The sequence below is a fragment of the Phoenix dactylifera genome, chromosome 2 (assembly GCF_009389715.1).
Source record: "Phoenix dactylifera cultivar Barhee BC4 chromosome 2, palm_55x_up_171113_PBpolish2nd_filt_p, whole genome shotgun sequence".
Taxonomy (NCBI): Eukaryota; Viridiplantae; Streptophyta; class Magnoliopsida; order Arecales; family Arecaceae; genus Phoenix; species Phoenix dactylifera.
In genome coordinates, this window is record NC_052393.1 from 1,064,211 (window position 1) to 1,184,292 (window position 120,082).

General features: G+C 38.1%; 4 protein-coding genes, 2 long non-coding RNA genes and 1 other non-coding gene across 8 annotated transcripts; 2 read left to right on the forward strand and 5 right to left on the reverse strand.

The window, feature by feature from the left end:
• Positions 1–9,471: 9,471 nt before the first annotated feature.
• LOC103716068 (transportin MOS14) lies at positions 9,472–36,438 on the reverse strand. Of its 2 annotated transcripts, none has more exons than XM_008803921.3 (27): positions 36,121–36,438; positions 33,608–33,685; positions 33,434–33,496; positions 30,527–30,574; positions 30,308–30,454; positions 29,606–29,737; positions 28,484–28,524; positions 27,432–27,523; positions 25,909–26,036; positions 22,837–22,912; positions 22,601–22,721; positions 22,423–22,516; positions 22,163–22,244; positions 20,808–20,890; positions 20,352–20,471; positions 18,468–18,519; positions 18,154–18,309; positions 15,613–15,736; positions 15,378–15,459; positions 15,209–15,300; positions 15,059–15,133; positions 14,915–14,969; positions 11,735–11,854; positions 11,565–11,657; positions 11,310–11,455; positions 10,154–10,331; positions 9,472–10,065 (listed from the first exon to the last, which is right to left on the reverse strand). In XM_008803921.3, exons 1-27 carry the CDS (start codon positions 36,241–36,243, stop codon positions 9,787–9,789), a joined length of 2,880 nt encoding a protein of 959 aa, XP_008802143.2. In that variant the 5' UTR covers positions 36,244–36,438; the 3' UTR covers positions 9,472–9,786. The 2 variants fall into 2 exon arrangements, with proteins under 2 accessions (XP_008802143.2, XP_008802144.2); XM_008803922.2 differs by having other exon boundaries at positions 30,308–30,441; positions 36,121–36,437.
• Positions 36,439–50,625: 14,187 nt separating this feature from the next.
• LOC103716093 (probable arabinose 5-phosphate isomerase) lies at positions 50,626–54,572 on the forward strand. The gene is made up of 3 exons (XM_039116599.1): positions 50,626–51,385; positions 52,604–52,827; positions 54,044–54,572. The coding sequence occupies exons 1-3, from the start codon at positions 50,708–50,710 to the stop codon at positions 54,198–54,200; spliced, it is 1,059 nt and encodes a 352-aa protein (XP_038972527.1). The 5' UTR covers positions 50,626–50,707; the 3' UTR covers positions 54,201–54,572.
• Positions 53,370–53,443, forward strand: TRNAN-GUU. Its single transcript has one exon. It is a non-coding gene; the product is annotated as a tRNA-Asn (tRNA).
• Positions 54,573–56,493: 1,921 nt separating the features above from the next.
• LOC103716069 (lysine-specific demethylase JMJ18) lies at positions 56,494–69,819 on the reverse strand. Its single transcript, XM_008803923.3, has 12 exons — positions 69,400–69,819; positions 67,983–68,275; positions 67,696–67,767; positions 67,532–67,609; positions 66,914–67,426; positions 66,599–66,826; positions 65,759–65,920; positions 65,199–65,567; positions 63,544–65,122; positions 63,173–63,276; positions 59,772–59,969; positions 56,494–56,977 (listed from the first exon to the last, which is right to left on the reverse strand). The coding sequence occupies exons 2-12, from the start codon at positions 68,268–68,270 to the stop codon at positions 56,684–56,686; spliced, it is 3,885 nt and encodes a 1,294-aa protein (XP_008802145.2). The 5' UTR covers positions 68,271–68,275; positions 69,400–69,819; the 3' UTR covers positions 56,494–56,683.
• Positions 69,820–82,368: 12,549 nt separating this feature from the next.
• Positions 82,369–86,407, reverse strand: LOC103716070 (NAC domain-containing protein 21/22-like). Its single transcript, XM_008803925.4, has 3 exons — positions 85,826–86,407; positions 84,248–84,513; positions 82,369–82,996 (listed from the first exon to the last, which is right to left on the reverse strand). The coding sequence occupies exons 1-3, from the start codon at positions 85,992–85,994 to the stop codon at positions 82,610–82,612; spliced, it is 822 nt and encodes a 273-aa protein (XP_008802147.2). The 5' UTR covers positions 85,995–86,407; the 3' UTR covers positions 82,369–82,609.
• Positions 86,408–100,074: 13,667 nt separating this feature from the next.
• LOC113463312 lies at positions 100,075–103,094 on the reverse strand. The gene is made up of 3 exons (XR_003387363.2): positions 102,968–103,094; positions 102,740–102,866; positions 100,075–100,570 (listed from the first exon to the last, which is right to left on the reverse strand). It is a non-coding gene; the product is annotated as an uncharacterized LOC113463312 (long non-coding RNA).
• Positions 103,095–112,558: 9,464 nt separating this feature from the next.
• On the reverse strand, positions 112,559–116,431 carry LOC113463313. The gene is made up of 2 exons (XR_003387364.2): positions 112,950–116,431; positions 112,559–112,815 (listed from the first exon to the last, which is right to left on the reverse strand). It is a non-coding gene; the product is annotated as an uncharacterized LOC113463313 (long non-coding RNA).
• Positions 116,432–120,082: the final 3,651 nt, after the last annotated feature.

A 120,082-nucleotide genomic window follows, 5' to 3' on the forward strand; every position in this document is an offset into this window, starting at 1 on the left:
AAATAGCCGATATGAGACTAAACACACGCCTGCACAAGTCCTCACATATTTAAGCTCTGGCTTCCTTATTAGACTAAAGGTCCAAATTCTTTCGAATCTAAACACATGCACCATGATTAGTCCGTGATCAGTTCCAATTAACCCATGCTATATATCCTCTAGTCTAGATAAGCTATAGACCAGATCCACTCTGATACGATCTGTCACAGCTCAGAGTCTCACCCTAAAAGACTAATTGGAATACATTATTTGAACTTCTTAGCTCTATCTAAGCATCCAAGATCTTTCTATTACATAGTCGATATGGAACTAATTAAATATACATCCGTACAAATCTTCATAACAAAGGCTCTAAATGACGCATCAAGAGCTAGTTGAAAGCCTTTTTTTTTTTTTTTTTTCTCTGCCAAGAATTATTCAGCACTCTAATGAGAATGGAAGCCCCTTTATATATACAATACACAAATATACTTTACGTGCAACTTCGCATGTGATCCAAGAGCCATACTGTACGCATTGGACCATCCAATGGCTTGATGCTCATGAATTTTTGACCATCTATTATTATATGCAAGTAAAACACAGATAAATATCATCTTATCAATAATATCAAAAAAAAAGACGCTAGTTTTGTGTACGACTCCTACGTCGAAAAGCATGAAGAATCTTGTTTCTGCACCAGCTGCAGGACAAACAGCATCAGTGGGCGTTTGCTGCACCACCAAAATAAACACTAAAAATATAAAACCATTGAGGGTGTGCGTTGTAGTTTGTAACACCACCTTTGCAATGGTGATTGTCGCGTCATGTCGTTGCTTTTGCACTCTCTTTAGTCTTTACGACCAAGATTTCACGGCATTGGTGCATGTGGACTGTAATTGGACACAGGCATCATCGATGTTTAGGATTTGGTCACATGGCAAACATGGATATCAGTGGATAGTTGCCTGCCTTTCGCTGAGGCCTCCATGTGAATGCCAAAGGCTGGCCAGTGGGACTAGCGTTTCAAGTTTTCCAAGTGTTCTTGCTCTGGGCCTAGTCAGTCTAGCAGAGAAGGACCAGGTTCTCCAAATTTACTTGTCCTGGTATGCCTCAGAGTTGATCTTTGCCCACGTGGACACACTGACTAACAAAAGTTTGCCATACGGTCGTCGCCATAAAGATATTTAAATCCCCTCCAACAGCCAATAGTTACAGTTCGGCCCATGATCGCGCATAATAGGCGGGCTGTTATCAGGCAGATCCGTACGGACGTATGTTTAGTCCCACATTGATTATTCACCGTATAGTTCTTAGATAGTTGTACAGGACTAAGCAACCTAAATAATAACTTCCGGCTAGTCATTTTAAGTGAGTTCCTGAGTTGTTACAAATAGTATCAAAGCGAACTCAACTTATAGCTTATGTAGACCAAGAGACACTGCAGCATGGGTTAATGGAGGCTAACTACGGACCCATCGTGATGTTTGTGATTAGATTTAAATGGATTTGAACCCTTAACCTGATGAAGATGGCAGGGCTTGAACGAGAGAGTATGTAAGGACCCGTACATACGTGCATGTATTTAGCTCACATCAGTTATTCAGAAGATCTTTGGTACTTATACAGGAATAAGAAACTCAGATAATTTTTTTTAGCTAGCCATTTTGGATGAGGTCCTGGGTCATTACAGTGGCAATGCACATCCATCTTACTCGATAATATATAAATGCTGACCCTCGCTTGTATATATAGGCAACACCTAGGAGGCCTCTAGATATTCTCTTTGATACTCCCTAGACTTTTCTCCTTGCAGCCCCTCTCTCTCTCTCTCTCTCTCTCTCTCTCTCTCTCATCTCCACTATTTTTTTTTTAGCATCCTACCTTAGGCATCGGAGAATTCCGACAGATAAACTCTGGCAAACCAACTTTTTTTTTTCTTTGTTTCAGAACGGATGGTCAGAGCAAGACCATCTTCTCCATTCGAGCACAGCCACAGTCATCTCGGCATCCTATCTTTCCTATTCGAACTGACCTCGCCAACCTCGCCAGCATTTGCCGACCTCATTAGCGATATTCTCCTAGTGCCTCGTGGTCGGGCCAGATTTTGGCAGCAACCGTCCCTAAGTTAGATTCTCCTTTTAGGCCACCTATAAATCCAAGCAGAGTCCAAGGAGACTTTCCCATTTCCAATGCTCAAGGGATTCGTTCACCTTGGTCTTCTTCTGTTTCAAATCCAGAGCTTCTTGCTCGATTGGTTCGAAAGGCCTGCTTGTTTGGAGTTTGACATTCAGAGTTTTGATGCTAGAAAGTTTGTGTAGCCTTATAGATTACTCTTTTCATATTTTTATTAATTATTTATGATTTTTCATTTATAATTGTCCAATTTATTATAACGGTTGGTTGTAAGTAGTGATGATGGCTCAAAGCTAGACCATTCGCTTGTGATGTCTGTTGTTCTATGATTCAATATTTTAGAGTAATCGCTTGTGATGTTGTTGTGTTTGTGGGCTGGGACTGGCCATGGTCCAATGGACCAAAACAACCAAGTTAGCTTGCTTAAAGTCGGCAATGGAAGGATAAGCCTAAATTTAGATACGAACTTTTCCTACTATTTCAATGATTAATGGGTCATAGGAGATCCTGGGATAATGCTTTTGAAGAGGGCAGCCTATGAGATGGGAAGCCTATGACCTGTACTCCATTGAAATTAGAATCCCTAGATGTTGCTTCCTTTCAATTTTTAAGAGGGAAAAGCTTCACATGAAACCTAGTTTCAACTTTTTGAGCATGGGAAGCTCCAGTTCTACCCAATTCCGGGTTTTGGGGAACTTTTCTGTGGTTCCAGTCTCAGAGACCACTCTTCACTTTTTTACAGGCTGAACTGTTAATTTAAGTAGTTGTGAACATTCTCCTTTGAGAACTTCAGATAATCATAAAATATTTTGTGTGTCCAGCAGGACTTCTGTGCGACAACACGACTGATTTGATAGCAAGAAGATTTTGTTTATATTGTTCTGTACTTTCTTTATGCCATAAGATTGTTGAATTATTTTGATCAATTATGCGACATGGTTTTTGTTCTAATTGTGATTATGCTCTATGAATGAACAACGATATTGATCTTGCACGAAGATGCTCTATTAATTAATATTTATTAATAGTTCAAACTGAGAATCCTCTGGAAAAAAAAAGGTTTAATATTGTTTCTAGTGATAAATATTGTTCACTCTTGCTTATTTAATTCCATGAATAGTCTTAGCCAAAGGTTGAGATTAAAATCGGGAGAGAATAAATAATGTGTGGTTGCCTGATAATCATTTTGCATTGTCAAGATTATGCCTAAAGATGCATTTTTGTTGTGATGTTAGGGACACATTTTCTTTTAGGGATTTTGTGGGGTTTTTTTTTTCTCCTAGTGAAGAATTAATGCGATCGGTAACAATTAAGTTATTTAGTATTGTAATCAGAATTCGAATTGGTTTCCTCCTTCATAATTTTCATAAAAAATGTGGGGTAGACCTACTCCTTAATTATTGCGAAAAGATAAAATAAAAATAAAATTGGCTTACTCATATTGATGCATTATTTATTGTTAGTGAACCACGCATTTGTTGATTGCAGCATGCATGGAACCGAAATAGTCCTACTTAAAATTGAAATCTTGAATGCATTCAACTATTCTAAATGGATGAGTGAATTAGAGGCTTACCTAGTATATATCAATTTGACCTTGCTTTAGAGTTTCTCAAGCCGTCCCTCGGATTTAAACCTCTTGATAAACCTCTTGCAAGTTAATTATTAAGAGGGTTATTTTCAGAAACTTATAGATCAATTCTCGAAAATTTGATATGATGTGGTCTTGTAAGAGAACACATCCTTTTTGATGTTTTTAGTCAATAATAAGCTTTAATATTTGGGATCACATCTTGATGATGAGTATATTATTGCTTCATGATTGGCTTACTCCCAACCCTATATATTGAGCATTCCTTTTTTTTTTTCCAGCGTAAGGTCTCACCTTGCGGGTCACTTAATGAATATTAGAGAGTAATTGGGTTAATGTTATATTTTTTGGTCCAATTTTCTTTGTGGAGACCAAAGAACCAACTTAGCTTAAGTCAGCAATAGAACCAACTTTGTGATGGACGCCTCGGCCCTCTTATTTACGTGCGCTTCTTCTTCTAGAGAGCACTCTCGTACGTGCCTTCCCTTAAAGGAGAGTGGACAACCAAGGGTGGACTGACAGGTGTCAGACAAGTTCAACAGTTCCCCAAAGCGCATCTTTATCCTATTTCAGCCTAAGAATAGTAAAAAATTGGGTATGAAGCCATTTCCCTAAATTTCTTGCTATTTGGATGATTAATAAGTCAAAGGAAATTTGGGAATAATGGTTTTGAACCCTAAAACCTCACATTTGACTTGAGAACTTGTCTCTCTTAGACCTTACACTCTCATGAACGAAAGGCTATGCTGAAGTCCTAATAAAAAACACAAAGTTAACACACCACCATGAAGAGAAGACACTTGTATCTTAAGGAGAATGTTCGATATTTCAACCAATTGTTAGTCTTTAGTCCTTTGAAATGCCTAGCTAATTCAAAGATCATCGGACTTGATGTGAACCATTTTGAGCACTATGGGAAGGGCTGGACAAGGTTCAAGAGCAAGATTCGTCTTTCCAAGAAGCTGAATTCTATGTCAAACTTTTGGAGGCCATAATTTAGTCATACAATGTCCGATTAAGATTGTTTTTTTTAAAAAAAAAATCAAGTAACTTCTTGAGATATATGATATGATAACGTCTTCTAAAAGATTGTGCAACTAGTGATCATGCCCAAATTTTATCATTTGGATCCTAAAACTGGCCAATTAAACCAAAATTTTTTTCAGAAAAAATTTTAAGCGAATGTATCTTCCAACCTAGGAACAATTAGGCAGAATGACATAAGGTAAAGTTAATGTAAAAGTCGAGATCTACCTCTTATAAGATTTTATCTTTTTTATGTTTAATTTTATTAATTATTTCTATTTTTAAAAAGTGGATTCGAATAGGAGAGATATATGATCCAAATTGTACAGGGCGGACCTTACTACTATTATAAATGGAGGATATGTATCTTAGTTTTTAAATCATCAATAAAAGTAAAATGGATCTTGTTGGGGAAAAAATGGATCACCCAAAGCACGTGGTCAAACCGCCGGCACTCAATGGTGAACGTAACAATGGCGAACATGCTCTCGGCAGTCCCGACCTCAGAGTGCCCGGTCTCGGCATCGACAACCACAGAGCTCAAGACCTCGAACTCGGCATAACCTTTGCAGGCACAGTCTCGGCAGAGTTGAGCCCGGTCGACCTCATGACCAGGAAAGACCCAGTCAAAGGGAGAAGCAGACCTCCCCACCACACCAAAAATCAAGCCCTCCATATCCGAGATCAAATCCCGCGATCTCCGCCTCGACGGCTATCAACATTTGAATGCACCCGATCTCAACGAATTGCCAGCTAGCCCGAAATCTCGCATCATTATAGTAACTCATTGATTCACGCAATCACGCCCGATCACAGGTAACCGCTACACCCCTTCTATAAAAAGGGAGGAGAGCTCTAGGCAGGGGATCTCTTCTTCGGCCCCAGCTAATACATCCTTATATCATTCCTCTCCATTATTTCTCTCCATACAAAAACTCCTCTGACTTAAGTACGAAGGGCCGGCGCCGGAAACTCCGGCCACTGGCTTCTTGCAGATACGTCTGAGACAGCCGTCCGCTGCCGAGCCAGCCGAAGCTCCTCCTTCTCGGTCCGCGATCACCTCCGAATCCAAATTCCAGCAATTGACCTAAACCCTACTTTCACCATTTTTCTACCTTTTGCTAAATATTCTTAGGAGATTCGAGTTAAGTGGATTGAAAAAATTTCTCTCTCCCCAATTGGATGACCAGCAAACTTTGATATATAATTTCTCATTCAAGGTTGGTGAGGGATGGCAAAAGTTATGCCAACTCAGCCAACCTTCTTCGAGCATGTTTGGGCCACTGGCCTGTTGGTTCAAAGGGATTGGGGAGTGGATCTTTTAACCTAGATTTTAAATAGGTCCAAGTATAGGTTAGCGTAAGTTGTATAAGAAAATCCGGGTATGGCCATTGATTAGCATTTCATATTTAGGTCAGATCTTTCACCGTTTATAGGGAACCAAAATCTATACTTTTAGAGCTCTTTTCCCTGGGAACTCTAGCGAACTGGTTGTAACCTGCTTCTCTTTTTTGGATGACTATTTTATTTTTAGTTTCTCTATCATTAGTGAAGTTTTCTTGACCGTCTCTTATTGTGGATATAATTTGTAGGTCAAACCATGTAAATCTTTTTACTTTGCTTTCTCTAGATTTACACTCTTCCAATAACATTTGTACGCAGGTCAAAGTGGTTCGATCGAACTGAATTGCGTTAAGACATTTTTGTGAGATTTCTTACTTCTATCAAGGCACAAAAGGGATATTAAAAAGATGTGCCATGAAACAATCGAAAGCCTAACAGATATTAGCATAATAAAGCAATACCGAATAGTAACTGATGAGATCAAACATGCAAATAACTTGCTCGCTTCAAGGAAGTTCAAGAACAGAAGGCATGACCTGGTCTTCTGTTGCATCTTCTTGCCCCTCTAGCTTCCATTTAGGACCGAGAGCAATTGAGCTTCACACACTCCATGCTAGAGAGAACGAAGGAAGTCGAGAGACATTTTAGTGAGGAGCAAACAAATTAGGTGATTATATCGCCTTCATTTGATGAAGCATATGAAAAGTCTCCCAAACTTCATCTTTTCCATAGACAGTCCATGCAGGCCCTGCTGCATGGCGCCGGTCCCCGTAAATTAGCAAGCTCCGGAGCCAATCAAGCGCTCGAGCTCGACCAATCCATTCCGATTACCAGGAGAACGGAGAAAAAATTCACAAGCTTGGGCTCAGCAAATTTATTTGATATTGATTCGGCTTGGAGAAGGAAGTTAACGGACATTTTTCAAAGCTTCGCTTACAACAGAGTAAATTTTAAATATCTTGGGCAACCAAAAATGAATAGAACCTTAGATTTAAGCTCGGTTTTAAATGATAAACGAGCCAAGCTTTTGACATTGTCCTGCAAGCTGCGCTCAAGCTCAATTTGTCCTTCTATATAGCAAGCCGGGCATGAGAAGCTTACTAGCCGGATCAGGCTCGTCTCCACCCCTAAACATGGTGATGAGGGGGCAAAATGGATCGTCCTATCCCAACATAGGACCACCCCATTCCGACCAAGCAGACCTTAGCGCCGAGCAAACCAAATTTCGGACCTCATCGAAAGCCGAGCTAACCTCGGCCCTTTCCGACAAATCAAGTCGTTGCCACGATCTGCAGCAATCTTCTCTGATGACATAATGACGTCCTGAGCTTAAGCTCGGGGTGCCTTACAGTGCCGACCAAGAGCCGAGAGGCCTTGTCGGTCGCAGGCATCCACAATAACGTCCCGGGCCTAAGCTCGGGGCGCCCTGCAGTGCCGACTAAGAGACGAAGAGGCTCCGTCGGCTGCAGGTATCCACAATGATGTCCCGGGCCTCAGCTCGGAGCACTCTGCAGTGCCGACCAAGAGCCGAAGAGGCCCCATCGGACGCAGGCATCCACAATAACGTTCCGGGCCTAAGCTCGAGGCACCTTGCAGTGTTGATCAAGAGGCCCCATCGACCGTTCGCAGATATCTTCGACGACGCGCCCCGACCAGAGCTCGGGGCGCCAAGTGTCCTCAACGACACGCCCCAACCCAAACTTGGGGTGCCAGATATCTACGACGACACCATCGACTGCAAGTAATTGCGCCCCGATCTGAGTGGGGGCGCCCTACAGAATCAACTAAAAGCCGAGAAGGCTGGGCTGACCTCACCAAACATATATCGCAGCACCCAAGTCGGCCCGACCTCAGTGCTCCCAAGCTGACTTTGTGAAGTATATGCTGCGGCCTCCAAGCGAGCCCGACCTCATCCACGGCCGCATCCACGCACACATCCACGCGCGCGCCTACACCCGCATACGTGGCCGTACATTACAACCTCACCGAGCCATGCTTTACTTGTTGGCCACTCGACGACATGTCGATTAAGGGTCATACCTTGCTACCAAGGGCCATACCTTACTGCCAGGGGCCATACCCTGCCACCTCTGTCAACGGCATGCCGTTCACAAGAACGGCCTACACCATGTGCCTCAAGCAAGCTCTGGCTACACGCTACCTGGCTAAGGCCATCTCCTTCCATGATGAGGATGGGTCATACCTCCGCCATCTGGGCACCTCTGCAAGGACTATAAATAGCCCATATCAGGTAATGCCTGGAACTTTTGGACCAACTAAGATCCACTCTAACTTAAGCATCGGAGGGCTCTCACCGAAATCCGCCGGTGAGGCTTTGTGCAGGTACGCCAATGCACGGGAGGTGATGTCCTTTCTCCAACCCGCCCCGCGGCTCCTCCGACTCCTTCGGCGTGGTCACCGGGCCAAATTTCAACCACAACACATGACATATGTTGCCGTAAGTTCCCGGACAGCTGCCAGGTAAAACAGATTCCATCCATAAGACAAACCTGTGCAGGTATAAACTGGGTCTGCCTCAAAAACGTTATTCAACGCGTAAGTTCCCGGACAGCTGCCAGGTAAAACAGATTCCATCCATAAGACAAACCTGTGCAGGTATAAACTGGGTCTGCCTCAAAAACGTTATTCAACGATATAATGTACACATTAACATTTCACAGTCAAAAAATAAAAAATGTATGCATTAATATTCTGACCCAATTACCAAAAAAATGGCTGTAATTCACTATAATGAAACAAATATTGTGTTCAGAACTAAAAGCACTGATTGCGACACATTGGAACTTATGCAACATAACATCTTATTTTTTGGGAATGGTTCGGCATTTCTTTCAAATTCAAGTTATCCCCATCTTCTTGCGCATCTGGTCCGAGAATACACTTCTAGAAGGCCTCAAACCCAGCGCAAGGACAGTTACTTTGTCAATACAAAATCAAATATTCCAAGTTGACCCCTCATCGAAAGAAATACAAAAAATCGGCTGTGTCCAACCAGAGCTTCTATAATCCTGTAGAATGTGAACACCCTGAATTCCAAGTACCATCTAGAATCGTATCATAATGGAAAACTCAGCTTCGAAAGACTGGAAGTGCCCATACTGAAATCTCAAATCTGAAATCTCGACACGCTTCAGAGTTGATACGGCCAAGTTACATTTTATTCCACTTTGGATAACTCCTGCCTTTGTAACCATGCAGAAAGAAAAGCCAACAGCAGTACACCATTGCAGATCGTAAGGATCAATATTTTTTCTCCATTTTGGACATTTCTGCTTTGGTAGCCATACCGAGAACAAATGCCATCCACAGCGCACAGTAACAAATTGTACATAGCATCTTTACAAGAAATTGCCTATCTAATAAATAGGATTAAATTTTAGGACACGAGATCAAAATGTATTCTCTTTTATTGAAGAAAAATGTCTTAAAACACTCTATAGCAGTGTGAATAAACACAACAAATGTACATTGACCTGGAAAACGCTTAAAAGAATCACAACTCTTAACAGCTGGCCCACTCCTGATGAAAAAACAAGGAGCACTGGATGCAATGCAACAATTCAAATGCAGCACAACAAACTCATTTAACTCCTACAAAATTCACTATATATAATGATACACCAACACGAGCTCAAGCAGTAGCTAAGCTGCCCTAAGTCTGGCCTTTGGATGCACCATCTTTTCCAGAATCAGGACACAGCAGTGAAGTTCAAGTCAAGAGGCCTTAAAGCTCCCTGAACGATGTCTTGGACTGTCCTGTTGCGTCGGCAAACATCTGAGAGCTCCTCAAGCGTATCAGTAAGAGGAGCACTATCTGACCCTGATGCTGCATCTGATAGAGCTTTTAGGAAGCTCGAACATTCAGCCTCCGTTATGGCCGTAGGCGGTATTAGTGAAATGCTTTCCTTCGCCCACAAAAGCACCTTCTCTCCATATGTTCTCGTTAGGGTTAATAGCACATATGTTACCTATGGAACAGAGGGGGGAAAACAAATAAATAAATAATTATATCATGGTAGAGAACACACAACACACAATAACAGAAATAAAGGGTACCTCCTCCAATCGCGAAGATGGAAGTGCTCCAGTTAATGAGGCAATCAAGATTCTGGTGAGAGTTGCACCACGAGGAAGTATCACACCATTTATAATTGATTGGTACTTCTCTCCAGCAGAGCAGTTTGCAAGATCAAAGACATCAGATAAAAATGTCAATATGGATTTACAAGCATCTCTGCACCAAAAGCAAAGAAAGAAATCACATGTAGGTGTCAGTATACTAAATCCCTTAATAAAAAAAGCAAATGAAACGTAAATCACTACAGCAGTATCCCCATGACCCCAGAGTTAATTGCAACCAACAACAAGCCTACATTCATCAGAAAAATACTTAAAGCTGGATACTTAATAACCATGCTACTGGCTCTACTAACAAGCAGTGCGGCAAACCCTATGAGAATCATGGTTGGAATATCTTTTATCTACAAAGAAATAAATATAGTGATAAATAACAGCTCGTTGCATCTTGCTAAGTTTCAATTGCCTGCCAGCTTCATAATTTTCCAAAGGTGTGCAAAAATCATGTTTCAGAGTTTCGGCTAGTAAAATAATAGAAAAGTCAGCAAATTAGCATTACACATGGAGATGGAGAGAGAAAGAGAGCATATAAATGTCACTTGTAGCATATCGTATCACAACTATTGCTTGGAAACCTTATAGACTTGACAATGAGAAACCTATCTAAAATATTAAAAATTTTCAAACAAATAAAAATACAAAAAAATCTTGAAAATAAGGAAAAATTAGAATTTTGTCATAAAGATAAAACATTTCTTTGAGTATTTTGTACGCCAAATATATATTTTATTCTGAAATAGCAAAATATTTATACATTTTTCCGCATGCATGTTCTTCATCACAGCTTAATGCCTACAGATTGAGGCTAGTGCAATATACAGGTAACAATTATGCCTGAAGGATTTAATATGTGCTGTGCATTTCACAGCTTCTATAAAACATCAACTGTCTAAGAAAGTGCAGGCAGGCAGAGGGGGAAGGGAATGAAATTACCTGTGCTATATAGTTATCCCAATCATTGAACAGTCAATTAATGATGGAAATATAGAAAAGGGAACAAATAAATCAGGGCAATAGAGAATACAACTTGATGCCAACAAATAACAGTCGTCAGCCATGAAGGGAATGAAATTACCTGTGCTGTATAGTTATCCCAATCATTGAACAGTCAATTAATGACGGAAATATCGAAGAGGGAACAAATAAATCAGGGCAATAGCGAATGCATCTTGATGCCAACAAGTAACAGTCATCAGCTATGTCTGGTCTAGTTGTGAAGTCCTACAATATAAGAAAACAAGAATAAAATTCAGACATTTTACCAGCAAATGCTCAAAGAAGCCAGTTTATGACTTTGTAAATCAAAATGGAGAGCCAGAGATTGGATTACCTCAATTGTCTTAAGAAGCCTTGTTGTGTGACTGAAAAGTGCTTCAATTAGACTTCTAAGGTAACTTGCACAAGATGGATCTGACCCAAATATCTGTTGATCAAGAGTGCTGTAAGTAAAATAAATGATAAAATAATATTTAAACTTGGATTACAGCAAAGATTATAAACCTTTATAACTTCACTGGACAGGTAAAGGAAGCAGGGTTGATTGTGTTGCTGATACAATGCTTGAACTTCTTCTAGCATTGCACCAATGGTGATTCCCATGTACCTATTACATGTTCTCACCTGTAGGAGGAAAAAGCTTTAGCAAATAGTTCAATTGAATACAAAAAAGAGTGAAGAAAATCAATATATATCCAGTTTTCACGCATTATATATATGACCTTACAATTAGTAACTAGGCTTACCACATATCCAGCTTCTAGCAGAAAACATAACCATTAAAAGAAAACTGGTAAATGGCCCATAAAGGACATGATGATGTCCAAAAATAAGTTCAAGAAAGCAGTCAAATACATCAAATGGTGCAAAATCATCAACTTAGCACGTAGATGAAAGCATGTGGGAAAGCCATGGTAGAGCCTTTATGTTCACATGCATTTTACTTCTAAAATAAAGGCCCATAAGAAAGTCTAAGCTATGCTAAAACTTCACAATAAAGAAATTCTTCCAAACTGATTGCAAGTATATTTGAGGGGAAAAAAATTAAAAATAAAAATGAGCTAAGTTTTACTTGGTGCGCACTAAGATGTTAGAAGATGGCCTTTAGAAGCCTTCCTAGCACCTTGGCATTTTGGGGGATCCTTAGCCATCCATCTTAGTGCTACTTTTCTTATTTCTTAAACATTGCTAAATTCTAATAAAATCAAGAAAAAAAGGGTCCCAGTCATTCTTATGTGGATCCCTCTGCTAATGAAAAGTACAAAAAAACACACGTTATCACACCACTTGCCTCATCCCTTGAAACAAGAAATAGCTCCTGGATGAACAATAGACGTGTAGAAGATCTATCTGAACATCAACCAAACCATATGCCTAGGGCTGTCAACGGGCCGAGCTGCTCGGGCTCGACTCAGGCCCGGCTCGGTAAAAGCCCGGCTCGAGCTCGGCTCGTTAGTCAAACGAGCCCGAGCCCAAAATAATGCCCATTTAAATCCGAGCCCGAGCCCGAGCTTTAGCCCGAGCAGCTCACAAGCCCAAATAAGGGCTCAGTCCAATTAACAATTTAATTGAATCCCAATTAAACTTGGACTCAACCCAATTAATTTTTATTTGGCTTAATCAATTTAAATCTCAATCTGATTGAACCCAGTTGGATTTAGATCAGACCCAACCCGAGCTAACCCAAATCCATTTAATTTCTTTAAATCGGATTGGATTGGTTCGGGTTCAGACTCAACCTTTTAACCCGAACCCAACCCGTTAACCCATTCCCCCCTCCTCTTTCTTCTTCTTTTCTTCTCCTTTCTTCTCAGTTTCTCCAGAACCTTCCCGACCCCGACCCCGACCCTCTACATCAAGTCAGACGCTCGCAAACTCCCCATCAAGCGAAAGCCCTCTCCTGACCCCAACCCCACCTCGACCCCCACCCACGACTCCGTTCTCACCCCCAAGCTCGAAGCCGATGCCCCCCACCCCGCCCTCCCCTCCGACAACGGCTACGACGACGAAATCAAAATACGGACTGGCCGCCTCCGCGGCCGGCGTCGAAGGCGGCCCCGGAGGCGCTGCGGCAACCGGCGATCTGCGCTCCCCTCTTTTCAAGTTCCACCGGATTTGGTCTGAGTCTGACGAGATCCGCTTCCTCCAAGGCCTCCTCAGCTGCTGGTCCCAGGGCATGGTCTTTCCCCGCGACCTGAATCTTTTCTATGATCATTTCTCAAAGTTGATGCCCCAGCCATACACTTGATCCCAGCTCTCCAAGAAGCTCCGCCACCTGCGGCCGACGCCCGTGCCGACTGTGCTCGCGGCCAAAGCCGGCAGCCGCCGCACGTGACGACGAACCGGAGTCCTTTCTCTTTTCTTTTTTCTTTCTTTCTTTCCTTCTTTCTTCTCTTCTTTTCTTTCTCTTTCTTTCTGTCCTTCCGTCGTTCTTCTCTCCGACGACGAACCGCTTTCTTTACTTCGGTTTTCTCTTCGACGACAAACCGAGCTCGGGGATGGGGATGGGGCGGGCTCGGGCTTGGGCTCAGGCTCGGGCTCGGGCAAACGAGCTTTACGAGCTCAAGCCCGAGCTCGAGCCCAATACAAGGCTCGGTACCGAGCCCGAACCCGAGTCTGAAATTTTGTAGAACGAGCCGAGCCGAGCCCGCGGAGGCTCGGGCTCGGCTCATTAACAGCCCTACATCTGCCCTACTCTTAGTATAGCTGAAGCTGAAAGAGACCAAATTTTGCTCTACAAGCACAGTAAAGTTAGCAAGAGGACTTAAAATATATGATAATTAAAAACAGTACCTTTTATTCTTTATCTTCTTTCTCTCATTAAATCTTAAATCTTAGCAACAAAGAGACCTCTCACAACTTTTTTCATGAATAAATAGGTCTTTAGCCCTATGCTCGAGAAAATCCTTTGTGGTGCATAACCACCAAGATGGTAATCATTGTTCAAATAGGCCTCATAAGTCTTGTCTCGACTCATTCCTCTAGACTAGGCTAGAAACACTTTTGAGGGCACATACAATTCTATACCAAGCTGAAATAAGATATGGAGGACCATGTAAGGAACACATTTGCCTGCCTAATTATTTTCCCTTTTGTGATGGTATACACATTAGGTTTTCAAATACTTCCACAACCAACCAAAGAAAAGGATAAGAATTTTATTATATTAGTTTGACTGCTTCTATACTAATTATGCTAAAGGAATCACACTATTTTAGTACGAGAAAACAAGAGAGAGATATCCTGAACAAAACAAAAAGCCACTACTTGACAAGATATATCATCAAGTTTTATAATGTTATACAAATACAAAAAACAGACGAATCCAGATAGAACAAACCAAAAGACTCATTTGTCCCTAATGTTGCCAATGACTATAGGGCCCACAGCTCCATAAAGTGGCTATTTGATAAATTAAGTTCTATCAAAAGCTTTGTTCCATCGGATTATGAAAAACATGTATAACTAACATTGAACAGGTCTAAGATATCTTTTAAAGTCAAACAAAGCACAGTCAATAATTTGATCAATGGTAATAAAAGATGCTCGTATAATATCTACACCATGTCACATAATAGACCTGACAGGAATCATAAACCAAATAATTTTAGTCTAATGAATAGCAGTGTAACCAATAGCTGGACTTCCTTCCAATAATTGGTTAGCCGAAATTATAATACTCACAGCATATTTACAAGCACGGCACAGAGACTCCATTGTCCGCATGTCCCAAGCACGACTACATGAAAATTGCATTAGGATTAAATATGTGCCCATACACAGGAAACAAATATGGGATACAAAAACAGCTGGGTTATCAATTCTTACTGATCAAAGATAGTTTTAAAGACTGGCCAAAACCTCTGAATTGCATTTGCTACAATTTCTGGAAGATTTACATTCCTGAAAGCGATTGAGTCAATCAGTAATACTGGAAAAGGCATTAGAATTAAGTATATTACTTTAACCAGTTACAACCTGAAAATGCACGCAAGTCGGTCAATATGAATAGTAAGCTGCCGTGCAGATACTTGTTGTTGCAGAGATATTCCACCTTGATTAGTCATTTCCTGCTTGTTCAGGTATATAAATGAACATATCACTCTGTTAAATGCTTTACAAAACATATTAAAATGTTGGCACAAACCTGTAATGGATTAATGGCTGGTATGCATAGTAACTCCAGAGCTCTTTTGGCATGTTCTGGTGGGAGTTCTGTAATAACAACACTGTAATAACGATAACAGCAATAGTCAAATTTAAATTCACAGTTGCAATGTGGGGTATGAAGCATTTATCTACTGCAATACATTACACAATTTAGACATGACAGGCAGAATCTAGGAAAATAAGGCACAATTATATCTTGAAAATGAAACAACCTCAATGCTTCAACTAGGTGCATTGAATCATCAGAAGATACTTTATAGCCTCCTTCCCCACTGATCGCTATATGATAGATATGAAAAAGACCATCCAATGACCCACAGAACTTCTTGCTGCAATCTGTAATGATGGAAGATAATATTTTAAAATTAAAAAAAAAAAGCATAATGGATCTTCATCCAAAACAAAATGGGGGGAAGTGTTAATGTTGATTAAAATGGAGAAGATTACTACTTACAGCAAAGATTGTAAAAGAATAGCAAATAGAGACTTAATGTAGTATTATAGGTTTAAATTAGTCACACACTCAAAAAACAGAAAAGGAAAGACCTGCATTTCCCCAACCACTAAGTCATACAAAAATTTGCTTTATAGCCAAAATTTAAAGCAACGTTCGCCATTCATTACCGGGCCCCGTATCCGTACCATTCTATTATAGTGTTGGTATGCCCAGTACAATATCCGACTCTATATAGCGAGCGTCGGTACACCCTTGAACCGCATACCAGTTCAATATCAGTACGGTATAGTACGATCAGTATGAACATCGGTACCAATCAGTATGGCAAACCTTGGGCACAAGATAATGGTCATTTCGTACAATATTTGTATGAGTTACATGGACTTGTTCATACGATATGGGTTTCATATGAAGCCTATCTTTATTTGCCGAGCTAATAGGCACCCCTCATTGCAATGGGTTAATCTACAAACTAGAACACTAATTGATACATATAAAGTCAGTTCACGCAGAAAATTGTTTCTATTAGCAAGTTAAAACACCACCACTGTAGTCAATTGTGGTTCTAGAAAGAGTCTTCAACAACTAGAAGGGGATGACACTACCTACAGATCAACCAACAAAAACAGATCAAACTATTTCCTCTCGTTTCTTCGGTTGAATTGAAAACCATAATATTGTAATATCATTTTGTAGCATGCTGTATAAGATGTGATGTATGTCACCAATTACGTTCATTAGAAACAACACGAATGCCTAGAAAAATATATGGCAAATTAGTCAGAATCAACACTAACCATAATCCAAGGGTTGGGAGGGGGGGCAAGCTCACTGCTGTATTTGTACTGTATCTTTCACTTTGTGATTTATTCCACACTTGGCATGGCATGGTGCAGTATTTTTTGGTACAATATTGCTTTGCAATATAACAGGAGCACAACGTATTTGCATAATGTGTCTGAATGCATCAAACAAAAATTCATGAATGAATTTTTCCGGCACCAAGGAGATCAAAATGATGTGAAGAAGATTTTGAACTACTATGGGTTTTGTGCACCAATAATGCCAGTCCATGCGAAGCGGCATGTACAACATTAAATCTGTACTTGCACATGGCACTGGATCAGCACCAGGTCGCTGACAAGCCACTAAGTGTTGAGAACTGTTGACTGATATCAATCTGTACCATATTGGCACGGATGGATATGACTCTATATTGCTTAGTACTCAAAAAAGGTTAACCTTCGTTTGTTCTCTCTCATATCACATGTATTAGTAAAGGTTGACACTTTGCATGTCGGCATGGCATGTGCCACCAACCGGCATGGCCCTTGAACCCTGATGAGTAGGTCCATACCTAAGCTCATGTAAAAATTTTGATGGAGGAAATGAGCAGATATCTTTTTCTCTCCCTTTTTCTTTTTTTGAGGGACAGAGGATACTCTAATGACGTCTGTTAATTTATGCAATTATAAAATCATCAATTGCTGTGTTACTTCAGCCAGTGATATGTGGAAAACATTTTGTTTTATTAAGTATGCACTATTTCAACATGCTGATATCAGACACCGAGCCAAATACAAATAGCAACCATCAGACAATGCTAAAAGTGCTAATATTTTAATATGTTACAATTCATTTAAGTGTTAAAAAAAGGGAAGGTTGTTAAAGTCTTACTTAGAGGCCACTGCAAGGAGATGAAAAGGAATCTCTCCTAGAATTTGGGGTATATAGCATTCACATCTCATCAATACTCATGAGAGGTTGTAAACAAAAGGTCGCAGCTGCATTTTTCTAAGCATTTCAAATGGGTAAAGAAGGTGCTACAAGAAGTTCATAAGAGAAAAATGATGGACAAATCAGAAGGTCACGAAAATGATGACAAACAGTAAGGAGTATTGCTCGCATTTGAAAATATATATATACTTTGTTGTAGGTGGACAAATGGATGGCTTTCTTTAAAAATTTAACGCTCATTTGGTATTCGCAAATCACAAGTAAAACAAAATTCCATCTGTAAAACCCTTAGTTCAGTAAACCTTAATAGGTTTCTAATGAATCAAGAGATAATCTGCACAAATCATATTGACCTCCATGCCATGGCTGCTAATGCAGTAGGAAAAATGTCAAAAACTATGTATAATTACTTCTTGAGATCAGCTGGATGATACATTGCTTATTCAATAGCATAATTTTAACTCAATTCAGCAGGAATGACGATACAACAGCCTCAGCAAGCGCATCCAAAGCAGTAAGAAATTGGTCGTGAATAACAGGTCACCAAGATGGACTATACCTTCACATATATACTTGAATGCAAGAGCAGCAGCAGCTGCAGAATCTTCTGATGCACTCATGCCTCTAGTAAGAACATCAACTACTGGAGGCAAGATTGAAAGTTCAACTGGAGCAGCATCTATCCACTTTGAATATGCTCCAATCGTAGAACATACTGGGGAATTTCAAAATGAATTGTACTTAATAAATATGGTCTTAATTATTAACTTGCTATAAATATGATAAGGTGGGTGTATATCACTGAATAATTGTGATTCTTTTACTGATAATTCGCTCGCACATGTGTGTGTGGGTTGGGGAAGGGGGTTGGACCTGTCTGTAGCAGCTGCGGTTGAGGAGGAAGCTTTGGAAGTAATGTCATAACCTGTCCAGAACAGACAAATTAAAGAAGAGTAGTACATACTTTTCAAGCAAGCAAATAAAATACACTTTACATAGAGCTATTTTAATGTCTATGGCTACAGGCAAATCATTATGAACATGAAGCATCAGATATCCGCTTCTATTAATGACATCTTTGGCCACAAGCAACTGATATGGTTTAGCACCTCAACATCCTAGACAGCTTCATGAGCATGAAAAGAACATGAGAAAATCAAACGTCAAAAATAATAAAAGCTTAACCTATAATAAAAGGTGTATATTTTGTGAAGCATACACAGTTAATAAAAGCATCCACAAGTGGAGATAGCTAAATTGAGGTGTAATGACGACATTAAAAAGAAATTAGAAGATAAAATCTAAAAAGATCAAGATGGATGCAACACAAGTATCACATCACATCACATTCTGACAAGAGCAGTACTTAGCGGACGGGGATTGAGGCTACCCCCTGCGTGCGAGGCATGCAAAGCCGATGAGTCGGTGGACCATGCACTGTTTCAGTGCTCATGGGCAAGGGCAGCGTGGCGTGCGGCAGGGTTGTTGCGGGAGGGTTGGTCTCAGGAGGACCAATTCTTACGGACCATCCGTTGGTGGTTGGGCAGCCCATTGACATGCCAAAAGGCAGTTAGAGCGACCTGCACAGCATACCAGATATGGCTGGCAAGGAATGCTCGAACTTTCGGCGAGTAGAGCATGTCGCCAAGGCTTGTGGCGGAGAGTGCCCGGGCGCAGGCGGCAGAGATTAGTCATGTTTCCTCCTTAGAAGGACTTTTGATAGCTCGGGATATCTGGGGTTCCCATTCTGCCTCGCTAGCTTCTCGTACGGTGTTTTTCACCTAGGAGCCACCACCCCCAAGCTTCCTCAAGGTCAATTTTGATGGGTCGGTGCTGGATGGTGGCACTAAGGGTGGAGCAGGTTTCGTCATTAGGGACCGGAACTTCAGGGTCGTGGTAGCGGAAGGCTGTCAGTTATTTGACTGCACGATTTCTGGTGCAGAGCTGAGAGCTGCCAGGGCGGATCTTCGACACGCTCAACGTGTGCTCTCAGCTAGTTTAGTCATCTTGGAGAGTGACTCGACTACGGTCATCAGATGGATCCAGGGGAGTTCGAAGGTCGCTGTTGCTGACCATCCCTTGATTCGCGATATCTGGATGATGATGAGGGACAGAAGGGTTGTTCAGGCAAAGCATGTGTTTAGAGAAGCCAACGGGGCTGCGGATTGGATGGCCACGTACGTGGCTAATCATGCCAATAGCACCCTGTGGACGAGGGATGAGAAGCTGCCTCGGGAGCTCCATGATATTTTGTTTTCCGATTTTATTGGGTGCATCCGTACACGTGTTGTATGAATCACCCGGTCTAGCAAAAAAAAAAGAAAAATCAAATGACTAGTTTCAACCAAAAAAATTCACAAACTTCAACTCAAACATTTTGGGATTAAGCTTGCTACAACAAACCATGCATAGACAATGACAAAGTCATAAACAACCCCATTTACTTGTTGTCATAGAGATCGAGCTCTCTACTTTGAACAGACAAGTAGAGGTAAATGTTCTAGCTACTTCAATCAAGGCTTCACTGACACTCCTTACTGTATGGTATGTACCATGCCAGGGCCAGACAGGCATGCGGCACAGGTGCATGCCCCTGGCACCCTGCACACTGAGAAGGAACCATGCAGTGGATCGTTACTGGCATCCCACATCTGACAGTATGTAATACAAATTAATGCACTGATGAAATATTACTAGGTTTCTCAAACACATAATCTGATCCATTTTTGCAATTAGTCTATAATTTATAACTCATACCTGGGGCAGTATTTCTGCTTCTTGATTTGAAACTGAGTTAGCTATAGCCTGGATACAAAACAGAGCTGCCTCCACAGGCTGCCATTTGCAGTTTTCACCATCACTACAATTTCTAACAGCCTGTAATATGAGAAGTTAAAAGGAGATGCTCAGTTTAGACTTGAAGAACCTATATAAGATCCTTTAAGTTGGGCACTAAAGAATCAACCAAGACAAATGAAATATTAGTGAAGACCAAATTTGACAAATACTCTACAAAGAATCAGGACCTATTTGACTTTAAGCAAAAGGACAGAGAAAGAGGAACAAAAGATAGTAGATTCAGATTTCAAAATTAGAAAAGCTTACTTTGGCACCTTGTCAAAACATGTCCTTAATTTTATATATTTGTCACTAAAGGGATACATCTAGAAGCAACACAAAAGATATCACTAAAAAGCAGCCTCACAACTTTACCTGTACAAGCTTCATGAAGAGAATCTTAAGTGTTGGTTCTCCTCCAAGAACTGCAGTTGCATCAAATAGTACATCGCTGACCGCTAGCAAAAGGACAGATTCCATTACTTTGCAGAAGTGCTAGATGCCACAGATCATCAGCAATAAACTAATGCATAAAAAGAAAAGGATATTGACCTTTGAACCAACAGACTAGATTTTGACTTATTATATCGAATAAAAAAATCTCTATAAATTGCAGTATTCAGATCAATAAAATGGAAGAGAACCATGAAACAAATTAACTTGAGGGAAAAATATAGCATAACAAAACAAAAAAAAAGGAATAAGAAAAGACCTCTTGAGAAAATACTTGAATATAGCATAACAAAACGAAAAAAAGAAGAAGAAGAAGAAAAGACCTCTTCAGAAAATACTTGTCATGTGTAACATTTATCTTGCTTGACTTGATGGCATTATATTGATAGGAAAAAGAATAAACAAATTAAAGGATCTGAACAAGAATTCATTTAGGTAAATTTTGATAATAAGCAAAGTCCATGAAAACCCATCCGACACTGGCAGACACACCGGAAGTTTTTCGTGGGTTTAATTAGGGAGAATTTCTGCCTTCTGGATAAGCTCTACATAGCTACCAAGTCTTTTAAGCTTTGCAGGGTTCACCCTGAACTTTCCAAATTACCTAAGAAAACAGCCACCATATTGACCTTTCCAGAATAAAACGAAATTGGATATCTTGTATTACTGCCATTTATCTCAGGGTTTACTTGGCTGCCATGAAATCTAGGGAAAGGAAATGGAAAAAAAGAAAAGAATCTTTTGATGAAAAGGAAATGTTTTCCAGATACATAGAAATATGTTTTCCAAATTTGTTGGACTTTCTGCCAAAACAAAGAAATGACAAACTTAGTTTCTCCAAGGAAAATAGATTTCCAAGCACTTCTTCCTGCAATTCCTCTCCTTCATCTTACCTAATTTATACAACCTGACAACAAAATTATCACAAGTTGTTCTGTCCACAAAATATGTCTACTATCCCTCTGTCGTTGACAAAATGAGTATCAGCGTATAGCAGTCTAAAATGAGCTGATTTTACAATCACTTATTTTATGACTTATGGTGAATAAACATTAATGTCTGGAGGAGGAAACAAAAGTGGAGCTTCTTAAACTAAGTCAATTTTTAGTAATAGAGAGCAGCAACTGGAGAGCTACTCTTTTAGATAGTTTTATCAGATAAGCAGTTAAGCGATTGCAAGACATATATAGCACAAAGAACATAATAAAAAAATTCAATATCTGGTAATCATGAAACCGATGACCTAAGCGTATTTTCCATGAACATATATTAATTACCATATCTGGTATGCTTGAAATCCCTGTGGTCCTCTTCAGAAAGGTCCTCATAGTCATGTGGATACTCAACTCGGAAACTAACCTGGCAAAAAAAACTATAGGCTCGAAGACGGAATATAAAGAAAAGATGAGACAAGAACCATGAAGATAACATGGTGCCTTATGTATGAGTGGATGTTCAGGGTTCACCAATCAATCAAAATAACTAATCTGTCACATATGAAACAAATATTAGACCATCTTCCACAAAATCAACTAACCAGAGAGACTAGCATTTCAAATGGTGAGCGAAAAACATGTAACCTCCGGTTCATTTCTGCCTCAGCCTCAGAACCATAAGATGAATAGGAGTCCCTATAACGCTCAAAATACAAGCAATCATTTCATGTTTGGAACCAAAATCACAAAAAATTAGGTGATCATTTGTTATATGATTACCTTCTGGTCAAGTTAACCTGGAGATTGTGCCAGAAGTTATAAGTCATGGAAGAAATATCATATTCAGGGCGTGAAGCAACTTCTAGTAATGCTTGTATTATTAACATTGATTCATCAGAACCTGCACAAAATTAGCAGCGGTACAGCAATGGAAGAAACAAGAGTTCAATAGCAAGTCAATTCTAAAAGTGGCTTCCAAGGTGAAAAGAAAGCAGCATCTGAAGAACAACTTATACCAGTTGCAATCAACTCTACATAAGAATCCCCCATGTCTGCAAATAAGCGAGCAATGGCTTTCACATCTTCTTCATCCTGAAAACATTAAATTAACAAAACTGACCAGAAGATGGCAATCATTTTAAAAAAATCATGCTATAGCATTCCAGAAAAACACCTGGCAAAACAGTCTGGAAAGAGAGAGTTGTTTCTCTTAGAAAACTAAGCCATATGGTAGAGAACTAAGTCCTCTATATGTGGTTGACTATTTAACCCTTGCTACACCCTGTCAAAGACTATATCTATGATGCCGGGAAAATAAAAGGGAGGAGGACAAACAACGAACAAACTAAAACCACCCAAGAATCTGAGAATAATGGTAAACCCAAATGCCCAAGGACGAGAAATGGATAGATAAAAACTCACCACCCAAGGGATGCAGAGTTTGATGGAAAAGAAAACTCACGACCCAAATGAATCTACCCTAGAGATACAGAGTTCTAGTGATCACCACTCAAAAACAATCTTCCTAAGATACAGAGCAAGAACACGCTCACCACCCAAAGAAACGTCTAGAGATATAGAACACCCAAAAGAAGGAACTCATCAAGCCAAAGGCTTCATCCTTAACTCACTCAAACTTGGAATTAAACTCTCTGAAAACCATGGTATGCTGAACCGGCCGGTTCAGCACGTACCGTACCGGTTCGGACCCTGACCGGTACAGTTTAGCCGTAGAAAATGGTACACAGCCCGTACCAACAAAACCCAACTGGAGCCGGAAAAGAAGAAGAGAAGGAGAGAGCGAGCGGGGGAGGGAGGGAGAAGGAGAGGCCTCCGCCGCCAGCGGAAGGTCGCGGGGGGCCGGCGAAGGCCCCCCGCGAGGAGAGGGGGGTCGGCCCCCCGCGAGGAGGGGGGGCGAAGGCCGAAGCCGCGGCCGGGTCCCCTGTTTCTTTCGAAACAGAGGACGCAGCCAAAAAAAAAAAAAAAATGGAATTTCTTAAGTGAAGTCAGCGACTCGCTTAGGGATTTTTAAGTGAAGTCAGCAAAAGAGTCATCGCCCCCCCCCCCAGCAGCCTCCGCTAGTGGTAGAGGCCTCTCCTTCTCCCTCCCCCGCTCAGTCTCTTTCACCTCGTCTTCTCTGGCTCCGGCTCTCGGTACGGACCGGTACCGAAACAGTACCAAGAACGATGAATTGGTCCAGTAGGCCACTAGTGCACCTACCAATACCGGTTCGGAATACCTTGCTGAAAACGTAACATAGGACATGTCTTTACATAGGCACGTTTGGAATGCTTTTCAAGCAATTACAATCAATAATCCTAAACGTGAGGAGAAAGAAAAACACCATAAGAAAAAAAATACCATAACCAAAAACGTGAGAAAAAGCATCCTAAACTTGGGAAAAAAGAAAACACCATAAATAGGCATTCCAAAATTTATCTTTGCTTAGGCATAAACCAAAAATAAATTGCCATAGAAAAAATTCTTTTTTGACTTTTCCGGTTGAAAAGGACTCTCCTTAAGCACCCATGTCAAAATCGCTATAGACAAAATTCCTTTTTTAGCTCCCCCATTTGAAAAGGACTCTCCTTAAGCACCGTGTCAATCTGTTTCTTCAAACCAAGCATTCTTATATTTTTAAAACCTCAATATCAAAGTTGCACCAGATATTTTCAAACCACAACTTCACAGACATTATTGAGTTCATCCACTTCAAGACTCCGCAAGAACCTACCATCCAAATTTGGTTCATCATCTTTTAGACTGTGTACTGATGAATGCATCCTGTCAAGATTTACCAGGTATCTACATCAAAATACTGATTTTAAATGCATGTATTTGCAAGCACCTGTAAGTTCTTATCTTCTCTTCTCCTTTCCATGAAACCCATGGTCGTTTCCACCTAGCGGCCTATCACCACTCTCAAACCCTGAGAAAAAATCATGAAACTCCCCATCGAGGAGATTTGCTTGCATGGACCCAAACACCTCAAAATGGCACTCTCAACCTCATCTTCTCTGACACTATTATATCACTCCCCTGAGGGTCATCAAGGGCTGAAACAACACCCTCAACTCATCTTCTCGAATACTGTTGCCCCCATCTCCTGTGGATCATCTAGGATTCAACCAGACCTCTCTATGATCATCGGCACTATGTCCTTATCACCTTTTTTGAATCTAGCACCAGCGACTCATTCAAACAATAACCTCAATGCTGACTTCACCTTAGCAAATAAAGAGGCAGTAGACCATGTTATTTCAGCATTGGGGGGGTCAAGAAGAAGCTATCTTGGAGACAGCCTTGTAAACAGAGGGTGTGAAAGGATGTGCTATATGCAAGAAAAAATTAGAGCAAAAGTTGGAACTTTTCTTTTCAGAATTCAGTCATTTCCAAGATTTACTAACTGCAGAATACCATCCAAATGCTTGTATAAGAAAAATTAAATCTCATGGGAAAGGTTGTGTCCTATATGTAGCCCATGGTATATTGATCAACACAAACAGGATAACGGCAATAAAAAATTCTGTTGGACATGCTTTTAGGTTACCCCAGGATTGTTATGTGCACATGCCAAAACCCAAAATCCTTCTGTTATGCCCTGCGAAGTATTTGTGAACCACTGAAGACAGTCATGGATTTAATGCTTCAAGTATATTGTTCGAGGATATTATCAAATTAATACTTCCATCCTAAGGTCTACTTCAGCACTCCATACCACCATGCTGAATCGAATCAGTTTATAATCATTACTTGGAAGTTCTATGACATAATAAATAAATACAGCCACACATACACAGAGATATGCATGTACGTACGTGTCTATCAGACAGTGGAAACAGTTAAAGCATATAGTTACCACAATTGTTTTTAAGTTGAGTAAGCATGCATCATGCATCCTTACAAGGGGAGTTTAAAGTAACCAAAGTTTGCTCGACACATATCAAGAACGCTGATTTGAAGACATGACATTTGAGAGGACACCAAAGGCATCAAAGTTCACTCATAAAATTTCATGCAGGAAGAATCAAAGAGACTAGACATTGCCAAAATAATCAGATATAGTCAAATTCTAACAAATCTAATACCTTAGAAGAATCCCTAAGCTGATCTTTGAGACTCATAACACGAGGTACAAGAACATGGATTAGGGGCATCTGTGCAGGAAGACCGCCAGAACTCGCGGATACAGTATGATGTATCAATTCAGATATGACTGCAAAATAAATAGCAAAAAGCATTACCAAAAGAAAAACCACAAGGTATTTGTTTATGTTAAAAATATCACCAGAAATATCAAAGAGCCATCACAAAGTGTACAACCATAAAAACTACATTATCAGAAAACAGACAAACGTATCAATCGACTAGCAAATCTTATTTATTTTAAGCTGGGTTTATGAATCTTACTTCACAATTTCTACCAATCCAAGACTAAATTCTTCAAATAGAAATGCCTTCAAATATCTTCTAGGTACTGCAATCTATGTCTTCATTAGTTCCATTCCTTTAATCACTATGTTGATCTGCAAAATGCACCTCTCATTCCCTTTGAAGAATCAGCTCTGGTTGCACATGGTCAGACCATCGCAATTTGGTACTTGCACTTTACTCCATACAAGTACCATCAGATAACAGCCCATACCAGCTATACCAAACTGGTTCCATTACCAGTACATCTCTCGGGCCCAAGTCCATACTATCAAATGTTACATCATCTCATTTTTGTTGTATCAGCACCAGGATGCATACCACTCATTGGTAAAAGCCATACCATACTGATGAGGTTCCTGTACCGTTACCTCCAACATAGTGTCACACCAACTCAGCAAAGTAGCTCCGACCTTTACACACACACAAACTTTCTATAACTAGATACTGCAAAACTTCATCACATTTTGTGCTTGTTACTATTTCTGGCACATCTAAATGTAAATAATTCTGTTAAAAACAACTTCTTTGATGCCACAACAAGCGAACATCTAGACCACAACTTCTTTGCTACCATATCCATATCTACTTTTGTTCCCTGCTTCATGGATTATATCCTCCAGTGCATCTATCTAATGTATTAAGGTCACAACAGTCTTTTCCTTTTATATATAATAGATGTAGCCCTAGCATCCACATCAACCAAGATCATTAAATCATCAAGGAAAGTAGGTTTTGACCTTTAATTCTCCATGAAAGAGAGCATCTGCCATTTGTTGGCAGTTACTGATGTTACATGAACTGATTTTACATGATTCTGAAGAGACATACTGAGTACAGTCTGCTTTCTTAATGAAAATATAAATCACCATACCTCCTCTACATAACAAGCTGCCACCATTGAGAATGTTTCAAGCCACTATTCTGTACATGATAGATACGAAGACTAACTAAATATAAGACTTGATAATCTTTCTAGCAGATCCATTTATACATAAAAATTCCCTATGTCAGTTAATATTAATAGGAGAAGCATGTTGAAAGATATTAGAAGCTAAATCATATGGATTTTCAAACCTCCATGTAATTAAAGTAAACTTAATTTTCATAGGAAGTTAAAGAAACAAATTAACATAGTCTATGTCCCATAAATAGTGTCAAAATATTGTATTTGAGATACCATTTACAGCCGCCTCCAGATGTTGCTCAGAGTTCAGGCATGACAGGGCTGCATGCACCAGAGGATGCGAAGCAAGGATAGATGCAGAAATCCTGAAAAACACCACATTATTATTGAATTCCTGGGAGCAATATGATAGCAGCCTCTTCAGATGGCATAAAGGGTGTATACATTCATGCTTCTTGAGTTAGGTTGTTAAAGGAAATAAACAAATACAAAATATAAAAATAAAATTTACTATGTATGCACAAAGCTTTAAGTCCCACTGGCAGGCTCGCCGCCCACCAGCCGGCACTACACATTCTGCATTTACGGTTGTCAAACAAGCGAGCCCTTTGCAAGCCAGCTCAAGTTCAGCAAAATATTTGGCTCCTGTTCAGCTCAACCAGTCAACAAACAAGCCAAGCCAGAGCTAGTCTTAGCTCGTTCGAGCTCAGGTTGATTCAGCTAGAAATACAAAACAAATAATTTACACAAATCAATAAAAAAATGTTTTTAGAATTATAAAACATATTTATATTATAAATTAAAATACAATCAAGATTACTAAACAATATAAACAAAAGCCTTGAAGACCTTAGTTTCTAACAAGATCTCCTAAATGACTTGTTCATGAACAGCTCGAGTTTGTTTTGAAATTAAATAACTGGGCTTGAGCTCAGCTGGTCTATAAAACAAGCCTAGCTTGAATTAGGTCTAGCCCGCTCTCTCCAGCACATGTACACCCCTAACTTCATGTTCTGCCATGCTAGCTAGCAATATATCAACATGCGTCAATATGTATTAATACACACGAGGGGGGCAAGAAGAAGGGGGGGAGCGTAATTCCTTTCTTAGGGGTATTGACCTGTACAAATCCTTTGCAATGCAGCAGATGTCGGCATGAGCTGGCACCCTCAATACTGAGAGGCTCGCTGCTACCAGTACCTAGTGCCAGATTCCCATATTGGTCCAACACCGGTCTTGCATGGAAACTAAAGACGTGCATGCTTTGACAAGTCAAATGTCATAGAATTTCATAACAATATATTTGAGAACCAGAAAACACGTACCCACGGCTTAGATAAAGCCATGAAGAAAAACCCTCCAAAACCTGCAAAAAGAAGGAACTATGTTACTGCCATTATAAAACCCACATAACTCAACTAATAATGAATGTGTTTTGAATAACAATTTCCACTAATAGTGCAAGACCATCGAATTGAAATTATATGGCTGTAGCTAAAAGAACATTTCCGCGTCTAGTGAATGTTTTTTGGAAACAATACAATCTTATAACAAGTTCCTCTCTAGTGTTCTGTCAAAGGAAATAAACCCAAATTCAGAACTATGCAGATTCTTATTTAGTAAAATTTTACCATGGTGGTTTTGTTTATGGAAGCCGTAGAAAGTCAAAACAAGAAGCAAAGATGAAAAGGTCAGACACAGATGCACAATGAAGAGAAACAAACAAATGAGCAGAAGTGTGGATTAAGGAGCCACCCTCTTGAAAAGATCCTAAATAAGAATCTGCGTAGTTCTAATGAAAAGCTACTGTGCTCAACAGAGGATATGAGCTTGAAAAGAGGCGGGGATGTAAAAAGATAAAACCCAGTTTCTCAGATTATTTTAGTTATTTCTTTTATTTGTAAAACTTTTATGGCTTGAGCTTGAGGCACATGCTTCAATGTTGGCCACATGGGCATGTTTTAGGTATTTGCACCACATGATTTTACCAGTTGGCATCAAAAGGTTAACAGTTTACATGAATAGAAAACAATAAAGCACTACATACATCCTGAAACCAATTAACTTTCTTTTTCTGGAATTAAAACAAACATCAAAGAGTAAGAATACTACTCTATAAAAGATCAGGCAACTAAAAAAGCGATGTATGATTGCAAGATAAATTAAACTCTGGGCATATTTTTTAAAAATAGCTAGTAGGCAGATAATATAGACCTATTTGCGAGCACACCCTTAACTTTCAAAAAAGACAGATCCAACATTGTTAATCCTGCATGCAAAAGATTCCGAATTTGCAGCAGCCAAAACAGCCAGGTAAGTGGGCCAAGAAAATAATACAATTGTTGGCATAACACCAAATTATGTCAAGAATGCAAAAGAATATAAACCATCGTAGCTGTGCATAGAAGGAATCCGTGAGAATTAAAAGCAAGAGAGCTATAATTTACCTGCTCTTTCAATTCATCAAACCCTAGACAAGCAGTCAAGAGGCCAAGAGCAACTTCAGCCGATGAAATAAGTTCCTTCTCAAATTGGCGACGCCTTTCTGGTCGAGCTGCTATCTTATGACTGAAAGCTTCCTGTTGGGGCACAAGTAAAGGAGTTCACAGAGTTAGCGAATGCAGGATAAATTATTAAAAAAAAACTGTTAAAAATACAGATATGAATGTTGACAAGGTAAGAAAACTAATGTGCATTAAAGAGTAGAGAAACATCAAATGTTTGCACTATTAAGCATGCGCACATGTTCCCAAGATTGTTGCATAGCAAAAGTGGTTTTATTCCTAATAAAAGCTTGCAAAATGCATGATAAATGATTGGACCCCAAAAATCAATCACATACCATCCAAAAGTATATAACTAAAAAAAATCCTTTCCAATGTGATATACATATCTATATGATAAAATAAGGCAAGAAGAACATTCATAAGCACAAATTAAGCACATAAGGGCATTAAAGATGCAAAAACTGATTCAAACCAATAATATTTTTAGCTGATCTTCTACAATGCTTTTTTTGTCCAACACATATAGGGAACAAGATAAATGTTCTGACAGCTCATGTTTGTAACAATAAATTAAAAAAATCACTGATGGACATAAAAGATGCTTTCCAACACATGTATCTCAAGATCCACTTTGGTGCATACCTGTGGCAAGACAATGAGCAGCTCCAGGAAACTCGGAATATATTCAGGATGAGCTTTCATCTCATTGCTTAACCAACTGACAATACCACCACCTCCCCAGTCTTCTATGGATACATGCACAGCCAAAGCAGCAACTGCAATGCAAATCTAAAATGAAAAAAACTAAGTTATAAATATAGGTAATGCAAACTATTAGCATACGAATATCCCTAAAATTACCTGCGTTCGGACTTTAGGAGGTCCTTTGCTAAGTTTCTTTAGCAGCGCCTGCATTCAGTAATATTAGGTCAATCAAAAGAAAGATATATAAACAGAAAATCACTGACCATATAAGCCTAAGGCTAAAGTTTGCTATGATAATAGCTGAAATAATCGGATGCATTCCCATATCGTACATACATAATGTTTAAGGTTACCAAATATTCAAACAGCCAAGTCTTGGTAGTTTTGACAGTATTATCATGGCAAATTGGCAATATATACCTAAAATTACTAAACTATGGTGTAAGCCAAGATTTAAGTAGTTTTGTGAATCAGTAAGTGTTAACAAGTTAAAGGGCGTTCAAATGAATGAGGCATCCACCATTAACGAGTCTAGGAAGGGTCAGATGTATGCAGCCTTAACCTCGCATGAAGATAGCTGTTTCCCTTTCAAACTAGTGACCTCAAGGTCACAATGGAGTAACCTTACCATTGTACCAAGGCTCACCCTTAAATGTTAAAAGAATTGCTTTCCTTTACATTGGTCGGTTCATGTTACTATGTTTGGAAGATTAAACTCTTATGAAATGTGTTTCCCAGTGGTAATATGTTTAAGATAAGCAGTTTATTGTGTATGGTTCATTTAGAAGAAACAATCAACTATGTTAAAAGGTCCAAAAGATGTCCACGTATCAGCATAAAGTTATCCAATAGTCTTGATATAAAAAATAAGGGATACTCCTATCATGCCTATAAATCATTTGAAGACAAAGAGCATGGTTATCAAAGCATATTGAGTCAATATCATTCAACTTAACATGCACAAGCCATAATTAATAGTGAGACATGAGATATTCTAAACTAATAGAACTCATTTCTTTTTACAATGTTCATCAAATTCTATACCTGATGCCGTCACTACTTAATAGAAAAATAAATAACCAGTGCACTTTTATGTAATTCTAATATTAACAAAAAAAAAGTGCCACTAACGTGGCTAAAAATCAAGTCATACATAACTTAAGTGTATAATTCAGGCTAAGAATATCATTTTAATAATGAACGTCCGGTAGAGTATCATTTTGATAACGAAAGTAGAGTCCACTACAACTTGTTTCTTTCCTCCAATAAATATTGTGCAACATCTTCACTGAACCACTATACCAAGCCTTCAGCGTTCCATATAACATCCTTGGCTTCTGCAAGGATGAAGGATGAATAGGAACTAGATTAATACAATTCTTTAATACAACTAGACCTTAACGTAGGGCATTTTGGCCTTAAAATGCAAATGTTATGCGAGTATTTAAACATGGATACATTATATGGAGTGACAAATGCCAACTACTTCTCAGCATATGGTAAATATATATTCCATTGCCCTCTCTTCCTTTATCTGTAACAATTTCATAATTCAATATCTGACAGACCAAACAGAATGAAGTGAGAAAAGCATTTCAGGGAAAGAAGCAACTAAATGAAGTATTGAGAAAGAAAAAAAATTCTCCAGTGCTTCCTTTAATAGCTCTTATTGATTCTCATTTTATATATTTCTTCTCCAAAGAAGGGTGGATTGCAAAGCCTTGACGCACCAAGCTATATCCTATTCTATTAAGCATGTACCACTGAAGATACAAGACTTTATTAAATAAATCAAATTGAAGAATTGCTGGGAGTGCCACACCAAAAGAACCAAAGCATTAGATTCTAAAAATATATCAAACCAGGTAGGGCTGTTAATGAGCCGAGCTGCTCGAGCTCGGCTCGGTAAAAGCCCGGCTCAGGCTCGGCTCGTTAGTCAAACGAGCCCGAGCCCGAGCCCAATATGAGGCTCGTTTACACCCGAGCCCGAGCTCGAGCCCGAGCAGCTCACGAGCCCAAACGAGCTCTAGTCTCCCGCTGAAAGATCTTATTTCAGCACCATAATTCATAAAAATCTAACCACATAGAGAAAAATAGCCTGTTATCAAGCCCGAGCTCAAGCTCGAGCTCGTTCTGGAGCTCGCAATTGAAATGAGCTTTACGAGCTCAAGCCCGGGCCTTTGTTTTGCCAAGCAAGCCCGAGCTCGAGCCCAATACAGAGCTCGTTACCGAGCCCGAGCCCGAGCTTCTGTGAAACGAGCCGAGCCGAGCTCTCCCAGGCTCAGGCTCGGCTCAGCTCGTTAACAGCCCTAAAACCAGATAATGGCAAAATAAATTGTAAAGCCCCAACACTTTTTTCCCTATAAAGTTCCCATGGTCATTTTTTGGTGACAAGTAGGAGTTAGGAATTCGACCGACTTTTCATAACTAGATCGACTGTGGCCAACAATCCCCTTAAGGGCTTATTTCGGAAATCCAGTAGGATTGGGCTAGATTTCCTGTTGGATTCATGGAGTAGATAATCTATTTGTGTAAGGCCCATATCAACTCAATACCCATCCAACCCAAATCCTTTGGGAGGATAAAAAAGACCTCCACGGGTGTTTTTTCTTCTTGCAGACCAACAGGCCCACAAATTGGATTTAGGCTAAGACTAGGACGGGCCTTCAGAAAAATATGGGCTGAGCAAGCCAACAGGCCTGATTCCTGCAAGAAATCCGGCCCAATCCTACTAGATTTCCCAAACAGGCCCTAAAAGTGTAAGAAATGAATTCTTACAAATAAGTGACTTGATATAACCATATGATGTTTTCAATCCTGAAAAATAGAACAATAGTTCTCATGAATTAAATGAAATACAGTTCTTAGCATCCCAAAAGCTTTCACGCTTGTCCCAATGTCCAAAGTGCAAAACATGAATCAATAAACACTATTATAGTTATGATTCAGGTGACACCACATTAACTAATTAAGTAAAAAGAAATAACAAAGATTCCAGGTCTCATGAACAAACTAAAAGTCTAGAACTAATTATCTTAAATAAAAAACATACAACGTACTCACATATAAAGAGTCGCGTAGAGGACAAAATGCTTCAGAAGGCAGCTCTTCAAAGTCCCGTTGTACCTATATGTCACAATTTGCAAAAGTTTTACGTAAAGCTACTGGCGCTTAAACAACTAAAGAATTATTGGCTCTCAAAGAGACAGACCCTTTTGTTAATAATTTTAACATTACCTTGCTTCTAAGTGTTTGAGAACAAAAAATGAGAGTTTCCATATTGCTGCTAGCATCATGAAGTAAATTATCAGCAACCTGTGAGAAAATTGAAGTTATCAATAGAATGAAAGCGCTTACATCCTTATAATGTTTACCCAAAAATAAAAAGTAAAAAAAAATGCATGACATGGAATCAGTTATCAAAAGGTAAAGGAAAAACAAAACGATAAAAATCCACAACCAAAGTTAACAAGCTTTACCCTATCTAGAGTTTGCTGCACAAGCCAGACTTCACTAGTTGTCTCAATCATCATAGTTGTCCCCACCAAAATCAGCAAACTCTGTCATGACAAGGTTTCTTCAATCAAGTTTTACAACACCTATCAAGATCTTCAAAGATCTTCCCCCTCATTTCTCATACTTCCACACACATTTATGAAACCCTTCTTCCATGGAACCCCATCTAGACTTTGTTGAAATTGGGTATGACCTCTTAAATTCCATAACTTTACCCACTACTGATGTAATCTAACCGATTTTTATTGCTATATTTTGTATAAAAAATACACAAACATTCTATTCGTTGCAATGTGTACATAATGCATCCTGGCATTCTTCATTACTCTAACATTCAGATTTGTGCAAGATACTCAGCCCTTTTATCATCTATTGATGTCTTCTTTCGGTCTAACTAAGATGAAATGATCCCAAAACTCCAGGAATTAATCTCCATCTTAACCCCCATCCTTTAATTTTATTGGCTCTCTGCACGTACAACTTACATACAGCAAGAACTCTTTTTTTGGGGCAATCTTACACGATATCTACACTATGATTTGGTTCAGCTGCTTGTAGATCCTTCTAGAGCCATCTCCCATAATTTCAAATAGATATTATCACCTTACTGGGGAATAAAAAAATGATAGGCAAATAAAGTATACCACAATAAAGCCTGAGTATTATCAATTAACTTACCCTGACAGGTGCAAATAGATTTAGAGTTGAAGTTGAACCCTGTTGTAGGCCCATTCTACAAAAAATATCTTGATAATATTTGAACACCTACTTCTCATCCATATATAATTTTAATCATCTGAATACAACTATGTTATCTCAAACCCACAAAATCACTCTTAGATAGTGAATGTTGATGATCAGAAAAAGCCAAGGATTGTGGCACAGGAAGGAGAATTCTCAAATCTGAAACTCAATGACAGACATGAGTTTACCTTCGTATTACACTTTAAATGGTCATCACATATATATAACTTTTAGAAAAACTTAAAATCATTACTCTGACCACCAAAGAGGAATTTTGCACATGCATATGTGGCATTTATATACTACATGGTTAGCATTGAGAACTACCTCACCGAGGTTGCCAAGGTTAAAAAGTGCAATCTATCAGACAAGTTTATGTAGCTCTAAGCCTCAGGTATGACTACTTCCTGATGTTCATTACTGAATAACTGAAGACCAACCACAATACCATCCATCAAATAATGGACAGAGCATATTGGGACAAGGTAGATTGAAATTAATGTAGCATGTCCAATGATGGATCCATGTTTAACAGAATATAAATGACGATGTTGTATTGGGGAACAAGTCATGCCACATGGGAAATCATGATGTCATGCATCATCATGAATCTATTGTGATAGCATAGCTCCATCTATAACCGATATTCCTTATGTCTCCCACCTAATGGTAGTAAAAAATATGAAGACAACATATACATACATACATATGCAACAGCTCTTGTAGAGGAAAACTGACATAATTTTCTTGATGAAACCTCAAAAAAATGAGCGAAGGCCAGAGAAGAACTTGGTTATGACAAATTAAAGGTCAGTGATCATGCCATATAATATCAATTACGCCAGCAAAAATTTGTTCTTGAAGCAATTTTCTTTACTTGCAATTCAGAAAACACATAAAGAAAAGGTGCTTTGTCAAGAAGCAATAAGCCATCATCTGCCAGCAACAAAGAAATAACGAAAGCAAATATTTTTGTTCATCCATCTTTCGGTAAACAAAATCAAAAGCATACAATGGAAGAGACAACAGCCATAAAAACTCTAACCTGATTTAATTTTCTAGAAAAAAGTAGAATGAAAGACAGTCGAAGCCATCATCATGACAAACCATAAGGGTCAGTTATCGTGCCCTATCTGATCAATTACAAGATTTTCTCATAAAGATTCAGTCTTTACGCAATTTTCTTTCATTCCATTCCAAAAGAAAATAAGCAAGAAAGAAAGAAGAAAGGAACTCTAATCGCAAGCTTCAAGTTCCGAAACATGATAACATCAGCCACGACATTTGTTCCGCACCCCCGACCATCAAGAAAGAATGTATTTCTCTCCCCTCCAAAACTTTTACAACAGAGCGGAGAAATAACGCTAACCCTAAACGGGAATCAAAACCAAAGAAGAGAGGGAAAGAAGAGCAGAGGGGTGAAAAACCAAAAGAACATTGCGAGATCGGCAGCAAAAAGGGAGGGAGGAAGCGCGGAGAGGCATGAATACCTGCCAAGCGTCGATTGTGTGCTGGAAGTCCTGGAGCCAGCGGTCGGCGCGGGCGCGGACGGTGTCGTCGGGGTGGTGGTAAAGTGCGCTCAGGGCCTCCTTCACTGTGTTCTGGAGCTCCATCGCCTCCGCCGGCACCAAGATCCTTCTCCCTCCAAGAGCTAGGGTTAGGGTTCGTAGGGTTTTGAGCAGGGATTTCTTTCCCGCCCGGTTTGCCCTGCTCCTCTCTCTCTCTCCCCCTCCGTCTTCGCGATTGATCGAGAATAAATAAATATACAGAGAAGTCGGCTTTGCACCGATCAGATTTTTAGAATGAGAGATCGATGAATTATAGCGGTTGAAGGTCATCTTATAGATGGGCGACAGCTGGGACTGAAGCGGCCTTGGAGCTCGCCGCCTGGGGCGAACGCATCACACTCGGATGATAAACACGTGTCGTGACTGGAATGCATCGGGAATGGAGAGCTGTAGTTGCGGCCCAGATGGTACGTCTCATGTGCTGCGCCTCGGATCGTAGGTCGCTGGGGCGTGGAGATTCGCGTCTAAGGGTGGTTGGTGGAGGAATCTTGGCGCAGTGGTAAAATGGTCTGCTCCCTCTCCTAAAAATGCAGTTTCATCCATCATTTGTTTTTTTTTTCCTTTTTGAAGGGGGAATCGCCGCGAAATTTTGAGTTAGAATTGCATCTCTCACACCTTCCTTCACACGAGTGCACTGCTGATTGCTTTGAGATCTATACATGTGGATGGATGGAAGATTTCAAGTGCTTTGAGATCTATATAATGGATGATCCAATAATAGATTTGCGAAGGAATATGAATTTTTCTTTAGCACAGAAGATACAGCCTCTCCACTGAAATTTCCTCCATCATTCAAAACTTATGTTATAGGCACTTCTAGTATTTTTTAGCTTTGCTATACAATTTAAAAATTTGTGCTTGGGCTGGTAAAAAACAACCTAATCCATCGATGTAATCCACATTTGACATATAATAAGTAAATTTGGGTTTGGGTTGAACAGGTTTGGACCGCAAACATATTGATCTGCTTTAACTATTTAATTATCGAATTAGGTTCATGTTCCAGCCTCTCGATTTATTTAACCTATTTAATAATTGGATCGAATCAGATTAAACATACTAACAAGTCATATAGATTGTACAAGTTAATAGGTTAAGCAGGGTGCCTATTTATTAAACAGGTTAAATAGACCGATCGGGTTATTTATTTATTAGACATGGCAGGTTCAAATTTCAAATTTAATATGTTTAATAAATAGGTCATATTCAGGTTTGGAATTTTTCGATCCAATTCGTCTTCGATCTGACCCATATATGACCTAATCTGACCTAATTGCCATCCTAATTTGCTGCTCATTAAGCCTAAAGCACACACTCCACGAGGAAATATATTTCAAAAAAAATGGTACCTACCCAATCATCATGAAACTGTGTGAATACTTTGATAGGTATTTAGATGAAATATCCAGTCAGCAAATTGATTATCTTTTCAATTTATGTCAGAGTACGTTATCTTGTTCTCAATGTCACATGCATTCCGCCCTACGCAATGAATGATCCAGAGGTATTTATGTTAGTTGCTGAGGATTGCGCCAAGGCCTTTGTCCATCCATGCACCTTCTCAAGCAAAACTTCAAAATAGCTCGACAGCCCAAGGGGCTGATGGTTAAAGTCTGAGGCTTTAAGCGCAAGGGAAACAATATGTTCTTTGGTTGTTCAGAATTCTCCAAAATTCCTTAAGCAATGGACATTCTTGCAAGATCCACCATAAAATATGGAACATTATGACATGCCACTGCAACCAAATATGTTTCGTCTAGTGAAGCAACATAATAGGTTGATAGCTTGAACATGGTAACAAATAAATTGTTAGACCAGTGAAGGGTACAGTAGGCATCTCCAGTGCTTCGACGGAGCGTGGTAACCGGTCTCTTAAGGCTCATTTGGTTCGTAGAAAAAAAATTTCTCATTGAAATATTTTTTCTAAAAACATGATTCCGAGAATATGATATCTGAAAAAATGATTTCGGCATGTTTGGTTGATGATGAAAAAGTGACATATTACAAAGTGGTTTATGTTTGGTTAAGCATTTACTTTGTTAAAAAAAGTTGTATAAAATACCTATTCAATCCTTCATAAAAAGAAAGACCTTAGCTATGGCTTAATGATACTTTTGGGGAAAAAAGGGACCCCAATTTCCAAATCTCGTATTCTCCATGAATTTTTCTTTTCTATAAAATATAGAAATTTTATTCTTATGCAAATGCTACTTTCTCATCTCTTTTTTTTGAAAACTCTAATTAAACAGCCGATATTTTTTTGTTCTTTCTCATTGACCACACTTTTCCCTCTCTTTTTTTTCCGCCAGGATCCGGCTTAGTTTTGTCCGTCCTAATTATCAATAAAAGTTTGTTCATTTTCTCTCTTTCCAAGTTTATTTTCTCTGCGTACTCTCTTTTCACGAGACATCCATTGTTCTCGCGATCCTGGCCATTGGACAATCCTAACATAGGGTTATTGAAATGGGAAGATGATCTGATCCGCTTAGAAGGAAGAAGGTAAAAAAGAAAGAAAGAAAGAAAAACAAAATTTTGGCACAAAAGGTCGATTACCCCGTTTACAAGAACTTAATTAGTTGTTCTTTTCCATCACAGGGTTCTGAAAATCTGGTCTTTGAACGATCTAGGAAGACATATATGTATCATCTTTGCAATCCAGAGGAATATAGATTGCAGGATAAAATATGAACTTTTTCCCTTCAGAGAGGCCTGTAAAAAGTGGATTATTTGGTGATCTAGATTGCCAAATAAAGGCGTCCAAGTGTAATCATAGCCTTTTAAGAATGGGGATGTTTTAATGATCCAGGTCACCAAGTAAAGCAGCCTAAATCTAAATTCTGGGATAATTGTAATACCCACCAATCAAAGTACGCATGCACCTTTTTTTTGTTGCTTATTTTTCTACTCTAGCTTTCAGGATATAGCAACAAACCAACAATCTCGCTAGAGCCGAGAGTTTTCTAGTTTAATTTTAGCTTTGCAGCGCTTTTTTGTGCTCAGCTCAGAGTCTCGGTTGAGTAGAAGTATCAGGATCTGTGCAAGGATGTGTTTAATTCTACTTCAATTATGCAATAAATAAATTTTGAATATATATATACAGAGGCAAGGAACTCAAATAACACTCTCTAGCTAGCTTTTTTAGATGAGGTCGGGATGATCCAATACAGGTCTATTAGGCCTAATCATAGATTGGCCATAATAGTTGTGATTGGATCCGAATGAATTTGGATCCTTTAGGTCGAGATCCTAGATTGTTATAACAAGCAGGAGAAACTATTGGAAATGATCAGTTTCGAGATTGCAGCTGGGATAAGTGGGAATTTTGAGCAAGTGCAGGATTCGTGACGCTGAAGAAAATAATAGAAAGAGACTCTAACGGAAAAGCTGCAGGCAGTCGAAGTGCAAGGCCCTTTCTAAGTTTAAAAATTTATATATATTTTCTAGAAGGTAAAGGAGAAAACTTGTAGATAAAGTTGAAGGCTAATATGGAGATTAGGACTCGTTTTGGGCCCCTGATTGCGGGAGAAATGAGTACCAATTTGCTGTTAACCAAGTTTTGCCGCATCACATGAGCAATAAGTTGCAGAAAATCCAGTTTCGAAATTACTTCGTCGAGCTTGACTGCTGGATTAGTTTCGACGCAAAGCTTATTTTGTTGTTAGTCTTGACACACTTTTCTTACTTGTGGTATTGTTAGGCTATATATTGATGTACATATAGTTGTAACTTGAATTCAAGATACAGAGAATAAACATATACTTTTTATATAGATTTTTAACATAACACTCTGAAAGCACTTCATCCATGTCACTGATGTTGATGTTCACAATATCTTATATGGATGCCGCGTGCGCGTGAGTGGCTGAAGACAAATGGCTGTAAGGATCTGGTTAGAAAAATCTGAAGTTTGTTGAAGCATCCATCTGGACTGAAGTATTTGAACATTAGTTTCTGTTTCGGATTGCAGAGCATAAAAGTTTCGTGCTTGATCCACTTTTGAATATGTAGGATAATTGTTAAGCTTTAATCTGAAGAATGCTCCCCATCACACAATGTCATTGGTTAGTAGACTAACTCGGAAAAAATAGAGGCAGCGGCTATAGGAGTTGTGACGGTCTGATTTTTTACAAGGAGAATCATGAAACTTCATATACATCAAAGTATTAATCCGTCTTGTCGAGCCACTCATACGGATCTCCTCCACTAAATTTTGGAAAATCTATTTTGGATTTCCTAAGCCCTTGCCTTTTCGGTTGTGGACCCCTATAATCATCCTCGATGTATTGGCAAATCTAAAGACCATGTTCTAATTGCAATTCCATATGATATCTGCCTCAGCTAGGGACTTTGGTGTTGAGGTTCCAGGACTCCTACAATTTAAATCTACCCATTTTGCGAAAGATTAGAGTAGTTATCTTCTTTCATTCTCTTCCGGTATAGCCTCAAACATAATTCTTGTAATAAATTAGGACTGGGCAGAAGGTGTTATTTGGATTTTTTAGTTCTGTATAAGTACCCAAGATCTACCAATTATCTTCTTTCATTCTCTTGCAGTATAACCTCAAACATAATTCTTGTGACAAACTAGAACTAGCCAGAAGGTGTTGTTTGGGTTTCTTAACTATGTATAAGTACCCAAGATCTACTCAGTACATAATCAATATAGGATGCCCTTACATCCTCACCAGATAAATGATCTAAATCTATTCAAATTTAATCACAAATACCATGATCAACCCGTGGTCAGTCCCAATGGACCAATACTACGATGTCTTCTAGTCCAGATAGGCTATAGACCATGTTGGCTCGGATATCATTTATACTAACCTAGGATCTCACCCAAAAAAACTAGCTAGAAAATATTAGTTGAGTTTCTTGGTTCTGTATAAGTACCCAAAATTTACTCGTTGCATAGCCAATATAGAACTAAACACATGTCTGCACAGACCTAGGCAATCATCTTCGCATCAAGACATTCTTTGGTCGGCAACTGCTTTGATCGTCGCTCCCTTTCGGGAAAAAAAGCTCGACACCGAGGCAAGTCATCTGAATCTCACGTGAACCTCAATCATATTATGTTGCCCATTATACTGAATATTATCATATGATAATCCATGGTACATGGAATCAAGGATCAAGTGCTGCCACTTGCTCTGGGACTGGCTGCTTAAAGGCCGATGCTTCGAAACCCTGCTTTACAAGTTTCAAAGGAATGCCAATATCCAAAAATTAGCTGAGACTGTCGACTGAATGCTGCAGGCTTAACCTGGAATACAAGACAATAACAAGAGTGGAAACTTGCTCCAAATGATCTAGAGCTTGAATCCTGCCTGAGGTGCTCAAAACATGGACGAGTGGATGAGCCTAGGTGGAAGTTGGAAGCCTCTGAGGACTTCTCTGCTAAATCAAATTAAGTTGTAAATTAAAAATTATCATTTCCTTCATAGCTCTTAGGCAAGATTAGACTTCAAAGTCATCTTATATAAATGGCGTCATCAAATGATTAAGTAAAAAATTGAAGCAACAAGAAAACATGGGCTCAAATAATGCAAAACTTAGAATGAGACATGCTGAATGTACGCGCCTAGACTTAAAAGCCTGCTTTCAAGGGTAGATGCATTCTTTGGGTCATCCAAATGGAATCCTCTCAATTCTCGTGCTTTTGTATTTTTCAAAGTGTGACGATGTGTTATGGATTTCTAAGGTGCAAGAGCTTCAATCAACATTTTCTTTTATTATTTCAAAAGAAAAATATGTGATTCGATTTGTGATCAACAAGCGTTGTAGTTGAACTCTTTCCTTCACCTATGCCAATTATGAACCTGTTGAGAGAAAATAAAGTAACTGGGTATTTTGGGTTCGGGGTAACTAATGTTACCATTTCGGATTCAAGCACTTTTAGATCTTCACATAGTTTGAAAACTCGCCGGGTCGACTCAAAACCTAGCCAAGTCAACTCGACTCAGCAAGTTTTCAAGTCGACTCGATAGGAGACTCTTGGCTTGCGTGGTCTTGACTCGGCTGATGTGGAGTTACTTGAAATATGGTTCAAGTCATTTGAAGAGTCTTAGACACTTCAATTCTTTTTTCAGATTTTCACCTAATGTTAAAGGAGTGTCTTTTATTATATTTAATGTATAAGAATGCTAATAGAATATAAAAGGTTGGGACTTTTATTTCTTATTCCTCCCAAAAGTTCATTATTCCCAGTATTCCCAACCATCACCACAAATCAAAATGTTACTAATTCTCTTCAATGTCATGTGTCAAGGGGTTCTACTGGCTACCCTCCTAACACTCGGTACCAAAAGAAATCATTGCCGAACTACACTAATACTTTTGATTGCTAGTCAGATGAACTTAACCAGCCAAGAAGTTCATCATCTTCTCCATTTGCATCACAGATCTTCAGAGTTTTCTATCAAATTTTCGATGTCTATTATACTCTGCACTAAAGAATGAATGATTGCGTGTATTTATTTTAATTGTCGAAAATTATATATAAAGTTATCTCCGTTCATTTAACTTCCCAAGCAGAAGTCCAAGAGCTTAGGATTCCAAGGGGCTAACAATTAAAATGGTTTGAGCAAAGTAAGAATGATTCTTTGATTCTTAGAAATTTTACAAGAATTCCAGAAAATAGCATTGAACAATGATGATATTATGGTATTGCGACCAAATATGTCTAATTCTCAATCGAGCGAAGCAATACAATATATTGATAGCTTGGACATGCTTGCATATATAACAATCTATTAAACTGACAGCAATGTGAATTTGATCAACTTAACCCAAGCAAGTATTGCTCTATCTAGGCTTATCATATCTAAGGGTCATCAAGCTAAGGTTAAAGTTTTATGCGTGCACACATAGGCAAACACATACGAGCTTAACTAGTTTTCTAGCCAAATGAACTCAAATAGACCTTTTATTGAGCAAGCCAAAGCTGTTAATTAAGAACCCTGGTCTCTTGCAACCTCGTGGTTTGGAATCTAATACAAATTGTTTGACTGTCGAAAAGTTCTGATATAGTTAAGTATATGTGATAAGAGTGATGAATATGTACATTTAAATTATTAAAGCAAGAATATCTAGTTATGAGAACCACAGTTGCCATGGCTTTATGCCACCCAGGTTTGGAGAGAAGGTGATTCAAAATGGTTGTTTAAAATGGGAGGCCAACCAAGCAAGCCCATTCATGTACTCGAAATGCCCACATTATTATCAGCACTTGCAAACCAAAAGGGTAAAAACCACCTAAAAAGCACATAAAATTTCACTTACTTTCACAAACCACATAATTGTTGTTTTTCTCTTCGTTACAAACTTTAGATGCTACCCATGTCCCACCTATCTCTACCCTTCAAGTTAAAAAAAATAAAAAAAATACAAATTAAATAATTAAAAGAAATCTAGAGAGTAATCCTAATTCTACACCCCGCCATGTCGAGCACTCAAACCTAGCCAATCATTCAAGCCGATGTCATTGACCCATCCTAGCTCTCCATTACTCTTGAATTATACTCTATAAATAGGGTTCTTAACCTTGGTCAAAATAAAAGCAAGAAGTTGAAAAAAGACTACCACTTTGAAAACTTATCTTGCACAGGTTCTTAGACGAGTGCGGTCTAGCATGGGCCTTACACGTCTATTATCCATGATTGTAAAGAATACTCAGCGATGGAATTTTCTATTAAGAACGACCACTTTCTCTCCAATTAGTAGCTCATGGATGAATCAACAACCAAGCATGCCCTGGAGTCCTCCTCTACAATATCAATGAGATTATAAAAATGTGTTTTCATTTTACAAACATACTCATACTTTATCAACAAAGGTCTGCTTACAATCATCATCCTTGTGGGCCTAGCCACTTATAATTAACCGATTATTATTGACAAATCCATTTTGGCACACCTAATGTATGCCAAGGGCTCCATGAACCTTTGTCTCTCGCATGTCCACATTCATTCTCTGTCCAACATGATGCTGATATGGTAGTTGAGGAGTGACCTTATCTCCTCCTTGTTTGGTTGGAATAAAACAACATTAGGTTAAAAATGCTTAAGTGTCACTTTTTGAATTTTACGAAGAATAGAAGGCAGCAACAAAGAAAGGTAACAGGTGACCAAAAATGAAGGATAAGTGGCTCAATCACTTGGCTAAAGTTACTTTGTTCCCCTCCATGAAATGTCTTTAACCATCGTTAGTTAGTTGATTGGTTAAATTTAACTAGCTAAAAAGTTGAGGTTCTTAGCGGATTAAATGCAGCCTAAACTTTCACTTAACAGCCTATATTACTCATTTATTAGCGTGTTTTTTATCAACATATTTTTTTTTTGTTAGTACGATTTTATTAGAGTAATTTTAGATATTACATAACAATTTATATTAGTCAGTAATATTTTTCATTGTTAGTATTATTTTATATCAGTCTATATTATTTTTTTATATAGAGTCTGTATACGAATATATGTAATTTTTAATATGTGTCGTATATTCAACAACTTCAACTATTGTAACCATGGTGCGCCGTACCAATGTACATATCGACCGTGCCATACCGGTACGAAATTGATACATGGTACGAGGAGCGTACAAGTGTCAGTATGCCAAACTGGCCCCACATCGACGGACATATAGTAGGATGGTACCAGTATAGGTCCAATACTAAGATGGCGAACCTTGATTGCAACCAAATGGGCCTAATAGTTCCAAGAAATAGAGAAGAAGGTTACCTCCAAGCAGCCAACATTGACCTCTTTTGCCGAGAAATAACATTTGGCCCTTCAACCTTCCTTCTTTCATATACTCATTTTCTTGTACTCTTTACTTTTTCGTAACTTGGCAGGATGTACTCACGTTAGAGCTATATGAATTGTCGTTTTCATCAATATATATATATATATATGATGTTTTTTTTATAAATATTTTAATAATTTGTGACCTATCTAGGGATGCAAATGGATCAGGTCGGATCCGAGTCGGATTGGGTTTGGTCCGAGACGGGTCGGGTTTGGTCCGAGTCAGGTCGATCTTCTTTGAAAAGAATTTGGGCAAATTTAATTTGGTCATATCATAATTATGAGGTGCTGGGTGCCCTATGACTCGAAAGGCTTGCAATTGACCTCCGGTCAGAACAGATGGCCTATGGCTTACTAACTAAGTCGGCCTGCAAGCCAAATTTCATATCACACTATTTTTTATCCATATGACTGATCGGACGGAACTTGGTGTCTCCCAGCTCCCCTCTCACGAGGACAAAAAAAATCCCAGAATTTCTTCTAGAATCCAGTTCCATTGCGGAAAACTGGCACATGACCCATATTCGGTTCGGTGTTCCCTCACTTCCTCCCTGCAAAAGTTAAGAAAAACAAAAACCAAAAAACAGAAGGAAAAAAAAAAAAAAAAGCCAGCTACCGAGACACCTTGAGAGAGAATCCTAGCGGACCAACAGTACCACGACCCACACACAAAAAAAAATTCTCTCTTTCTTCGGATCCATTCGAGTCGGATCGGATTCATTCGGTAAATCCAAATTCGATTCAAAAAATGATTTGGATCTAATTTTAGAATTTGATCCGGACCCGTGGATCTTAAAATTCGGATCAGATCGGATCAAATCTATACGGATCGGGTTGGATCTCGGATCGATCCGATCTATTTGCAGCCTTAGACTTTTTCGATCGAGGCGGAGCAACAAGACTGGTTCGATCGAGGCGGAGCAACAAGACTGCGGACAAGCCGGAAGGGGTCACGAGGAGGTCACCTGACCGGGAGGTTGTACGAACTCGAGTACCGGCCTCCAGGACTACGATGGCGTTGGACGAGGCTGGCAGCTGGGAAAGCATCACGAAGAGGTCACCAGACCGGGAGGTTGTACGAACTCCAGTACCAGCCTTCACTCCAGGACCGCGCATTTCGTACATGGCGTTCAAATCCACCGATGAACCTGGATGGCGATGCGGCAACCAACTTCGGGATGGATCCAAGGGCCATAATTGTTTTGCCATCAATTATTTTGCCATGGTGGGCTCTGCGAAATGGACTTTGGAAGGTACCGCGTGTTGCACGTGCCCTGTGCACCACCGAGCGCCTTTGGTGGACCATCGGGCAATTCATCACCATCAACGCCTTATCTGCTCCTCCTGTGAGCCCCACCTGATCAGCAGCCCACATCCAAGTTCAAACCTACCACCGATAGCTTATGCACATACGTATATAGTCGCGTAAAATTATAAACCACTGTTGTTATAATATAAGCTCTCTGACCATTATAAGCCTTTTAAACCTCTCTCTCTCTCTCTCTCTCTCTCTCTCTCTCTCTCTCTCTGATGAAAATGTTTGAGTATGCTATTAGCTTTAAGATTTGATTTGCTGCAGATCGAGCTTCCTGTTGTCCGATAAAAGATGTTTTATTGGATAATAAGGTGCAGTTTGGAGAGAAAATATGCGAAGAGTGTTTAATTTTCTTTTGATGCGAGCTCTGCCACAGAATGCAAATATATCCAATACAGCGACCCAATTAAAAATATATATAAAAGATTGTTAAAGATGAGATTTGAAGAGAAAATGTGAAAATCTGTACGAGTGTATGTTTAGTTTCATATTAGTTAATTATTAGGTAGATCTTGAGTACTTATATAGAATCAAATAATCAAAATAATACTTTTCGGCTAGCCATTTTATGTAAGGTTCTGCATTGTTATAGAAAATATATGACTATTTAAAATATTTAGAAAGTTATATGCATGAGGTAATCTACTATGCATATAAATAATCCAAACACCATCAGGTGGGATGGCATGTCATGCTTGTTTATACGCTCATAATGCTTAATAGTCCAATATTTAGTAACATAGGTGGAAAGATTAAAAAACTAAAATAATTGCACTGTAAATTATCAGTCGCGTATCAATCATGGAAGCAGCAAGACCTCAAAATTTTCAAGAAAAATCAGGATCTAAAAAACAGCAAAATAGAATGAATGATTGGATCCTGTTATTTGTCTAGATCTGTAATTGTCGATGCAGTCGCATCACAACGAGGACGGTCGTGCGACCAACCGCAATAATGCAGGTGGAAACCGATCTTGTGAGCAAAATTAGGATGCGTCCGACGGACAGCTGACATTATTTTATTCCAGGGCCCTTGGAAGTTGGAACTATGACCTATCCGTGATGCTTTAAGAACGGTGGCCCTCTTGCTCACTTAGATATGATCTCCAGGTAAATTCAATGGGTGTACGTGAATACGTGTTAGAAAAGGATGGCATGCGACCAGTGAACGGTTAGGTGTATCATCTTATCATAGATTGAAGAAAACGTGGCTGTCCTTTTTTTGATTAAGAATCTTGATCACCACCCATGCAGCTTTTTAAGGAAAAAAAAACACTCCAGAACCATTTATGCTTAAATTCTAAATATTTGAAAAATATTAATTAGTCATAAAAATTTTTAATTCATTGCAATATGACCTAGCTGTCTGTATTCATTACAAAATGTTATAGCATAAAGATCGTATAAGAACTATTTTTTGTAAAATTTAGGAACTGGCCATCCTATTAACTTGGCAAGAGGATTGAGTACTTTAAGATCTATGCAGATGGATGGCTGACGAAGGATAGACCACTTCGAAATTTGTGCAAATGGATGGATGATAGAGGATGGACTGTTTCGAGATCCGTATAGACAGATAAAAGATAAAGGATATAGTACTTTGAGATATATGATAGGAGAAAGATTGCTTTGAGATTTTTAGGAGTAAATAGATGATAGAAGATGGAACGCTTGTGAGATATGTGTAGGTGAATGGATCACTAACAAAGTGTTTCAAGATCTGTGCAGTTAAATAAATAACAGATGGAGCGCTTCAAAATATATGCAAGTGGATGAGTGATAGAGAATGGAACACTTTGAGATCTATATAGGTAGATAAATAATAGAGAATAGAGCGCTTTGAAATTTGTGCAGATAACTGAATGACAAAAGATAATCTCTATGAATCAAGAATATTTTTTGTTGTTTCTTACTCTGTGAACGATGTTAAGATCCAGATAGACAATTGAGCTATATTACAACAAATTTGAAGTTTTGCTGGCTAATTGATACTTTTTAGTTCTAAACTTTTAGGATCTAAATATAAAAGGCTTAAACTTGAAGAGGTGTTTCTATAATTTATTTCTAATTTTAATTATTGTGCTTTCCTACGGAGAACAATTGGAAATGAAACCAAAGTGCCATGACATCTCTTGTGGGACTAATCATGTGATCTCATATTGTATCATGATTGGGTGAGCTGAACTGCCCCACTGCATCTTTATGGATATAACTCATACACGGAAATACTTGACTATATTATTTTATGCTAACCGCTAGATCCAAATTAATTTTTGGATAACTTTATCATATCGAATTCAGATTCTATGTAGAATCTGTTGTCTCATTAGATGGAACATGGATTATATATAGTATATATAAATATAGAAATGCGAAGAAAATTGGCTGCATGCTTCACATTAACCCTTTTCCTTTAAAATTTTGCTTTACACTTTTTTTCTTATGTATACTCTTCTTAAATCTTGACCATTTCTATTTTAGCTTCGAAATCCTGACAGATATTTAGATTTTGATTATATTTCAATCAAACTAATTATATATAGAAATTTAGATCTATTTTAAAAATGATTTCAATTTTTAGGAACTAATTATTTACTTCCAAATCATGCTCCTTTTACACTAAAAGCTGCCATAAACTGTTATGACGAGTTTTTTTAGTTTTGAAAATTGTTAATCCTTAGCTACTCAGTTCACTAGAATCATGTTGTAAATTAAACCTTAAAAAAAACTTGGATCTAACTTGCACGTGATTATTCATTTCAAAAATTTAATCCTTAGCTAGTTCAGCACTTACTTATTTTGATGGATCCAAGGCATTAAAATGGCAGGGAACGTGGGAGATATAGTCATATGTTTATAATGCCATTCTGTAATTGTGGTTACAAGCCACGATAATTATTTTTCTATTCTTTTATATTTGGTACATTTTAGGATGATATATATTTACATACATACTATATATATATAAAAAAATATAGGCTGATATAGGATCATGCTAACAAAAAAAAAAAATTATTGACGGATACAAATTGTTACATAATCTCTAAAATTACTCTAATATGATCGTACTGACAAAAAAAATAAAATATAGTCTAATATAGGATCATGCTAATAAAAAATAATATACTCTGATATATGATCATGCTAACAAAAAAAAAATATTATGGGCCGACACAAATTGTTACATGATTTCTAAAATTATACTAATAGGAACTAGCTACATATAATTCATATTAGACATGATATGAGTGAAAAAAGAATTTTTGATGTTAAGTGTATAATTTGCCTTTCTATATTCATGATCATGTGGTCCTAGCCAATGTTTCTTTCTTTCTTTCTTTCTTTTTTTTTTATTTTTTTTATGAAGTTGATTGGACACCCAAAAGGACTTACCCTAAAACCCCCAATCCGCAATGTCTTTAGAGGAAGGTCCAGCAGATTTTGAGGGTCTTCTTGCAGGTACGCTGCAACAATGTGTGTGCCAAATACCAACCTCTCACTTTTTAATAGATAAGTGTGTATGCTATCAAGTCTCGCCAATCTAGCAATTTGTATTTTCCTTTCAAATAAAAACCCATTACTAACCTTTTTTTTTTGGCAATTTCACATTGTCCTTCTCTAGTTTTTTTTTTTTTTCAAATTTCATGCTAGAAAAAAACCATTACAGATCCCCAAAGTATATCCATAACCATTAAAAATTATCATCTAAAGATAGCCAAGGTGCATGATAGTTATTTTTCATTGAGCTGCTAAGACCAGTTGATAAAAAGAAAAGAGGGATGGGGATTGTTTATCATAGATAACTAATAGGTTTTTTTTTCTTTTTTCGGCATGCAACAAATTTTTAAAAATATATATTCAATGTAAAATTAATCTAGAAAATTCCTTAACAGGTTGATCTCAACAAATTGGCAAAAAATTTAATTCCTTATTAATTCATTAATGAGAAATGATTAAAGTATCAATATTAATGTTTCAGCAAATCAATTAATTTTTATTTTATCATATTGACCAAAATTTTCAATATCTTTGCCAGTTATATTTGTTGTAGCAAACTCTAGTCACTTAATTAAGCACGGAGACAATTCCATTACTATTGTAATAAAATACATATATTTTAATTATATCTATAATTAATCTGTTTAATTTGATATTTTGACTATATTTTTTGGTGTGAGAAGTTTACTTGGTGTGATGCAGAACACCGCAGGAACAACTTACCTTGCGATACTCCTCAGGCATATCACAACATCACGCTCCATCCCTCCCTCGATAAATACCCCTCCTCCCCAACTCGCAAAACCAGATTAGAAGAGTTTTATCATTAATAATAATATAAGTTATAATTAATAACAAAAAAGAAGTGAGGAGTGGGAGCAAATCCAAATCAAATGGGTTCCCTCGCCCCTCCCCGCTCTCCGCCACCCGCGATGGCCGCCCAGGTCGGCGGCGCCGCCCATAGCAAACATCCGACCCCGCTATGCGCCGAGGGGCTCCGGCGTCTCTTCGAGGCGCAGCAGCGGCACCTGAACCACTTCTTCGACAAGCTGGACCTCGAGCAGGCACTGGCCTTCGCCCAGGCCCTCCTCGACGCCCCCGGCGGCGTCTTCTTCTCCGGCGTCGGTAAGTCCGGCCTCATCGCCCGGAAGCTCTCCCAGACGCTCGCCTCTCTTGGCTTCGCCCGCGCCGCCTTCCTCCCCCCGGTGGACGCCCTCCACGGCGACATCGGCGCCCTCTGCGCCGCGGACGTCCTCGTCCTCCTCTCCAAGTCGGGGTCCTCCGACGAGCTCCTCCGCCTCGTGCCCTGCGCGCGGGCCAAGGGGGCATTCCTCGTGTCGATGACCTCCGTGGAAGGCAGCCGCCTCGCCGCGCTCTGCGACATGCACGTCCACCTGCCCCTGGAGCGGGAGCTCTGCCCCTTCGATCTGGCCCCCGTGACGTCGACGGCGATCCAGATGGTGTTCGGCGACACCATCGCCGTCGCCCTCATGGCCGCCCGCCGCCTCACCAAGGAGCAATACGCCGCCAACCACCCCGCCGGCAAGATCGGCAAGCGCCTCATCTTCAAGGTCTCTTCTCCTCCTCCCCCACTGTTACCAGCCATCATATTTTTCTTTTCTTTCGTCATTTCCTGGTTCCCGTCAAAATCTTATTTTGGGTCACTTTTCTCGTTAAAGATTGAAACTTCAACTGCTTTTGTTCGTGAATTCGATAACGTGAGTCTTGTTCTTCTTTTTCTTCTGTTTTTGAGCAAATGATTGCTACTATGATCCCTTTATTCAAGAATGTGTATTTTGAAGTGAGATACTTGTGAAGGCTTTTAATATTTTATTGCTGTCTAACTAATGGTGCTTTATTCAACTATAGAAGAACTGAAAGTAGGATATGCTTGAAGATTGCTTATTCTTCTCCTTTGGTTTGTACTTTGTATATAGCAAGCAGATGGACTTTACACTATAAATCTGAACTCGTCATTTAACCTATAAGACCACCATCTTCTTGAGCCATCGAGGCGACCATCCTAGTGAAAATTATAAAACTTTTACATTAGATAAAAAAAAAGTTTTGCTATATGAAGTTTTGCCAAGTATCCTAATGGAAAGAAACTCGAGGATTAAATGATACTACTTTTGCTTGCTTAAGTTTTGCTATATAAAATTAATGTTTTGTTAGATGAAAAATCCATAATGCAAGCATATATCTTGTTTAATTTTACTGTAGTTGGTAACATGAGCTTCTACATTTTTGGCAGCTGAAAACTGGAATCTTTTCTTTTCACCCATTTTATTACTTCTTCTAATGTATAACATGATGCTTTTTCAGGAGCTCCTTTTATTTTTATTGCTTCATTTTATTTTACTTTTTGTACGTGTGTGCGGGGTTCTTGAATGGTCCAGTTCAGTATTGGAAGCTTGTATTGGGATGTTTTTATGATATTATTGGTGAATCATGTTAACAAAAATTACTATACTTTGCCTTTATACTGTTACTAATGCAACGATAGTTATTTATATATAATTGGTTCTCATTTTTAATGTGAATAGGTCTTAATATTACTCAGCATAATCCTGACTTGTAATACTGTTAATGATATTTTCAATTTGCAATAGTTCTAAATAGATGAAATGGTGGAGGTGAGTGTATGTCCAATGATAGGTGCATATATATTGAAGAAAAAATTGTAAATAAACTAGTAGTAAATTATAAGACAATGGTGGTTGCTCATCATATCTGCTTTTCTTCCCAAGGAGATGTTGGTAACAATACTTCGATTGTATTCTATATAGGTGAAAGATGTCATGAAGAAGCAGGAGGAGCTTCCAATCTGCAAGGAAGGAGATCTCATAATAGATCAGCTCATAGAGTTGACAAGCAAAGGGTGTGGATGTTTGCTTGTTGTGGATGATGAGCACCATATGATCGGGACATTTACAGATGGCGATCTCCGGCGTACACTCGGAGATAGTGGTGAGGCAATCTTCAAGATCACAGTGGGTGAAATGTGCAACAGGTAAAGAGTTAAAATACTTGATTATCGAATTAGAATACTAGTACTTTTTGTATATTACATAGACCTAGATGTGGTTATTTTAAGTAGCATTATGCTTGTTTTCTTGTATTTTTTTTATTGGAAAAGATAAAAGAAAATGATTTCTGATTTTATGATATTTCATATGAGTCCTGATTTAAATAGTTCTTGGTGATACTTCGTAGCTGAAAGAGAAGAAAAAGAAACTACCTAGGACTAGTATGGATGGTCATGTAACATAAATAAGATTCAAAGATGGGCATGAGTGCTTATTCTAATTGGTTGGCAAAGCTACTTCTGTAAATGAAGAAAAAGGTTGACAAAGGTGGTGGCAACCTTGGAGTTCGAGGATTTAACCAGTAGCCAAAAACGCGAATCAAGTGGGGCTTAATTTATGGGCACTCTTTCAATATTGACACATCAACATGCCCTTTTCATGGTTACATAAGAGAATTCTGCAAATTTACATCCTATCTCCCTCATATTTAGCATTTCAGTATTTATCTTGTCAACATGATTTGTTGGCTGGAGTAGCTCAGTTGGTTAGAGCGTGTGGCTGTTAACCACAAGGTCGAAGGTTCAAGCCCTTCCTCTAGCGTTTTTCTTTTCTCTTGTTTTTGTTACTTTATCACCAAACAAATGTTCTTTTCTTTATTTTTTTCTACTTTATCACCAAGCAAACATTATTTTCTTTTCTTTTTTTCCTTTATCACCAAATAATGTGTCTCACTGTTCTACAAACTTTCTGCTTTCTAAGATATATAGTTATATGCATTTATGCTTTATCACCAAACAAATGTTATTTTCTTTATTTTTTTTCTACTTTATCACCAAGCAAACATTATTTTCTTTTATTTTTATTTTTTTACTTTATCACCAAATAATGTGTCTCACTGTTCTACAAAGTTTCTGCTTTCTAAGATAGTTATATGCATTTATGCTTTCTAAGATAGTATGTATGCAACTATAACTGCCATTCATATTCTACTGACCCCCACCACAAAACCGAGAGAGAGAGAGAGAGAGAGAGAGAGAGAGAGAGAGAGAGAGAGAGAGAGAGAGAGAGAGAGAGAGAGAGAGAGATGATGTTATTCATAATATATTAGTCGAGATATAACTTCTACTTAAGAAACTAATCCAGTACTGGTTCCATTGTATCGTCAGTCGGTAACATTTTCTTTCTCATTTGGTCTTTTAGATGCCCGAGAACAATCAGCCCTGATGCGATGGCAGTGGAAGCAATGCAGAAAATGGAGTCACCTCCATCTGCTGTGCAGTTTTTGCCCGTGGTCGACCATCAGAACATTGTGATTGGGATTGTTACCCTCCACGGACTGGTTTCTGCAGGCCTGTAAATTTAGTGCCATGTATGCTCTGTCCTCCCTTCTTTGTGTGTTTCTAAGTCACCAGGGTCCTAAGCTCCAAGGGTCTTGAGAATTAATGCTGTGTTTGTTAGGTCCTTCTGTTGATCTGGTTGAGGTTCACCACCCCTTTTGGTGGACTGACTAGGAGGGCATAATGCCTGGGAAACTCAGTCCTATGCTTCCCTATCTTTCTATGTATAGTTTTTTCCTTGTTTTGTTTCTTCTTCTCAGTCCTTTGGAGCTCTGTAACTTCAGCTGCCTTGAGCTGCTTGGAGGTGTGGTCTGAGGTGATTTAAGCACTGCTGTATTTGGCTCTTGAATAAAATATAATAAGAATGAGAGTTGCTCCCACTTCTCCTGAAAGACATTCTTACTCCTGTATCTAAAACTTGCCTCTTGGATTAGTGGTGATAGGTGGGACAATAATGCATTGGTGGATGAAAATATAACATGAGCAATGTAAGTGTTGCATGCGTGCTGTGACTGTTAATAAAAATGGCTGGTATGAGGGTTTGAGCACATTGCATCTATGTCATAGTTCTAGCGACCAAAAATAATAGCCGTCGTTATTATGCATGCCTTACAACAGCCATTATTCAACCATCTCGCTATATTATTGGAATATTGTTTAATAATTATTTATTTAAATAAAAGATGCAATGGTGAAAAGTATTCCATTATGACCTAGCAATAATAGTAAGTAATAGGAATATGTGTGATTGATAAGGTAAGTCAATACTTTTGATTTGGTGTAATTATGCACAGCTGCACTAACTCGATAATACTTCAGCCCTGTAAATCTTGCAAGCTGCATGCCATTTTACCTTTTCTTTCTTCTTTTCTAAAAAAAATGTTTTTTAGTCAGGCATGAGGGAGGCGATCTTCGCCTGGCCTGGGGTCAAGCTGTGGATGAGGTTGAATCTCTCATGGCAAAGAAGGATTCACCTTCTTTCATCCATAATGGTCGCTTTGAGATCTATGCAGATAGACCGATGAAAGAGTTTAAAGATCTATATGGAGCATGACCCAACAGTTGATGCCGTGAAAGATGATCAATCATTCTTTCATGCAAAAGATAAAACTTTGAACCCTCAAACCACAGCCTCTTGCTTACCACTTTTTACCGTTCTTAGCTTGGGTTTCTACAGCCTCCAAACGGCTCAAGTTTGTTCGCAGTGCATTAAAAAGATAAAAAAAGGTCTACTTGGGTGTCTACGCCCTTATTTTGAAGCCGAGCAAGATGCAGAACATCATCATCATCTCTAATTGTTTTACCTCATCATTGGTTTACACCCTTTAATTTATTGATATCACTGGAGAAATTCTTGTTCCTAAGTTCTTGTAGTCGCAAACCTGTGAAGTATGAACACAACACCACTACGATATAGGGCTCTGGATCAAATCTGAACATGCCTCTGAGCCACCTCTAAACCTTATATTAATGTTTATCTGTAATATTGGAGTTCTATAGGATATTGCACTTTAAAAACAAAAAGAATAGCAAGGACCTTAAAATAACGCATGCTTAACACGCTCGACGCATTGCCAGCATTCATGCAGAAAATCATACGATAAAATAATTTAAGAGTTAAATATTTAAAAAATCAGCAAATTGTTGTTTATGTCTTCTCTACAAGTGAAAACTCCATGTTAAGGTGGTGAGGACATCATCTTGTGCTTCCATCATTGCATATAATAATACTTCAGAGAGATCTTGACGCAAGGAGGCGCCTAACCAGCCAAAAAGAAAAATGGTATGCTTTTGTCCATTAATTAATTCTTCAATCCAGAAATTACATTATGCCGCCAAGCTCTTTATTTCAGCCGTTGTCTTCATAAATCCACAACGAAATCCACAAGCAATGATCTATGAAACCCAACATGAATGAATGAATAATTGTTCTAAAATTCATAACGTTTGCACTAAGAAAATAAGGCCTTGCCCATCACCCGTTTGGTATCAATTTCCAGTAACATGATCTAGGAGTATTTGTCAAACTAGGAGTGTATTTATATGGACATAAAATAGAAGATCTTGTTGGAAAAGAGAGGTTACTTGCACTTCCTGTTTAAAAACCTGCCACGAGCATAGCACGTCTCCAAGAAGGAATTCTTCCACATATCATCTCAAAAGCAACTTCAATCAGGCTGCAGCTCTGCTGGTCAAGAGAAGCGTTAAATAAACACAAAACATCATTTTGCATACAACAGCCTGCGATTGATCCATATTTGCTGATAACCTCAACTGAAGTCACATATCTCCAACAAATAAAAGCCAATCAAGTATGCATAGGGAAAAAATATATATTTAAAACAATTTTTGAGGTTCATGGATACAATTTCTGCAGCATATCTGAAACTTTTTCTGGAGTTGTGCCTACTTTGTGCAAAAAAGAATGTCTGTACATCAGTTCAAAACCCTAAAAGAAAAGGTGCAGTATTACCTCTACAGAATAGGCAGAAACACAACTAAACTAATTACAGATTGGACTAGAAAATATCGATCCTGAGCGGCTCTCAATTTCTTCATTGAGAATTTCAATGACTTCCTGCTTAGAACTCTGATGGTCGTTACTTAGGATGCTATGCAAGATATGCAACTCCTCGGCATTGGCCTTTTTAAGTAGCTCTCTAAGTGCTGCATCAGTTCCGACCTCCTTAGCACTTGGTCTTTGATCCGCGATTGACGCAGTAGGAGTAGGAGGAGCATCAGGCCTAGACCTCCAGTACTCTGAGCAAACATGATTTGGGTCAATTGCCTCGATGGCCTGTAAAAATCAAAACAAACAACTGTCAGCACAGACTTTAAATTGGGTCACTAAATAAATCGGGCAATGATGGAGATAATGTGCTAACATTGTTTTCAATGCATTGATAATGAGAACTTGGAGGTAAAATAGTAAATCTAATAGTTCTTTTGGAGGTAGACTACCAGAATCATAGTTTGCATCTGTGAATTTTGAGGTAACATAGTCCAGTATTATATGTCCACAAAGAGCTTTCTAAATGGGCTCTAGATTTCAGGTTACACTGTGAGCCAGATTTTTTCAGTTGCCACTAGTCTCTTCACGTTCAAGATATGGAGAGCCTGAATGTGCCAATCATCAGCGCACCAAGACCAAAGCATGCATGCATGCACACCAGACCCCCTGTGCAATGAAAGGCGGGCGATATCACTATTTTTACAGCAGAGCAGGTAAAGGAGGCATAGTTCGGGATGATCGGGGTGCCTGTTGATCATGTTTCAAAGAACGTTTGAAGCTGATAATCTTCTGATAACTGAGGTTAATGCTCTATTGAATGGCACAGAACTGTAGTTAGATTAGCTCCTCTTCTAATGGAGTCTGACTTCTTTGTCCTCATTGACATGGAGGATATCTAGAAGACACTGTGGTTCAGATAGCCTGTTTTATTTCCTAGACAAATGGAGACTTTACATTCCACCATGCTAATAGTTCTGCTAAATGGTACCAGACAGGTTAGCTGATGAGGGGAGGAAAGTAGTTTTATAGACTTGGATATGGGATCATGTAGTGTGGTACCTTCTGATATAGCCTTTTATCTGGCACCGATATGTACATTCAGTTACTAACAAAACACAAACCAAACTGCAAACAAAAGAAGGAAAATTTCTTTCTCATGCCAAAGACTATCCCATTATCTGGGATCTGTTTGGTCTCTCTCTTTCCATGTGGCATGCCGCATTTTCTCAGAATCCTGTCATAATAGTTCCTCCCCTTTCTCTAATACTGGCCACTGAAACAATTTCCTCAAAGCTAAGACCAAGTTTGTTTTCGGTATGTCTAAAGGCAATCTCTCCAACATCAGCCAGTTAAAAGAGACAGAGGACAAGGATGTGGCTTTACGTGATCTTGCGCACCTCCAGAAACATGTCTCAACTATGATTTTTCCTCTGTCAGCTTACATGGAACACTAGGGTGTCTTTACTAGTTTTAAAAACTCTCATTTGAAAAATATACAGGGTCAAACTTCTAAAAATCAGGATTCGTTATTTTCAAATTATGTTCATGATTTTGCACTAGCTAATGTCTGCTCTTCATAATTTGCCAAATGACCTCCTTGTTCAATCTATATTAAGTGACAATGTATTTTCCAAAAACATACCCATAAAATTTGTTGAGTTTTGAACAACCATAACGAAGTGTTAGCTTGGTAATCCAAATCTTCTACGTAGGGTGCACACCTACTCTTGAATCTTGCTACAATTCTCGCACCCATACCTTGACCATTCAAACTTTCCTGATTTCAACCATGTCTGGTTACCACCATATTTAGAAACAACTTCTTACTTCAAATGACTAATCATTTATTTTTTGTTTCTTGTGTTATGCAGATAAATATAGCACCTATGATCAATTTATTATTATACATTTATGCACACATATTTTTAATAACTTCGACATCCTAAATTTTATGAGAGCTTGGTCCCCATTCAAAGTGCCCAGGTTACCCCCAAAATATTGCTCCTAGCCAGCACATCTAAAGGTATCAGTACTTTCTGCCCCTAAAATAAGCTCATCTCTTTAATTACAAAGCCTGTAATTGCTTTTCTTAGCATTATCCAGAAGATAGAAACATGTGATAGCCAGCAAAGCAAGGAATCCTTGCATGCTTTGGAAATGTAATCCTAATCTAATTAGTAAAAACAACCACCAAACTTAAACCTCACATCTCTCACACTCGGTCATCTTTAGCAACATCATTTTTTTTATTTAACACTTAGGTAGCATGAGAAGCATTATTTTAGGACAAAGTCTTGTTAATGAAATAAATATAAATGAGTCTAAGTGATTGAATACATAGGAACATAGAAAGATAATATGGTTCTTGGAATTGGAGAAGAAACATAAAATTCAAATGCGTGCCGCACAAAATTTAGTTGTAGGAACCTCCTACTTTGCTGGCACGCATACTTTGAAGAAACTCATCCCACTTCTACATACATTCAAGCTATTGAACAATAGTCCAGGTGTTTCCTAATAATGTTCTATTTGCCATTTTTAACTTGGCTAATTACATGCTCTGTATTTCCATCTGATGGGTCTATATGTTCTGTCTATTGCCAACCCATTTCAAACAGTAATATGAAGTTTAATAGTCAGAGTATGAATTATGATTAAAGTATGATATCATTATTCACAGACTTTTTAGACACCATTGATTCCCATCATTTTCTAGATCACCATTTCCCAAATCCCCAAAATTGACCTGCCATCATTTTCACTCCTTAGCTAGCAAATACTGTCCAGAATATATTAAATAGATGCAGCAAATTCTCGTGAAGGTACATGATAAAATGAAAACTCTATCAACGACGAAATTAATGGAATTCAAAATGGGAAAACTACTCCAAGAAAATGATCCACTAAATCAGAAAGTTTCTCAAGTTCCTGTGGATAGTTTCATAGTTTGAAGAAGAGGCACTGGCAATTGAACATGTTCATGGGAAGGAAATGCCTACATAGAAGAACTAAATCAGATACTACATACAAGCATCAAGGGGGTAAAGTTCTACCAATGAGGGATTTGATGCACAATTACCTGAATGATCTTTAGTGAGGTCAAACCAAACATATCAAGCCCATCAAGGGATCCTGGAGGCTGTAGTGGAGGAAGGTTAACCATTCCCAGGTTGTGTTGTCTCCTTATTTCCTGATTCACCCGCTCTCTAACCATATCCCAGCACTTTGTGGCAGATACATGAAAGAATACCTCACTTGGACATTGCTCTACTGAAACCTGCAACATCAGGAAGCTCAAAGATGACATGCATGAATATTTTAGCAGGATAACAATAAAATCACAAATTCATCCAGAGAATGCCCCCCTGTAAAAAAGAAAAAAAACATCGACGAGGTCTATAACACATTAAAGTGTGTCAGAATGCCAAGCAATGCCATCCATATGGTATTCCTAATGTCAGAGGAAACATGACTTCAAGCTCTTGGTTCGGCTGGAAAGACGTAGAGGGAGCAGGAAAGCTCAAAGTTAACATTAAACCACCATACCAAGGTTCTTAGATACCACAGATCACCTCTTTTTTTTTTGGATCATGGTATTCAGTATTCATAGGGTGGCAGGGGATTGGATTGAGTCATGTTTGGGTTGTGTCAACTATGGGCTAGGTCAAAAAACCCTAAAAAATACCCAACCCAATTATAATCGAGTTGGTAAAAAGAATAAAGTTATGTCCAACCCAACTACTTTCAATGGACTTGTACTCAACCTGCCAACCCCCATTAGGTTGTCACTTGTCAGTTACATAACCTAGAGAATGCAAACAAACAATTCTAGGAAGAAATGAACTAGAGTGGGTCTTCTCAAAGAGAGAGAGAGAGAGCGAGAGAGAGAGAGAGAGAGAGAGAGAGAAGATATAAAAACTTGATAAATCATGAGCAAGTTATTGCTCCACTTTTTCTTCAGCATATTTTGTTCTCTCTTAACAATCAACACAACCTTATTAATCAGTTGAACCAAGCCTTTAACTATGAAGCAAGGACAAGGATGGGATACGGATACAATATGATACAGATATACTGATAAAGCAAATCCTGAAAAAGTAGGATACAAATACAACTAGAATATGTCAATATATATACATATTTATACATACACACACACATATATATATGTATGTGTGTGTGTGTATATATATATACATATCTACATACATATATACATATGTACAAATATACATATATAGACTTGCACATATATTTATGTGTGTATTTACCTTGTACTAGCATTTTGCATGTGTTTTGCATGTGCTCATATAAAAAAAAAACCAGAAAGAAAGAAAGAAAAGAAGGCAGGGGAGGGGGGAGTGTGTATTTAAGAGGAGATCGAATTCGTTGGAGATTGTTCTGGGAGAAGGAAGAAAGAGTTTTTCGGTGGGGTTTCCTTTTGTGCGGTTTCATGGAGTTCCAATATACATGGAGATCTTTAGGTTTTAAAAATTTGATCTAATTAAAAGATTAACTTTGTTAAAAGGTTTAAAAAAGTCAAATTTCTAGGATAGAAAATAAGGATTCATAGCAGATGAACAAAATGTGGTAAACGTTTCTTTTCCTTTATATAGCATATTTAAAAGACTTAGGTTTTCTCCCTCTACCAAATTTATTATGCACACTTTTTTTTAAAATCCAACTACAAGGAGTCCAGTTACGGTAAGTCTGGCTACAAACTTGGTCATTATAATAGTAAAGACATACATACATACATACACACAAAAACATATATATGCATATAAAAAAGCATCAAGAAAGAATAGAAGGCTATCAAAATAACATAGTCCATAATTTACACGATAACTTTAACTTTTATAAGCTCATCATTACTCGTTATTCCAAGACCATAATCCATATTTTATATTTTAATATGAATATCAATAGACAACAAATAGACCCTCCCCCCATTAGAGGTATCGAGGGAGTACCTAGAGTGTTTTTTATTTTTTTTTAAAAAAATAAGAAACTTAACATAAGTACCCGACATATCTAAGAAGTATTCAAAGAGTATCAGTATCTAACACAGATATGATACAACATGCAATATGAAGTATCAGTGCTTTCTAGGCCTTTAACCAGCCCATGGCCCACCAGAATATTACTACCATTCTAGAAGCCTTTGGCTAAGGAATAGATTTTGATGGATTCTCCTAACCATGATAACCTGCCAGGTCTATAAGCCACACCTGAGCTGATCCCTACATAATGTGGTTGGTCTCAAGCAATCCAAACAAACCCACTTAATTATAAAGACTTCTACCCAAAACCATTTATTCCAGGCAGGTTTACAAACATTTGTTGGTCCAGTTCAGATATTGCACATTTGAGTACATGGTAGTTGAACACTCCCAATTCGACTCAAACCTTAAGCTAGAAAGGACCCCAACTCAAACCTGCCAGCGTTTTGAACATGTACAACTTATGTCTAACTCGTGGATCTGAAGCCAATTTAGGTAAGTTTCTGGTTGGGCTGGATCCTGACCAACCCTACCTACCAAGATACGCCATTTTGGTACCAGGCCCCGAACCAGTACCACCCTATCACTGTGTTAGTATGCTTGATACAAGGGCCGGTGTGGTGTATTGAGTGTTGGTACATCCCCCATACCGTGTACCGGTATCGAACCATTTTTCATGACTAGAATCTACAAAAGGCTGCCTGGAGACATCATACAAGGATAGAAAGTTACCTCAGGTATATATTCTACAAATAAAATATGGAAAGATAAATGAGATGTATGACATGCAACAAGCACATGATTGTTTACCATTTTAATTCAAAGAAAGCAAAGATTGAACGGCATAAACATCAAAAAAGTAGGCTGGACCAAGTATAAAATTGGCTATTGCTACCAACAACAGGCCCAAAAAGACAGCTAAAACTTTTCCCTTCTTGTAGCAATCCTCATTGCAGCTAATCCCTCATCAGTTCTCTTTGTAGAAATTCACATTCAGGGGTATGCTGTAGAGGAAATATAGAACACCAACAGGTTTTGTTTCTAACAATCTAAGCAAAGAGGAGTCAGCATACAAGGAAAACAGCATAGGAAAGAAAAATATGTTTAAAGTGATTAAGGAAAATATGTTTAAACTGAATTCAGGTGAAAAAAATCATATATCATATAAGCAGAGGAAAGGGGGGAACCAGGATATTGGCTGAGAAACCACAAATGAAGTAGCACCAGCCGGTCAAAGATTAGACTACCGTATTGGAATTTCGCAAGAGAAGCAATACTCGCATTAATCACACTCTCAAATCTTTACTAAATTAAGTCTAAGAATAACCGTGTGCAGAACTCATGTTAGACAAAACTGCTTCTTACACAGATATCTTGCTTATATGCACATTTAACTACCATTTATTTATAAAAAATAATTGACCATCTTAAATAAATTAGTTGAATATTGTCCAACAAAGAAGGTGAGAATTATTACCATAAATAGAGGTCCAAGCAGACCAGCATCCAGAATTTCCGAGATGTAGTTACACATTTGAGTTGGGTCTAGTACGCTGAAGTACCTAACTTGACTCCTAAATCCTGCAATGAAAAAAAGCGAAGAAAGTTGTGATGAAAGCCACAAAAATATAATCCACTCTAGAGTATTGAATGATGAAAAAATAGATAATTATATTGATGTAACATAGATAATTCTGAATTCAAAAGAAAAAGGCAAATATGAATACAAGGTCGAAAGCTGCCTAGTAGAAGGAATTAGGATGCTGGAGTTCAGTTTGGCCATTCAATCATATTAACAATACAGACCTCAAAGGTGATTCAAAACATAATTGTAACCTGAAAGCATACCTTTAGGGAATATGGCCTTGCTTGAAGACCATAACTTTCCCGACAAGACAACACCATACTCCAAGGGTTCAACACTACAATTCATTCTCCGCACCACCTTGGCCATGCGAGGCCCCTTCTGTGGACAGTTGGATCTATCTATGCTATTTCTAGGGCAATATGAGCCTGCTGTGACAGAATCTGTTTTATCTATTAGGTTATGAACAAAATCTGGTCCACTTTTGTCGCCCTTTATTCCACCTTCTGTTTTTACACTTCCAGACTGCTGAAGATAAGATCTAATATTTGTAGTAACAAACTCATGCTTTCTTTTAGCAATCAAAAATTCTACATTTTGCCTTGCATTTGATACAGCAACAGAGTTCTTACTGTGAGAAGTGTTTTGAGGATAGGACCTAACAAACTGCTGATTTTGTAAACTGGAACTTTGTGTTTTCCCATCACTGCCCCATAGAGATACTGGGTATGGCCTATGACCAGACTTCCCCACAATGGGTAACAAACTGGCAACTTTTTCACTCGTCACAGATGCATTAGTCTCGGGTGTTACCAGAACTAGATCCTTCTGAGAATTGCAGAAATTCACCTTATCATCACCATTTGTCAGCCTAGCAAAAATTTCTGAGCTTTCTAAAACTGGCTGTTTCTTTAAGTTATCCAAAAGCAGCTTTTCTGCTCCTTCATACCCAGCACCATTTAGATTTTTAACATCACCATCATTAGCTAATGCATTTTTTCCTGTACAGCACACCAATTTACCTGAGTTGCTCGAGTGCTTACCCTCAGACACCAAGACAGGGTAAACCACTGAGTTCCTTTCGCTAGAAGTATTTTGCAGTGTACCAATGTTAAGCATGCTCCCTTTTTCATGACTAGAAATGCTACGTGCACTTGAATCAGAACCTTTGAGTCCTCTATTAGACTGTAAGCTCTGATATACATCAGATGAAGACCTACCTTGTAGATACGATTCTTTTGTAGGCAACATGGTTGTAGATTTGGTTTGTTGGTGCAAGGAAGAGGGATCAGCAATTTTGCATGTTGAATCAACTGTGTTAATCTTTTCTCTCTCTTTTGGTACTGCTACAAAGGTTGGCTGAGGCGAAGATGCCTCGACTTCTTGAGATAAAGCAGAAATTTTTCCACAGCCATTCAAACTACTTTGCTTTACTTGTCCCTTCTCCCTCTGATGTATATTTTCTGAATAAGTTTTAGCAGTGGGCTTCTGTGTTTTTTCTTTTGCAACATAAGAACTTAAACTCAATCCAAGATCTGAAAGTCCCCATCTATGAACTGCGCTCAACTTGCCCCCCAGAGCATCAAGAAGGACATTCAGTTCACTGATCTCATAACGAAAGAGAGAAAACCTAGTGCTCCAAGCACATGAGCAAAGCTGCTTTGCATGACTCTGACATGCAAATTTGTCTGGAGAACATAGACAACCAGCGGCAGAAAGGTGTAGATCATAGTGGCACACAATGCACTCCCTTTCACAGTTAGCATCAAAATCTGCATCCATTTTCCTTGACTGAAAAGAACAAAAATATTCTCTTTTTGTACGCTCCATTTCAATCCTCTCCTGATCAAAAGGAAAAATAAAGTCAGCAAACACTTATGACAGCAAAATAAAATGAGGTTGAACATAAAGAGTTTACCTTAAGTGCCTTTGCTAGGATCCCATCCAGGCCACATGCTTCTTTCCATCTTAAGTTATCTAATGTATTTTTCCCTAGAAACAAAATATTCCACTGAGCTCTTACAGCTTCCCTTGCAGCTCCTAGCAACAACTTGTCATGGGAAATCGATATCTTGCGGCTCTGTTCGGAATAAAGCTCCACAGCATTCTGCCCATGAGGCAACCAGTCAATGGGAGCAACATTTACAGCCTCTGCACAGTTGAATCCACAATTGAAACCTGAATGATATGCTCGGGGAAATGTGATAACAAACTCCCCTGAATGCTGAACACAACGATAGACTGGTACACCCTCTGATTTTAAAATGGAAGGTGAAAATTGAGTAACCTGTCAAGAAAGGTAAGGAAAAACATGAGACATCAAGCAGATATAGGGGTGGAGGGGGATGAAAAAATAATAAAAAAGAAGAAGAAAAGAGCATATCAGTAGTTGTCAAGCCTGCATTCAAAAAGTTGTTTTTCCAAGAAGTGGAAACCCTTCCAGGAAGAATAGATGATGCATGACAAATCATTACTCACAAGATTGTGAAGCAAGTCTGGCTGTTCTTCAAACAAATCAGCTAAATGCTTCTTCATAGCCACCTCCAACTTTGTCGCTTCTTTGCCCGGGACTCCATACCACACTTTTGGAGCACCCCAGTGTAAATAATTCATTGAGTACAAATGGTGATCTTCAACATGCTGAAGAAGAAGAAGAGAATAGACTGACTTACCAAAGAAAAGAAACACAAGGCATCATAGGCAACTAAAGTAATTCATGCACAACATTAGTAAGCACAGCATGCCATTATATATGTATATATGAGTGTGCGTGTGTGTACAAAGAGAGAGAGACTTGGCTATACTCGAGTAGACCTCCATTTAGATCCGATTAGGTCTAGCTTTGATGATGGGTATCCCACATCGATGATTCAAGTTGTTGGATATCTACTACTTCTGAAATTGCTTACACACCAAAAATAATGTGATTTGGAGACCCATCAAGTGATCCAAAATTGGACAGCTTAAATAACATAAAACCTCCAAATCATATAAATTTTGAGGTGTAAGCAATTTAGAGGCAGCAGATCGTATCCACTAGTTCGGATCATTGATATGGGATCCCATTGTCCGATGTAGACCTAATTGGATTTGAGTGGAGATCCACTCAAGTGTAGCAAAGTCAATCTATATGCATGATACATGCATGTATATATATGTGTATATATCTTATGTCTTCTAGAAATGAAAACTAATGAGAAGAAAAATTGCGACCATATTATATAAAATAAATATGGCAAAAGTATCATCATTGCTGTTGTTAATTGTATAAATCTGGATATCTTCAGTTAATTGGTAAGGACGTAATGAGAATCTTACCCAACAAAATGATGAAAAGCACATCCCTACATACAACCATGGAACAAGAACACCGGAAATGTCCCCATTTTCAAAAGCAAGCAAAGAACCTGGAAGCCTAGCAAAGTTGTTCAAGTTCCAACCTGACTTCACATATTGCTCCTCAAAATCAGAACTTGATGGCGGTGAAGATCCTTTAGGAAATCCGCTGCCAAAAACTCCTGTCTCCAAATCAGCACCATAGAGCACCTACAGAGGTATGTAATTTAATTTTACAGAACAAAAGATTAAGGCAATCAGCTGCCTATTGGGCTAATTTACATCTATTAAAGGTACCTCAATCTCTTCAGTTGGCTTCTCAACAATTCGCCAATATTCACCTTCAATATTCTCCACTGATGGTTCCAATTGGGCTGATCTTATATCTACATCCATGTCTCTTATGCAAAAATAGTGTTCCTTGAAATCATCAGCATACTTCTGAAATGATTCCAGAGTGTAGTCCGGACCAGGTTCAAATCCAAACCTCTCAGTATTCTTACAGTGTGCAAGTCCATTAGGTTCCACCAGCTTCTCAATATTGTTTCTGCATTCCGCCTCCAGTCTCAAGAGCTTTCTCCTTTTCCTCTTCATAGTACTATCAATTCTGCAATTCTTTTTGACTGGATCACGATTTTGAAGCTTATCCACTTGTTGGGTACGAGTTGCAAATTTTGAATTTTGCCACAAACCCTTTTCTTTAAGAGGGCAAGGCGGAGTCCATGATGGTGGAGGTACAATGCGGCAAATTCCATATGGTTCTGCCATCGGACGTATACTTGCAATATATTTGAGAGTATCCTGGAACTCCTACAAGTAATATCCAAAATAATCAAATAATAGGGACTTTGTGGCTCAAAGAATAAGTGTTAACATAAAAGCTAATGATTCTCTACAAAACAAAACATGAAATACCTCTTCATTTGGATAAAATACAGGAGCTTCATCAAGAACAGGCCTGCAGGCATCTTCAGGATGCCATCTTGCTGTGACCTGCAAGACTTTAGACGTTAATTGAAGCCAAATGGGTAGGAACCGGGAAGACAAAGCTAACTGAGTATCATGAGATTTAACAAAACCTTTTGACAGGTTTGACATTCAGAACATCCCCGAATAACCCCTTTTGGTAGGCAATGCACTGAATGGATTTCCTGCACAAGAAAATTAAATTGATGGATCGTAAAGTCAAAAGGACTACCATATGACATTACAACAACATATCAGGACCAAGAAGCACCTTAAGCAATGGATGACATCAATTGCACAGTAAAGAAGATCAAGTAAGAAATCCATAATGATACAACGACAATCAACCTAAGCACTTATAGGTAGTGATTAATAAGGCAATATCAGAAATAGTACTAACTTGCTCTAAGAGCTCAGAGTCAGACTCCTCTTCTTCCGAGCTATAATCAAACTGCCTGTAGTTTACCCATGATCTATGCCGAAGCGATTTCCTAAACTTTTTGTCATCAATGATGCCAGACTCAGTATCCTCTGGAGCCTGTATTGAATTTGAAGCACATGCAGAGGCCAAAGCATTTTCTTGTACTCTCTGCAAGGTGAATGGTGTGAGAGACGCAAAGCCAGGAGGAACAGAAGGCATTCCATCAGAGTCATCTTTAAGACAAGCTCCTAGGCATTCTGTCCCCATCAACACTGAAAAAAAAAGCGATTATATTAAATAGATGATCCCAGAAAATCTTCAAACTGATAACTCACAATCACACTATGGATTTGTGCGAACATAAGATAATGGCCTAGAATATCAGTCTTATCATAAAAAAAAAGAAGCATGCAACTTATTATAGCCAGCAGTGCAGATCTGAAAATACTAAAGAAGCACAAGCATTCCTTGAAATGACAATCATATAATTGCAATTTGAATTACTACAAATTAAAGCTACTCTAAGGAACCATGAAAAGCGCGTGCACACGTGCATGCGCGCACAAAAAATACTGTAAATTCAATGTAAATAATATTAATGAGTTATTTTTTCATTTCCAATAGCCATCTTCTTATATGTGAAGGATTCAACAGCTATTTTTTTTTTTTGTTCCTGGGATGTTTGAGTGCCGTATAGAAAATAACATACAGTTTATGGATGAACTTCTTCCATATAAGAAAGCAAAACAACTATTTCCAGTTTGTCATAATGAACAAGATTTAGGAGGGAGGAACTAGAAGATACAGCAGAGGTGCTGTGATTCAGCATTATAGTCTCAAAGTTCCTATAATCCCTTCTGGATTGAAAAGCTGGATACAGAGAGAAAAAGGAAGGAACAAAAGAAAGAAAGAAAGAAAGAGGGGGGGGGGGGGGGGGGGGGGGGGGGGGGGCGCTTATAAATCTAACAGATCAAGAAAAAAAAAAAATTTCACAGCCAGCGTCTGCAATCTATAACACAACCGTGTGCGACAGAGACCGTGGTGTATTGAGATCATCTTTTTCATAAACTTATTACAGAAAAATCTATAATTATCAGATCCAGTGACCGATCCAGACGCCAAATAATTGGTTAGGGTCTGAAAATACCCCCTGTTCAACCCATGAAAACATCTCTGTTCGGCGACAGAATCCAGTCCAAAGATTCACAGAAAACAACAAAACAACATCTCGATTACCCATACCCATATCAGAATTCTTTGCATAAGACCTCACAGATCCTAGATTTTATTAATGTTTTAACGAAATCATATGGACCAAAATATGACCAGCATGGAACTAATCAAAATTTTATGGAGAAAATAGGTGATGTTGGTCTTGATCAGACCGTCAACTTACATGCTCTTGAGAAGCCCACAGATCTTCTGTTGGCCTAAAGCGGTTTGAATTCAGCAATTCATTAACAATTTCCACAAAATCTTGTGAGATGAAAAATAACAAAAGTCAATAGTCCAGATCTGAGTAAAGGGAGAAATAGGGAAATATTCCAATTCCTCCAGATCTGAGCCCAACCCTAACCCTAATCAGCCTGCAAGGAGATGGTCCCGGGCCACCAAAACCGCAAGTCTTTAGGGAAAGTGGCTTTGGGGTGCAGCAGGACAACCCACCCTTTCCCCTCTAATAAATAAATCAAACAAAATCTAAGAGAGAACAAGAAGATTTATAGACCAGTAGGGAATCTGGGGGTGGCAAAAAAAAAAAAAACTTAAAATAAAACAGGGGGTTGGGGGAAATCAAGAAGATGGAATAAGATTAGAAGCCCCAAACCCAAGTCTACCAGTTCAATAACTCCTAACCAAATCAGAATAAGATTGGAATTTTCTTTTCTATTATTATTACTATTATTTTACTATTATTGTTTGGAAGTGGGGACATCAAATTGGGATAATACAAAGCAAAAACTCACATATTTTTTTTCACGAGAAAGTAGTTGAGATTTAATGATCTCCGAATCAGGGCCATCCACGTAGCATTTGTTCTTTTGGGGGTAGATAAAGACCCGACGTTTATTAAGTTTCGGGTACGAGAGGATGAAGGATTAGCGCTGGAAGCTCCTGGAAGCTTCTGGGAATCTACGGGAACTACAGAGGAGGAGCGACCGATCATCATGCCATCATTGCCGTTGATCGCTGGATTTTCTCTTGGATCTCATAAGAGACCCCAGTGTTCTTCCGACCTTTGTCCAATCATTATCCTAAAGCCAATTTAGGTGAGTTTCAAGTCAAGTCGGAATAGAACCCGGCTTGACCTATACTACTCGTAGCCCTGGCTATATTCGGTAAAGGGCTTCAATGAGCTTAACTAGTCCATGCTTGAAAAAAATAACAAAAAAAATCTTGGCTTACGTAGAGATTAGAAGTTGTCAGATTAAGCTTTGTCTGAAGGAAAGTTTGACCAGCTTGCCCATAAGATTTTGATTCCTGATTTTTCTTGGGGCTCGTTTCGTTTGCGGAAAGTATTTTTTTTCCTAAAAATATGACTTCTGAAAAGCAGATTCTTGGAAAGAGGATATTTAGAAAAGTATTTTTGACATGTTTGGTGGACAATGAAAAAATGACAGATTTCCAAAATGCTTATGTTTGGAAAAGTTATGTGTAATTTTTATTATACCTTTAATAAAAATTAAGTTTTTAATGTCTCTTTAATGCTGAAAGATTTTTTTTGGAAAAAAATAAAAATAGAATGATTTCCGGTTCACGTAAAAGTAATTTTTTCATGTTTCTCATGAGAAAGACTTTTCCATGAACGTGGGAATCATATTTTCATGGGAATACAACATTTTCATTTTTCTTCTTTAAAAACTCCAATCAAATAAGAAGCATCTCATTACTTTTCCGTTGACCACATTTTTTTCCTTCTTTTCCTGCGAACGAAACGAGCCCTTGAGAAAGAGAGGGAGAGAGGAACTAACTCTATATACTTTACCAGGAAAATAAAAGGTATAAAAGGAGGTAGACAAGGCCTAATATTAATGTTATATTCTTGATCATACACCTGCAATGCATTGCATGTTCCACAATATATTTCATTCTTCTATTTTTTTTAGAAACTGATCACTATTTACGACTATTATCTTGACACCAAAGAATAGTTCGGCTTGCTCAAATTTTTTTTTCTTAAGTCACTTTTTTATCTCATAATTATCCTTCAAGTAAAAAATTGCCATCCTCTTTTTTTTGATCTTTTTGGATTTCTTTTATAATTCCAAGTCTTTGCTCTAATCTCCTCGCCTTCTCTATACTCCACCTGGGCAGATGCAGTGTGCCATTGTTAAATACTCTACTCTTTGTAGTGTAGACTTGGACGCAAGCAGTGTATAATTAATTAACAGTTGTACAACCAGCCATATGAATGGCCGGATGATGACTTGTGCCAAAGGACCAACCATTTGGTTTCCCGTTTCCAATGTTAGTGCTCGATGGATCCAGCTCCTGATTGGACCTCACTATTTGTTTTTTATAGTTGGGCAAAGGCTTGGTATAGTTTATTGAAGTTTCAGCCCAATTGCAGGTCCGGTTGGCCTGTTTTTTAAATACTCACTATTTGTTTAAACTCTTCTTACATTATGGTTCCACCATTATCAAAAATTATATGAAATCTATTGAATCTTATGGAATAGAGTTGTTGCAGTCAAACCTCTACTAGCGGACTGTAATTGTAGAATAATAAAAAGCGTCCGCACGCCTACAGATGCAATAATTCTCAAGTCTTGAGGAGGATGGCCGTGGGCTTATCTGAGGTGACCTCTACTATTAAGACCAATAGACCTGACCTGGGCTCAACCTTAACCCATATAAGGAGCACAAAAGGGCCAGTTTTTTTGATAGACATATAATTGATGGAATTATACATAAAGTTGGCCTTACAAATTCCCTGATAGATGACAGTTGTTAGAAAAATTAATTTTGGCGCGCGGCCCAAGATGCGCATCTTGAGCATGCGCTTGCGCCCTCCGCGGACAGACCGCATCTGCGGAAGGTGCGGACGCATTGGCGGATTTGCCTCTTTGATGCTTTTTTGGGCCAATGAGACATTGGGCCAAGAGGGCTATAAAAACCCCCCTTTTCCTTTATTTTGGGGACGGAAAAAAAAAAGGGGAGAAAAGAAATTCTGAAAAAATTCTAAAAAAGAATATTGCTCTTCCTCCTCTTGGCCATTTTCTGATTTTATTTTTTGCGCCTTCATTCAGCGAAGTTCTATTTTATATTTGTTTTCTTTCTTTGCTGGATCTGCAAGTCCGATCAGGCTCATATTGGTTTCTTCCGATACATACAGAAGAAGAAACTTTGGGTCATCGTATCCCGGAGGAGGATTGCCGGAAGATCCGTACATGGGGGCAAATACTTCTTTAGGACAACATTAACGCGCTTCGATCTGCCTTCATTCAAGCTATCTCCATTTACCTTATTTCAAATTTAATATTAGTAGATCTGTAGCACTTACAATTTATGATTTAAATTTATTGCATGTTCTATGGAATAGATTTCTTTTGTGCTCAAATAGATTTCTTTTGATTCCGAATAATATATATATATATATATATATATTATTTCTTTTTAAGATTATTCTATTAATTGTTATTATAGTTTTATTTACTTATTTAGGTGATATATTGCTAACAATCCAAAGAAGTATTTATTTTTGTTGGTAATCAATTATTCTAATAAGATAATAAATTATTCTAATATATAATACATTGAATTCTCAATTGCATTTGTGACATATTAGATCTTAATTACAATAGTTGTTTTGCTAGCACAAACTTAGTAATCAATTATTCTAATAAGATGATAAATTATTCTAATATATAATTCATTGAATTCTCTATTATATTTGTGACATATTAGATCTTAATTACAATAGTTGTTTTGCTAGCATAAACTTAGTAATCATTTATTTTAATAAAGTAATCAATTATTCTAATAAGGTAATAATTTGCTTAACCTCCAAGAGGTTTATCATACCTCCATTTGGACTCCTCAAGGAGTAATTTTCAAATCCCATTCCAACGAAATTCAGAAATTGGTTAATCCATAATAATTAATTTAAGTTTGCACTTAGACTTTTCTAAAAGTTGAATTTATGTGATATCTAGTGATTATATACACTAATTAATAGTGTCAAAGAAAAGCCAAAAGGACACCTAATGAGATTGACTATCATTGCATCTATAGAATCCTTGGTGCCCTTTCTGAGAGACTGTATGACATTTATTACACAGCCAAAAGTGCCAAAGAACTCTGGGACACCCTAAAAAGCGAATATGGTCTTGATGATGATGGGGTAAAGAGGTTCAAGGTCTCCGACTTCAATAACTTTAGGATGGTGGACTCAAAGCCTATGAATGACCAAATCCATAATTTTGAAATTATGATCCACCAGCTTAGGGCTAATGGAACCAATTTGGATGAATCACTATGGGTAGCCTGTCTGATAGATAAACTACCTAATTCTTGGTCTGATTTTGCTAAGACTTTGAGCCATACCCAAGGAGGTCTCATCCTAACCCAAGTTTTGAACTCCATTAGAATTGAAGAGCATCATAGGCTCAGGAGTAAAACCTCTACTGGATACAAAACTAATGCTTATAATGTAGAGGCCCCACCTAAGAAAAATCAGAATCGACCCTTCCGTCATACCCAAAATAAGTATTTCAAAAAGAAACCCTACAATCCTAAAAACCCTAACCACCACTATAATGGGAAACCTATCCAATCCTAGAAGTAGAAGAAGAAGAAAGAGAAAGACAGTGGTCGTTTTTGTTTTGTGTGTGGTCGGACCAACCATTTGTCTCCTCAGTGTTTCTATAAAAAGACTGCACCTCTTCAATCCAAGAAGAAAGGTCCAAACACAATCAGTGCTCAAGTCGACATAGTGACTTCCGGCACTGACTCCTTTGAGACTGCTTTAGGTCTATTTTCTTCACTCCTGAAGTTAACATGACTTTACAAGCACTTGATTGGTAGATTGATACCAGAGTTGGTATTCATATTTGTTCGGATCGCTCCTGGTTTTCTTCTTACCAGATCTCAAGTAAAGGAGCTATGATCATGGCAAACAGTTCGGAGGCGCGTGTGCTATGAGTGGGATGTGTGGACTTAAAGCTTACTTCTAGAAAAGTTCTGTCCCTGCACGGCGTCTAACATGTCTCGGTTGTTAGGAGAAACCTTATTAGTGGTTCCTTGCTTGTCCAACAAGGCTTTTCTCTTATTTTTGAGTCTAATAAAATTGTAATTTCTCATGGTGTAATGTTTATTGGAAAAGGATTCCTTAGTGAAGGATTGTTTAAGTTGAATGTTGTAGTTCCTTCAATGAATGAAAATCCTCTGATTATGAATATAGAATCTCCTTCTATTTGGCATGGTAGATTAGGTCATATAAATTATAATTCAATTAAGCAACTTATGAACCTAAATTTAATACAAAAAAGTGATCTTAAGAATCATGAGAAATATGAAATTTGTGTAGAAGCCAAACTTTCTAGGAAGCCTTTTAAATTTATTAATTGGGATTCAGATCTATTAGAGTTGATCCATAGTGATGTTTGTGACTCTGGCAGAACTTATAGGAGAGGTAACAAATATTTTGTGACCTTCATAGATGATCTATCCAAGTTCTATTACATCTACCTATTTAAAATCAAGGATTAGGTGCTCAGCAAATTTAAGATTTTTAAGATCGAAGCTGAGAACCAATATGAGAAGAAAATTAAAATTCTTAGATCATATCGGGGATGTGAATATACATCTAATGATATAACTCAATTTTGTGAAGATCATGGAATCATTCATGAAGTGACTGCTCTCTATTCTATCCAATCAAATGGAGTAGCAGAAAGAAAGAATATGACTTTAATGGATATGGTTAACTCCATGCTTATAAGCTTAGGAGTACCAGAGAGTTTATAGAAAAAATTTTAGCCTATTATATTCTCAATAGGATTTTCTCTAAAAATAATGATTTTACCCCATATAAAATTTAAAAATATAGAAAATATAATCTTAGCTATTTGAAAGTGTGGGGATGCTTGGCAAAAGTGAAAATACCTAATTTTAAAAGAAAAAAAATATGACCTAAAATAGTGGATGCCATATTCATAGGATATACAGCCAATAGTAATGCCAATAGATTTCTGGTAATTAATTCAGAGAAAAATGATATTAGTAATAACACTATCATAGAAGCCAGAGATACAACATATTTTGAGGATACCTTTCCACTTAGAACTCTAGTGGATAGTGGTATAGCTAATAGCTCTAGTAGAATAAGGACAAGAGAAATAGAAGTAGAAGCAGAACCTAGGAGGAGTAAGAAATCTAGAGTAGAGAAATCGTTTGGAGATGACTTCTATACCTTTCTTATAGAGGACTCTCCAACTACTTTTGAGGACGCAATGAAATCTTTGGATTCATCTTTTTGGAGAGAAGCTGTGGATAATGAGATGCAGTCAATTATCCAAAATCATACTTGGAAACTGATTGATCTTCCTTTTAGCTATAAAATTATAAGGTGCAAATGGATATTTAAGAAGAAACTTAGGCCTGATGGCTCTGTAGATAAATTTAAGGCTAGATTAGTTGTCAAGAATTTTACTCAGAGACCTGGGATGGATTTCTTTGATGTCTATAGCTAGGATTACTACTATTAGGGTCCTGATAGCATTAGCCTTCATCCATAGATTAGTGATTCATCAAATGGATGTGAAAATAGCTTTTCTAAATTGAGACTTAAATGAAGAAATTTATATGGACCAACCAGAGGAATTTATAATCTCAGGCCAAGAAAAGAAAGTTTGCATATTAGTCAAATCTCTTTATGGTCTTAAACAAGCACCCAAGTAATGGGACTTGAAATTTGATGAAATTATAGACATGTGGATTTGAAATCAATAATACAGACGAATGTGTATACCATAAAAGAGTTGGAAATAAATTTATGATCTTGTGGCTTTATGTAGATGATATACTTATTTTTGAGATAGATCTTCAGATAGTTGATTAATTAAAGCAATTCTTATGTCATAAGTTTGATATGAAAGATTTGGGACAAGCTGACTTAATTTTAAATATCAAAATAATTAGAAGTGAAAATAGAATTGAGTTATCCCAAAGTCGTTATGTTGACAAGATTCTCAATAAATTTAATTATACCGATTGTCAGCCTATCTCTACTCTCTTTGATCTCTCTACACACCTTAAGAAGAACTTAGGAATTCCTATCCTTCAAAGCCTATATGCTCAAATTATAGGCTCACTAGGCTTCTTAGCAAACTACGTTAGGCCAGACATAGCATATGCTGTAAATAGACTTAGTAGATATACTATTAATCTAAATAAAGATCACTGGACAACATTAGAGAGGATCCTTAGGTATCTTAAGGGTACCAAGTCCTATAGTTTGCACTTTAGTGGGTTTCTTGCTGTTCTAGAAGGCTATAGTGATGCCAACTGAATCAGCAATACCTTAAATGTTAAATCTACCACATGATATGTCTTTCTTCTAGGAGGTGCTGCTGTATCTTGGAAATCCACCAAACAAACCTTGATATCTGGGAGTACCATGGAATCTGAACTAATTGCTTTAGACACCACTAGCATTGAGGCTGAGTGGCTCAAAGATCTACTTATAGATCTTCATGTAGATGAGTCAACTTTATCACATATCTCCTTATATTATGACTGTAAATATGCAATAGACAAGTGCTACCAACAAAACGCCAATATAAAAATGAACAGGCACTTAAAAGTGCGTCATAAATCATTAAGATATATATTGAAAAATAATGTTATAGCTTTGAATTTTGTAAAATTCGAAAATAATTTGGCTGATCAACTTACAAAAGATTTGTCTAGAACAGTAGTTCTAGAGTCGTCAAGGGAGATGAAGCTTAGCTCATAAAGATAGATCACCACGATGGGAACCCAAGCTTAAAAGGTTCAATAGGTAGAAACAAACTGGAGTGTAATTAAGAGGAATACTATTTTATATTTTCCTCATTCCTATGACGCTAGCGTTCATAAAAGCAAGCAATAGGATGAGTTTGTTTGTATAACTCTTAATAAGTTTGAGACCCAAGAGGCAAGAGCTTTTTTGCTAGCTTCCCAATTAGGACTCACCCATATGTGCAATCGTGAGGCCGCAACTATGAAAAATGGACGATTTCCTAAAAAGCACATGAAAGATATCTGTGCATGGCCATGTTAGCGCAACCCGCTTAGAACCCAGATCGAGCTATATTTTGTGTGCTGTTGATTTAATCTAAGCCATGAACTGAGGTTCACGGTTAAGACCACCTTGACTCTACAGATGTAATCAATTATCACTAAGTGAAGGTTCAAACCGAAAGGCACCTACACCTATTACATAATATAAGATATCCAACATTTTGTTTTAACTTTGAAATTATTTTAAAAAATTAATTTTTATGAGAAATTGTTAGGAAAATTAATTTTGGCGCGCGACCCAAGACGCATGTCTCGAGCGCGCGCTGGCGCCATCCGCGAACAGACTTGTCCGTGGAAAGCGTGAACACGTCCGCGAATTTGCCCCTTTTATGCCTTTTTGGGCCAACGAGACGTTGGCCCAAGAGAGCTATAAAAACCCCCCTTTTCCTCCATTTTGGGGATGGAATAAAAAGGGAGAAAAGAAATTCTAGAAAAATTCTGAAAAAAATATTGCTCTTTCTCCTCTTGGTCTGATTTTATTTTTTGCGCTTTCATTTAGCGAAGTTCTATTTTATTTTTATTTTCTTTTTTTGCTGGATCTGCAAATCTGATCGGGTTCGTATTGGTTTCTTCCGAGACGTACTGAAGAAGAAGTTTTGGGTCGTCGTATCTCTGAGAAAGATTGCCGGAGGATCCATACGTAGGGGTAAATACTTTTTTGGGACAGCATTAACGCGCTTTGACCTGCTATCTCCATTTACCTTATTTCAAATTTAATATTAGTAAACCTGTAGCATTTACAATTTATGATTTAAATTTATTACATGTTCTATAGAATAGATTTCTTTTGTGCTAAAATAAATTTCTTTTGATTCTGAATAATATATATATATATATATATATATTATTCCTTTTAAGGTTATTCTATTAATTGTAATTATAGTTTTAATTTACTTACTTATAGGTGACTGTATCATATATATATATATATATATATATATATATATATATATATATATATATATATATATATATATATATATATATATATATATATATATGGGGGGAGGACGAATCTGGTCTTATTAATTTATATATTTTTTTAATGTATCAATATTTTTATCATTGGTGAATTGAAAGCAGTTTGGATCGTGTGTAATATTTCATGGCTTGAACCTTATCCTATGGAATGCTTTTTTTGTATGGCACTATCTCTTGTGCCTCTCTTCACACGGAACCATTTGGAAGATTGGGAGACGACCAATCCTTCTTGGATGACACAGTCAACAGGATCGTAAAATGATGACTGCCGGCTTCTTTCCACGAACCGAGTTGGTACTTCATTACGATGCCCATATTTATCATGAGAAAAAGCTTCATCACACCTTCCATTCCCCCGCGGCACACCGGAATGCGGTGATCAGTGGGCTTATTCACGAAGCTTGTCCATCGCTCATGTGATCCGTGTACCGCACCAATTCCATCTATCTTGGGAGATTGGTGCTCCTGGTGGAGAGGAGAGCAGTGCATACTCTTCTTTATTTATAATAATACAGAACTTTGTTCAAAAAAAATTAGCCAGAAGATATTATTTCAATTCGAACATCAAGCTAGCTGGTAGACAAAACCATAACCACAACAACCACCACAGGTGCTGTCAATCATGCCATAAAGCAAATTAAATCATGTGTACAAGTAAAATTATTATAGTGGACGAGGGAAAGAAGGGTTGGAACTGATAGGACTAATAATTAGGCAATTAAGCAACTTTCCAAGCACTAAGATTAGTTCTATTAAGAAAAGCATTTAGTGAGATTAGATTGTGGATTCGATCGAGAAGATTGGTTTTGATTCGCTGAGGTGGGATTATTAGGTAAACATATAGCATACTTGAATGGCCTAAGCCCAGTCATCCACTTGCTATGTAACATAGGCCACGTTTTTTGTGTTTCTAATTTGTAGAATTTTTGGAACTTAAAACCTGCACCATGGGATTCCAGTTTTTCAGTCTATAAGTCAAAATATGCAGGCTGGAAAGATTAGCCTCCTTCCTAGCACGGCTATTTGGGGAAATCCATTGACCATTGTGCCACTATTGGTCCTTCTCTTGTTCATGTTTCTCATTTTTCTAATATGTTTATTTATAAATTGTTTTAAAATTTTAAAACAATTGTTTAATGGGTTTGAAGGAGTGTTATTTTTTCAAAAAATGAAGAATTAATATTTGATGCACTACTTATGAGAATTATCTAAGTAAAATACAAGAAAAACAGAACCAACCAAATCTAAATCCATTTTTTTTCCTTTTACTTGGAGATGGATGCAACTACTGGTTTATAGGTCTACAGCACATTGTTGTTTTTAGAGAATTTTAGATTTTGATAGAATATTTGGAATTTAGGGTGATCTCCTTAAAATAATCATTATAGTTTGTGATTTTTGACGAAATGATTCATTGGTTTAGAATTTTGTACATTTGGTTGCGCTTTAAGATCACCAAATTAGAATTTTCCACCATCAAAATTTTTCAAGTTTATGATTTTCTTCTTGACATAAATTTCTATTTTTTGATCTTTCTCATTTTGACAACAAAACGACCCAAAAAATCCGTTTCGAAAATACAAAAATTTGAATCTAAATAAAACCATAGTTTCAAATTTAAAAAAAATCTAAATATAATCATTATCTTAATGAAAGCTAGTGGAACTCCCTCCATCCTTTTTTTTTTAACAAAAAGAAACAACCGCATAGTCTACATCATTTATTTTTTCTAATAAAAAGATCTAAAGAAATAGAAATAGAAAATGCCCCATTATATCCACATTTAAAGTTAATTAAGCAACCCATCACTACAAGAAAATTGGGCATTAGCGACGCTTTTATCTAGCGTCGGCAATATAGAGTCAGCAAAAACCTTTTTTGTTGTAGTGCATAACTGCTAATTTGGTAACTCCCCAATCAACTAACCACTTGTTTCTGTAAACACATCTGTGGGTCTCATCAATTCCTTCTTGCCACATAGCAATGCAATTATTTATGTGTATGTAGTAGAATTTCCTGGCATTACTGCATATAAATAGTTCTTTTGAACCAAGCAACTCAATATTCAAATACTCCCTATATATTACACCAATCTAGTCAAATAAAGCGATCTTTCAAGCCGCATACAAGAGAACTTTTTTCCTTGATCAGTGTGGCACGCACGAAGGAGAACCTTTCATTTGCATGAAATGGTCACCTTCTAGCATTACTGATTACTTAATTGAAGCCAACATATAGATTAGCTTAAACATGGTGAACTTGGAACTCTATTTTGACAAGCTTTATAATATCATGGGTTCTTGCTCAAAGAAATTATTTTGGATTGGGGTGCGGCGACGCGGAGTAACACAACTATTAAGTTCACCCTAAACTATGACCTTAAAAAGGTACCTATGAGGATCCTTGCAGGCGTGTGTTTAGTCCCACATCAGTTATTCGCTGGATAGATTTTGGGTACTTATACAAGATCAAGAAATCCAAATAATACCTTCCGACTAGCCATTTTGGGTGAGATCTTGGGTTATTATGAATGGTATTAGAGCATATCCGGCCCATAACTTATGTGGACTAGGAACCTAAATAAGCACGAATCCATTGGGGCTGACCACGGGCCTATCATGGTGCTTGTGATTAGATTTGAAAAGATTTAAACCCTTAGCTCGACGATTACGTTGGAGCTTAAATGGAAAAAGTATACGAGGACTCGTGCGAGCATGTCTTTAGTCCCACATTAGTTATTTGCTGAAAAAAATCTAAATAATACCTTACGGCTCGCCATTTTGGATGAAGTTCTGGGTTGTTACAATAATAATAATAATAATAATAAACTATGACCTCAAACATCTCTCCAAGGGCACCATGGTCTGGCACCATGGTCTATGAGCCTACGGATATATTTTTTATTATATCTTGTTGGAAGGAAGAAGTAAAAAGGAGGATGAAGGATCTCATCGTGGAAAAGGTGGACCTTTTGAGACAAAGGTTCACACCATAGAGTACCAGATCATGAAAGAAACTAGTTCAGGGAAGCTCGTCAATGAGAAACTGGCAAGAAATCGATCGAGACGTATGGAAGAGGGAGGGTCAGGGTGGTGGTTTATTGAATGCGTTTTCTTTTTTATTATTATTTCATTCTCCAGTAGTAGGGTCGGAGACTTCCTATATTTGTTAATTGCATGCATGCATTGAACGTACTCCTTGTTTGTATACTGGCACAAGTGCAGCACAGGCGCAACAAAATGGGTAACTTTGTGTCTATGTGGGTGGGCACTCTAGAAAATATAAGGAAGGGCTTTTTAATGCATAGTATGGTGCCAATAAATATATTAACATCCCAGAAGTTCTTATAAGTCCATAAAAAGTGTTGTTTTATTTTATCTTATTTTATTTTCAAACCAAACTTCTATATTTGTTATAAAATAAGAAAAGATGTCGTTCATTATAATGAGACCCGATCTGATATAGCCATTGGGGTATATTTCAAGGCAAACTAAAGAGTTTTTCCCTTGCAACTTGGTTAATGAGCCTGGTCTTGAAGGAAATCTATTTGTGTAACATTTTATTTCCTTTTTTTTGGGGGGTCTTTGCGTATATGCGTGTGTGAAGGAAATCTATCAGTAGGCTTGCTGTCACCAATCTTAATTTGTTGTGGCTAAGTTTGTCTCCAATGATCTGGCCAAAAGCGTAAACCCATAACCATAATAAGGATCGAATCATACGGCAGGTTGCAGTCCACCTGCAGGCTGTACTGTATCAGCAGCTCACTATTTTCCATTCTCAAATGTAGAAAGCTGCAGGTGGCGGCCGGATCTGCGGTTCTAATCTATGGTGCCCAAAAATATTTCCATCTAGATTTCTATGAATCTAAGCATTATGAGGCCCCTTGTTTTCCTTGAGCTCAAGACCACATAAAAGAAGACATGGCTGTTTCTCAAGGGCATCGTGGGTGACGTATCAAGCGTTTGTATCATTGTATGCAACAAAATAAGGGGACTAAAATACATGCAAGAGCCAAAATAGGTACCTAATGGTATTTAAATGAGGGTCGGGTACGTTCTAATCCCTCCTCATTTCCTCCAAAAAATTAGAAAGAGGAGATAAGTAAATAATTAAGCACTCATTCCAATTTTTTTTTCTTGCACATAAATAGCTTTTTATTAGATGCAACAAACGTAATATTTACAAAAAAAACGACATTGCCGTGTAGTTGATCACCTACTAGGTAACAGGTACACATATACCACCTCAATCATTCTCTTCAAATCCAAATCAACATGAAATGCCTAGTTTGGAAGCATGCATCTCCCTCCCAACAACCATATCCTCCCTAGAATCCAAAGTCTCTAAAAGTATAGCTTATCCTGGCCACCTTGGAATCTCACATCTCCTAGGTTTGGCATGGCCCCCTCCCCCACGTCAGGGTCCTCAAACCCCATATCCAAGAGGAACCCATACTCATCCCCTCCCCTTGAGCCCATCCCCATCTCCTGTGGGAAGTCAAGAAAGTTGCAGTGCATCAGTGCCAAATTGAGGAGTGGGTTTGCGTTGCTCTCCTCTTGGTGAGTGACGGCGGCCAGCGACGAGCTCATCTGGTCGTAGCACCCATCCGCCATGGGCTGGTCCGCCATGGAAGAGGAAGGACCCGAAGTTGGGGAGGAGGAGCCAATGTTGTCGGCCAGCTCCGTCTCCCCTTTTCTCTTGTGAAAAACTCTGCACAGCACCCAGTCCTCCTGCCATCAAAGCAAAGCACCCAAATGAGCAGCAGAAACAAAAGTAAGGTAGATGCGAGCTTGTCCCGAGCAAACTCACATCACATGCAGCAGATAAGCTCGAGCAAGATGGTCGCCAATGAACGTTGGTGCACCGCTGGAAAGTGTTTTTAAGTCAAATTATCTGACCCACTTGGGAAGCATCAGATGCTTAAAGCTATTGCCTTTTTCCTTCTAATTAATGAAATATATATATATATATATATATATATTGATAAAGAGAGAGAGGCAAAGCCATTCGATATTTATTAAAAAAGAGAGAGTTTACATAAATTATTTATAAAGAATTTACCAAAAAGAAAAACTCAAAAAAACAACAACTTTTTTTTTATAAAAGATAGTGGTATGTAAGGAGACATGTTAAGCTATTTAATAAGCCGAATAATCTCATAAGTGGTTTGAAGGATCTCTGTATGCTATTTTTAGTATACAACTATATGAGCTCTGTATTCTGATATGATGATGAGTCGGCTTTTTTTGCGGGGTATTGGAAGACGTAATGGGAGAAGAAGAAATTGAGTTTCAATTTGGAAAGAAGAAATCGGATACTTATGAGAGAGGGGTATTTTTGTCTCATAAAAGTAGTTAAAAATGTGTTGGACTGGTTGTTATGAAATTAGTCAACAGGAATTTATGGTTATAGTGGAGTCTTTTGGAGGGTGGGGAATTTTTTTTTTTTTTTAAAGGATAGATCAACGTCTATTGAACTGTAAAAATTGCCCATAAAGAAGTTGAAGAGTGTACGAAGAAGAACGAAAAAATTTATGTGAGGGGACTTTTCCTTGATCTTGAGTTGTTCTATTGGTGCATCGATCTGCTCAATACTTGCAGAAGACATAATTGCAAATAAATTTTCTTCATCTTTTCTTTGAAGTGTTTTGTTGTCTTACAAACTCTTGTCTGACTAATTATTTGCCACGTATCATTCCTTTCTGTCTTTCATATTCTCAGCTAGATTTCCTGAATTTTCGGAGACAAAAGGCTGTTTCATTACGTTTTAATGAGCAAATTACTATAAAGGCCAATAGCAAAACATACATACCAAGCAAAATAGATGAGATAAATACCGATGTTTTACTTCCACTTAGTCCAAGTATGAGGGTGGAAACAATTAAGGAGCACTATCAAGCAAGTATTTCAGCAAATTAAGCTACGCATCTGGAAGAAATGAAGACAATTAGAAAGCAGCCAAGGAAACAGTGGTTTAAATACCTTAGGGGGTGAATGTGGGGTCTCCAACCGGAACTCATGCATGACCCAACCAGTCTTCACCCCATTGGGAGCTCGCCCTCGGTAGAACACTAATGTCTTCCTCATACCAACGATCACACGCGATGCAGGATCATGGATCGTTCGATCCTTTCCGGTGGCCTTCCAATATCCGGTCTTGGTTGCGCGATTGGTTCTCGAGCCAGTGGCATACTTGCGATCCCGGAAACTGAAGAAGTACCACTCGTTCGCACTTAGCTTAGCCACATCTGAGACCAAGAAATAAAGAGACAGGCTTAATTAGTTTTGAGGCTAGAGAAGTCATCAAAGTAAAAAAAAAAAAAAGCTAGAAATAAAACTGCAAGCAAGATGAAACCTACCCTAGGTTTAAAGAGGACGACAAAAATAGTACTGTTCCTCATGTGATTCCTTCTAAAAAGACGGGATTGGAATATTATAAACATCATGACAAACATTGGAGGTCTTGTATACGCTACAGGGGACCAATAATTTAACAAGCTATCCCAATTTAGAAAAAACTATCTAGATGGCAGTTTTTTGAGTTCCTTAATTCAGATACCCAAATAAGACTGAATATACATCCATATGAATCTTCACATACTTTTTTCCATTTAAGAAGATGATCTCATTGGGCTAAGGATTCAAATCCGTTCAAATCTAATCATAAGCACCACGATCGGCTCATGATCAGCCTTAATGAGCTTGTGCTAGAGCGTTGCTATAGGCTGGACCTGCTCTGATACCATTTGCAATAACTTAGGAGCTCAGCCAAAATATTAGCTAGAAGGTATTATTTGAGTTCTTTGATCTTACATAAATTTTAAATATCTACCGAGTGAATAATTGATGTGGAACTAAATATATACCTGTATCGATCCTCACGCAACCATTAGGATACTGAAAGGCCAAATGGCTAGCTAGCCAAGCAACATGATTTTAGCTTAATTAATGTCAAGAATATGGATCAAATGGTTGTTGTAGACTATAATTACCATGGTAGAGATATTATTCTAACTCTATATATGGCTGCAAAACTTTGGACTGAAAAATAATTAAGCTTCCTTCCTGATTTCCCTATAAGATCATGATATATATATTAAAAAAAACCATAGTGCTCGCTCCTTGCTTAACTATTAAGAATTTCTTAACGTACCAAACTCAAGATAATCTACAAGAAATTTGTCCGAAGACTGTGCATGAGAATAGTTTTTTTTTTTTTTTTCCTTTTCAAAATTTTTTGATAAGAGAAGGAAAACGCTGATGAGGCTATTATAAATTTCAACGATTGATGAGAAAAGAAACATAAAGCAAATCCTTTTTTGATGAATAAGCCAAAGCTATGCAACAATAGATCAGATTGAAAGAACCAATCTTTATAGCTATTTCTTTGCCAGTTAAGCACTTCTAAGAAAGAATATTACGTGTCTCTGTAAAAAAAAGAATAGAGATTCAGATGCAATGAAGAGGAGAAAATTCAAGGAATTTTACGAGCCCGAGCATAGTATGGATTTAGCGAGCAGACATCCATGAAACTTCATAGAGAATGGGAAGGGAACTCACCTGGAAGCTCCCAAGGCTCGCGAGTATGCAAATCCACCTCAACCAGTGTTCCCCCAGAGATACTCTCGTTGGTCACCTTCTTGTAGAGATAGTGGCAAACAAGCTCCTCATCACTTGGGTAGAACCTGAACCCTGGAGGAAGTGTGGACTCGATGTCTCTCAATCCCATCTTGATCTCTATATGTTACTAACCAGGTAGCTGGATATATATATAGACAGATGCAGGAATATAGATTGCAAGAGGAGAGGGTGGCAAAAAAAGGTGATCAAAGATTGCAGTACAAGGAGAGACCTTGCTCAAGGCTTTGTTGTGGGGAGCAGGCAAGCTATAACAGTCTTAAATTCTCGAGAGTTGAAGGCTTTGATGCATATATATAGAAGGGGAAGGCTTGAATTTTGGATAGTTAGGCATTCAAAGCTGCGCCCTTGGCATTTGAATTCTCATCTCTATCACCTGGAGCCGTCGCAATCTCCGGGACAATGCTGAGGGCCTCATGCTTGTTCTACAAGAACTAGAGAAAATCCATGATCACAAGAAATCCTTCTAGAGGTAAAGGAAAGCCAAGCCCCACGGCTGATGTGTCATGAGTTGAGTTAACGCAGAATAACTTCAAGGCATATAAGGTCGTTACGCTCGGAAAAAAAAAAAGGGAAAAGGAAAAAGATTTGGATGATGATGACAAGTTGGCATGGTGAAATAATTGGCTAAAAAGTTTGCCGTTGGATAAATTATTTGCAACAAAGCGTGTCGAGTGGGGTCGAGCATGTTTGGTCTCTTTCTATCCATGACATAGAGGCACGGATTAATGACAAATATTGTCGGTCCTAGCTAACTTGTACGAAAGAATATATATAATTGGAAGATAATTAGATAAGATTCAGACAATCTATTCATCATTTTTTTTCCTTCAAAAAAAAAAAGAATAGGAATCAGACAATGTAGCAGTACTGTATCAATGTTGTTTTTCTTATCACTTGAGAATGTTTTAAGAATATTTTCTAGTTTAACTTGTATAGTATATAATACAGCAGGCCAGAAGATCATTGCATGCATGTATGTAGATTAATTGCGCCACCTACCGAAGGAGGGACCATTGTAATCTCATGCTAAGTTCTAATTTGCCATGTTGCGCAAATGCTATGGACCTAGCTAGGGTTTTAATTCCGAAAGGGGTTTCGCAGTGAAATAGAGATTCCTTCTCATAATTAATGTTGCTTATAATATTCTGATTTCGTCCATGTCAAGTTAGGGGTGACTAAATAAAATGTGAGGCATCAAATCCTTTTGTCAATGTGTGAATGAATATTTTGGTGACATAGAATATTAAGGATAACGATCTCAATGTTTGCTGTGCCTGAGATAAGCAAGCATCAAAAAAGACGGAGATTCAGTTTCACATGAAAGCTGCAGCCCTTTGATCCAGTTTCATTTGTGGGTCACACCCGGTTGGTTTGTGGGATTCAATTAAAAGAGTCTTGCTTCCCACCACCACTCTGTCCCTTTAATAGTCCATGATTGGCGCGACGCATAGGGTAACATTGGTAAATCATTCCATCAAATAGCAGGAGTAGGGACGGGTGTGAGGATGGGAATGGTGCGACGAAGCATTTTTTTCGATTCAAGCATACCGAGTTCTAGACCTTACCGGTACCAGCCCTTGGCTAAACGTATGGAGAAATTCGAATTGAGCCATTAAAAGTTCTAACCCTTCTTATCAACTAATCCTAGTTACAGCAAACCATGATTGTGGTTTAACGTACGAAGAAACTTGGATCAAGCCATTGAAAGTCGCAACCATCCTTGTCAACTAATTGAGCTATTAACTATACGAAACCGGCATTGCGAATCTCTTGTCTCACTTAGATTAAACTTGAAAATTGTGTTTGAATTATTCGTATTCGATCCAGATTGAAACTAAATCAAGTTAGAGTTAGATTGATAGCATCAATATATATATATATATATTCGATGAAGGTGTATTAAAATTATGTTTGTAGGTCATTAAAGTTCTAACTGAACCCTACTAGAGTGGGGAATATGTTTGGGGATTAAAATAATGAATGAAAACAATTATAAATTGATTAAAATTGCTATTGCATAAAGGAAGTAATGATTCTTATTGTAAAAAAAAAAAAATAATGGCGAGAACTCGGACAAGAAGATACGGCGGCGCTTAATCATTGGGCTGTCCAAAAGACAATAACACCCATGCACATGAATAGTTGCTTGACAGCAGCAAGTCAAGAAAACTTGCCGGAATTGCTTCCTTCTCATCACAAAGCCCCGCCTGATACATGGATGGCCGTGATGGCTCCATGGGGCTCTCCCATTCATTCTCGGAACTAGAGAGTACAGTTCCCATGCAATAATATTAGTCCTCTTCTTCTTCTTTTCCATGTACAAAACTTATTACTAGTCTTGAGCAGTGAGGTGATAATGTATATAGAAATTTCACAAGAAAAGGTCCAAAAAAAGAGTTTAATGACTGATCATGTTAATAAAAAAAAATCATAAATAATACAGATTGTTACGTAATTTCTAAAATTATGCTGATCTATAGTAATAAATAAAGAGACACAAAAAGTGAAAAAGGAGCCATTCCCATCCACCAATCCAAAGTTTGAGATATCGTATTAACCCATGAGAAGGAATGATATCTAACATCCTTAAAAGAAAAGGTCCTACAATTAATTAACTGCAGGATCACCAGTTTCCATCTCTGCTTTTCAACCGTTTTCATATGTATGCGCACTAAGTTTTGAGTTTGAATCCTTGTCAATTCCCACTGATCAAAACTAGGTGATTAAACGGATAATGGGACCAACGAGCCATGGACCAAGGTCATGATTAAACTAGGCTCTTCCAAACCACCTACTTATCTCGAATCAAAACTAGGTGAGAAGCCTCGCCAATGGCCAAGATAATTGAGAGTCTTAACCCTTTTGAGGGAGAAATTAGTAGGTCGATCGGATCCACCGTAGACCTAGGGTGAAATGAATCCATTTTAATAATTTCGCTCTGGAGTAAAACGAATCCATATAGAATGATTTCATCTTAGGTCTACGGTCACCTATTTATTACGTAATTCTGTAAAAAGGGTATTTCGCTCTTCCAAACCACCTACTTATTACGTAATTCTCTAAAAAGGGTATTTCTGACAAATAGAACAGGAGCGGACATGGCATCCTTGTCGTCAACCCCCCTTGGTGAGTTGGAAGAAAGCAACCCCATAAATTTGGGTGTGGACTAGAGGAAAACATGTAGCACATGAAGGACGCGCGGAAAAGGAAATGAGGTGCAATTATTTAACTCCATGATTGGGAGCTTGAGGGGGTTTCTCCATTTTGGAGAGCTAATAGTAGCCTTCAGGCCTTGTATAAAGAGTGACGTCTCCATACTCTCTTTCTTCCAGCAGCTGCAATTCCCTCCTTCCCTTCACCAACACACACTTCAAGATCTTTCTTTGTTATCAAGTGTGAGAATGCACTGCATCATCGTAAACTAAGCTCTTAGCCAACACTTGGCATCTCGGAAGCCAATGGAGGGAGCTGACTCCCCATCATAATCAGTCCAATCATTCCGTGATGATATCACGAACAACCATTATCTTATGGTTCACTATCACAAGCCAATGGAGGGAGTAAACAGTATAGTTTTACGGTCAGAAGTTGCTGCAGCAAGCTCCACAATCAATCACGTAGAAAGAGAGAGAGAGCAATTTTTACCACACTGTATCTGATATAGGGGAAGCGGGTCGAGGCGAGCACGTCGCCTTCGAATAAGGATGGAAAGGAAAGAGCAAGCATGTTATTCTCTTGTGGTCACAGCAAAAGGAAACTTGTGGAACATTATTTTTTTTACTCAAAACTTCAATGAATCTAATGCAAGGAAGCGGGGTCTTTATATAATAAGAACGAGCCACGCATAAGTAGAAAGACAAGAAAAATAAAGCAAAATTTTATGGCAATAATTCTAAAAATGCTGAAAAGATTCAATAGGTTGGTTGACCTTTTCTTTTTTAGCTGGATTCTCCAACTAGGTATGGCTGAGATCACAGATAGGCGATTTAGAGTGGACACCTTGATTGGCCTTTTCTTCTTTAGCTGGATTCTCCAAATAATTAGGTGTAGCTGAGATCGCGGGTAGGAGATTTGGAGTGGGCACCTGTGTCAGTATCACTCAATAAGGGTGAGAGGGAGTTGCTTTCTAGCTTACCATCAAAAAAGAGTTGCTTTCTGGCTTGTTTGTAAGCATTCAAGTTGAAACCATTGATTGGATGATTGGGTTCATTTAAGGGATGCCCATCATTGGTAATTCTCTAAACCAAGGATGTTGGCCATCCAATAAGATGCATTGATTTGGATGGCTTAACCGAGAAATAAATTGATGCAGCTGTAACATCGGTGTTGAATTAAATTAAGGGCTACTGTAGCTCTGACATATGCTCTGATCTAATTAAAGGTTTCAGTTACTGTTATAAGCATCCATGTAATACTTCAGACTATCTTATCATCTGTATATGTAAAGGATAGCATATATGTGTTATGACCAGTGATCGTTCCATCTATTCGGATAACAAAGTTTTATGTGCTAATCTTTCTAGATTTTTATTTATATTATTATCTATATCATCAAGTACATAATTTCATATTAGCTCCATGCAAGCTATTGAATACCAACTCATGTAGCTTTTATAATCTCCATGTCTCTATTAAATTTTTGTCGATCGTTGTTACTAAGATCTAGATTGATATCTTATGATGTTCGCTCGATTAATAGACATAAATTAAAAAAAAAAACTCGATCTATTTTGCGACTAAGAAAATTCATACCAATCGAAACAATTCTCTTTTGGAATTCCATGCTACAATTACACATTATTTCAGTGGCACTTTTATAAAAAACTCATTAATTTCTACAAGCAGTGTTTTTTTAATTTGCAGAGTGAAACTAACATTTGGGAAAGTTTTCCTAATTAATCTAAAATATCAGTTTCTATTTGCTTTATCCTTTATGAATAATTAAATCATCTCACTGTCTCTTAATATTTATGATTATGATTATTAAAGTCTAATTTGATACAATAATCATATGGAGACATTATACCGTACATCAGAATTGATAATAATAATAATAATAATAATAATAAATATAATGGCCATGGCTATGTTTGAGAATATTCTGTGGATATCCTCCTCCAAGATAGGTAGGTGGCAGTTTGGAATCATTCTTCAGCCTCTCTTCAGGATGCGATCTTAAATAATAAATATGTGAATAAATTCATTCCAATGACCCACACTCTTCCATCTGCCGGTGTCTGATGTTCGTCATCAAACGCAAGCCCTCGATCAGGTATGATTTTGATAACTAGCATCCATATATACCTGACTACATACCAATGGAGCAGTAGATGCATCCTTCTTTATTCCAATAGAGGTGGGATTATTTGTGGTGCATTTTTTGCAACATAGAGGGTTGTGCATGCATGGATTGCCCATATCAGAAATGGAAGGTTCCCACACAAACTCTTAATCTTGTGTGTTTGGCATCCCAATACAATGCCCCAGTGTCCATTCATGCATCTAGCTTTTTGGGTGCAAAAGATGAACAAAAATCCTCTGGTGTGTGCACCAGAGAAGATTGATGAGGAGAACAAAAATTATATAGGACAAATATTATAGAATATCATATAGAGCGAGATTTCTATTTTGTTACATCTCCTTTAACGCCAATCTTAAAAAAGAAACTTAGAAGTTAAATAAGGATAATTCCATCACTTAAAAAAAATAAAAAAAACTACACGCGCCAAAAAAGATCATTCATGAACAGAGACTATTTGCATTTATTTTTTCTTTCTCGTCCAACCTCTCCATCTATCTTCTTTATCATCATGTTGTTTATTCTATCCATGAGGCCTTCCTTCTCCTTCCTAGTTTCTCTTTCCTCCAAATTTTGCATTTTTTTAGGATTTTTGCACCTAAAAGCTCATAAAATCTAAGCAATGACATGTATATAATTTCTTGAATTAAACAAAACTAAAAAACGTGTATCGGTACTGATGAACATTGTATTCTAAAAATTATGTATCGATTTATCTAGAGGTATGTATTAGCTTGCGTGATGATTAATTTGATTAGTGTGTATCACTTGGTCATGTAATGTATATTGGTAAAAAGCATATTCTAGAAATTGAATGTGTGTATTGGATCACTGGTAGGTGTATATCAAATAAGCTTGCAATATGTATCAGGAAGTTAACGGGTATGTATCACGAGCCACGTAGTATGTACTGGTGAATATAATGTTCTTGTATCAATTTGCTTTGAGGTGTGTATTGGATTGCTAAATAACTATTTACCAAGTGTATCATCTAACCATATACCGTGTGTTGGTGAACATAATATTCTTGAAATTGTGTATCGATTTACCTAAATGTGTGTATTGGTTTTTTAAATGGCTAATTTGCTTGGTATGTAATATTTGGCCATATAATATGTATTGCAATTTTCTTGTTTTTAATCATGGGACTGACACTCTGTTAAAAAGAGGGGCTTATAATTTTTGAGTTTCTTCTTTAAGATAGATACTAGAAGAAACATGGCCAAATAGGAAGCCCGCTCTATATTTATTTCTCTGGTGCCCGCCCCCTATGATTTTTGTTATGCTTAGGGATCTGTTCCTTTTGTGCCACGTACCTCGTGACATTAATCTTAGAGTGGAAACCGAAGAGATAAGGTGGGACGGAACTCCTACTAACGTAGTCCGCCCGTCTTGTAACATCCCCCCCAAAAAAAATACGTGAAGTATCCTTTCACTTTCAATAAGCCATTTGTCATAAGACCATTCTACTCCTTCCCAAGTCCCTTTTTTTCCTTCCCACAATCACATACATACCTTCAGGTAAATCGATATATAATTTTAAGAATATGGTATTCACCAATAAATAATCAATAGCCACATAGTACACACTTGATAAATTAATCATTCAGTACACTAATATATACCTCCAGATAAATTGATAGATAATTTTCAGAATATGATATTCATCCATAGTCTATAGTACTCTAGAAGGCACGAGGAGCAAGGAACTCGGAGGAGAAGGCCTCATAAATGGAAGGATAGGGATGGACTGAGAAAGAAGCGGTATGGAATGTATGGTGTGAAGATGCTTCACATATTTCTCCGCCCCTTTTTTTTTTTTGTGGAAGTCAAGGGAACAGACGGGCTCTTTTATCGCCCATTAGGTGTAAGGGGGAAAAAAGAAAAAGGAAGAAGATTTTTATTTGCAACAGATGGGTGCTTGGGAAAATATTGATATAGTGAGACAATCGTCATCAATTGTTTCTCTCGTTCTCCTGACAGGGACTGGCTACAATGTCAAAAACAACTAAAATGTTGCAGCGGGCTAGGATTTGGATCCGGCAATCGGGGGATTCTTTTGATAGCTTCGGAGGGTGGGAAAACGTTGTCTGCAAGCATTGCCTAGGCTGATTGGGCTGCTTCGTTTGAAAGCGAAGCACGAACAAAGGAAAAACAAACAACGAGAGATTTCGTACACCAGGAACAAAAACACATATCGCGCTTAATAATTAATTGGCATTCGGGATTGGTAGCGTATCAAGCTCGTGGCTTGCCACGTCAAGGTCACGGGTCTGATCTTGCCATGTCTAAGTTAATTATAGCTCGGCCTCGTTCTTTAACAGCAATTCCTAACATTGGGTTATTTGGTTACAGTTATTGGTTGGATTCAGCAAGATACGAGGATAAGCATGTGCCACCCGCTGCTTAGAAACATTCGGGCTATGACCAGTGGTAGAATGATCGTACGAACGAAGCACGTATATTGAGAGGCCAACGAGGCAGCAGATTGAGTAGCCTCATATGTGGCTAATTAATCATTCTGAGAAAACTCTAGAATTACTTAGTGCACTCCAAAACTTGCTATCTTTTAACTCTTTTGGATGTATTGGTGTCCGACATATATGATACATCCGCTTCAGCAAAAACAAAAAAGCAAAAACAAAAAAGCAGAAACAAGTTGCATCAGAGGGCGATCAGTTTGATAGAAAAGAAGATTTAAAAAGTGACAAGAAAACTCCTATCCGAATCACTCCCTGCCAATTGTTTCCTCTAAAATAATTATCATAGAAGTGTAGTTACAAAAATACAAAATGCGACATTAAGTGAGGCGACAAAGCAGCGGATTTTGTGACATACATACCAAGGCAAACTTGAGATTTATTAAAGACCATAGGATCCTATAGATGTGTACTCAATTGCATGACGTATCTCCACCAATATCAGCAAACCAGGAGCAGACGAGCGTCTACAAATAAGATAGAATCAAGTTGGCGCCCTTGGGCTCACGAGAATCGGGTCGGTGGCTCACAAACAAATAACTTCCTTCTGCCAATTAATAAGTCGCCGCAGCCACACGTGGATAGCCGTCGTCAGGCAGTAGTTAGGACAGATTCTGAGCATCCCCATTAGATTCCAGCCGGCACACATCCTTCCAGAGTCCCAACTCAAAATATAAAGGGATGCGTGAGGTTGGCAGACGAGGCTAGTGACAGCGACTTGTGCAAGAAAAGCTTGAGAAAAGTTTTAGTTCATGCACCTAACGTTTCAACTGTCTGCTGATTGATGCAGGTGAACGTTAATATAGGTGCCCAACGATAAAAACTAGTAGATTAGAACTTTGAAAGCATTGACAAAGTTAGATGAGATGGATTTTCTGACTTTATTAGGTGTATCCGTATGATCTATCTGTTTTACCAAAAAAAAAAAAAAAAAAAAAAAAAGATGACATGGATTGTTTTGCACCAAGCTGGAACCTGAAGGGAAGGATTGGTGAAGGTCAGCTGCTTACATTAAACCCCCTTCTTTGTTAAGGAAAATTGTTCATGAACCGGGATTAAGTACAAAAACATAGTCATGGCAGCGAAATGCCTTAGAGAAAAGCCATGCATTGCATGTCCAGGTTCCAAACTACCAGCCCTAATCACCCTAGGAATGACTGAGGAAGAGTATCCAACCACTTCTGGTTGAACTATGACGACGACACAGACACTCTTTTGAGAATCACCTGGGGTCCTCTAGACTGGATTGCTGAAGGGATATCTTATCCCTTGTCCCTTTCTCTCTAATTTATTTTGGAGTATCTACCTCCTGGATGGAACCTCCTTTTGTCTCCTTTCAAATCATCTTTTCCCAAACTATATCAAAAATCCAATCCATGTCTTTTTTAATGGAGAATGAAAAAATAAATCCGATCCATGTCGATGACGAGATGCAGACTAAAATTGAGAAAGGATTATTGTGTTGTGTTCCGTCCGCTCTTGGGGCAACAGGCAACAGGAGAAAGCAGGAATGAGGTAGCTCAAAAATCGCAAGTCAATTAACATGACTCTTTGCCCATTGGTATCACATTTGAGTGAGCTTCCTTGAAAACTTCAAATGTAACCCGCTTGTGGCACTAACGAACTTGACAGATGAAACCATTTCCATTGGACAAGAACTATAAGCAGCAGTTTCATAATTTTCACAGTTTCTTAAAGAGTTCTTGTAAGGACCTAAAACCTCATTTAAAAAAGTAGCCAGAATATATTACCTATATTCGTTGGCTCTATATAAGTATCCAAAATTTATATATAGCCAATGTAAGACCAAATTCATGCTCTAATAGGTCCTCGGACACTTTCTCCCTTTTAGCCCCAGCTTCTTTGCCAAATTAAGATTCTAAATCCAATGAAATCCAATCACAACCCATAGTCAATTCTAAAAGAGCCTGGATGCAGTATCCCCTAGTCCACATGGGTCATGAGCCATGTATGCTTCGATACTATTTGTAACAACCTATAATTCCACCTAGAAAGGGTGGCCAAAAGGTTTTATTTGAGTTTAGTTCTAATTTAATTATGCATTGCTAAAATTTGGATACTTATATATGGGGCTCGGAAACCTAAAATAAATCTTCCAACTAAGTCTTTCCGGTGAGATCTTGAGTTGTTACAAATTATGTCATAATAGACCCAACATATGGCCCATATGGGAGTAGAGGATATTACGGCATAGACCCTTTTGGACCTGACCATAGACGGATCAACATGTTTGCTATTGGATTTGACTAGATTTGAATCCTTAGCCTGGTAAGGATATAAAAGCTTAAACAAGAGTATGCAAGGAATCATGCGGGCGTGTATTAGTCCCAAATCAGTTGTGCACTAATAAATCTTGGATACTTATATAGAGCCAAGAAGCCCAAATAATATTTTCTAACAAACGTTTTTAAATAAGATCATGAATTATTATAAATGGTATCAAAGTAGACCCATCCCACACGAGCCCTTTTAGAACTGCCTATAAGCCAATGATGGTGTTTGTAAATAGATTTGGATTATTTGCTTAGCAAGGATGTTAGAGCTCAAATTGAGGGAGTGTTTGAGAACTTATATAGACGTATGTTTAATTCTAGATTGGTTATATGCTAGCAGACCTTAGGTATTTAAAGAACTCAAATAATATTTTATAACTAGCCTTTATAGATAAGATCCTAAGTTATTACGGAGGCGTTTGGTAACCCCAACAGGATCACCACAGTGATCTAAGATCCTCGGTGATCCGAATGCCGGGGTGATTTGATCCCGGTAATTTAAAATCAATGTGTTTGGTAGGCCATGGTCCAGTGATTAAAAATCTCCGGATATTCATGAGTAACTTAATATATATTTACTAACTTAATATATGATAGGCCATGGTACGGGGATCCAAGGTCACTAACCACATAATACCACAAATATCCTTAATATATCTTAGATGGATTTTTTATATATCTTTTAATTCTCATGAATTAAAAATATAAGTCAATATACTAATTTCTATAATAGCTCCATAATTTTGTCACATATTCTACTTTTAGTAGCCCTTATCATATATTTATTAATCATATAAAATATATTATAATAAAATATTAATATATTTATCAATATATTAATTATTAATATATTCTATAAAAATATATTTATTACTCCTATAAATTATTAATCTTATAAAAACATGTTATTTTTCATTATAGAATTAATATTTTATTTATACTTATAATAGATTTTTTAATACTAATAATTATTTTGATTGGAAAAATAAGGTAAATAGGAGTAATATAGTAATATATTAAATATTTTCATGATATAAATATAAAATATAATAATATATTTCTACTAGAATTTAAAATTATCCTTTAATAATAATAGGATAATAATATGATTAGTAATATATTATAATATATATATGTGTTTGTGTGTAACATTGACATAATATATTGATAGTATATTGATTTATCAATTTTTCTGCTAACTTGAGAGGTATTTTTGTCTTTAACTTTCAACCCAGGATCACTGCCCTGAGGTGATCTTGGATTTCCGACCTCAAGGACAGGTATCCCATCACCGAGTTGGGGGGTGACTTAAGGAGTGGAGGTGATTTAAGATCACCGCCACGTAGGATCACTGTGGTGCAACCAAACGTGGTGATCTCATCACCTCCACCCACATCACCCTTGATCCTAGGACAATCACCCTATACCAAACGCCCCCTACACTTCTTCTCACAAATTAAATGAATAACACATTGTCATGAGCTTTACCAATGGTTTTAATTCAAGCTACTTAGAGATAAGTACCGAAATTGCTTAATATATTTTTTCTTTTCACTTTGATTTTAACTTTCCCTTATGGTTGCACGATATACATCTTATCTTTCATAATTTAATAGTGGATCTTGACTTTGGTGATTGAGTTGGCAGAAAGTTGGCAATGCAAAATAGGATATACGTAAAAGGATCACATGTTGTTTAAGCAAGCAAAAGAGAGTAACAGAAATATTTACAAGTTAAAAAACTTACGAGGCCAGTATTACTGCCTAATGCTGCTTAGAGATAGCAATCAGATCAAGTAGGACCAAATACGAGCCAGGTCAAATACAGAATAGGTCAAAAATCTATCAATCTGAACCCAATCTTTTTAGTAAGGGCGTATTCTTGAAATCCATCTGGACTAGTTTCCTGTTGGATCATGGATTATACAGTTTATTTAAGAAAGGCCCCTATTAACACTCCCTCTCCAGCACAAACCTGGGGAAGAAAAAAAAATCTCCGTAAGTTATTTTTTTTCATCCTATGGTCCAACAGGCTTAGAGATGGGTTTTAGACTTAAGAGTAGGATGGGCCAATAAAAAAAAAGGACTAGGCAGGTTAATACACCTTATTCTTATTAAAAAATCTAGCTGAATCCTCCTGAATTTTCCAAATAGACCCTAAGAGAGCCCAAAATCCAAACCCAAACCTGATCATTTTATTAAATAGGTGACCTAACCCAATCTACAATAGGTTGAATCAAGTTAAATGGGTTGAACATTGCCGCCCCTAATTCTACCCTAGAAGGATGTTACAAATATTTAAAAGGGATTTGATTACAACACTGCTTTATCTTGTTCAAGACAGCCTGCTTCTTTGATTTCCTGATCTCTTGATAGAAATTAGACAAATCACACTAAATTGAGCCAGCTCTAGCTAATATGAGCATAAGTTTTCTAATTGGTAAAATTCTGCATATGATCCATGACACAGATATCAAACCACCCAGACAAACTAGTACATACCAAAGATTTTTTGGAGGGATTTTTAAGGGAAAGAAAATACCAAAAGTTTGTCTATCCAAGTTAGTACTTAAAAGATTTTACTAGGTTGGCTGCCTAACTTGGGTCTTTTACTGCTGCTATCTACCATCTAGGTAACCATTTCAAGACTCCAAGCCTCCAAAACCAAAATAACACAATAATAATTACAGTAATGACATTAGTGATGATGATAATGGTAATAAGGTGATGTTAGTCAACTTTGCCAAATTCTATTGGGCTGACCTTGTGTAAATAAATGTCCAGCCTCCCAACACTGAAGAATTCACTCTCCTTGTGTAAATATTGCGGCATTCATCTTGTTTCGCAAAATATATATTCTTGTTCACATGTCATTGCATGCAGGTGTTCTCAGCCCATGTCCCAGGATAGCTGCTGCAAGAATCAGTTTGGCAAGAGCTAGAGTCCAACCTTGTTCACTTAAATGTTTTCTTGCATTGAGTCCAGCTCTGATTAATTGCACAGACATTGTTGCCTACAGGCTAAAATTCAGTTGATAAATCTGTTGGATGTACAAAAATTAAGGACAGCAGATTGATGTGGTGAGAAGCAAATTCGGATTGTCATTTGGTAGGAATAAAGGTTTGGAATTCACAGTGCAGATTGATGTGTTGAGAAGCTAAATTACTTATGCAGCAATCATGTTGGTTGTACAATGCATGTCAATGGATAATGATCAACCAACAGCATGCTTTTGCTACCTTGCTTCTTTCTCAGAAAATGATCAAAAGATAGATGGGGATGTCTCTGGCAGAATTACAGCATCCTTACTTAAGAGGAAATTTTTCATAAGACAGTAATTAGAAATAGTTTGCTTTTGTGGATTCATTTTGTACAGTGTAGAGGGCGTGTAATATAAGATGTGCAGTGAAAAATAGATGGTTAGGTGAGCCAACATTAAAGGATATTTAGCCTCCGTTTGGGAGTTTTGGGGAGAAAAGAAAAGAAAGGAAAACTTTAATGAGAAAGGAAAAGAAAAGAATGGAATAGAGTAGACTTTCCTCTCTTCTTGTTTGGGAGTTTTAGGAGGAAAAAGAAAGTACTTTCCTTCCTCTTGTTTGAAAGTTTGGAGAGAAAAGAAAAGAAAGCATACATTTTTAACACTTTTACTAAAATATCCTTATTATAAAAGAAGCATGCTTATGAATAGAGGGTAAAATAGGTATTATAAAAAAATTATTAAATTCTAATTCTTTTCTCTCCAAATCCTCCCACTTATGGGAGGAAAGAAAAGAGAGAATTGGAGACCCGCATACAGCACGAACATAGGCCTCGTAAGCTTCCAAAATTTTTCCTCCTATTCCCTCCTTTTCTTTTCCTTTTCCTTCACTAAAAAACTCCCAAACATCAAAATTTTTAACTTTCCCTTCCATTCCATTCCTTTCTCCTCAATTCCAAGTTTTCAAACGGAGCCTTACTGTGAGGGAATCATTTGTATCAGTTGAAAACTATATGGTAAGCCAAATTGGCCTCAGCTAAATGTCAAATACATTCTGAACAATAGGAGTGAGAAGAAGACTAAAAAAAATCTATGTATTCATAGTTAAAATGATATAGATATAATTTCATTTTTGGAGTATGTGGCCTTACACAGGAACTAATGGTCAAATAGAATTCTTATAGTTCTCCCCAATTGATGGAGTAGGGCTTCTTATCTTACAAACAGCTGATACTATATAACAATATATAAAAATGCCTAGTAGATCTCCAAGATCTTAAGAGCCTTCTAAGAAGTGCACAAGGTCTCTTTCCAAAGTCAATGTCTTAAGACATCTTATATTTAGACATTCTAGCAAAACCTATTTCCCCTATAATTGCACAAACCTGACAAGGGCACCTAGCAATTCACTGCATGAAACCTCCAGTGCTGGCACATAATCATGGGCAAAACCTCCTGACCCAAGCTGACTCAATCTGTGCTCCATGACCCCAGGGTTAAATTTTTAGCATGTGCACTCAGGCTGCCCTGCCCTTGCTTCTCCTTCCAACTGCCAAAGCTGGGTTTCCTTTTTGAGATCTCACACCATCATGAACACTTCAATCAAGTGAAAATCCTACAACAAGGAAAAAATAAATCATGGATTTTAGGGATTCTGTGCACAAAGCTAGTCCTACTAGCATCAAATACTTGTAATAAGTTGATCGCAGATTATACCATTTCTTTTAATCAATCTAAGGCAATCTCTTATTGATTGGTGCCACTTTTATAGAGCAGCTACTATTTTAAATGAAACGCAGGTCACAAGATGGTTTTGGAGCTATTTTTGGTACATTCTGGCAATCTAAATTCTACATCCTATAGGGAAGAGTTATGGCCAATAGAAGGTTTTTAGGTTTCTTAAAGGCCCAGAGTCAATGACCAACTTTGCTTTGAAGTGAAAAGGATTTATCATACTTGCATTAAGTCTATGGCAAAGAAATTAAAATTTGATGGTTTTCTTATCTAGGTGATTTGAATGCTCTTTTATTTGTTGCATTTTCCTCCTAATTTGCTGCCTCAGACTATATGGCTAATCTTCTAGCCCCACTTGCTAAGAGGGCCTCAGCTTTATTTTGTTTGAAAGTGAGTTTTGATCTTCATGGTGTCCATCTAATTTGTACAACAATTTCAATCTGCTCAAGAGTGGTTGAAAACCAGTTCAACCAGCTAAAGTGAGAGATGCAATGCCTCCAAATGAAGCAATTAAAGCAGAAGGACAACAAGGGGATGTTACTAAATTGCTAGTCAAGACGATTTTAGAATCATGAACAAGAGGTGCTTTTGATCGAGTCTCTGAATGCATTGACAGCATTATCCATCATCATGTTTGAAGTCGACAATTGATGAATATAATGTAAATCAGTGGAGGGATGTCTTACATGACATCGAGGCTGAGTTACCAAAGTTGCACTAAAGATCAAAACCTTGGAGTGGATCACAAGCTTGGGTCATTACCTTGGTGCTTTGAATGTTCCACACGGGAAAGTGAACCTTTACAGTTCTGAATATATGTGGATATTTGTTAACATAATAATAACAATTTGTCAAAAAAAAGATGGAAGATTAACTGGAATAATCATGGATTAAAGTCAGCACAGAACCATCTGTACTAGCACCACTGCATGCTAGTAGCCTGCAAACTACAATGCCAGCGCTTAAGAAGAACTGGCACAACACAACATGTACCATGCTAGTTTCAGACTAGCATGGCACTGGAAAATGATGCTCTAATCCCTGACTAGGAGAAGAAGCAATTTAGGTAGTATTTCCTACTAAGGGTGCACATGTGGACTTTTACCAATGCCACATAAATCTCCAGCAAGGAGGTGAGGTGTTGCATCGCTGAGTTCTTTCAGCTCACATACAGGCATGTGGCGATGAAGCTGAAGACCAAGGTACGCCATACCGGCCCAAACTGGATGGTACAGGACACACCGGACCGGTACCTAGTACCTGATATGGGTGACGTACCGACACTGGATATGTCAAAAACAATTCCATACCGTACCATATCGACACTGTGCTAGTGTGACATCGGCACGAGGTCTAATACCGAGACGGCGAGCCTTGTTGAAGATGCACATGTTTCTGCACTATTGAACAAACAAAATATCTCCGTTTATGATGAAACAGTGGAATACAAAATGTGGTGTCTTGGTAATGCCTCAACAAGCAATCCACTTTGAAGAAAACAAAAGTAATCTTAAATTATTCAAAGATTTAACATGGAAACCTTAGTGCTTAGAATTGGTGTTGTTACCTGTTGTTTCCCATTATAAAAGTTGATAATGCCATTATACCAACAATTATTTTGTAAAAAATACTCAATATAAAGGGTGGCTCAGATGACAGAAGCTAATGCATCCAAGTACGACAATCAGTTGCAATAATGAAATAATGTCATTGTTAATGTATGTATATCTATAGGTACATCATGTCGTCCAATTGCAAGGTATAACTCCTCCACAAACCCCACTATATTCACCCAAGAAAACTAAAGTTGAATGAAGATATATGTATGTATGTATGTATGTATGGTACATACATATGTACGTGTGTATGTATGTATGTTTGTGTGGATATGTGCATGCATATTCATAGGAACAACTCAACATAAAAAACCAATTGCAATAAAGAAGTGAACAAAGTGTTAAAAATAGAATTTGGGATAAAAGAAACAAAACAAAAGCTAGAAAAGTGAACAAGGGGAAGAAAAAGAGGCAGCTCAGATTCATTGCAGTACCCATCATTGTATCTACAACCAAACAAACTCAGCTGCAAGCAGTTGCCTGCTGAAAAGCATCAGACCTTCCAAGATTGCCTTGCCGTTTGGAATTAGCTGTTTTCTGCTTCACCATGCCGCAAAACCTCTGACAGAATCATCAGAGTCTTTTTTGTAAAGCAAGAGAAATTAAAAAAACCAAGGAGAAAGGAAGAAAACAAGAGGCAAAACATCGTGGCCTTTACCCACCTGGAAGAGCAAGAAGGATAGACGCAAAGTATGAGGCTCAGATGAAATCTTGAATCAATAAGTGTCACGACCCCCGCCCCGTTCCCGGCGGGCCGCCGCGACGGTCCTAGGGTGCGGGTAGGCATAAGGCCACCAGCCACTACGTAGAACCCTACTACCTATCAATCATCAATAAATTCTGAAAATTTTGGCATGATGCATGTACAAAATGATCACCTTTTCTATGGTGACCTGTCAGGATTATCTCATTACATACAACAACGCTACCTGTCAGAGCAGCAATCACATAACCTGTCACATAACGAACCTGGACAATATATATCAATACATCATCACAGGCATATAACTCAACTGTATAAAAATCTGGTTCCCATTCCATCCATGGTCAAACCCATATCCACAACAGGATCTATGACTGTAACTATACACTATATACAACAGAAGGTTTATAATACACCAAAAGGGTATAAACCTCTATCTACATTATACTATACTATGGAGCGGCACAGCTAGCAGGCAACCACTAATCCTGCTCCTCTTTATACAATACCTGCCCTGCAATCAAAAACACCAAACTGGGGAGTGAGTATATGAATACTCAGTGAGTGGAGTAGAGAGTACTATGCACATGAGACAAGATATAATCATGGCTCGAGGTGAAATCTCAAGAGCATATGAGCAGTCGTCAAGAATAGGATACACATAACTCAACATAAGAAATAAGGAGTAAATCATCACAATCCCAATCAACTCATCTGGAGCATATATAGAATAATCAAATAAGTATGTATGATAACATGAATATGCTCAACAGGTCATAGTACTGAATCATATAAATCAGGTGTCAATAGACTGAAATCATCAACAAGACAGCTATCGGGAGGTGGGTTTTACGCCCCAGGCGAACCAGCAACAACTCCCTACTGTCACATGCATATGCAGGATAAGACATCATATCGATAATGTAAATGCTAGACAGCTGTCGGAAGGTGGGTTTTACGCTCCAGGCGAACCAGCAATAACTCTCTGCTGTCACATGCATATGCAGGATAAGACACCATACCGATAATATAAATACTAGACAGCTATCGGGAGGTGGGTTTTACGCCCCAGGCGAACCAGCAACAACTCTCCACTATCACATGCATATGCAGAATAAGACACCATACTGATAATATAAATGCTAGACAGCTATCGGAAGGTGGATTTTACGCTCCAGGCGAACCAGCAACAACTCCCTACTGTCACATGCATATGCAGGATAAGACACCACACTGATCATGTAAATACTGGCCAGTATCCAGAACAGAAATTCATCTCACATCTATATACTAAACGGCACCTCGCGGAAATTCTACATCCGCGGAAAGCCATACTGCACCTCGCGGGGTCTTATTATGCCCGGCGGCAAGCAGAATATAAGTCGTAGGACCGGCCGATCCTACGCCTAGGGCCGTGTCCCCCCTAGAAAGGGACTGGGCTCCGCCCACCCAGAAGGCTACTATGTGCACAAAGGCCGATGTTCAACCCCCATCGACTATAGGTGTCCTGCAGATACTGCCAAGCCATGCATAAATGCCATAATGCACCCTCCCAATACTCTACTAAAAAGGAGTATGATCAAGACTACCACTCACTCAACTCCGACCCAATCATAAACTAACATCAGGGTTGGGAGTGAGAGGTCAAGAAAGTGCAATGCAACTCAATATACCGCTGAAAAGGGCTCTACAAATCTTTGAAATAGAGGAAATGAAATCAATTTACAAAAGAAGTCATTTCACAATTTGAAACCAATTTAACTACTCATCTACCCCTTGGTAATTCCTCTCAATGTTCCCTCAAATGCATGTACAAAATAATCAAGCATAGAGAATCAAGATTATAGAGGAATCTACTACAATATCAATCAATATGCTCAAGTGGAATCAATTCACACTTGGCGACATTCATGAAAATGAATTAAGGATGCTCATGGTGCAAAGTACATGACTCCCACTCATCTGTCAATCCGGCACAGCCTTGATACGCCTCCAAAAATCTACAGCAGGCAGGGGGGAACTTCTTCCTCTTGTTCCCTAGCTTCTTGCCCAACTGTGACATGTATTTACAATACATTTAGTCTTGTATCAAGGGCCATAATCTACGTGCCAATTATAACATAGGGAAATTTAATTGATTCAACTCCCCCGTTCCCTAAATCTTTTCTTTTCTTTCTTCTTTTTCTTTTTAATTAATTAACTCACCATTTATGTGTATTAGGGACTCCCTTGCATGAGTACAAGGTCCCTTTTAGCTTGATCTAGGCTTAATACCCTATTATAGCATGAAATCCCCTATTTTTCCACCCGGATGAACAGTAACCCGGATCGACAGGCGGTTACTTCATCCCGGGTTTGATCCACTTTCCAGACTCCAAATTTGATGAAATTTTTACCTAACATTCTACACTTATAGGGGATTCCAAAAAGGTAACATGCATCACCATCGGAGGCCGATTGACCCCCGAAATAATTCACCGAAGTTGGGACTTCGACACAGTTTTTCCGTAATGCCGGAAAAATTTGTCGAAATCCGATTCTTCCTCTTTTAACCACCTCTACAACCCTTATCTGACCCCTCTAGACTACATCCACCCTTTGTATAGCCTAATATCATCAAAAGACTAGATAGGGATGGATATTTACCTTTTTCTTTTTGGAAATCGAGGTCCTTGCGTAGAGGGGAAGGAGACCTACGTTTTTCCCTTCAGCTGGCAACGCAACCAAGATCTCCTTCCTTTTCTTTTTCTTCCTCTTCTTCCTCTTCCTTTCTTCCTTTTCCTTTCCTCTCCTTTTTCTTCCTCTCTGTTGCCGTCTGAGAACCCCCTCCCTCTTTCTTTCTCTGCTTCATTCCGTGAGCCAGCTCAACCCCCATTTAAGTCCCATCAGAATACCTATTCACCCCTTTTTTTAAATATTATTAAATTTCCATTTTGCCCCTAACACTTCAACATATCTACTGTTATGCCATTAACTTTTGATTCCTTTCCAATTTTATCCTTACCACTTCAACGCATCTACAACTATGCCATTATCTTTTGATTCCTTCCAATTTTACCCCTTATATCAATTTTAAAGGACTATTCTATCCCTTTTTATAAAAAAAAAATTTGGGGGTTATTACAATAAGACATAAAGATCTCCCCTTCTCTGCTCCTCCATCCAGCGAACTCTCCATCTCAAGATGGTTGTAGATCGGTTGCCTGCAGAACAGCAGACCTTCCAAAGCTGCCTTGCCTATCATTCATGAAGAGAAGACAAGCAAAAGAGAGGAGAGATGGGGGTTGATTTCCCCATTATTGCCTCATTACACTAATGATAAAGGCAAGTAGAAGAGAAGAGAAGCAGAAAAATGATTTCCCCATCATTTTTTAATAAAGCAACCATGGACTTTTAAGGCACCTTTATCAGCATAAATAGTAATAGCATTCAAAATGTACAATGAACTTGAGAAGGGAAAGAGCTGTGAAATAGGGTTTGGGGCTCCGATAAATCCATAATTTATCAGATCTAATCACCTTCCAACCATTCCCACCTAACAATGGCTACAACAGGTTGCCTGTGATGGCAGACCATGCAAGTAGCCCCACCATCATCAGAGAAGACAGGAAGAAGAGAGGTGATAGGGCTAAACTAGTAAGGGTCTAATGTTCCATAGCATGCAAAGATACTATCAGCAGAATCACATGATTGTGGCTTATCATCATCACCTATTAACATGCACATACACACAACGCAAGTATTGAGAGAAGAGAGACAGAAGGTGGTTCAGATTTTCCTATTTTCCAACATTGTGCTACGAGAGATGCAAAACCCCTCTCTACACAACAGTGTGAATGAATGGCAGAAAGAAACTGGTTCCTGCCACATGGATGATCCTTAAATATTCATCTCACTATATCCAATCAGAATAAAGAAATGAGAGCGCACAACTTAATAAATCCATACAATGTACAGTCATTCAGTGGACAGCAAAATAAATTTCTATATAATCAAAACCAGAGAAGTAGTCTACAAATATTCACCATAAAAATTGGGAAAACTGAAAAAATTGATGAAGATGCAATAGCATATAACAAAATCTAGAATTAAAAAAAAGGATAGGCAAGTGCAAGCATGTATGTGGATATACATAAAGATTTTCACGTACCCATGTATATTATCTATGTATGCATGTATGTATATGCAAAAGTGAATAATGGTCGGAAATTATGCAGAGATGTTGTCTCACTGCCAATGATAGCTAAACCAAGCCGAACTGGCCGGTTCAGCCCGAACCGAGCCGACCCAGCCTCCGACTGGGTCGGTTCTCCAATGGAAAATGGTTCCATCCGGTTCGACTCGGATCGGTTCGCACCGGATTCGGGGCACCGCTGTGGGGTTGCACCGCTGTGGCAATTGTTACAGTCCGTTGTGGCGTGGCGTTGGCTTTAAAAACCGAACTCCCTTGAAAGAAAAGGCCCAAGAAGGCCTTCCCAATGATCAGGAGTGGATTCAGTACCTCCTTTTTTCTTTCCAAAAAATCTATAACACCGATTAAGGCTATCAAAAGAAAGAGCCAAGGGTAAATAAGCTGTGCTTCCTTTTTCTATTTTCTTCCTTTATTTTTTTTAGGACCTTGAAAAAATAGCTCAAAAATTGGAAAAATAAGAGGAGATCATACCAAATTTTTCAATTTGGGCTTGAGTTTTTTATATGTTGTAAATCTATGGACTATGTATATGTTAACATAAAAAGTTTTAATTTTTGGATTATATATAATTATTAAAAATTATAAATATATTTTTAGATTATTTTTTTAAAAATAAAATAAAAAAATTTAAAATTAGAAATGTATTTAGAGCCATGCAAGCTATTCTATATAAAAATTTGGTGACCATTTATTCAAGTTTTGATGTGATCATGCGCACAGTAGCGTAGGCCTAAATTTGAAAAAAAATTGAGAAATAAGTAATCTTTTATACATGCCCGAGGGCATAGAAAAATATGTGTAGCATTCATTATTGGGTTCTACATGGGTCTAAGCTGAAATTAACTTTTTAATTATCAATATTTAGAAATTAATTTTAAATATAAAAAATAATTTAAAATATATAATTAATATAAAAAATTAGTCTATGTATTACATAATTCAGAAGTAATTTCTGAGGTAACAATCATATTTTTCTGAATTTAGGATATATAAACATTTTTTAAAATATAAATTACTAAAAATATAAAAATAAATAAAAAAAGTGAAAGTGGAAGAAAAAATTGAGTCAAGATCAAGAGCACGGTGGAAGCCTGCTATAAGAAGCAAATATTCCCTGATTTTCAACAACAATTTTTTTTAAAAAAAATTGGGGATTTGATTCCACAAAACCATAGCTACTATTGATGCAATCCCCATCCCTGATCACATTCATCAGCCTCCAAAACCTATGAATTTTGAGGAGCCACAGGAACAACTCATCAGAAAAATCTGATTATAGAAAAGAAGTTTGAAAAGCATTGAAATATAGAATCTTGGGAAAGAATACGTACAGATATTAGAAAAGTGAAGAAGGGGAAGAAAAAGGAGATATTAGAAAAGTGAAGAAGGGGAAGAAAAAAGGAGGCTCAGATTCACCATTGTCTCCAGCATTGTATCATTACCTTGAGTGTTCCCTACAACTAATCCTGCAACCAAACTGGCTGCAAATGGTTGCCAGCTAAACAGCAGCAAGCCATCCAGGATTGCCTTGCCATTTGGAATTAACTGTTTTCGACTTCACGATGCCACAAATGCTCCAACTGGAATCATCACAGCCTCTTCTTGTAAAGCAATAGGGAAAGGACTATAGGTAAAGGAAGAGAGAATGACACAGAACATCATGACCTAGCAGAGCAACAAGAAAGAAAAGAATAGCAGATGCAAAATGCGAGGCTCAGAGGAAATCTTGAATAAATGGGACAGAAGGATCTCCCTTTCTCGGCTCCTCCGGCCAGTGACCTCTCCATCTCAAGATGGCTGCAGATCGGTTGCCTGCAGGACAGCAGACCCTCCAGAGCTGCCTTGCCTATCGTTCTAGAAGAGAGAAGACAAGCAGAAGAGAGGAGGAAAGGAGAAGGGACGGGAGTTTGTTTTAAGAAAGACCGCTGCTAAAAAGAATTACCTTTATGAATTCACCTACCATCTCCAAGAAAATTGTGTTTGGTTCGAGAACAAGAAAACGTAGAATAGGAGTAGAAGAAGATGAAGGAGAAGAAGGCCAAAGAAGAGAGAAAAGGAGCAGCACTAGAAGCCCTAAGAGCCAAGCGCCTCTAACAAGATAGAGAGAGAAGCGAGCCATGGAACAGCAGTCAGAAGCACTGCTGCACATTATATAAGCTACCAGCTACGGACCTCTGTAGCCGTTATGCAGAGCTGTTGTCTCAGATGTCACTATTGTTAATACTAAATACATTCTTCTTGCAGTAAATATGCCCCGCCATGGTTGCTCCCTAATAAATAGTTAAGGCAAAGGATGCACAACGACGAAAAATGGGAAGTAAGTTCAACACATTAACACCTAAAAATTGTAAAAGACGAGATTATAGTCATGCATCACACGATCCTTCCCCTAGAACAAACAACATGCACCATACATGACCAACAATAGTACATCTATAGAGATATTTATGCATGCATGTACGTACAATTTTTGTTCATGTAAATTTACAATACATGGATATATGCGTAAAATGTGTACAGAACCAATCTTTTAAAACAAATTAAAAATATAAAACAAATGGTTATATAATCCGGATCGATCAGAAAACATGAAAGTTACATGCATAATCTACATCTACCAGCAAATTACGTTCGGAAAATCTCATTATTGCCTCAGTAATCAGAGAAAAACAATCATACTAGAATCATAACTTGAACAATAAGCCACAACCCTCCTCCACAAATTATCACTATTTTATGATTGGAAAGAAGAGGAGAAAGGAAAGGATATCGATAGCACCTTCCACCACCACCAGCAAAAAGAAGCCATGGATTAATAGTAAAAGAATTACTGTTTTAGACGAAGGGCAGCCTTTCACGAGATCATCATCAAGACCACCACAAAACATATGCTGCTAAATTTTACTGGAGGAAACGACCATAGCATTAAAAAAATTCATAAGTTTTTTGATACAAGAATAAGATATAATATTTAATAAAAATGAAAAGGAGACAAAAAAATGGCTTGCGGAGTTGAGCTGGAGGAAAGGCTTATTTGGCCCCACTTACCAGAAACCTTGTGCCGTCGTCAATAGGGGGCAGAGGTAGCCCGCAAAGCAACTGACCTTCCAAATTGCAAAGAATGCAACTTTACATTTTATTTCCACCTTGACCCAAACTAACTGGAAACTAATACTACAAAATACAGAGTAAGTATAAATTATTGATTTTAAAGAATACAAAAATCAATGCAAGATTAAAACCCTTGTCCGATGGGTAAAAACAACTTAAGTGAAAACAGAAGAAAAAATTGAGTTGAGATTGAGAGCACGGTTGAACCCTGCTAACAAGCAAATATTCCCAGGTTTTCAACAACAATTTTTTTTTTAAAAGAAAATGGGGATTTGATTCCACAAAACCATGGCTACTATTAATGCAATCCCCATCCCTGATCACATTCACCAGCCGCCAAAACCTATGAATTTTGGAAGCCACACGAACAACTCATCAGAAAAAACTGATTACAGAAAAGAAGTTAAAAAAGCATTGAAACATAGAATCTTGGGAAAGTACAAGAACAGATATTAGAAAAGTGAAGAAGAGGCAGAAAAAAGGAGGCTCAGATTCACCATTGTCTCCAGAATTGTATTATTACTTTGAGTATTCCCTACAACTAAACCAAACTGGATGCAAACGGTTGCCTGCTAAACAGCGGCAGGCCATCCAGGATCGCATTGCATTTGGAATTAACTGTTTTCCACTTCATAATGCCACAATCGCTCCGACTGGAATCATCACAGCCTCTTCTTGTAAAGCAATAGCAAAGAAAAGAAAAGATAAAGAGAAAGGAAGAGAGAAAGAGACAGAACATCATGGCCTTTACCCACCAAGCAGAGCAAGAAGAAGAAGAAGAAAGAGAAGAATAGCAGATGCAAAATGGGAGTCTCAGAGAAAATCTTGAATCAACAGGACCAAAGGATCTCCCTTTCTTGGCTCCTCCGCCCGGCAACCTCTCCATCTCAAGATGGCTGCAGATCCATTGCCCGCAGGACAGCAGACCCTCCAGAGCTGCCTCGCCTATCGTTCTAGAAGAGAGAAGACAAGCAGAGGAGAGGAGGAGAGATGGGAATTTGTTTTAACCTAGACCAATGCTAAACTGATGAACAAGAATTAACCTTACAAATTCATCTATTGTCTCCAAGAAAAATGGGTTTGGTTCGAGAACAAGAAAACATAGAATAGGAGTAGAAGAAGATGTAGGAGAAGAAGGCCAAAGAACAAAGAAAAGGAGCAGCACAAGAAGCCCTGGGAGCCAAAAGCTCTCTTACCAATCAACCTCCAAGAAGATGGACAGAGAAGTAAGCAGGCAATGGAACAGCAGTCAGCAGCCCAGTTGCACAATATATAAGCTACCAGCCATGGACCTCTGTAGCCATCATGCAAAGCTACCAGTTGCACATTCTTCTTTTAGTAAATATACCCCTCCATGGTTGTTCCCTAATGAATAGTTAAGGCGAAGGATGCACAAAGCCAAAAATGGGAAGTAAGTTCAACACATTAACAACTAAAAATTGTAATAGATGAGATTATAGTCATGCATCACACGCTCCTTCCTCTAGAATAAACAACATGCCCCAAACATGACTAACAATAGTACATCTATAAAGATATTTATGTATGCATGTACGTACATTTTTTTTCATGTAAATTTACAATGCATGGATATATGCATAAAATGTGTATATCCAACTTTTAAAACAAACTAAAAATATAAAACAAATGGGTATATAATCTGGATCGTCCAGAAAACATGAAAGTTACATGCATGATCTACATCTACCAGCAATTTACGTTCAGAATATCTCATTATTGCCCCAGTAATAAGAGAAAAATAATCATAATAGAATCATAACTTTAACAATAAGCCTCAACCCTCCACAAATTATCAATATTTTCAGATTGGAAAGAAGAGGAGAAAGGAAAGGATATCGATAGTACCATCCACCTCCACCGCGAAAAAGAAGCCATGCATTAATAGTAAGAGAATTACTGTTTTAGGCCTAGGGCATCATCATGACCACCATAAAACATATGCTTCTAAATTTTTCTGGAGGAAACAACCATAGCATTAAAAAAATCATAAATTTTTTGATACATGAATAAGATATGATATTTAACAAAAAATGAAAAGGAGACAAAAAAACAGCTTGCGGAGTTGAGCAGGAGGAAAGGCTTATTTGGCCCCACTTACCAGAAACCTTGTGCCATCACTAATAGGGTGCAGCAGTAGCCTGCAGAGCAACTGACCTTCCAAATTGCAAAGAATGCAACTTTTACATTTTATTTTCACCTTGACCCAAACTAACTGGAAAATAATACTACACCATACAGAGTAAGTATAAATTATTGATTTTAAAGAATAAAAAAATCACATTTTTGTTCGGCATAGCCACTAAGAGGATGTGGCAAAAAATTACATAAGCGAATGATCTCAGTAGACAAGAAATGTTGATATGCTTAAGGGAGGGTTATTTTAGATCGTGTCAGCCAATGGAGTACACATCAAATCCAAGAAAGTCACATGTGCAGGTTTTGTAAGCACAGAAGCATACGAGCAAAGCAAATTGCCACTACATCTGCAGAGTTCAGAAGGAAATTAAGAAAAAAAATAAAAGCAGATAAAGAAGCAGCATGAATAATTGAAGGTCTGTATTAATTTTTAATGAGGTTAAAGAAATCATCGAGGGAAAGTTGAAGTGGGTAACCTTACCTAATACCAGCTCCAAGAAATTCCTATGGATTCCTGCAACTCCTTCATATAGGTTTAAAAAGTAATGCAACTCACAAAGCCCAGACAGCCCCTAAGCAAGCCATGTTAGAAGAGCAATGTTAGAGAACCAGCTCAAAGAACCAGGTAGTTACCGCAAAGTAGACTTTTCAGGTTGACATTTCATCACATTGATGCTCGAAAGAAGAAGGAAAAGAATACAAAGTAATTGAGGAAAAATGGATGCCAATGCAAGATCAAAACCCTTGTCCCATGGGTAAAAACAACTTAAGTGAAAACAGAAGAAAAAATTGAGTCGAGATCGAGAGCACGGTGGAACCTTGCTAACAAGCAAATATTCCCTAGTTTTCAACAATAATTTTTTTTTAAAAAAAAAAAATTGGGGATGTGATTCCACAAAAAGGGCCGCCATACCGACCGTACCGACGGTACTGGTGGGCACCGGTACCGGTACAGTACCGATATCATCCCGAATCGAATCGGGTCGTACCGATCTAATTCGGGGACAGCACGCTCTCGCGTGCACGGCCCCGCACACGCGAAACGTGTTTCCGCCCGTTTTCCTCGTTTTCCTACTTAAAACTGCACCCACAAACGCGTTTCCCCGCGTCATTTCCCTTGCAGGATGCGTTTTCCGCGTGGAATTTTCTTCCTTCTTTACAAGCCTTCCCGTTTCTTCTCCTCTCTCCTCCGCTCTTCTCCCGTGAGCAAGCCCTGACGAGGATCCTCTCTCCTCCGCTCTTCTTCCGCGAGCAAGCCCCGACGAGGATCGCACCTCGACGAGGCCCGGTACTGGTAAGTCTCCTCTTTCTATTCTTCTTCCTCCTCTTTCTTCCTCTTCTTTCATGTTCTTCTTCTTCCTCTTCTTTCTTCTTCCCCGATCGGTTCCGACTTAGAAGGGGCACCGGTCCGGTATGGGCTGAACCGACCAGTTCCGGTCGATTTAGCATACCTTGCACAAAACCATAGCTACTATTGATGCAATCCCCATCCCTGAGCACATTCATCAGCCTCCAAAACCTATGAAGTTTGGAAGCCACAGGAACAACTCATCAGAAAAATCTGATTACAGAAAAGAAGTTAAAAAAGCATTGAAACATAGAATCTTAGGAAAGAAGAAGAACAGATATTAGAAAAGTGAAGAAGAGGAAGAAAAAAGGAGGTTCAGATTCACCATTGTCTTCAGAATTGTATTATTACTTTGAGTATTCCCAACAACTAAACCAAACTGGCTGCAAACGGTTGCCTGCTAAACAGCAGCAGGCCATCCAGGATCGCGTTGCCATTTGGAATTAATTGTTTCCCACTTCATAATGCCACAATCGCTATGACTAGAATCATCACAGCCTCTTCTTGTAAAGCAATAGAAAACAAAAGAAAAGATAAAGATAAAGGAAGAGAGAGAGACAGAACATCATGCCCTTTACCCACCTAGCAGAGCAAGAAGAAGAAGAAGAAGAAATTGAAGAATAGCAGATGCAAAATGGGAGGCTTAGAGGAAATCTTGAATCGACAGGACCAAAGGATCTCCCTTTCTGGGCTCCTCTGCGCGGTGACCTCTCCATCTCAAGATGGCTGCAGATCGGTTGCCTGCAAAACAGCAGACCCTCCAGAGCTGCCTCGCCTATCGTTCTAGAAGAGAGAAGACAAACAGAGGAGAGGAGGAGAGATAGGAATTTGTTTTAACAAAGACCAATGCCAAACTGATGAACAAGAATTACCCTTACGAATTCATCTACCATCTCCAAGAACATTGGGTTTGGTTTGAGAACAAGAAAACATAGAATAGGAGTAGAAGAAGGCCAAAGAACAAAGAAAAGGAGCAGCACTAGAAGCCCTGAGAGCCAAAAGCTTTCTTACCGATCAACCTCCAAAAAGATGGAGAGAGAAGTAAGCAGGCAATGGAACAGCACTCAGCAGCACAGTTGCACATTATATAAGCTACCAGCTACGGACCTCTGTAGCCGTCATGCAAAGCTACCAGTTGCACATTCTTCTTTTAGTAAATACGACCCTCCATGGTTGTTTCCTAATGAATAATTAAGGCGAAGGATGCACAAAGACAAAAATGGGAAGTAAGTTCAACACATTAACAACAAAAAATTGTAATAGATGAGATTATAATCATGCATCACACGCTCCTTCCTTTAGAATAAACAACATGCACCATACGTGACTAACAATAGTACATCTATAAAGATATTTATGTATGCATGTACGTACAATTTTTGTTCATGTAAATTTACAATACATGGGTATATGCATAAAATGTGTACAGAGCCAATCTTTTAAAACAAACTAAAAATATAAAATAAATGGGTATATAATCTGGATCGATCAGAAAACATGAAAGTTACATGCATAATCTACATCTACCAGCAAATTATGTTCAGAATATCTCATTATTGCCTCAGAAATCAGAGAAAAACAATCATAATAGAATCATAACTTGAACAATAAGCCTCAACTTCCTCCACAAATTATCACTATTTTAAGATTGGAAAGAAGAGGAGAAAGGAAGGGATATCGACAGCACCTTCCACCTCCACAGCGAAAAAGCAGCCATGGATTAATAGTAAGAGAATTACTGTTTTAGACGAAGGGCATCATCATGACCACCACAAAACATATGCCTCTAAATTTTACTGGAGGAAATGACCATGGCATTAAAAAAATTCATAAGTTTTTTGATACAAGAATAAGATATGACAATAACAAAAAATGAAAAGGAGACAAAAAAATGGCTTGCGGAGTTGAGCAGGAGGAAAGGCTTACTTGGCCCCACTTACCAGAAACCTTGTGCCATCACCAGTAGGGTGCAGCGTTAAGCCTGCAGAGCAACTGACCTTCCAAATTGCAAAGAATGCAACTTTTACATTTTATTTCAACATTGACACAAACTAACTGGAAAATAATACTACAAAATACAGAGTAAGTATAAATTATTGATTTTAAAGAATAAAAAAAAACACATTTCTGTTCAAGATAGCCACTAAGATGATGTGGCAAATAATTACATAAGCGAATGATCTCAGTAGACAAGAAATGTTGATATGCTCAAGGGAGGGTTATTTTAGATCGTGTTAGCCAATGGAGTACGCATCAAGAACATCATCCTAGCAGAGCAAGAAGAGGAAGAAGAAGAAGAGGAGGAGGAGGAAGAATGAGAAGAATAGCAGATCCAAAATGGGAGGCTCAGAGGAAATTTTGAATCGACAGGACCAAAGGATCTCCCTTTCTCAGCTCTTCCACCCAGCGACCTCTCCATCTCAAGATGGCTGCACATCGGTTGCCTGCAGGAAAGCAGACCCTCCAGAGCTGCCTCGCCCATCGTTCTAGAAGAGAGAAGACAAGCAGAGGAGAGGAGGAGAGATGGGAGTTTGTTTTAACAAAGACCAATGCTAAACTGATGAACAAGAATTACCCTTACGAATTCATCTACCATCTCCAAGAACATTGTGTTTGGTTTGAGCAAAGCAAGTTACATAAAAGGTGTTTTGTAAGCACAGAACCAAGAGAGCAAAGCAAATTACCACTACATCTGCATTGTTCAGAAGGAAGGTTAAGAAGAGAGGGGGAAAAAAAGCAGATAAAGAAGCAGCATAAATAACTGAATGGTTGTCCTGATTTTTAATGAGATTGAGGACATCATGAAGGAAAAGTTGAAGTCGGTAACCTAACCTAACACAGCCTCCATAGAAATTTCTTGAGGTTTTTGCAACACCTTCATATAGGCTTAAAAAAATAATGCAGCATGAAGATGCCACAAAGCCCAAACAGCCCCTAAGCAGGCCATGTTAGAAGAGCAATGCTAGAAAAACCAGATCATGGAATGAAGTTGATAAAATTTTCACTTTGTAAAGAAGATGGAAAAGACTACAAAGTAATTGAGGAAAAAAGGAAGCCAATGCAAGATCAAAACCCTTGCTACATGCGTAAAAACAAATTAAATGAAAAAAGATGGGGGAAAATGACTCAATATTGAGAGCACTGTGGAACAGGCAAATTTTCCGAGATTTTTAACAACATTTTTTTAAAATAAATTGAGGAATTGGGTTCTCTCAAAACCCTAGCTACTATTGACGCAATCCCTATCCCCGATCATTCACCAGCCTCCAAAACCTATGAATTTTGGAGGAGCCACGGGAACAACTCATCATTAAAATCGGATTATAGGAAAGAAGTTAAAAAAGCGTTGAAAAATAAAATCTTGGGAAAGAATAAGAACAGATATTAGAAAAGTGGAGAAGGGGAAGAAAAAAGGAGGCTCAGATTCACCACCGAATCCAACATTGCGCCGTTACTTTAAATATTCCCTACAACTCAACCAAATCGGCGGCAAAATGTTGCCTGCTAGACAGCAGCAGCCCATCCAAGATCGCCTTGCCGTTTGGCATTAATTGTTTTCCGCCTCACATTGCCACAAACCGTCCGCCCGGAATCATCGCAGCCTCTTCTTGTAAAGCAATAAGAAAGAAAAGAAAAGATTAAAGGGAAAGGGACGAGAACAAGAGACGAAACATCACGGCCTTTACCCACCTGGAAGAGCAAGAAGAAGAAAGATGAGAATAGGAGATGCAAACCGGGAGAGACTCGGGCGAATTCTTGAATCGACGGCCCGGAGGATCTCCCCTTCTCTGCTCCTCCGAGCGGTTGCGACCTCTCCGTCTCAAGATGGCTGCAGATCGGTTGCTTGCAAGACAGGAGACCCTCCAGAACTGCCTCGCCTACCGTTCAGGAAGAAAGAAGACGACAAGCAGAGGAGAGGAGGAGAGATGGGAGTTGGTTTTAACAAAGACCAACGCTAAACTAAAGAACAAGAATTATCCTTACGAATTCACCCACCATATCCAAGACCAAGAAGATTGTGTTTGGCTCGAGAACAAGAAAACATGGAATAGGGGTAGGAGAAGCCGAAGGAGAAGAAAGCCAAGAAGAGAGAAAAGGAGCAGCGCTAGAAGCCCTGAGAACCAAACGCTCGCTTACCGACCGACCGACCTCCAAGAAGACGGAGGGAGAAATAAGCGGGCCATGGAAGAAGCGGCGCTGCCCTTTATATAGGCTACCAGTTGCGGATCTTTGTAGCCGTTGCGAGAGACCCCACGGCATGTATCTCACGCCCTTTTGTAGAGCTGGAAGTGGGCCGGCCGGGCCCAGCACGAACCTGGCCAGAATTTTTTCGGGCTTTAAGTCGGGCCTAGGCCTAAAAGTTTTTGGATAATCCAGATCCGAGCCTGATCCAAGCTCGGGCTCAAATCTGGCCTGAACATGGTTGGGCCAGCACGAGTTACTCATTTGGGCTAAAAATAGGTCCGGTCCGAACCTAATTGAAATTTAATATTTCATAATATTACTTCATAAGTAAATAAACTAGTTAAAAATTAAACTCTCTCCAATAACACAAATAAATAATACATCATAAATTATTTTTAACTAAATCCATTTTAATTTGTCCTTTACTTCCTCAATATACTCTCTAAATAACAATATACAAAAACAAATTAATTCGGGCTCCGTTTCAAGTCTTATTTGTGCTCAAACTCAGGTCGGGCCGAACCAATGACAATTTGGAGCCCAGCACGCAAAATAAATAAGCTCTACATTTAAGCTCAAACTCGATTTGAAGTTTTGGGGTGACTCTTCATAGGTGTAACCACCTGTGGCGTTTGGTCCCTCGAGAGAGCAATAAATAGCCTGTTAGACCCCTTTTCTAATGCACGCCGTGAGGACCCGTGCGAGCGTGCGTTTGGTCCCACATCAATTATTCACTGGGTAGATCTTGGGTACTTATACAGGATCAAGGAACCTAAATAATACCTTCCAGCTAGCCATTTTGGGTGAAGTTCTAAGTTGTTACAAATGGTATCAGAGCGGACCCGGCCCATAACCTATGTGGACTAGGGGACACTGCAGCACGGATTCATTGGGGCTGACCACGGGCCAATCGTAGTGTTTGTGATTAAATTTGAATATATTTGAACTCTTAGTCTGACGAGAACGTCAGGGCTTGAACGAGGGGAGTATGTGAGGACTCGTGCGGGCGTGTGTTTAGTCCCACATCGGTTATTCGCTGGGTAGATTTTGGATACTTATACAGGATCAAGAAACCCAAATAATACCTTCCGGCTAGCTATTTTGGGTGAGATTCTGAGTTGTTACACACACATTAAGAGCTCTCTCTCCAGAAAACCTCTCTGCTAATCTCTGTTTAGATTAAAGTTATTTCATGTTGATCGCGGTTACGGATTAGATTGCACGCATCTCATAGTTCAAGATGAATTTAGCGAATCAAGATATGATTACTGATTAAAGTTTAATTATTCCATCATGAACTATACATCTACCGGCAACTTACATTCAGAAAATCCCGCTATCACTGTTTTTAGATTGGAAATAAGAGGAGAAAGGAAGCAAATTATCATTGTTTTTAGATTGGAAATAACTTGTGCCATCACCAATAGGGTGTAGCAGTAGCCTGCAGAGCAACTAACCTTCCAAATTGCAAAGAATGCAACTTTTACATTTTATTTCCACCTTGACCCAAACTAACTGAAAAAATACTACAAAATATAGAGTAAGTATAAGTTATTGATTTTAAAGAATAAAAAATCACATTTTTGTTCAGATAGCCACTAAGAAGATGTGGCAACTAATTACATAAGCGAATGATCTCAGAAGACAAAAAATGTTGATATGCTTAAGGGAGGGTTATTTTAGATCATGTTGGCTAATAGTGTACACATCAAATCCTAGCAAGATGCAGGCTTTGTAAGCACAGAAGCATACAAAGCAAATTGCCACTACATCTACAGAGTTCAGAAGGAAGATTAAGAAGGAAAAAAAAAAAAAAGCAGATCAAGATGCAGCATGAATAATTGAAGGTCTGTATTAAATTTTAATGAGGTTAAAGAAATCATCACGCGAAAGTTGAAGTAGGTAACCTTACCTAATACCAACTCCAAGAAATTTCTACAGGTTCAGCAAGCCATGTTAGAAGAGCAATGTTAGAGAAAGCAGCTTAAAGAACCAGGTGGTTACCGCAAAATAGAATTTTCTGGTTACCATTCGAAAAAAAAAAAACATGGTAATTGAGGAAAGGAATACATATTTTATTC

Coding starts and splice junctions, on each gene's coding strand:
- LOC103716070 (XM_008803925.4), bottom strand. CDS start 85,994: ATGGGATTGAGAGACATCGAGTCCACACTTCCTCCAGGGTTCAGGTTC. Junction 84,514..85,825: donor CGAGCCTTGGGAGCTTCCAG/GTGAGTTCCCTT, acceptor TCTTGGTCTCAG/ATGTGGCTAAGCTAAGTGCG. Junction 82,997..84,247: donor CCCCACATTCACCCCCTAAG/GTATTTAAACCA, acceptor CTTTGATGGCAG/GAGGACTGGGTGCTGTGCAG.
- LOC103716093 (XM_039116599.1), top strand. CDS start 50,708: ATGGGTTCCCTCGCCCCTCCCCGCTCTCCGCCACCCGCGATGGCCGCC. Junction 51,386..52,603: donor GCAAGCGCCTCATCTTCAAG/GTCTCTTCTCCT, acceptor TATTCTATATAG/GTGAAAGATGTCATGAAGAA. Junction 52,828..54,043: donor GTGGGTGAAATGTGCAACAG/GTAAAGAGTTAA, acceptor TTGGTCTTTTAG/ATGCCCGAGAACAATCAGCC.
- LOC103716068 (XM_008803921.3), bottom strand. CDS start 36,243: ATGGAGCTCCAGAACACAGTGAAGGAGGCCCTGAGCGCACTTTACCAC. Junction 30,575..33,433: donor CTCTACGCGACTCTTTATAT/GTGAGTACGTTG, acceptor TACTGAATGCAG/GCGCTGCTAAAGAAACTTAG. Junction 10,332..11,309: donor GGGATAACTATACAGCACAG/GTAATTTCATTC, acceptor CTTTTGGTGCAG/AGATGCTTGTAAATCCATAT.
- LOC103716069 (XM_008803923.3), bottom strand. CDS start 68,270: ATGGGGACAGAATGCCTAGGAGCTTGTCTTAAAGATGACTCTGATGGA. Junction 67,768..67,982: donor ACTCTGAGCTCTTAGAGCAA/GTTAGTACTATT, acceptor TTTCTTGTGCAG/GAAATCCATTCAGTGCATTG. Junction 67,610..67,695: donor AATGTCAAACCTGTCAAAAG/GTTTTGTTAAAT, acceptor AAAGTCTTGCAG/GTCACAGCAAGATGGCATCC.